Below are 144,179 nucleotides of genomic sequence, written 5' to 3'. Positions count from 1 at the left end.
AATACTTCCATTCAATTCACTGGGCTTTGGATCAAGCCCATGGTCATTCCCCATACTTAGGGTCTTCCTTTACTGACCTGCTCAACTACTTTTCTAGTGAGATAAATCTTACAGTTATCATTCATGGGATCACTTTTATCTTTTTCTAAAAATATAGATGCAACAGTAGGCCAAACTGCTGTCTATAATAATGAATTTCATGTTTTTATGAGCAAGCTCAGGTACTTTTGTTTACTTCCTTTAGAACACCCAGGCAAATGTTGTATGATCCACTTCTTGTGACTGATTGCACTTCAATGTTTCCAAATTTTTCAATCATCTTTTTATAGACTTCCCTCTCTAAATAGTTCCTCACCTTCATCAGCTATAAAGAATAACCTTGGGATAGGTCTATTTCAATCATCCATGTTGAAGTCTAATAACAAAGAGCTCATTTAATTTTTCTGATTCTCCCACAGGCTATTCTGGTATATTTAAAGACATTCTTAATATTTGTTGGGCTGTTTGGGGGACATTTTTCCCCTTTATTTTTCTTCTAGGCTTTTCAATATACTGGTCAGTGTTGTCTGTTAGGATCTAATAAACACAGAATAAAAAAGACATTAATTTTACATTTATTTTAGGCAAGGTAAAGCATTAGAATGGTGCCATGATTGAAGCACACTAATTTATGACCAGGAAATATGGAGTCACCAAATACAGAGTAATTTTCATTGACTTTGCTACAAATTCCATACAAGTGTAAATGAGTTAAGCATTTAGCTCAATATGTATGATGCAATCCATTTATCCTTTACGTTCATCTAAAAATGTAAATTGAGAAGTATCATTTTTTAAAACTGACAACAAAGCATCATTTTCTATGAACAACTTAATAATATCATATACTTGACTTTGTTCATCTACTCTGGCTTTTATAAGATAAGGAAGTCATTACTTAACAATGCAGATATGGCATAATTTTTCTAACCTGATTTGTCTAAAGAATTTTAGAATGAATACTTTATATAGCAAAATGACACAAAGAGGAAAATCTTACTCAAGTACATTATCAGTCTTAGAATCATACTGTAGCAGGATGGCATCCGAGAGCCATCATAATGCATAGTGGCAGCCTGGATCCTGCCCAACTCCCACTCCAGCCTCCCAGGGTCTCACCCTGCTTTCTCACTTGCCATGCCTTGATGTTAAAAGGCAATGAGGGGAGGCTTCCCTCAGAGACTGGTAAATCTAGGGTTCTCTCACTCTCTGTACTCATTTCCTCAGGCCTCACTTGCCTCAAGGGATAAATTTGGGGGCCCTTTCCATCCTTACAGCCTTCCCACACCTTGCAGATATTACTCTGTCCACAGTTCAGTGCTTGTGCAGAGGCCTCAGCTCTCTCGGCTTTAGCACCCCCTTTTGTCTGGCTGTAGACCTTCTGTAGAACAGATCAGTGCAGGTGGGGGCGATCCCTGCTGGCCTCCACTGCCCCATGCTGATTCAGGCCCAGATCTCTCAGCCTCATCCCCCTTTTCCCTATCTTGTGCCTTGTCCCAAGGCCCCCCCTCCAGCATCCCTGATAGCTATACAAGCCATTGCTTCACAACTAAAAGCCTACCCAGCTTTGGGTTTTTGCCTCACTATAGGCCATCCACTACCCTTAGTTCTGTCCTGAAAGCTGCAGGGAGCTGCTCAGATGCCTGCCAGTCTGTCTGCTGCAGGCATCTCACCCAGGAGCTCCTCTCTCTGTATCCGCAGTGCCAGACTACCTTCTCTGGTTCAGGCCCTGGGCTTATATTCCTCAAAACCATGCCCCTTTTCTGTCATGTGCCTTCTTCAAGTCCACACAAGGGTTTTCCTTGTTAATTAAGGGCCAGACTGCCCTCCTACACTGTGGCCCCAGCCAGCTTAGCTTGCTTTGTCTATTAGGGACAGAAATTACAAATACACTGGTTTAAGTAATCAGAAACTGGTTTAAACCTGTCATGGAACAGAAGATTAGTGCACATAAACCAGTTTTAAGATGCCTGAAACTAGTTTAAGATAAACGTGTTTGAATGTAGTATCAGACAAACCAGTTTGACCCAAATCAGTTAAATGAAGCTTTTTTCCCAGACCCTTTTTTATTTCAAGTTAAATCACAGTCCCCAGGCATCCCAGCATGTTTTGCAGCCTTGTGCTGTGCTGTGCTGTCTGCTCCAAAGAGCAGGGCTGGCTGACAAGGCAGTGGGGGGGGGCCTTGAGGGCAAGCTCAGCTGGGGATGAGGCCCAATCTGCAGTGGGTGGGGAGAGGATTGCCCCACCTGAGGCATACTCCAGCTGGGGTCTGTGGCCAGGGATGGGAGTTAAACAACACTTCTCCTGTTGAAAATGACTGCTGGCTATGGTTGTGGACTATAAATCTAGGAGGCACCCGGGAGCAGAAAGAGGAAGTGATAAGCAACCCTGCAGAGTTCTGCTGCTGTGATTTTGGACTATAAATCCAAGAAACCTTAGGGACAGAACAAAGAGCAAGCAAATACACCCCATGCTGGCTATGTGCCAGAGAGCTGTGCTCTAGCACACCCCCCCCCCACCGCTTTTGACTGAGCCAATGCAGGCATGTGGCTGCAATTCCTGAATGTCTGTTCACTTCTGTTTCAATTTAGTCTCTGCAGCTCAGACTAATCTGCAAAGACTGAATCTATTCAGCCTCAGGCCTTTTGACTGTCTGCATTTAGCCAGGAGTCCCTTGGCTGTTACAGTCCCCTCAGTCCCCTGCCATAACCCAAGTAACACGGTTTGGGTCCCCTGTTACACATACAATAAATGTCATTCTACTGTAAATTTTCCTTACTCAAACCTGAAATGCTAGAAAATAAAATTAAAGTGAAGCTACCCAGTTTATGGCATGGGGTGCAGCATGTATGATTACATGCCCTGGGGGCAGGTTTCCTATGTGGCAAGATGTCACACACTGTCTGGGAGCTGGGGCCTACTGGCGCTGGGCTCTGGCTGACTGCTGGAGCTGTCCCAGCTCCCAGACTGTGCTGCACCCTTCCAGGCCATGATGCACAGGCAATACGACAGCTGCCATGCAGGTGCCAGGCCGGCGGGTGGCCTCCACTGCCTCATGCTGAACTGGGTGGGGCTCTGTCATGAGCCCTCAGAGGCCCTGATTACCTCTGCAAGAGCTGGTGACTGCAGGGCTTTCTTTCTTTTTTTTTTTTCTTTTTTCTTTTTTTTAAGTGCCGGGATGCTGGGGCTGGGGTGCAGGTCATCAGGGGTGGGGCAGCTCTGTCATATGGCCCCACAGCACCCACTACAATTGGTGACTGTGGGGCTCTTTTTTTTTTTTAATTCCAGGACTGCTGGGGCCAGCGGGGCAGGGGGAGGGGCAGTGATCAGGGAGTGGGAGCTGAACATAGGGGAGAGGGGTGTGCAATGCAGGCATGGCTCGCTCAGGGTGGGAGCAGGGCATAGGACCCATTCCCAGTGGTGCTGTGCCCACATCAGCGCTGGGAGTGGGGACTCTGCCCTGCTGCTGCTTGCCAGCTGGCACAGGGCATCAGGCACTGTCGCCACTTGCCAGCCAGCATGGAGGGGTGCGGGATGCAGGCACGGTAGCACTCAGAGAGGAGGCTATGCCATGTTGCCGCTTGCCCAGCCATTGTGGGGAACTGCCCACTCCCAGTGCTGCTGTGCCCGCATCCCACGCCCCCCACACTCCTCTCTGAGTAAAGTGCCCCCCCGTCCTAGCTGGGCATCTTGTCCCAGTTCCAGCTCCAATCCCTCCCTCCCCCACACCCCTTCCCTTCCCCCTCCCCCAACCCCAACAGACTTACCAGCTGGAGGCAGCCATTATCAGCTGTCTGAATCTCCGAAGCAGCTGAATATTTTCCAAATCTTTTCCAAATTGATTTGGATACTTCATATTGATTCAGAGCTTTTAATTGGTCTCCTGATTCTATTAGGAGATTCGGTCCCTGAATTAGGCCGAACCTTCTTTGAATCGAATCGGCTACCAGAGCTTTGCAGAGCCCTATGGGAAGGTTGTTTTTTTTCACTGACTTCCTTAGGGTTAGAATATTACCCAAAACATTTCTGTCCAACACATAGCAATCCATACATAATCACTTATTTCCAGTGAATAGAAATTAGTTGGCTTTGGATGAAATTCCAAAATTGCTGCTGTCAGGAGCTGAATTTGAACTATTATCACCTTTAAACTTATTTATTCTATTATAAAAACAGAAATATTGTACAAGCATTTGTAAACAGCAGGGTTTTTCTAAGTAGCATGAGCCAGGGAACTTTTTGTTAAGCATAATGTATACTTATGTATCATTATTATAGCTGGTTGAGAAATTGGACAAAACTTCTATTGAAAAATAAGAATTATTTAAAATCAGTCCTTATCAGAGGGAAACAACTTTTTTCAACAAGTTTATCTTGAAAAAACAATTTTTTGAAATGATTATAATGGGACATCTTAAGACAATGTAACTTTTTAAATGAACAGTTTGAAGTGACATTTTGCTTAGAAAGCTATAATATTTTTAAATAAAAATGATTTACAGTGAATTTGGACATTTCAGAATTTTATTTAATTTTAACTGAGCTGAATCCAATGTTTTTTCCCCCTGGTTTTCATTTAAGAAAAAATGCTTACTTTCCTCCTGATTTGGCTGGGAAATGCTTCCAAAATTTCAAAAATTTTCATAAGTAGGAAAAGCCATTTCCTGCCTGGCTCCACTATGAGTGACATCTACTTGAGTGCAAGCCCTACACACCACTCAAACTATAATACAAGTAGCAATGAAACAGCACATACGTGTTATGTTCACTGTGCTCATGCATGAATTCTACCATGTAAAAGTACCTGGCTCAGTATCAATAAATATTAAAAACAAGCAGCTGAGCTACAATATTGAGATTTTAAAAGCACATATGCCAATTGGATGAATCACTGCTTCTACTGGGAAAACTGATTCCAGACATTTTTGACTGACATAGAAAATCAGTTTCTGAATATTTGAACCAGAGTTACCCCATAGGTTCAAAGAGCTGTAAATGTAGTATCTCTATGAGGAGGAAATATGAAATTATTACTATATTTTCTATTTATTATTGTAAGCACTCCATAGATTAAATTTCCCTAAGCACTAGATCCAAACTTGTCATGAAGTATAGTACTGTAAAAAAAATAGCTATCTCCTTGGTTATTGCCATTACAGAGCATGCTGGGATAGTGGTATGCTGAGAGTGATGAGAGCTGTGGGGGTGGAATTCCATCTTCCTTTGGCAGTTTTCAGTCATTTGACTGGCCATTTTTGGCCCCTGCTTTAACACTTGAAGTACATAAGCCTGCACACAAAGTGAATACACACCGCAGGGCCACTGCAGATATCCACTGCAGATACCCACTGCATGCATATCTAGCTGCATATGCACATACCTCCCGGACATGAATGTCACATGCCTCCTAAGACTAGGGGGGCATGGCAACCGCCAACACGTGGTGGCAGCAGGGGCATGGCAGTGGTGAGCAGCAAGCTCCTGCAGGCAGCCACAGTGGTGGCAGGGGAGCGGGCAGTGGTGGGCAGCAGCCAATCTCAGGGAGTGCATTGCCATGGGCGACTGATGTCACCTGAGTCAGAAAGGGCACATGCCCCCCTCTCCCCCCCCCCCCCGAGCAGCCAGTCAGTGACTGGGGGTGGGGGTTGTCTCCCCACAGCCAAGCTCACCAACCGGGAAGTACAAGCAGTGCTCTCAGAAGCAGCTATGGTGGGTGCTCCTGGAAGTGCCCATGGCACTTTACCTGGTGCCCCACCCTGCAACTGGTGCTCGCAGGGGGGCTCTGGTGCTCCCACCTGCCCTCCATACCTGTCGCCTAAGTGGGGAGCACTGCCTGTCAGGGGGTGCACGTGCACCTCTGTACACCCCCTACATGTCGCCACTGCGCACTGCCAATCGCAGGGGGTGCACATACAGGCACCGTGCAGACCTCTCTCCAGTACTCCTCTTGAAGCTGAGTCAGGATCTCTTATATTTAAGTGTCTGAATAAAATAGATAGAGGGCAGTACAGTGAAAAAGTTTCTGCCCATTGGAAAGAAAGGCTCTAGGCTAGATCCCAGGGCCTGTCCCTTTCCAGAGCAGCAGCCATCCAAGTGACATACCTTCTAGCTTGCTTCCTTCTTCCTGGCCTCGCATACTTTCTCTCCTCTCTACACCTCCCGAGTAGCCAGCTTCAACAGTGGCACAACGGATACTCTTCAGTCTCTGACCTATGGTGTGACAGTAAGTGCACTGCACTGGGATAAATCAGAGATGCAGGTTCAAGCCACATCTGGGTGAGTGGGAATTAAGAACCCAGGTCTTTGGTCCCTGGTACTAGTGGTAAAAGAGAAGGTTTTCTTTTTTCTTCTCCATCAAACACCTGTTAGTTATGGGTTTCTGGCTGCCTACACTTTCATCATGTAGACACAGGTATGAGCCAAGAAAGGGTACAAACCTATATCTGCAAATATATCCAGAGCCATCCCTAGGGTACGGAGAATCAGGATGACCACCCCAGTGCCTGTGCTTTTCGGGCCCCGTGGAGTGTCTGCAGCCCCTCCCATGGGACCTGCCTGGAGCTGGCAGTTCAGCCCTGCACCACGGAAGAAGCACAGAGAACCCTACCCCTTTTGCAGGGGAACCACAGCCCCACACAGTGTTAAGGGGGCCCTGCACAGGCTGATTTTCCCTGGGCCCCGCATCTCACTCTGGTCGGCTCTGAATATACCCATGTACAATTTATGCATGCACACTTATACATCTACTCTTCTGGGGTAAGAGAATTACTATCTTTATATAAGTCTCATTTTTGTGGCTGGCTAAAGAGCTGCCATTTAGATGCACAAAGGAAAGAAGAAGTCTACTCTGGGGCTACCAGGATTTTCAGTCAAACAACTCTTTCTCTCTTTCTGCATTAATAGCTACAGCAACATCAGCAAGTGCTTTATTAATAGATAGTTTTCAAGTTTGTTCCTCCTTCTACAGGAGAAAGTATTTCCCATATTAGAGCTCACACTGGACCATCAGCTGTATAATGCCGCTAATCAGTGATGCTCAAGTGTTTTGTAATTTATACTGCTTATGTCATAAAGCTAGAAAAGTAAAAGGGAAGGTGATCAAAGACACAAAGCGCAGCTAGGTGCCCAAGGATCATTTAAAAAAAAAAGTAAATAGGGGATGCATGTCTAATTTTAATTTTTGCCTATGAAACATCTCACCCCAAAATTACTTCTGCAATTAATAGTTAACTTAATTTTAAAAAGTTTTGGGAGTTGAATGTCTCAATATTTAGTTCAAATTGACTTATCAGAGATTACAGAGAATGAGTTTAACTACTCCCCTTTTCTATTTCTGTTATTTTCCTGGAAATGCTTAATATAATTAAAATGCAGATATAACCATATTTCTGGAACACTAAGCCTGGCAGAAAATGAAAATAGTCTAAAACTTCACACTATTTTTTATTATTTATGCATTTTAGTTTTTAGATTAGATTAAAATTTGAAATTCCTAGCTAGTGCTTCAACTTTATGTAAAATAGGTAATACATACAGGGTGCTACTTTGATGACATCTGTAGAAATATGTATTGGCAGTTGATGTGTAACTTTTTATACTTAGCAACCAACCATTCCTTTTTCAGATTTATTGTTAAACTACAATACTGTACAGTGGTTAGCCCTGCATCATTTTAACCCAACTATACAAGAATTTTTTAAAATAGACTTTTCAATGCTATTTCTAGACAACTGGATTTTACATTTATATTTCATTATAACTTACAGAGTGATCTGTAAACTGCATAAAGACAGTCACCTGAATTATTCCAGAGAAGTTTACATTTAAAAGACGAGTAACTTTTTAGCTAAGCTTGCTGCAAAACAGTGGCAATTTGAAACAAACACTATAAAAAGCCCCATCCCTACCTGAAATAATGTAATTGGACCTCTGCAGGAGGATGCAGATTTGACTTAACCAAGATATAGTGCTTTGGTTCCAAGGAATCCATGTATAGCAGTCTATATATGAAGCCTGAAAGGTTATAAATGTGTCTCAGTTGTAGCATTTACATCTTTGGACTTTCATTGTTGTTTTATTTAAGTTCACCTGCTACAGGTGTCCCCATATTTATGTAGGATCTGTATATGTGAATTTGCTCTTATGCAATGACCCTTTTTATACCCCATATTTGTTATATGCAAGGTAAATTCACTCTTATGCTCTCAGCATAGGCACCCCATCCCAAGCAGATAAGTCTGTGGGAAGGACCGTGGGGTCGGGGCCCCACTCACCCTAGCCCCTGCTACAGAGGCACTGGGAGTGGCCGATGCCAGCTGCCTGCAGCTGCTAGGCTGAACCATGCCTTAAACTCCCTGGGGCTCCACTTGTCCCCACTCACCCCAGCCCCTGGGCTGCACTTTGCTATGATGCAGGCAGGTGGTATTGGCTGCTCCCTGGTCTGCTGCAGCAGGGGCTGGCATGAGTGGGGACAATCAGAGCCCCAAGGTGCAGCACAGCTTGTCCTCACTCACCCCAGCCCCTGCTGCAGTGGCCCCAGGAGTGGCCAGCGTCAGCTGCCTGGGCTGCATCGTGCATCTCCAGGGCTCTGCTGCAGCAGGGGCTGGAATGACTGGGGAGAAGCAGAGGCCCAGGGCTGCAGCAGGGAGCAAAGCAGAGGGAACTGTATATGGGTGCGGAGTGTGGGATGGAGGGGTGTGGCTCTTGCTGCTACGTGCACCCTGGGAGGGCTGTGGGCTGAGTTGAGTGCAGAGTGGGGTGTGCCCCTGGATTTGTGCATGGGAGAGCAGACTGCTGTTGCAGGCTGGGGTGGTGGCACTGAGGTCTTCCCAGCACTTGAGGCAGGTGGCTGTGCCGGGAAGGGGGACTGCTGTCACCCCAGAATTTGCCATAGCACCCCCCAACATCACCGCCGAGCACCGGGAAGAGCCCAGTGCTGCCAGGGGCCCCAGCCGGCAGCGGCAGCCTTCTCTCATCCTGCACAGAGATCTATGGGCCCACGCCCCCTGGTGCAATCCCCCAACCCACAGCCCTACCAGGGTGTGTGTAGCAGCAAGAGTTGTGCCCCCCTGCCCTGCGCCCCATACCCACTGACAGTTCCCTCTGCTTTGCTCCCTACTGCAGCCCTGAGAGTGGCTGTCTGGCTGCACCACACCCCTCCTACACCCCTTCCCGTTCCCTAGTCCCAGCCTTACTCCCTCCCTCGATCACCCTATTTTTTACATTGTACCCTGGATTCCCTTTATGTGAATTGATTTATGCACAGTTTTCTGGGAGCGCATGTACTGCATAAATTGAGGGAAATCAGTATATTTACTCAATTCTAAGACAAAGAAGAAGCATGGTGGGGAAGCCCCTTATCTTAGAAGTGAGTACAAGGGTGGTTGGGGCGGGGGGGCAGGGCTGGTGTGGCATAGGCTCCAGCCCTATCCCAGGGTCAGGGGCTATAGCTACACCTGCTGCCTGCCCTCTACCTCTGCAACTCGCCACCTCCCCCTTTTGAAGAGATGCCTTCAAAAGTGCTTGCTAAGTCACTCTCACTCACAGAAGATCCATTTAAGTAAATGCCATTGAATTAAATCAGCTCATACCCATACTATATTTACCTTTTTTTTTTTTAAATTGCTGGGTAAGATCTTCAGCTGGTGTAAATCAATTGCTTCATTGACCCGAATGGAGTGATTTCTAACTTGCAGACTAATTTTTAGTAAAAAGATTTTGGGCCTATTTTTCCAAAATTCAAAGAGAAGGAAAGAGACTTCCACCCCAAAATAACTGTACATGCAATTTTACTTCTAGGAAAAAAAGTACTGATTATAATAAAAGGGATAAACATAATGCCGTATTCCGAAGAGTTAATGTTTATCAAAAAAAAAAAAGAAATCAAAAGTAAAATGCAAATAGTAGAACAGATGGAAACAGATAAAAGTCTGATAGATTTGATATAAGTACCCAGTCTTCTAGGAGCATTCTGTTACAAGGAACACAAAATAAGTTTGTTTACAATAACTAAGAAACAAAACAATTACAATGGCCAATCAAGGGAAGAATAAAATAATAGATAAGCAGGGAAGAGTAACAGAAGCAACTTCCATTGACAGAGAGAAGATAGAAATGGAAAAAGGAGGGAAGGGAAAGGTGCAAATAAACAGTTGAAAGAGAAATGAAGAGCAGCTGAAGGCAATAATTCAAACTCTATTATGGCTAATAAAGCAACCTTGCAGTAGGACTCACCCACTGTCCCAAGTTGGGGTTTTTTTGTTTTTTTTAAACCAAGAGTAAAAATATTTCAACATAATTACATATCATTGTGATAAAGAACAGACAACTGAGTGTTCTACTGGAGCAGTAACTTTTATCCATGAATTTGAAGGGGAAAAAAAGAAAATATGCTCCTAAGAAAATAAGTTATATTTCCATGTAAATGAGACAGCTGGAAATCGGCTTTTTATTGATTTAAGAAACAAGCTGGAAAAAGCTAACTAGTATGGGAAGTATGGGAAGTTGTTTCTTCTTTTCTTTTCAGATTCCTGGGAAATTTTACCAGGATATTCAATAGAAAGTGGGAATATTTTATATAGTTCTTTTTCAGATAATTGTAGAAGAATTTGTTTGTCCCTTGGAGGAGGCATGTAGGAGGCACAGGAGTGCTCTAGCCTGCATCCTCATTACAAAGATGTCAGGTTCCAGGCTAAGGTTGAGTAAAGCCAGGGTCTCCACTCACATGCTTACCCAAATAAAAGCCAACCTGGCTTTAACATACCCCAAAATGCAAGGGAAAAGTCTGCAGTGTGGATAGCAGAGGAGCTTACCTAAAACCAGGGACAGAGTCCCAGCTAGGATGCATGTGAAAACATACCCTTAGAGAGATTTTCTTAATTTTGTTAAATGGTGCTGAACAATAGGCCAATATGCAGCTAGACTGTTGGTCAAAATTAAATTCAACAGCAATGTAGCTTCAGAATGCAGTTGCATGACAAATGTGATGGAAGTAAATTAGATACAATAAAATAATTGAGCATCAGTCTTTGTATAATTAATTTGTTACTTACTGACGTTAATTGTACCTTTCCTTTCAAATTTCTGAGCAGCAATTCTCAATCACATGTCTTCTAATTTCTTGGAAGCCTGTGAGGCAGCATATGTGATATCATGGGTTAATGTTTCCCAAAGCTGCCTACTACTGCATTCTAAATTATCCCTTTTTGTGCAAACTCATTTCTCTTTTCTATATGTCTGTTATAAATGTTAAGAGTTGTAACATTTAACTGTGCTTTATCTAGATAAAGACTTTATCATTTCCATACAGTATGCAAACATATTACAAACAGTGCCAAAGGAAGAATCAGATTTTATAGTCTTGTTGGGGTGAAAGTCTCCCTTTTTGCTAATGCAAGGATTTTTGCATGTAAGCTCCCATTAACATTAATGGGAAATACAAGCATAAATCTCACTTGTACATCAAGATACAAAAGTGTCCCCAAATGTGGCAAATAAACAGTATGCAATTAAATGAGTTGAGGCCAGAAGAAACAAGATTTCTACAGTTCAGAAATCCTATTTCTAAATTTCTCAAGAGGGTGTCAGATTTTATAGGACTCTGCCTGTTTTATAACCAGCAGAAAACAAAATGTGGGCTTTGAATGTATTCTGGGAGGAATAAATAAGATATAGGAGGAAAAAAATGTCCTAAAGAAATGAAACTACGAGACCTGCTTAAATTGCAGACTCTTGGTGTACAGACTCTCTCTTTCTGTTCTGTATTTGTACATTGTCCAGAAAAGTGGGGTCTTCCTGGTCCATGCCTGGGGCTTTTAATGCAAGGATAAAACAAAGGAGCAAGAGCTAAACAGAAACAACTCTTCCGTCTGCAGCAAATCTGACAACTTGTATCAGCATTGACAAAGGGCAACATGAAGAACAAAGAGTGAATTCTACCAGCTCAGTCTAAATTTGAGCAATAGGCAGTAGCATTAACTGAGGGGAGCCAGCTAGGGCAGTAGCCCTGGGTGCAATCTCAGTGGGGAGGGAGTGTGAGGGGGTGGGGAGTGCCATAATAGCACGACCACTGCAGCAGCTGGCTGTACTGCTGCTATCAGCACCACAACAACTGATGCTGCCCCATCCATCGTTGCTGCCTTGCTATCGAAGAGAGAGAAGGAAGGTGACAAATCAATTCATTCACCACAAAATGCAATTTTGATCATTGCAAATATGTCTGTAAATTCACTCCCACAACATACGAAGATGAATATAGCCCTTGGTTTCCTTGGCATTAAAAGTTTATGGAAACAAAACGTTCTAGTCAATGTGCAACTTCGTTTTGTTCTGTTTTATTTTGGTAAGAGAAAGTGAAAACTTGAGGCCCCCTCTACAGGTACAGGTAAAAGCGCTATTGGATCTAATGTATAATCCACATGATTATGCCTCCTGCCGTACCACACATGCATGGCAGGAGGCATGACTGTGGGATTGCACATTAGATCCAATAGCACCTTATGGCCAGTGTAGGGGGAACTCAATCCTGGGCTCCCCCTGCATTGGTAAGAAGCAGACTCCCATAACTGGGAGCCCCCATGCTGATGGAGCCACCAGCCCGAGGGACCACGTGCAACCCGCACTGAGAGTCCCGCACCTGACAGGGCTCTCTCGGTCATGGCTCTGCCACATGTGCAGCCAAGACTGAAGGGGCTCTTCTTGCTCCCAACTGTGTATGTGGTGCAGTTGAGATGGAGATCTCCCTCAGGTGTGGGATTCTCAGCCCATGCAGCTGTAGGGTACTGCAGGTGTCAGGGGATGCAGGCACGGGGCGGGGGGAGGCGTGCAGGCATGGGTGGGCCCTGCTGCAGTGATGTGGGGGACAAAGTTAAGAAGACCCACTAACAGTGAGTTTCTATACATGGAAAATTATAACAAATGTATACATTTTCCATGTGTAGAATTTAATTATTGGGGGTTGTCTTAAATTTACTGTCCAAATTTACCTTGGATTCAGGTAAATATTATGATTTCTGACACATGATTTTCAACACTTTATATGAAACCTATGGGTAAATAAACCCCACAATAAGCAAGATACTTGATTACATCACTGAAGTCAGAGACATTTTATTATTCAGTTTGAGGATGAGCAGGTGGAATAACTATTTCTAATTATAATCTGAAATCTAATCTATGTGCATTATTTTTGTTCCTGTACATCTCACTTAACTGAAACATTTCCGCAGGAAATAATCAATCAATCAATCATTCTTACAACAATATTGGGAAGTACTGCAAAGAAATGGGAAAAAGCAATGCATCTTGAAACAAGCCTTCTCTTCTTTAATTGGAACAAAGGGGAGATAAACCCAAGAGACTGAACTGATACGTAAGTGCTGATGTAAACTTGGGATCACATGCACCCCTAGTTCACCTAGACGTGAGTGGTTGGTGGTTGTGCAAGTCTCTCCTCAATGGAGAGAGGGACATTTCTCTTCCCCTAGATCATTTTCTGGGGGAAGAAGGCTATTCCTCTTCATGCTCTCTCTCCAAGTGCTTGAAGGAATTATAGGCAGGAAAGCTTCTTTGAGTAGATGTGATACCTTTTATTAGACCAACTGAGTAGTTGGAAAAAAGTTCATAGCAAGCTTTCAGGCACAGTCACCCTTCTTCAGGCATAGGGAATCTCTGCTGGTCTGAGGGAAGGGATTATGACTGCTATGATAAAATTGCCCTAATGACTGGCCAGCAGCACAGCAATCACTACCAGAAGGAAGCTCTATATATTTAGGCCCTACTTTTTGATGACCCCTCAAATTAAGTGCCAAGATGTTGGATTTATTGGTTTGGAGAAAGGGGGCAAGGGGAGTTGGAGGAAGTATCCCTTAATTGCAAGGCATGTGTGAAAATGTATAGGTATGTACAAGAGTTAAGTTTTACTACTCATGTTAGAAAGGAAGGGAGGGGTCACAAAAGCATTTGTTCACTGTGCATCACATTTTCTAAAGCAACCAAGTGCTTCAGATCTTCAAAAGGTATTTCATCAGCTCAGCAACTTTGAGAGTCTGAGGCTTTGAAATCACTGAAGTGCTCTTGAAGTTCTACTCCATCACACACTTTGTATATATACCAGTCCCACTGTCAGTTTCCATATGGGTACACACGCCAAAGGAGAACTAACCACCTGTATGCAGCTTGGGACCAGAGTCTACTCTCAGTTACATGGGGATTAGGGCTGTGAGAGGCTTTGGACTGTTCTTCGGATCTGGAGAAGCTTCGGATGCTTCAGCATCTCAAGCAGCATGTCTGGATTGAAGCACTGGCTTCATTAGGCTTTTCAAAGTAGTTTGGAGCCTCCGAACTGCTTCGGAAAAGCTTTGGAACGACCTCAGAGATATGTCCATAGGGTATAATGGGGAAATCAATGAAATATCTATAACTATATTGTGTTTTGTCTGATTTGGATGAAACGTGCAGGGGTGGTAGCCTCTGCGCACATGAAGTCTGCCAAGCTTCAAGAAGATCAGTGCAGGGATTTGGGGGGGGACTGCACCCCAAATTCTTGAAAGCAAAACTCAAGTCATGTGTATATGTTATACCACAGAGGGGTGAAAATGGCAGGGGTGGTAGCTCCTGGTGAGGCCACAAAGCCTGCCAAGTTTCAAGAATATAGGTGCAGGGGTGTGTGGGGAACTGTACCTCAAGCTGCTGATAGGCAAAACTCATGACATAGATGACCCTGTGTGTGTTAAGGTGCAGTGGGCTGAAAACTGCAGGGGTGGTGGCCTCTGCTGAGGCCACAAAACCTGCCAGCTGCCAAGGAGATAGGTGCAGGGGGAGTCTGGCTTCTGAGGCCCTGCACCTCTGGCTGCTGACAGGCAAAACTCATGACATGGGTGACACTGTGTGTGTTAAGGTGCAGCAGCGTGAAAGCTGCAGGCCTGCTAGTCCCTGCTGAGGCCACAAAGCCTGCCAGCTGTCAAGGAGATCGGTGCAGGGGGGGCCTGGGGCCTTGCATCCCTAGCTGATGGACAAAACCTGTGACATGGGTGCTTGTGCAACTGACTGTGGCTGTCTTGGGGCAGTTGATTGTCTATATTGATTCTTTCTTCTCCTTAGTCTGTGGTTTTGTAGGTGTTGATCCTTGCTCATCAACTTGTTATGTAGTAGCTAGGTACTGTGCATTGAGCTGGTCCCGGAGTAAATCATGATTAATTGGTAACTGGTAACACAGTAGCTTAGTAGCCAGGCCTGCAGTAGTGTCTCCAACCCTCCGATCGAAGCATGAAACTGATCTGAAGCTCTGAATCAGATCCCTGGCATCTGAAGCAGCTGGATCTGAAGCGGGATCGAATAGCTGCCTACTCGCACAGGCCTAATGGGTATACATTCAGGGGAATTCCATTCACTGCAGTGGATGGAATCTGGCTCATTCTCTGTAGACATGTCAGTAATTACTTGCCTACAATGAAAATAAACCGTTGTGTAGTTTCTACAAAGTTGTACACCATATTAGGGAAAAGTCTGTGCTGGAAGGGAAGTCAGATTTTTCTGTGGTTTTCAGAGATCATATTAAAAGCCCCCTCTAGGAGAAAGTGGGTAAAAGCAGGCCAGATGATTTCACACACAGAAAAACTGAGTGATTTACAGGCATACCAGTCACTATGAAAGGTCTTTTCCCTCCATTTAATTATCTTAGGACTCACATAGACAATGTCTAACCTTACCAGATGTCCACATACATGTCACAATAAGAGTTGCAATGAGTTGTCCCTCCCCACCCCCACAGCCAATATCTGGCCAATTCTCTGGATACAAGCTGAGCAGCTAAAAGCTATATGGGCAGAAATAGTTTCTTTTTGGGTTGCCAGTACAGTAGTTGAGAGGAAAAGTAAGTTAAACATACATCCATGTGTTCTGCCACTGCATGCTAACTTTTCTTTTCTTGTTAATTAAGACAGCTGCAGAGTGATGGGTGTGAACAGATACAGATGCATGTAGAACACAGATGCTTGATTGTTACATTTAATATTTTCAAGACTGACTAGTGATGTTAGGTATCCAACTTCAGACACCAGAAGAGGGTCCAGGTTTGGGAAGTATCAACTCAGATCTTTTCAAGGCGCCTTAAATTGTGACTAAAATCGCTAGTCAATCTTGAAAGTCTGGATTTTTGGTATCTAAATGCACAAATACTCCATAATAATTACAACTCTCAGTAATGATTATTCTTTCTACAGAAAACAATGGCAACTGGAATCCTCTGCACTGCAGCACATGGCGTGTTATGCCAAGAAAGAAAAATCAAAGCATGTCATTGCTGTTGATACATGGATAAATATAGTTGAAGTCAGATTAATATTTCCAAGATTACTCATTTCTACTTGAAAAGAGAAGCAAAGATCATGTGCAAGATGACAGCTACCCATCTGGGACTAGAAAAGTCACCATATGGATGTCTTTTGCTAATTATAGTTACATTTCTGAACTAAGGGATTTAAAAGTAGAGATCTGCCAGTTCAAAAATATACTTCCCCTCCTCCCCCAACATTTGGCCGGTTCTCTGGTTGCTGGCTGAGCAGCTAAAAGAACATTAAAAAAAAAAAGTCAGCTCTGCTACACTTTAAAAATACAGTTCTTTTATTCCACATAATGCAAGTTCACCTCTTCTAACCTTGTTATGGGAAACTTGATGCAGTACTGTGCACAGAGTTTAAGCCCAAAGGAACCTTTGTGACCATCTAATCTGATATCCTATGTAACAGAAGCCACAGGACTTCACAGCATAATTCCTGTTCCAAGTCCAGTAATTGTGTTTTGCAAAATTTCCCATCTTGATTTTAAAATTCTCTGTATTAAGGAAAACTACTACAATTCATGGTAACTGTTCCAGAATTTAATTTGCTCAAGCTGTTATAAATGAGCACTATTCTGAATTGGTCTAGCTTCACTTTCCAGACATTAGTATTTGTATTCACCTCTTAAGCCAAAGGACTCTTATCTTCTGGGTTTCTGTATACAGTGAAAATACAACCCTTCTATTCCCACTTCTCATTATTCTGTTTATACAGGCATGACATGCACTCTCCATTATCTGCTATTCCATTAATCTTTGAAGTCATCTGCAAATATAATTGTTATCAGTTATAACTGATAACGGCACTTAACCCAAATCATAACTTGGGCCCAAGAATTGATCCTTGTTGGATCCCATTAAAAAGACAGGCACTCAAAAATGATCCCCCGTTTATGATTATATTTTGAGACCTATCATTTTACCAGTTTGTAGTCCACTTATATAAGTGCCATGATGATCTTGTGTAATTCCAGTTTATTAGTCAAGAGGTCATGTAGTACCAATTAAAATGCTTTATAGAAGTTAAAGAATCTTTTATCTAGCAAATTTGCAATCTCATGAAAAATCAATTAAGTTTGATAAAAACCAGTTTCCCATAAACTCATGTTCATTGGCATGAATTATATTACCATTTTAATTCTTTATCAAGTGAGTCCCATGTCAGCTGTTCCATTATTTTTCAATATCAATTTGAAAGAAGCAGGCATGTAACAGCATATGTAGTTCAACCTGACCACTTGTTTGACTGTTTCCAACCACATGATGGAATTTGCTTGGTGTAAAAATTAAAGTCTCCATCTCTCTTGGTTAAGCACTCTGGACCAGATTCTGCCAGCTCTAGTCATATTCAGTATCTAGGACTTAAGACAACATAGCTTATTTAACGAATTTATTTTTTTTCTCCTACTCCAATAGGTTCAGTAGACTAATCCCCCATCCCACACAAATCCATCTCTATAAGCATTTTCCTATGCAAAAAAACCTGTTACAACACATGATAGAGTGACTCAGATGTCTCTGTGAGAACATCTCCCTCCATCTACTCCCCAGTATTACAGATGGCATACCACATGCTTTGAAATCCACATGAGGAGTAATTGGATACGGGCTGTTAGAACAAAAAGGTATGCAAGAGAGTGTGTACATCATTCACCCTTCAGCCTTCTACTACAACAAAACAGAAAAGCTCAAACAAACCCCGCCCCAAACAATCCAACACCCGTGCACAAAGTCAGCCCCAGTCTGTTTAGTTTACAGATTCCCTCTGCCTTTTTTCAGAAGCCACCTTTTCCAGGGCATTGGGTGCCACTAGTGTCACAAAGGATATAAGGGCTTTGAAGGCTCACAGAATATGGTCTGGCTTGTCTAAGCAGAGAAGACAGGAAAACTCCATTCCCTCCTTTCTCTCCCCACCCCCTCCAAACTCAGCCCATAGAAAAAGAATGTGTTATAAAACAGGATCTCTCTGCAAGGCATTTTCCAATGCAGGAGGTGATAATCTAGGCCAATGGATTATTCATTATGTAACATGTTGCTTAACATAAGCTATCAAGGGACCTCCACTGGGGAAGAAGTTCCTAGTTGTCAACAAAGTTGTTTTGATGATGGTGCTTTATAAAACAAAACACTATTTAGCAGCAGCATTTGTCTCTCCATGCCACTGAAGCTCTTATTTCAAACTGTTAATGCAAGACGTATATCTGGGTGCTTGAGTGCCCTAGAAGCAACAGCGAACAATGAGGCAGCATCAGTGGCTGTGCTGCTGGCAGTGGTGGCCAAGCTAGCCACACAGCTGCTGCATTTTTTTGCAATTCCTTAGGATCAGCGCCTGGGATAGATGCCCTGGTCACCTCCCTTCCCACCCCGCTTCACTAGTATCTAATAGTAAAATATTTTTGATTTGCAAGGAGTATCTACAAAAACTATAAATTTAATAGTGAACAAAGCTCATTTCACTACTCACCTCAAAGCCTCTAGCCCATCCATGCCACTGGGAACAGTATAACATGATTTCCATGCCGTGTTCTGGCTGGCACCTGGCACTCTGTGCCTCTGTTTCTGCCTTCCAGCTTTGAAACTTCAGCCTCTGCTCTTGGAAGGGCTTCCAAAAAATGTAGTGTCCCAGCTGAATCAGAAAGTCCAGCCGACTCTTGTGGGAGGAACAAGCAGTGGAAGTAATGTAGAAATTCAGACAGGATCACTGTGTGGCTAACAGAAGCGCTTTATTTTGCATGGCCACGGGAGAAGAGCAAGAGGTGGCTGATGCTCAATGAGAGTAAAAAACAGGCTGCTTTATATACTGATAAATCACATACAGGTCAACCCGCCTTGCAACAGGCTCTTAGCAGTCTGACAGCAACTCATCTCGGTGTCTGGCTGAGCCTAGCGAGTTTTCTTAAGCTACTTTCTGATAAGCTTATCCTGAAGGCCGCTGTTTTATTCCCACTCAGCCTTCACCCAGATCTTCCCCCTCCATCCTGACCTGACACATGTACACTTCTTTCAGTACTTTTCCATTCCTCATCAGAAGGGGAAAAAAAGTCTCACTCAGCTGCCTCACCACAAGTCCTCAGTCCTGCTCCAGGTTCAGAGGTCCCTTCAGCTTGCACAGCCACTTTCTTCAGAAGCGATGAAGGGATAACAGTCCATGTATAACCTGCATTGCTGGCTACCAAATGACAGGCCAATACATCCTCTGTGCACTGCTAAAAAGCAGAGGCAGGGCAGATCTCCTTTTGTGCAGTCTCTTCCAGAACATAAGTCACATGCTCAGGCTCTGTGGCATCCTGCCCTGCTCCCTTAGCCCCACATTGCTGTTTCTGTAGCCTCTGGGCAAATGCCTGAGGAAGCACCTTCCACCCAGAAGGCCCTTCTCCTGGACTCAGCTCTGATCTGCAGTACTACTCCCCAGTCACACCAGCTACAAGGCCCTGTCTTCACTCAACTCCCAGCTGCACCAAGTCCTTCCCAGGTCTCTCAAGGTCAATCCATCTGGCACAGCTTTGGCTCTGCTTTCGGTCTTCCCACAACACAACTGGGTCCAATCAGCTGAGACCAGAATCTATTAAAAGACACAGCTCTTCTCTACACCTTCCCCACCCCAAGCAGATGAACTCCATGTTCCCCTAGCCTGAACTCTGGGCCTCTCTATAGACACCTCCTCTGTTCTGAGTCTTCTCTTCTGTCTGGCCCCTGCCAGCTCCCCTTTACCTTGATTGTGAACAGCTGCAGCCACTTATGGAGCTGAAGGGATTAACTCAGTGAGGAACAGACAAGATACAAAGAAGAAAAAGGTTTACTACAAACAAGGCCCATACCTTGTATCCTCAATGTTATTTTTACGGTCTCTGACATATATTTATTTTACAGCAGTGCCTAAAGGGCCCAAATGAGATTCGAGCCTCATTGTTCTAGACACCATACAAGTGCTTAGGACAAATTCAGAAGTGCCACAATGAATGATGCACCACTTAACTGTAGATTACTGCCCCCTTGCCCCAGGCAGAATCCCAGAATCCTGAGAAAGACAGAAAGGCTCCCTATACAATGAATAGAGAGAGTGAGGGACCTCAGAGCCAGGTCCAAAGTAACCCTCAGACTGAGAAGGATGCTCCTCAAAGCAAAATGCTGACCTGGGGACATCAACAATCCAACAGAAAAATGCTGATGAATAAGATCATCGGGTCCAGCACCTTCTCCAAGGGACAGGTAGTCAGTGGGGGTCAAATCACCCCAGCAATTTAAGCTTCCAAGCATTTCTTAAAGGTATCCAGAGTAGGTGCATGCACCACTTCTGTAGGGAGTCTATTCCAGACTCTGGAGACATGGACAATAAAGAAGTGTTTCCTTACATCCAGTCTCAAACAGTCTTCCAGCAGTTTGTGACCTTGTCTTCCTTTGGGGTGTCCTAGTGAACAGATGTTCTCCCAGTTCCTGATGCACACCCCTTATATACTTATAGACTGCTACCAAGTCACCCCTGACACTTCATTTCTCCGGGCTGAAAAGTCCTATGCCTCTGTGTTGCCATGCTTCTGGAAGTACTAAAGTATGATATAGGGGTGGTTACTGTGCCATGAATGTGGCGCACAGTTACATTTCACTACTATATTGCTGTAGCGGCATGGTATAGCCAAGGAGTACACTGCTACGGCAACACAGCTGGTGATCACATGTAGACACAAGTGATTGCTACATTGCCATAGTGTGTTGTATGGTAACATAGTGCATTGCTAGGTTGCCATAGGGCAATGTGTAGATGAACCCTTATGGTTTTTATCCTCCTATCCTTTCTTTCAAACACAGCTGTTGCTGCTCATATCCCTTCTCCTATACAATAGCCTAGAGCAGTGGTGTCCAACTTATGTGGCCCCATGGGCAAGATGAATGGCATGGGTCAAGTTCACATGTGGCATCTGAGTGCAAGACCCGTCCATGGGCTAGATCTGGAGTACCGGGCCACATCATCTGGCTCAGGGGGCTGGAATTTGGCAGTGATAGTGCTAATTGCTGTAGCACCAAGATCCACAGCACTACCATTCCTTCTACTGCCAAATTTCCAGTACTACAGGCCAGATAGGTGTTTCTTCATGTTCCAGTTCCAGGCTGTGGGTCTTCCCACAGGGCTGGAAATTTGGCAGGAGGATGAGCAGCAGCTCTGTTAATTGCCACAGCTCTGGAAGTAATGGCAATTACTGTTGATGCAGCTCTCCACACTGTCAAATTTCCAGATCCATGGGGAGCCCTGTGGGCCAGATAACACAGTTCTGTGGGCTGTATCTTCATCACCTCTGGCCTAAAGATCAGATCATTCATCCAGAAAGTGGTAGGTATATATTCAATTTCCTGTTTTGGGATTCAAGACCATATCTTCCATTATGCCCTAAGCACCAAATGATAGTGTCCCACGGTGTTCCAGAGTAAGAGGCACCCTTTATCCATCCTGTTGAAGCACTGACACTGTGAAAAAAAGAATTCAAACTTCAAGGGGCTAGAGAAAAAACAAAATACCTTACCCTAATGGTTAAAGCATCCACCTGGAGGGTTAGTCCTCAGTTCCAATCCCTGCTTCAAAGCGGGGGAGGATATGTAGGTTTGAATCCTCTCAAACTAAACCCAAGTTTCATGTAGTCTGCATGAGTGCTTTATCCAATAGGCTTCTGCAGGGGTCAGCCAAATTTTTCAGCAGGGTGCCAGAATGACCCAGCTCAGGTAAAAAAAGTTACCTAGCTGCCTCGGCTATTTTCCCCCACCACTAGGTTGTGGTACAGTGCAGAGAAAGTTCCACCTCTGCTGGTGTACAGCATGGCACAGGTAGAGTCCCCTTCTGCTGAATGACCCTGAAGGTCGGGTCCAAAGATTCTATGGTGTGGATCTGGCCTATAGACCATAGGTTGCCAGTGCCTGGGATACTGTATGAAATAGTGACAGTGCCACCAATGGCAATGCTTTAAAAAACAAAAAAGCAAACAAACCTAGTCACCATGACATTTTGCAAAGAGAATGAGCCAATAGAGCCACAGGCATTCTCAGAGTGTGCTTTCTGGCACCAGGTCCACAGGGAACACATCATTTTTGGATCCTGATCAGATTCAGGCATGATATAGGCATAAAATTGCTCGGTGCTATCAAGACTGGGACACTTCTATATATACCAAAACTTTAGGTATCTCCAAAGTTAAAAGGGTTTTTTTCTGAATTACAATTTTGGCATTTTGGTGCCCAGGTCGCTTTCTGGAGGTGGCCTTTAGTTCTGGTCTGATGAACACAAGACTCAAAACAAAACACAGACAACGGGTACATGAGAAAATGAGCCACAGATAGGCTACATGACTTGAATCAAATCATTCACTAATCCAAGAGTGTACTCCCATTCTTTTGAGTTCCAGTACAGTTCACTAGACACTAAGGCCAAGTCAAAAGCCAAGGCTGAATTGATTCAATCTTTGCAGGTTGGTCTAAGCTGCAAAGATTGAACGGAAAAACAAGTGAATGGACATTCACTTTTGATTCTGGAAATGTAGCTACATGGCTGTAGTGGCCTAGGTTAGAATCCAGGGGCTGCTAGCATATGCCTCCCTATTTGGCTAGAGCAGACAACTTGGGCCAAGAATAGCCCACCCATCCTGCAAAGGGAAGGTTGCAGGGAAGATGCAAGGCATCCTGGGATGCTAGGGGACTGTGAGTTAACTTGAATCTGGAGGGGATCTGGGACAGAAGCTCAATAAATTGTCTTAACCTAAATCAGTCAAGTCTGACACTATATCCGTCCAAGCTTATCTTAAATCAGCTTCAGCTATTTTGAAGTGTTTTATGTTCAATGAATTTCTGTTGTGTTACAGATCTGATGGTTTCCAAGCACTTATACCAGTTTGTGTGTAATTTCTGTCTCTAGCCTAAAACTACCCTATTTTCAATTTTGGAAAGTCTCAATGGCTCTCAGTGCTCATTAATTAAAATGTAGCATTCTCTTTGAAGAACCTATGAATAGTTTCTAATTAAAAATATTGGAAAATTTCTTCTAAAATAACTGAATATTTACATCATATTGGGGTAATATCTGTAAATACGGGATAAGTGCTACCTTCCAGGCCTTAAAAATGATAGTAATAGGCCAGGTATAAGAATACAATATCCTGGTAAATGGCATTCAAGTCTTCAAATGTGGAAAGTGACTTTTAATTAAATAGTTATACTTGCCAACTTGTGTCTTTTTTCAGTTGAATTCCTTTGGTTAACTTAGAGCAGCATTTCCCATACTATGTGTGGGACTTCTCCAAGGGGTGCATAAAGTCTGTAGGGAAGGTGAGACCTTACTTTAATTGCCATTACTGTTGTCCCCCACAAAAAAACCCTGCTAATTCCCTAAGCTGCCAATTTCTGTGGCAATTAGTGGCAGCTGATGTACCGGGGCATGAGAGTGCCCAACTTTACTCAAGCTTACTTAGAGGACCTGTAGAACAATCACTTTATCCAAAACCTTAGCAGCTCAACTAGAACTAGGTGAAGAATTACAGTGGAATTGCCACTACAAGAAAAAAGATACTTGGCCTATTTCTCCAGTGCTGCTTCCTGCTTCAGAATAAGATTTAAAAAAAGTAGGGGCTAAGAAAAAAAAAATCATACCTTTGCTTATTTAGAGAAGGTTTGTGTTGAAAGGGTTAAGGGACTGGCAAGACCAACTTGTTTATTGGCTGCAAAAAAATGAAGCACACAGTGAATCATTACAATCCCAGTGAAAAAAAGATATATTTGAACATGAACAACAGCATATGCTTATGCTTCCTTAAAATTAACTTGAAGGCATCTATTTTCTATCTCATGATAATGCTTATCATGAAATTAAGGAATGGTGTTTCTACATCCATGCATTTTATAGATCTTCTTTAGCAATCAATTTAAATGTGCAATGGTCATAAAATGAACATTGGAAAAAACACATTCATGCTTCTATATTACCCAAACTGGTGATGATGCACCAGTTACAATAAATGAAGATTTTATTGTTTCAAGACTAATGATTTCTTACATTAGAAATCTACCTCTGAGAAAACAAATAGGATACAGGTTCATTATGTACTCTGGTTTTAAAATATACTCAAGTGCATAAGGAAATGGTTCACAAATAAACTTCAAGAGAAGGGGATTAGTCCCATTGAACCAAACCTCCTGTTATGAAAAATGTATATCTGGTGCCATATTTATAAACATGCCTTATGTCTTTGTGAACAGATGATATAATTAGCACATGCAAACCTTATTTGACATGCAACATTCTTGTGCTGCTGAGGACTGTAATTGTAAATACTATTATGTGAAATTGCATGAAATTTTATAAAAAAACAACAGCATGCAATTGATTTAAAAAAATGAAGCTGCACATATACAAATCGTGTGGGGGACCTTTTTTCTTAAACGATTTGCTCATGTCCTTTAAACAAAAAGCAGACCAGGAGTTTATAAAGTACACTAAATTGCATCAAATAGAGTAAAATGCGTAGCTCAAAAACAGTTTGATACTGTGCTGCTTCTCTTTAAAGATTTCATTTGTAAGGGTTCCCTGCATACAACATTTCACTCAGCTCCACACTGTGCATATCCCAGGTATCAGTAGTATTATATAACATATTTTAGCTATTACAATATTTTATCTAGCAAATTTTGATTTTCCCCCTAATCTGCCCATGAAATAGTGCAAAGAGAGCAGCAGGACCTTGCCTACTTGAAGTTGAGCATTTGTATCTCTACTGCTTTTAAAATCAGCTTTCTGTAAGCTTTGCAAGATTGAAAATTTTCACCACTTCTTTCTTCAAAAAGTGTTTTCTCATTACAGTAGTATTCTGAAGTCTCAAATATTCAGTTTAATCCTCATAAAACTATTTAATAAAAGTATAAAATATACCAGGGAAAGGCATGCTTGCATGGTTTTAGTTATGTACAACACATATATTGTGGGTCGGTTCCATCATGAAATGGAAAATACTGCACCATATTTAATAGACTAGACTGGCTATGCATAAATAAGGTGAGCATACGGGACAATGTGAAATCCAGAACACTGTCCCTGCTACCTCTCCCCCTCCCCCCGGTCAGCAGCACTGCTGCAGGCAGAGATAGGGATGGCACCTAAGGGAGTCAGTGGTCCATTAATGACCTATTGTTTTTTACTTCACAGGTGCTAACAATCGTCTTGCCCTTTTTTTAATGATCATTTTATTAATCAAGCTAACCTGTTCTAGGGCAATGTTGCCCTCTTCTAGGGCTTCCTATTTCACAGTTAGTGCTGCTTCTTGTCTCCACCCTGCACCCCGTGCCCAGGATGTTTGTTTTAATTTTCACTGGCTGGCTGGGACTGGCTTCCAAAATCTGGGACTGTCCCTCCCGGCCAAACCGGGATTTAGGGTCACCCTATGCATAAAGAAGATGTTCAGATGCTCTGGATTTATCTACCACAGTACAAAAACATATGGGGTAAATTTGAGGCTGATGTGTGCTGGGATGGGAAGAGGAACTGATCAAGGGGAGACTGCCTGAGGCATTTCTTCTGCATTTCCAGTCAAACTGGGATTTATGGTCATAACTCTATAGTTACTGTTTTCGATGCTAAAAAATGATACTGATGTGCATACTAAATCACAGTATTATGCAGTGTAAACTATGTAGTTGAAGCAAAATTTACTGTTTATGGTCATATAGTCTGTCTGGAATTCACATAGTACACAATGCTTCAAGTTGCTACTTGTTTATATCTAAGAATTAGAAAATGTGTTTGATCTTACATTATTTGGAAAATAGCATGTAGTCATATGACTAAATCATGTTTGTAATGCAGACTCACAAAAGTCAGTCTGTCAAGCACTGGGGCATATATCACCCAAAGTTCTGCACTGCTGGGCCAAAACTAAACAGCACTATTATTGCACAGCCTCAAGAGCAAAATATGCCACTGAAACAAATGGTGTTTGATATATTGTTCACTTCAGTGATAGGACTGCATCATGTCACTAATTGCTGCTGCCCTGATGACTTTGTTTAGGACTATATAACTCATGTATGGACCCTATGGCAAAAGAAAACTTAGTACAGTACTGTAGCCCACAAAGGGGTAATTTATTTTGGATAACAGGTACCACTCATTCAAACTGAACCTCTAAACCTTTAGTTTTACCCCTGCAGTTAATCTGCCACTCAAACAGTTATACTTTGTAGCACAGATATTACAAGATAACCACTATTTTGAGACCCCTGGTGTACACCTTAAAATCAGTGCATTTAATTGAGACATGTAATGCGATTTAAGCCTAGCCATTTTGATTCAGAACTGCCACTGATATGCAGTATTAGCATGACAGTATTAAAATGAAAGTCAAGATGTTGAGGGGCAGGCCATTTGAAGAGCTCCTACCATAAATACTGAAGCTTTTGACTGTGCTTTAATACACAGTGTTGCATGTGTCCTATGAAAATTTAATTTGGTTTTTGATGTTTCAAAGAAGCATCCAGTTTAACAAGTGTTCATGCCATTACTTGCTTGTATTCAAGTGTCTAGCATTGTATTTATCTTTCTACCTACTTCTAGACTTGGAAGAATGTACCGGAAAAGGAAGGGAGAAAAATCCCATCAATGTTTTGTTGTGGCCAATGGAGATAGAGGACAAAACAAGGATACGTACACACTGTCTGGCCTCGGGTCACTCAGGAAGACGATAATAAATCTTAAGTACTTTCTCTTTTCCTCCACCTCTGTTACTATGCTTACATTTAAAAGATTTTCTCCCTTCATCCACCTGAACCCACTGGACCAGGGTCAGGAATGGTGACAATCATGTATTAAAATAAGTGGGAATAGCCTAACAGAAATAGATTTAGGCAAAACATATTCAGATCAGGAATGGGCTGTAAGCTCCCCTCTACCACAGGCTCTGCAGAAGGTCATTAGAGGCTAGAAAAATCAGGGAATCAAAAAGGACACAGGTAAGAGGGTTTAAACATATTCTTATTTAGCTATCCTCTCAGCAGCCTTTTCTAGCAGGATATGAATAAAGTAGGGCATACAGGGGCCACTATGCTCTCATCCTTAGTATTTATTTATTTGTTAAGGAAGTATGGGTTGGATGAATGAACTATAAGGTGGATAGAAAGCTGTCTGGATCACTGGGCTCAGAAGGTAGTAGTCAATGGCTCAATGCCTAGTTGACAGCTGGTATCAAGTGGAGTGCCCCAGGGGTCAGTCGTGGGCCTGGTTTTTAATCAACATCTTCAAATGGTGAGGCCACATCTGGAGTACCACGTTCAGTTTTGGGCCCCCCACTACATAAAGGAAGTGGACAAATTGAAGAGAGTCCAGCGCATGGCAACAAAAATGGACACAGGGTAGAGACGCATGACTTCTGAGGAGAGGCTGAGGGAACTGGGCTTATTTAGTCTGCAGAAGAGAAGTCTGAAGGGGAAATTAATAGCAGTCTGAAGGGGAAATTAATAGCAGCCTTCAACTACATGAAGGGGGGTTCCAAAGAGGACAGAGCTGGACTGTTCTCAGCGGTGGCAGGTGACAGAACAAGGAACAATGGTCTCCTGCTGCAGCAAGGGAAGTTTAGGTTAGATTTTAGGGGAAAATAATCTCTCACTAGGAGGGTAGTAAAACACTGAAACAGGTTACCCACAAAGGCTGTGCAAGCTCCATCCTTGTAGGTTTTTCAGACCTGGGTAGATAAAGGCTTGACTGGAATTATCTAGTTGAAGGCTTTGAGCAGGGGGTTGGACTAGATGACCTCTTGAGGTCTCTACTAACCCTAATTTTCCTACGATTCTATGATTTACTTATTTTTTATCAATGGCAGGGAGAACTTAAGTTGGAGGTAAATGCTTTCCCTTCAAATATGGCTAATATGGCTGGTACTGGTATAGGCAAATTGAGTCTAGTCATGTGACAAAATGTACTTAGGTCCCTGGCACACATTTCAGCTATTATGATTTTAATGTGTTAATCATAACTTAAATAGTAACAGTGCTATATTTTTGGCTGATTTATGGTGCCATAAAGTACAAAGCAGCCACAGACTTATTCCACAAAAAATATGGAGCAATCTTTGTGGCTCATTTGCATGGTACCATAAAATGAACATGTAGCATCCCAATGCCAATGTTGACAGTTAGCTGATTGGCATGGGGATGCGGGTCGACACTGGGACCAGGACAACCCTATTCCTAATGGGGAAAAAATGGCTATCAGGAGAGCCGATTCATGGTTCCCTGGTAGAGGGAGATGAGGGGCTCCAGCTATTGGAAACCTAACAACAGTTGAGCCCAGGAGCCCTCACAGGGCTAGACTCATGCTTTTTTAACATCCTGGGAACCCCACATGGCAGAAAAGCTCCCCAGTCCCAGTGTCTCTAGAAGCCACATGTGCAGCTCAGCTGTCTTGACAGTCAGCTGATTGTCAGACCTAGCCACACCATTCCAATGTCTCAAGGCCACCTGGGACTGTTGAGGCCAAGCCAACAGTCAGTTCATTGTCAGATCCAATCCCGACAGACCTGGATCAGGGACAGAGACACCTCTGGCCCACCCTGCAAGTTCAGGTTGAATGCAGCTAAGTAATGCCGTGATTGGAATTGGAAGATTTTTATGCAACACCCCAAACACTGTGACTCCTGCCATGCATGTCTGAGCACAATGTTTAGGATGCAACACAAAATTCCTCTGATCCCTATTGTGCCATTGTTTGAACATCTGCCAGGGGCCTTACATGCAAATGTGCATAAGAAGAAGGAACAGGAAAACAGCAGGTCTGAAGATGACGTGATATGAAATAAGCATGAGTTACTCATGTGCAACTTGTGCTACCATTAACATCACCTCTGGGCGTGGCCCTCTTTTTTGCTATTATACTACCAGGGCTAATTCACTATAACATAAAAAGTACTTTTAACATCTGAAATTAAGAACCACAGTCAGAAGAAAAGGGGAGCAATGACATCTGACAGATACTTTGAAAGGTGTGTGGATTCAACAAAACAGAAAAATCAGATTTTATCTTATTTTTTTCATCTCACAGCACAGTGGTTTATAATACAACTGCAAAAGGGCTTTGTGCATTAATGAATAGAGATAAGAAAGTCTGGAGAGCATCTATTATCTCTCATTTTTGTCCCTGATGTTTTATTACTTGGTGCAATAACACCAGTTTTTACATGAGGTGTAAAAAGTGTTAGTTTTGTAAAGAACAAGTATGGACTGTGAAACCGTAAACTTAATATAGAGATGGAATTAGTCTCAGTGGGATTTCTTGACATAAGGGAAGTAAAATACCTTACTTCCATCACACAACTCTGTCCCTTTCCTCCGACTGGTTTATTTGCTGGTTTCACATGGAGCTGATCCAGTCAATCAGTGACTCTGAAGCTGCACCATATGATTTACACGATATGAACTTCTTTGATAAGCCCATACTGAGCTCAAGACACAAGAGCTTTGCTTCACTACTCATGGTTCAGATATATCAAGAGAAAGTCAAGTATTTCACATCCTATTTTTTTTTTTTTTTTTTTTTTTACCTTTCACAATTTGCAGGTTCCAAAGAATTCTGACCAAAGTCAGTAGTTCTCAACTTTTTTAGACTCAGGGCACCCTTCTTTTAACTTAGGCACCCCTCCAGAACTTTTTGAAGAGAGCAGCATCCAATTCCAAAATGTAATTTATTTATTACAATGCTTATCTCCCTGCAGAAGGGTCAGACAGTTGGAATGGGACAGCTGCTAGAGAGGGATGAATCACTGATCTAAGTCTACCTTCTGGGGTATTTTTAAGATGCCTATCACTATTTCATTTTAATAGACATTCACTACAGAATTTAAGTTGCATATTTGAAAGTAGCTGGGCACAGCTACATGAGGTGCTACTGCGGTCACTACTGTGCATGTATTACTTGTATTAGCAAGTACCAAATAAATACACAGTAACTAGACTTACTGCACGTCTTTTAGGTGACACTACTACAGAGTAGCATATTAGCATGGTCTGTGCTTAGATGCACTACTGTGCAGTATTTTTCAGCTACTGCACAGTCAGCGTTTTATGTAGATGTGCCCCCAGTGAAGGTTAACATTTTCAAATTTATTCTAGAGGGAGCGTCACTAGTTTTTATTCACATTAGAATCAATCAAGAGCCAGCTATAACGTGATGAAGAATGAAGATGAAATGAAACTGTAATGACTTCAAGTTTTATCTGCTGGAAGTAAAGATTGGGCATTACTTTATCAGTTTGTCTCCCTGCAAAAGCTTTCTTCAAGAATTGTAATTAAATAACAGAAATATAGCCTCAAGTTTCGGTATATAAGAGCATATGAAGAACTACAAAAGTTGGAAGAATTGATAGTGGGACAAACATATCCCTGTGGTAATTCCATTGGAACCAATTATTTTAAGTTAGATCCATAGAACATGAAATATAATAGACATTTCAGTGATGCTTGGATGAACTAGCAGTGTTTACCAAAGAACTGCTTTGTAACAAGAAGTGCCAGCTACTAATCAGAACAACTGGATTCAAAATACTTAGAGATGTTTATCTTAAAAAAACCAAACAAAACCAAAAAACTGTCTCAAGCTCCTATTCAGCTCCATCTTCATACTTCTGGTTCTGGGAAATTAAAATACCTTTATGGTTACTTTCCAGGTGATTCCTTCCCACTTGCAAACTCTTGGTTGCCCTTGGTAATATGGAAACACACATACCTTTACCTGCAGAGATGAGGAAAAAAACAACGAAAGAAACACAGTAACCAATAAACTCTTTCATAAAACGAATACAAACAAATCAATGTCAGCTCCAAACTTTCATTGTTCAGTGTGATAACGTCCATAACCTAGAGCCAATATTATTCAAGAAGTTCTTAAGAAAAATAAACTTGCTTGTAGATTATTGAATATATTCAAATAGATTTTAGTAAAGCTAAAGGAGTCAACTTAAATAAAAGTTAGACTTATCCTGCAATTGTAGATAGTAAAGGGAAAAATTATGAGTCATTAGGCAATGTTACAGCAGATTTGGCAACGGTTGAAGGCAGAGCTAGGAAATGAGTCCTGGCAGCCCCAGTTCTAGAGCTGGGTAAATTTTCTTTTCTTGATTTATTTTCTCATGTGAAAATGAACATTCAGGTTTAATAAGCTATTTCATGTATTTGTACCAAATATACCCCATTGCTTCAGTGTAAAAACATTTTAGAAAACAAAAGATTATATTTTTCCAATTCAAAATAATTCATTTTGATACTTTTCAAAACAAAATGTTCAATTATGGAACTTTTAATCTTGAAATTTACTTATTTTATAAAAAAAATTAAAACATAATCGAAGCCCTCATATAAAATTAAACTTTTCATTTGGAGCCATTTTCCCCCTTTATTTTGGGTTCATGAAGATTGTTTTTTTAAAATGCTCAGGACCACAAGCAAACAAAAAAAATTATAATCAGTTATTCACTTAGTTCTATTTATTTGTAGTCTACTGCTTCAGTCATAACAGTCTTTTGCTTCTATGCAATATAAACTAGTATTTCTCTGTATACTTGATTTTATTTATCTGACAAGTTTTTACCATTCAATGTCATTTTAAACCAAAACCTGTGAACCCCGTACATACATAATGGCTCATAGCTTTTATAGCTGTTTGAAAATGTTTCTGACAGAGTGCTTCATGTAGCATTCATTCTTTGTTCATACTGTTCCTTTCAAACATGACATACGAATGAGAATAGTTTATTATTGATGTAGGCCCATTAAGGAATCTGTTTTATCACTGCATTGGCTCTGGCACATTGGGGCCATGGCATATTTGACAAGAGACCCATTTTTCTATTTTTGCAACATATCGACAGCACCCATTTTTCTAATCATCAAACATAACACATCAATCCTTTAGCCTTTGCATGTCATATCCTGACTCTCAAGTCAATATATAAAAGAAGAATAGAAGTCTTTCATTATTTGCAAAAGGTTTAAGGGACTACAAAGGAAAAGACTGAATTTAGTTGTTATATTATGTCATATGGTGGGAAAATGACCATGTGTAAGTGACTCATGCCTTTCATGCTCTCCATATGAGCTATCTAGTCATCACTCATAAATAAGCAATAAAGCAATTTAAATGAAAGGGACAAACTCATCCCTTGTGTATCTGTGTTAAGTTCAATAGAGTTGCATCATAGACAAATTTAAAGCAGATTCTATTCTAATTCACTGTATTAATCCATTTCCATATCCTGTAAAGTCTCTGGGAGATATGCACTTTCTGTACATTAGTGAAGGACTCAGTTAAACTGAAGACCCAAAATTAAACTTGAAGTGGAACAAATGGAACCTGAAACCAAACCACAAGACCAAAAGGCAAAATGAGAATGTCTTGCAAAAACAGCTGTTAACTTGTGCCATCTTCCACCATACCCTTAAGAGACTTGTTTAGTTTTACTGTTCTCTTACTTGTCTTTTAACCCTGATGGAGCTCCTGCTCCATTGCCTATACACAAACAAACAAAAATTCTTCTTTATAAAAATATGATCGACAATTTTCAAAAGATGGAAATTCAGAAAAAACAAACAAAAAAAAACCAGAGAGAGAGGGAGAAAGAGATTTCTTAGTTCAGGGGAGGGGTTGTTTCTAATTCTGCAAATGTAATGTTTTAACTGTTTTATTTTTTTAACCTCTGAAATAAGGGTTAGAAGCTTGGTTTTTAAGTTAAAATGACTGAGTTATTAGTGTCTCTGAATCACCTACTGTGCTTATGGGGTAATATTTTCTAGTATGTCTTTATAAACATAATGACAGCAGCATGCTTCAGATCAACTGGATACTAATTACGGATATACTTGATAGATTGGAATGGCTTCCAAAGAGCTGTTTCATGAAACATGAAAATAATTTCACATGGTTACACTTTCATAGCAGCCTCTGCTTGGACCATAATATTTCAACAAAAGCTATAGCATACACCCTTGCAGCTATACAGACTCCCAGTCAGGCAGCTTGCCTTGAGTGTGAACAAGTGTTTGCAGGATCCAGCTCAGGTTTACGTGGCTTATTATAAGCTACCTAAACCTGGGTCAGGATCCTGTGCCTGTAACCATTCACTGAGGCTTGGGCAGCCAGACATAAGTAAGTCATTGTGGGGGGGTGAGGGTATAGGGGGGTCAGGGGCTGGTGGGATTGTGGGGGTAGTCAGTGGGGAGAAAAATAACTCAGAGTTAGGGGGTGGAGGGAACCTAAAACAGCACAGCCCTGGGTCTGTGGTGAGTGGCTGGGTTTTCCCAGCCCTGGGCCTGCAATGTGAACACATACAGGCATTCCCTAGGCTTGGTTAACCTTTACTAGTTCACCTGAGAGATGAACTAATTTTAGATTGGCTACACCATTTTTAGGGCACTCAAGCTGTGCACACTTGCACACCAGGGCATTTAGATTACCCTAACCAAATGTAACGCTTGTACGTACCTTTTAGTACAGGGGTTCCATCTGAACAGAGAGGAAAGCTGAAACAAACTTCCAGTTGCTTTTGAGTCAGAACCTTGGTCCTCGTCTTCGGTAGCAGCGCTCTGTCCTCGGACATCATTCTAGATTCACAGATTCATAGATGTTAGGGGCTGGAAGGGACCTTGCAAGGTCATTGGGTCCATTCCCCCACACTGCACTTGGGCAAGAAAGACTGCTGGAGTCAGATGACCCCACCAAGATGCTTTTTGAAGATCACCAGGGTGGGTCACTGTACCACTCTGGGGGAAGTCTGTTCCAGACCCTTAGCACTCAAATTGTAAAGAAGTTTTTCCTTATGTCCCTTCTGGGACTTCGGTTTGGTGCTGGATCATAGAGAGAAAATTGCTGCCTGTTGACTGACCATTATTACCTCTTACCATAACCAGTGTGCCAATCTACAATAGACTGCAGACTAGAACCTAATGCACTGATATTTGAATGAATGATAGAGGTATAGATTCGATACAAGATTTTCAACTCAAGCATTTCTTAGGGCCCTGCTACACATTCAAATTAAAGCTGGATAGAAACCAGCTATAGAGTTGTTACATAATTTTAAGCACTACCTCTGTAGCTGGTTGACTCTTTTTATAGCTCAACAGTCATTTTTATGGCGTGCTACTTACTTTGGATTTGTGGCTGGTCTTACTTTGCCTGTACGGCCAATCTAAATTTATTCTGTAATTAACCAATTAATTGTGTAATATATGTCAGGTGTAGCAAGGGCCTAAGGTGCCTAGGTTCACTTACACACCTGTCCGTATTTGCATATGTAATTTTTATGATTTGTGCTATATAAGGTAGCACTTATGTATATGGATCTATATCCATTACATTTGGGCTCTGTATATCTTTGAAAAGTGGTAGGGTTGGAATATTGTTGTAGCTGTGGTGGTCCAGGAAATATGTAAAAAAACAAAGGCTTTCCTATGTGTGTTCTTCGAGTCATGCATCTACTTGTCACAATTTGTACAGGAGGCAAGAATTTCTTGATATCTTTTATTGGACGAAATATGTGGTTGGGATAAAGTTAGACAAGCTTTCAAATAAAAGATGTTTTTCATCAGGTCTCACTATTATTTCAAATACATTTACCCCCTTGATTTCTTCAACTCAACTTTCACCCACGTATGGCAAGAAGTTGATTGAATTTTTGTTTTCTTTCAAACAAATGATTACATAGTAACCTCATGTCAAGGAATAACTAAACAATCAACTAAAAATAATTGTTAATCCTTCTGATTTCTGGGTTTAGCCAAGGCACGGATATTTGGTAAATCTTATGCCAGAGTACAGAGGTATAAAGGAATATCGGTTGTGATAAATTATTTGGATTTTCAACAAGCTTTAGGTGAAGTCCCTCATAAAAGGCTATTATGGAAATTTAGTCAAGAATGATGGTAAAGTACTGCCATGGATTAAAAACTAGCTTAGATAGAGTGAACAGAAGCCTAACAATAACAATGGATCAGTGCTTTTCAGTATCTGTTATTGATCAAAAAATTGGATAAGTAGTACAGTGGCACAAGCTGCAGAGGATACAAAATTGTTTAGATTAGATGAGACTATGACAAATGAAGCACCTAACAAATATAAGTCAATTAATTGCAGAATTCCAGAGGAAATTCTTATTGACATATGCATGGTAATGCATGTAAGAAGGTATTTGGCTCCTGCTACCAGTGACTTTTCTGCAACTTGCACTGGATCAACCAGAGCAAGATCGTTTCTGCCATATTAGGACTGGGGCCCAGGGCCAGAATGCAGAATATACTTCATTCTGGGGCAGCGTTCACCATATTTAGTTGCAACTGTTCCCTCTGACTCCTCTCCTCCCAATGCCCCTGACATATTTTCAATTTATTACTGCCCAAAGGGCCAGTTGCAAGAAGAGAGCACCCTGGACTACACCTAATCCATGGTGTAATAGTTGGAGCACCTTGCTAGGAAATGGGAGATTCAGGTTCAAGTCTACTCTGCAGTGGTGATGTCTAGAGGGTGCACGGGATGCATGTATGCCCCCTGAGAGTGCTGCTGCACCCCCTGACAGCAGTGTACCTTGGCGGGGGTGCATGCTAGAACACTAGTGCCCCCCGAGAGTGCCAGCTGGGGAGTGTGCCAGGAGAAAAGTTCCCCCTGAGGCCAATCCTGCCAACCCAGGAGTGGCAACGGCATGCTGCTGCCAGTTGCGGGTCAGCAGGATTGACCATGGGGACTCTCGCCCCCCTCCAGCCTGCGGGATCGGCAGGTAGGGGAGTTTACACAGAACCAGATTTTTATACTCTCATTTCTGTTTGGAAGTACCTCACTCCACAAATTATACCATTGAGTTAAATGGGACTATTCATGAAAGAAAATTGTTATTCAGCACGTTAAGGGTAAATCTGCTGTATCAGGGTTGTGGGCCAGATGTGGCCAGCAGAGCCATAGCATCTAGCTCATGGGAATCCCCATGGGTTGGGAAATTTGGCAATAGGTGGGTAGTGGCAATACAACCGCTCTCCCTCACTTTCAAATTCCCCATGTGTCCCACAGAGCCAGGCAGGAGGTGGGTCATGATCCCCACCCTCCTGCTGGTGCCAGACTATGCTCCTTCCCCACAGGGCCTGGTCATGTTCCCACCATGAGGCCAGGTAGGGTCTGGCCATGCTCCCTTACTCCTAGCTTCCACAGGGCTAGGCCTTGCCCCCTAACCCCCCAGCAGGGCTGCCTCTCCCTACTCTCCCCATGGGCCAAGGCGACACCCCCTCTCCTTGCCTTGTGCTGCTGGATGGAGCCTCATTGCACCCAACCCTGGGTGCCAGATCAGGACCACCAGGTGGACCCAGACTGCAGAAGGACCAGGCAATGCTTACTTGGCCCACTGGGCTAGGAATATTGGGCCCCACTGTGCTCTAGAGTCATTCTTTATATAAACTTGGAGATGAAGAAGGAAAATATTATTGTCAATAAAACCTCCTCTGCCAGTGTCATTAGTATGTTCATGACTTATTACAAAATTATATATAGTAAGATATAGAGTTTCTAACTGCTGTATAATTTCTTGCCTACATATAGCAATTATAATGAAACACCTACAGAATAAGCTTATTAACTCAGTGAGGGATATATGATCCCTCTTTCAGTTTAAAGCAGACGAATTACTTTGATCCAAGACTCAAAAAGAATTTGACACTTGCCTGCATCTTTTGGTTTGTAAAGCACAAGAGTATAATCAATTGTTCCCATATCACTAGGAAGAAAAAAAATCAACACTTAGACAATTCAAATGATGACTCATAATTCTCTCTGCCTATCAGTAAAGCATAAATATATTTTGCTTTTCTGATATTTTGATTGCCCCTGTATTTCAACATTTTATTTTTGGATAATACAAAGTACTTCACTAACTACAGTAAATGATTTATTAAATATGAAATATAAGCCCGAGGCAGAGAAAATGAGATCAAACTAAAACAAATTAAAATACAATGCTTATTGCAAATAGTATACTCAAACACATTGTGGGCCAGTTCCTGTCATTTCAACTCATACTGATAAATATCTCAAATAGCACACCATCACATTTGACAGGGTACTAGTGAAGAATGAGTATATTTATCTTGAGTACAAGTGGCAAAATGTGGCACTGCAAGGAGAGCCAATATATACAAAGTCATCTCAACTAAGGGACAATGATATCAGAAATATGTTTAAAAGGAAAACATCAAAGTTTGAAGGTATAATTAAGGCATCTTATTTTCTTAAGCACAGGAACATACATACCTGAGTGAGAAAACAAACATACAAAGCCTAACCAAACATGGGGGCGGGGGAGAAGGGAATTTGGTAGCAGTCTTCAAATACCTGAAGGGCGATGGCCTCAAACTACGCCAAAAGGGTGCTGCAGTGTGGGGCTAACCATCACTGTCTACATGTGTGTTGTGGCAGAGTAAATAAGTCTGCCATAGGATAGTGCTTGTGTCTGGCAGTACTAACCCACTGCAGAGTTAATTTGTTTACTGCAGCCCAATTGCACCGTGTGTGTAGCTGGAGATGCTTTACTGCGGAACTAATTAGGCAGCTCTGCAGTAAGCATCTCATGTAGATGCCCCTTTGTAAGGTTCTTCCAGCCCTACTTTCCTATGATACTTTGTTTGTATGATGGTGCTAATTGGCCATTACCTTAAGGAATATAGGGCAACTTGAAATTTACCTTTGAATAAGGTACATGATCCATGGTGATTTACAATACAAAAATTACCATGATGCAAGTGTATTGAAGGAGCTTTTTAGGTATGGACTACCCTATACAGACAAAATAATGTATTTGTTTTTTCTCTAATTGAATATCGCATGAATACAAGTAATTGGTTTAAATTGATCTAATGGTCATTATGGATAAACTGTTACTTACTATATCTTATCTCCTTTGTAATTATACCTTCAGATGTGATGGACCTGTTCTCAGTACGGGGCCATACTCAACATGCACAAGAGCATTAGATTCTGTCCATCATATGTGAGATTTGTTTCTTTGTCACACGATAATTTTGCTTTAGATAAAATAAAACAACCAAAAACAAGGCCAACTAACAAAAGGAAATAAAAAACTAGTAAAGCAAGTATAGATAGTAGATCAAAGATTCCTGAAAAAAAACAGGTCAAGACCAGAAATAGCAAAATCTCTAGTGATGCTGCAGATAAAGAATTCCCAGACCTAGATGACCTGACGGAAAGCAGAATATTGTCCAACTGAGTTTAAATATAAAAGATCTAGCGTAGAGAAAGCTTTACAACCTTATTGCCTGTTACCATGCTATAAGAATGACAGGTCTTTGTGTTAATTTTGCTAAGCAATGTGTATTTTGTATCTATCTTTTGTTTTGTCATACACTATGATTTTTTGATAACACATTGGTTAAATTTTGCAAACTTTCATGACAAATTGCCTGAATCCATTGTGGTAAAGAGCTCAGAGCTGCTAAGAATTTTGAACCTTTACAAATAGCCCTATGCAAGATTTACATGAGAACCCTAGGGTCTTCTTAGCTCCCTCAGTAATAAGCATATTTAAAGCCTCAGGAATAGTTAAAAATGGATATTAGGAAGCTCCTTCTACTTATTATTACTGATTATTTAATCAATACTTTTTTTATATATATACACAAAACCTTATACAACCATTATAGAACCTAAAATGATAGTAACTCCTGCAACCTAAGCGAATGCAATACATGTCCTTCTCTCCCTCTGTGCCTCCACACATGCTTGTTCAAATCCATATTAATTCTTGAGATCTTCAAAATGTATAGCCATTAAAGGAGGACAAACTATAAAAGTTGTGTCCTTTTACGTTTGTTTCAGGTAAACAATCCATTTCCCTTTTCATAAAAAATGCATCATATTTTAATGCTATAAAGGATTTAAAATGTGATTTTTAAAGATGCTAAGGAGTTTGGGCACCTATTTTCTTAAGACCTTTGAAAATCCTCAATATTAACCTGAGAAATGCTTATAGCTGACTGATAATATATTGACTGATGGAATCAAATTGGGATTCCACAACTCTGTGGCTATACGCATTGTACTACCTTGTAACAGTCACTAGCCACTCTAAAGTCAAATGGGTCCCTCTCTGATGTAATAGAGCAGGTGCACTCAGGTGAACCTGACTACTAGTGGCCTTGAGACTGATAAATGGAGAAAAGGTAACAGAAAGGGAAGTTAGAGGTCTAAAGGCGATCTCCAGAGGAGACAGCTAGCTTGGTCTATGTGAGCACTAACAGGACTTCCATATCCAGCTGGGAAAAGAGTAGAAGGTTCTTCTTGTTCCCAATCCTCTTCTTAAGAAGATAGAAATGTGAGAGAGAAGTGCTGCATTGCTGATTTTCTTCTCTGAACTGGAGCCAGAGGATTAGAGAAAGACATTCAGAGGCTTTTGTAGGATAGAGACCATTCCCAGATGGAGAACTTAGAAAGTTTCTACCATGAAGGTCAATGAAGCTGCATATAGTACAGTCAGCAAGACCCAGATGGCTGTGGACCAGCTGCTGGCTGGTGCAGTGAGCCACCAGGACCCTGGGTGTCACTGCCAGGTGCAGGGGCAGTAGCAGTCATAGCACATGGAGACAGCGGCTGTGACGCGAGAGCTACTGCATGCTGCTCCTGTGCACTGCTCCTGGCTAGAAATACAGCTGGGCAGGGAGCAGGGCTATTTTTTAAATATGGCCTCTGGCTACAAGCAGCTGCAGCTGGAGCCACCAGTTCCCACTGGTTGTGGCAGGTACCCACTGCATGGCCCCAGGAAGTAGGAGCAGCAAATCTGCTCCCATGTCCCTGCACATGAAGATGGCTGACTGGGATCATTGACTTGCAAGTAGTTTACTCAAAACTAAATTGGCCTCACATCAAATGCACATGTAGACACACCCAGTATTTATGTGTACTTTAGATACCTCCCCACAAAGGATTCACGTGCTAATTAGCCCCCAGTCCTGACTGGAATTCTTGTCTCGAGTCCAAAGGGCCTCCAAAAAGTTATATGCAGCAAGGTGCAGGGCAACTTGGTCCGACTCCATCTCATGAAGGGTGGGGCAACACTAATATGCAACAGGTCAAGAGAGGGCGTGACAGAGGAATTCTGGTTGAATTGTTTGGGGCCCCATTTGGTCTCATAGATTTCATAGACATTAGGGCTGGAAGGGACCTCAGAAGATCATCAAGTCCAGCCCCCCACCCAAAGGGCAGGAAGTCAGCTGGGGTCATAGGATGCCAGCAAGATAAGCGTCCAATTTACTTTTGGAAGTGTTCAATGTAGGTGCTTGAACCACCTCCAATGGCAGGCTGCTCCAGACCTTGGGGGCTCAGACAGTAAAGAAATTCTTCCTTATGTTCAGCCTGAAATGGTCTCCCAGTAGTTTATGACCATTTGACCTCATCATCCCTTGGGGCGCTCTGGTGAACAAATGTTCCCCCAGATACTGGTGGTCACCCCAATAAACCTATAGGTGGCCATCAGATCACCCCTGAGCCTGAGTTTTTCCAGGCTAAAGAGCCCCATTTTTCCCAGACAGAATTATGTATAAAGTTATGTATATTGAGAAAATACACAATAAATATGGTATACGGACAGGTCTGTGGAGTACTATGGTGGTAATGAGGGTGAATGAGAGGAGTCCTGGTGGGATTTCATAGATGTTAGGGCTGGAAGGGACCTTGGGACATCATCGAGTCCAGCCCGCTGCCCAAAGCCTGAGCCTACGCTTTTCCAGGCTAAAGAGTCCCATGGCTCTCAGCCTGTCATCATAAGATCCATTTTCCTGACCTCTGATCATGCATGTGGCTCTCCTCTGGACTCTCTCAAGCTTCTCCACATCCTTTTTGAATTGTGGAGCCCAAAACTGGATGCAGTACTCCAGCTGCAGCCTCACCAAGGCCGAGTACAAGGGGAGAATGACGTCCTGGGATTTGCTCGAGAAGCATCTATGGATGCAAGCCAGTGTTTTGGTTGCTTTACTAGCCGCAGCATTGCATTGCAGGCTCATGTTCATCTTGTGGTCAATCATGACTCCCAAGTCTCTTTCTTCTGTAATGCTATCCAATGTAGCACTGCCGAGCCTATAAGGAAGCTGCAGGTTTTTCCTCCCAAGGTGGAGAACCTTGCATTTTTCGGTGTTAAACACCATCAGGTTCTCATCTGCCCATTTGTTGAGCTTGTCCAGGTCAGCCTGGATCACCCGACTGTCTTCTGGCATGGATGCTTTGCCCCAAAGTTTGGTGTCATCGGCGAACTTGGCCAGTCCACTCCTGACTCCAATGTCCACATCATTAATGAAGATGTTGAACAGTATGGGTCCAAGGACAGAGCCTTGAGGGACCCCACTGGTCACCATGCTGAGTGACTGCCATCAATTACAACCCTCTGGGTCTGACCACGGAGCCAGTTTCCCAGCCAGCGGATCGTGGTGGAGCCAAGGCCGCAACTGGCCAGTTTGGCCAAGAGGTGATCATGGGATACCAGATCAAAAGCTTTTTTGAAGTCAAGATATATGACTTCAATCTCTTCTCCCTTGTCCAGGTGATAGGTCACCTGGTCATAGAAAGAAATGAGATTGGTCAAACAAGACCTACCCGCAACAAACCCGTGCTGGCTATCCCTTAGAATGTTAGCCTGGGCCAGTCCCTCAAGGATGGCCTCCTTAATAAACTTTTCTAAGATCTTCCCCAGGATAGAAGTCAGGCTAATGGGCCTGTAGTTAGCCGGATCCACTCTCCTCCCTTTCTTGAAGATCGGCACCACATTGGCCTTCTTCCAGTCTTCGGGCACGACACCAGAGCACCAGGAGTTTTCAAAGATCTGTGCCAGGGACTGGGCTATGACGCTTGCCAGCTCCTTGGAGTACCCTGGAGTGCAGATTTTCAGGGCTGGCTGACTTGAAAGTATCCAGCTTCTCAAGGTGTTCCTTCACGAGGTCAGCATTTATGGAGGGTAGGGGATCCCCTTCACCCAGATTTCCCTGTCCCATAGCAGGCATGGGCATCTCGTGTGACTGATGAAAGACTGACGCAAAGTACCTATTTAATAGGTTGGCTTTTTCCTGGGCGTCAGTCGTCAGTTGCCCCATCTGGTTTAGCAGGGGTCCAACATTGCCTTTGCTTTTCCTCCGGCTCCCCACATATCTGAAAAAGGACTTTTTGTTGTCCTTGATGCCTGAAGCTAGTTGGAGTTCAGTTGCAGCCTTGGCTTTCCTGGTCTGCTACCTGCAGGACCAGACCAGCACAGAATAATCCTCCTTGGAGGTGAATCCCATCCTCCATCCTTTGTAGGCTTTCCTTTTTAGCCGCAGGAGGTCCGCTAGGTCCCTGGAGAGCCAGGGGGGCTGCTCTGCCTTCTTGCTGCCTTTCCTCCGTGTTGGAATAGATTTCGCTTGTGCATTGAGGATCGCTTCCTTGAGAAGCAACCACTCTTCTTGAACTCCCATCTCCCTGGGGTCATGGTCCCTGAGGGCCTGACCGACAAGCCTCTTGAGCTTGTCAAAGTCGGCTTTTCTGAAGTCAAGGACTTCTGTGTTGCTGACTGACTTGCCAGCTTTACGGCGGATGGTGAAGGTGATCAGCTCGTGGTCGCTGTCACCCAGCTTCCCATCAATCACTAGGTCACCGATTAGGTCATCCCCCATAGCCAGTACCAGGTTGAGCAGCGCTTTGCCTCTCATTGGCCCATAGACTTCGTGAGTCAGGTAAAGGTCATCCATGCATGAGAGAAAGCTTTGCGACCACTCGGATTTAGCTGAGTGATCTTCCCACGAGATGTCCGGGTAATTGAAGTCACCTATGACAACCAAGGTCCTGGAGCAAGCGGCCTCAGTCAGTTCCTGGGAGAACTCCTGGTCAAGCTCAGGACTTTGAGTGGGAGGTCTGTAGTAGACTCCCACCATTGTGTCCCCTGTGCCATATTCCCCACGAATTTTTACCCAGAGGGTCTCTAGCTGTCCATGCCAGTCTCCAACACCAGCTTGCAGGGACATGTAGCTTTCCTTCACATAGAGAGCTACACCCCCGCCCCTTTTGTCAACACGATCCCTCCTGTACAGGGTATAACCCTCTATACCTGTGATCCAGTCATGGGTGGAGTCCCACTAGGTCTCCGTTATCCCAATGACGTCATAATTCTTTGCACTGAGCAGCAGGACGAGCTCCTCCTGCTTGTTGCCCAGGCTCCTGGCATTAGTGTACAGGCAGGGAAGTGTCCCCTTGGGGGGTCTTGCCTTGCCCACAGATTGTGCCAGGGCTGGGGAAGGGGTGGACTCCCTTAAGTGCCTTGGTCTGTTGGCTTTGCAAGGGTCGCTCAGCGGGCCAGCAGTGGCAGTAGTCCCCCCATCCCCCAGCGGGCTTAGTTTAATGCCTAACTGTCAGTAATCCAAGTAGTGCCACACTGAGGGTTTACAATGTATTTTGAGTGACCTAAACTCCTTTGCAAGTGTGGATAGGAAGGACACAGGGCTACATAGTGCCAATATACAATATACAAATATACAGATTTGAGGGGAAAGGGAACAGGATTGACGAATGCCAAGAAAAAATGAAGTGTTTTATTTGTGAGGAAGAAGAACACTTACAGTAGCAATGCCTGTGGTCCTTTTCAAATAAATCTAGAGCTGCAGAGGAGAAGCAGAGGCAGGAAAGAGAAAAGCGGGGAAGAAGAAGATAAGTCAAAATGCATGACAGTGGAGGAGGTGCTACAAAAAGAAAGAGCCGGGGAAGAAAAGAGTGACATTTCAGTAGTCAAAGCAGCACAGCTGGTGACAAGAAGGAAAGATAAGTGGAACAAATGACTTCACAAAAGAGAAAAGAGAAGGGAAAGAGGAGAGAATGCCACAGGAAGAAGTGAGGACAGAGAAAAGTTTTCATATGCTATGAAGCTTAGAAAGAAGAAAGTGGACAAAGAGAGGGGGGAGGGAGATGGGTTGATGAAAAACTCGGAGATAATGTGATCTGGGACTTATATAGAAGGGAAATGGGGTGAGGGAAGCAGAAAGGTGAAGAAGAAGGGAAAGGGAAACTTTCCTTAAATATCAAGCAATAAAACAACTGACAAGGGCTACAGGGATGCAAAGAGGGGAAAGATTAGAGCTGACCATGTCAAGCAGCAGCATAGAAGACTTATAGAAGTGGTAGAGATGTGTAATTTAAAATGGACAAGTGTGCCTATATTGCATCTATAAACCTCAGAAGTATGTTATCGAGGAAGAGGTGGGACAAGATGGACTCCTATACACATACAGGAAGGCTGCTATGATGTGCTGTAACTCCAGCACGTTAAAGTATGGCAATTACCATGCTCCAACAGACTCCAGCGTCAGGTTTATCAGCTTCACCACACTGAAAAATGGCAGCAGGGTGCTTTAAACTAAAGCTTGTTTGACAAATTCAGTCCAAATTGCCCCACCACTATTTTTCAGCATGGGGACGCTGATACATGTAACACTCTAGTCACTTTTCATTAGCATGGCAAGGGCTGCACAGCCACTAGGGGGCTTCACAGCTGCCCCTATAGCCATGAACCTGCTACAATTTTATATTCATATCAACCAACAGGACTAGGTATTGGAAACGAGATCTTAGATGTGACCCTTCAGCAACCACCAGATATTAAGAATGGAAGTGAGGTTAGATAAAAGCAAAACTAGTGGGAAGAGACTTTGGACAACTGAAGCAAAACTTTAAAAAAAAACTGGTCTAGCAGCAACATCACAATGAAAACAAAACTCCAGCTCCTATAAGCTGTTGTCATTTCAAGCAACTCTCTATGGCTGCAATACCTGGACACTCACTATGGTACTGGAAAAATTAATTGAGACCTTTGAAATGTGGTGTTTTAAAAGACTTATATGTATACACTACACTGCACACAGAACAAATGAATCTGTGAAAGATCAAATCAGACAAGAAGTCAGCAAATATGAACCCTTACTCAAAATCATAATAAGATAGATGCAATGGCTTGGCCATGTAACATGAAGGCCCTGCACACTGACCAATACTGTACTGTGGGGTGCTGTGGATAGATGAAGAAGATGAAGACCTAAGACAAGCTGGACCACCAATATCAAAGACTGGACAGGATGAAAACTGACTGACTGTACAAGGTGTACAAAAGACTGGGAAGAATGGAAGAAAGTTATTGATACATCAAAGGTGCCCCACAGTGAGTGTCCAGGTATTACAGCCATAGAGAAGGGAAAAGAACATGTGTTAGGCAACTGGACACCAATAATCCTTTTAAATGTAGACTACAAATTGATGGCAAAATTACTAGCCAAAAGAATGTGCGACTGTCCGGCAGATGTGATGGAAGAACAACAAACATGTTCTGTTCCTAAGAGGAGATTTCAGACTCTATGGTTAATGAGAGATTTCATATTGGATGTGCAGGAGAGGAAGAGAAACATGGCAATGAATTTAGACTTGGAAAAAGCCTATGATAGGGTTGAACATGATTTCATGGTTGAGTCGTTAATCTTGGAGTCATTATTGATTCCAAAGTGAACATGGGCTGCCAATGTGAGGATGTGGTCAGGAAGGCTAACCGCACCTTGTCATGCATCCACAGATGCATCATGAGCAGGTCCAAGGAGGTGATCCTCTCCCACTATGCAACATTGGTCAGGCCGCAGCTGGAGTACTGCATCCAGTTCTGGGTGCCGCACTTCAGGAGGGATGTGGCCAGCATTGAGAAGGTCCAGAGGAGGCCACTTGCATGACCGGGGGCAACAGGGCAGGAGAGGCTACGAGGAGAGGCTATGGGACCTGAACCTGTTCAGCCTCCACAAAAGAAGGCTGAGAGAAGATCTGGTGGCCATCTATAAACTGGCCAAGGGGGACCAGCAGGCAATGGGAGAGTCCCTGTTCCCCCAAGCACTACTGAGAGTAACAAGGAATAATGGCCCTAAGTTAACTGATTCAGGCTAGATATCAGGAGGCACTACTTCATAGTCAGGGTGGCTAGGATCTGGAACCAATTCCCTGCTGGCCAAGGGAAGTGGTGCTCGCTTCTACCCTGGGGGTCTTCGAAAGGAGGCTAGATCGTCCCCAGGGAGATGATCACTAGCCAGGGTTGTTTGACCCCAGTACTCTTTCCTGCTCAGGCAGGGGGTCGGACTTGATAATCTGCTTAGGTCCCTTCTGACCCTACCAACTATGAAATTATGAAATACTGCAGAGGATAAGGTTTCCAGTGAAGATGATCAGACATGTTAAAGTGTTATACAGTAAAACAGGATCTCAAGTACTGGTAAATGGTTATTTAAGTATTCCCCTTACAAACAGGGATGCCCGCTGTCCACTTATCTTGTTATGTGTGCAGTGCAGCAGAGAATTCATGATGATAAGCTGATAAGAAGTATGAAGATACCAAGAAGAGGATAAGTTAAATGACATTATATGTGGGTGATGTGAACATAGTGGCTCAGGACAACATATCAATTGAAGCATACTGAGGACTATGGTGAAGTGTGAGGAGTAAAAGTAAAGAAGATGAAAAGTATGTTGAAGGGAGTGGGGAATTGGGAAAATATACAAAAGTTGCAGGCTGTGGGTGGTAGAGGGTGTAATCAAGATCTTGGGAATCCCAATGGATGCCAAAAGAAAAGGAACAAAGGTGTGGGAGAAGTTAAAGGTAAGAGTGTGGCAGATCTTTGGACTGTGGAGTGATAGAGTGTTATCTTTCAAGAGTTAAGTGGCTGCAGCGAAAATGGTATTCTTGCCAATCATCCTTTACAGAGGTGTGGTGTATCCTCCATCATGGTATCAGATAAGGAGAGTACAGAAGCTTGCATCCATAGATGCTTCTCAAGCAAATCCCGGGATGTCATTCTCCCCTTGTACTCGGCCTTGGTGAGGACGCAGCTGGAGTACTGCGTCCAGTTTTGGGCTCCACAATTCAAAAAGGATTTGGAGAAGCTTGAGAGAGTCCAGAGGAGAGCCACGCGCATGATCAGAAGTCAGAAAAACAGATCTTACGATGACAGGCTAAGAGCCATGGGACTCTTTAGCCTGGAGAAGCGTAGGCTCAGGGGTGATCTGATGGCCACCTATAAGTTTATCAGGGGTGACCACCAGGATCTAGGGGAACGTTTGTTCACCAGAACGCCCCAAGGGATGACGAGGTCGAACGGTCACAAACTCCTGCAAGACCGTTTCAGGCTGGACATAAGGAAGAATTTCTTTACTGTCCGAGCCCCCAAGGTCTGGAACAGTCTGCCAGCGGAGGTGGTTCAAGCACCTACATTGAACACCTTCAAGAGTAAATTGGATGCTTATCTTGCTGGGATCCTATGACCCCAGCTGACTTCCTGCCCTTTGGGCAGGGGGCTGGACTTGATGATCTCCCGAGGTCCCTTCCAGCCCTAATGTCTATGAAATCTATGAAAATCTATGAAGCAGATATCTGTTTTTGGAGAGGAAGTAAAAGAGAAAGAGTATCCAGGATGGACTATACAAAGCCAGGGAATTAAGAGGCTGGGGAATGTTAGATTTGGAAAGGTTTGTGTATACTTACTTTATGAGTATGTTCTGTAAAGAGGCAATGGAGGGGGTGGGGAAGACTACACGTTTCTGCACTTACCTGGCAGGAAGAACATCAAGATGATGGTGCATGTATGGGGGACACTGGAATACACTGTGGGTGTGGCAACCACCAGCCCACTATGCCAAGATAGGAAGTGTCTTAAGGATGTTATATGGGTGTTGTACGGGTTAATGCCCAAAGGACTGGAGATGCAGAGAGTGTGAGAACCATACTATTTAGTGTGACAGTAGGAATACAGAAGGTGAGAAACCTACTGTTGGTCCAGGACTGGCCTTCACCAGAAGAGAAAGTTTGGAGTTACCAATATATGAATTGAAACACTATTTCTAACAAGATACGAATGAGTTGGGAAAGGAGAAGACAGAGAAGAGATGGAGGAAAGAAGTATGGCAGTGTTTCTTCCAAAAGGAGAAAGGAATGGAGTGAAAGTTTTTGCTTTCTCCTAGGTTTGAGAGAGGTTAGTGTACTAACGGTGGAAAGAAGCAGTGTTATAGGGGAGGTTGTCAAGTTTTTGTTACTGTAGTTTCTTTTACTTTTCTATAATAATAAGAATAACAATACTACATTCCCATCAGTGTGTTTGCCCAATATGGCAGCTGTTTTATAGTCATGCTCAGTGTTGGCTGCATTTAATCAACTTCATAATTGGTTTCCATTACTGAGCATATGCTGCTTTTAGAAGCATTTTAATGATAGACAAAATGCATTTAATGAAGTTTCTTTGTATGGGAACGCAAGACAAAGTGCTTTCCCACACACTGATTAGGGAAAAAGACCTCATCTTATATTTGAGTAAATACAGTGCGTAAAGTATCATTAAGCTGTAAATTGTAAATCTCAAATGTAACGTGTCAGGGGTCTCGCGCTATGCGACTCCCTGTGGCATCTTTGAAAAGATGCTGTAGCCAAACCACTGGTGTAGAGGTGCTGATTTCACGTGCATAAGGATTCTCTCTTTAACAAAAGAAAATTGTCCTTTTCTGCTGGCTTTCGGAATCGAAGTCCCTTCATCAGGCTCTGGGAAAATATAGATGGCACAAGATGGTAAAAAGTCCCCACAGGTAGGAAACAAACTACATGTTCACACAGAGGGAGCTGAAGCTGGAAGGCTGCCCCTCTGGGTCCATGAGAGTGTCTTTGTGAGCTGGGCTGAGTAGCTTTTTGATGTGTAGATCAGGTAGAAATCCTTCCCTGGAGGTGTCAGATGGCAGGCAGGGAGGTGAAATATCCTTCTTGTTGTTCTGCAATGAAGTTTAAAATCTAAAATGGCTAAAATTCAGCATCTTCCATGTTTTTTAGTTCTAGTTTTTAGTATGTCTTCTTGTCTCGAACCAACATGGCTATCAAGTACACCCCTCTTTAACAGATGCACTAGATAGCCCAGCTTCAGCAGTCAGGCTGGCCAATGTAATTCTTACATATTCTATCAGCACATTTCTTCCACCAATTTTACTTCTCCAATCTTTTCCCATCTTGTCAAAAGAGGCAATCATTGGTGATTCACTTTCCCCAAAAGGGCTAAACCAACAATTTCCCCTGACTATAAATTATTAGTGCACTTGTGCCAAGTACACAGAACTTAGTGATTTTAACAGTGGAGTGGGATTATCTGCACAGTTATTTTCAATCAATTTAATCTTTTATTAAGGGACAATGGAGTTACTCTTGTTCTACTCCAATGTGGGTGAGTTCCTAGTCAGGCCCTGGGGCTGCATTGCACCATTTGTTTGCAAGAGCTTTAACAGCATGTTAAAAAAAAGTATGAAAGGGTCACAGTACAGAAGCTGAGGCATGTGGCTATTTCTAAAATTAAAACTAAGCTAGGAAATCCTCTTTCTAGTATAGAAACACTAAAGAATACCTTCAGGTTCACAGGGGGCTGAACAAGTTCTAGAAGTACAAAGGAGAGTCTTGTGGGATTGGAAAGCTGCTCACAGAACATTTTTTGTAGCTTCTTCCTGGCAAAGATTTACAAATGTTTCACTCAGTTTTGCATTATAGGCATAGACTTAGTCACGAGGAGCCACAGGGTGTAAGAACCAGGTCATGGGCAGTGTGGCCTAGTGGTTAGGCCAGAGCCATGCCACAGACAAGGGTGGAGTCCAAAACACAAACCAAATCAAAGTTCAGAAGTCACATACCAGGTTACCAGATCCAAGGAGAAATCCAGGGGCAAGGTCCAAGTCAAAATCTGAGTTGAAGTTCAGGAGTCAAAGACCAAATTACCAGATCCAAGGGAGAATCCAAAAGCCAGAGTCCAGGAACGAGAGTGAGCAGGGTCAGGAAACCAGAGAGCACAGGATCAAAGAACAGACCTCCAGAGGGACTGCTGGCTGGCCTGTAGCCTGCTGCCAGGAGGGGCTAAATAGAGAGGCTGCTCTCCCTAGCGGTCAGTGGGAATCATTAGCTGGGGTGGGACTACTTGTCAGAACCTGAAGCAGGTAGAGCTAGCTAGGCAAGTAGCCCGGACTGGGTTGCTTGTTAGGACCCTTGACAGTACCCTCTGCCCCACTATCTTTCACATGGCCCAAGCCCAGATTTCTCCAGGTGCTCTTGATCGAAATTCTACATCACATCAGGGTAGTGATATGGGTCATTCCCAGGATTGTTCTTTGAGACTATATCCTTTCTAGTTCACCCAGTAGTGGAATTTCTCCTAGATGCATCTGGAATCTAAAATCTGCCAAACAGGTATTCCCAAATATGAGGGGGCAGGACCTCATATTTGGGAAAAGGGCCTTCTGTATAAGGTTTAAGCATAGACGTGTGAAAATCTGGATGTACCTCAGGGTTTCAGGCATAGAGGAGTTGAAGGCAATGGGGTGCATCTATTCAGTGACCTCAAAAGGGTCCAAGTAGAGGTAGAACCTGTAGTTAGAGAAATAGGGGTCTGGCATGTGAAGGCATGGGCAGCATTATTGTCAATGAATTATGTCAGATAGGAAAGTCATCCAATTATCTTCATGATAGTTCAGAAAACACCTGAGATACTGTTCAAGAGTTCAAGTCACTCACTCTGTCCATCAGTCTGTGGTGGCATGCTGGGGAATGAAGGGGTTCCATTATTTGGAGCCTTGCACACTCATGCCACTTTGAGTGGTGCCTTGAATATAGTTCCTGGGCTATAGGAGGGTGGAAAGGAGTGCTGGGTTTCATTCCTGCTGTTCATCTTTGCAAGACAGTGGTTTACCTTCTGATTCTTGCTATCTGAACTATAAGCGACCACAAAATCGAAGTGGAAAAGAATACTGATCAGCACTCGCCCCAGCAGCCAGCCAGGTTCTGATAGAGGCCAGCTGGATTCATTAGTCGTGGTGAGTCTGTCAGTCAGAACCCCAGGCAAGTGCAGCCACCTAATCAATTAGCCCAGACTGGGCTGCCTTGTAAGGTCCCTGACACAGGAAATATGCTCAATGTTATATCCCTCTAGCAAGAGGCTCTCCTTAGTGTGCCCACTTACTTATGTCATGGCCAGTCTTTCCTACTCTCTGGGAAAAGCTTGTACCCACATAGAGGACACAAAAATACTGCAACTATCACTTCATGCTGCTTTGTGGGTGCAAGGATAGGACTGTGGACAGCTGTGTAGAATCTGACTGGTTCCGAACAGTGGCAGAGAAGTGAAAATGCTGCAACCTTGAGCATAAAGGAAGCACTGCAGCAAAACATTAAGAGTTTCTAGTATTAACTGCTTTACTGAATCATATCCTGTGAAACAGGTAGACCCACAATTCTCAGATCCTTAGTTTTAATAATTATTTTGATTTTAGTTGGAGAAACTGATATTTAAGATACTTAGCTGTCAAACCATTATCTCAGCAACTTATTTTACATCAATGTACTCTGTCTTTTTAATATTGGCAACCTACACATCAAACATTTCTCTATCACAATGGCGCCGAGTGCTCTATTCTTGTGGTCACATGCCATATTCTCATTTAGAAACACATATCCTCATCCGTGAATTCTGTTCCTGGCATCTGTCTTGTACTTTACTTTTCCCATGTAAAAATCTGGCAATGGTTCTTCACCATTTTTCTGATAACAGTGCAGGTCAAACTCATTCTACTGTGAATGTACATTTGTGCTGAGAGAAAGTAAGTGACTGACTGGTATCAGGCAAAAGTGACTTCTTTTGGCATGTCATTCTGTGGTTAATCATTTCTACTAAATGTCAGCCAAACCTACCAGATGTGATTAATGGATATACTTAGGTTACTGCAGTATGAGGTTAGATGTTTGATGTCTGTTTTGTAACTAATGTAACTAGGATGCTCACAAAGTTAAAAAAATTAACACCACATAGCTTACAAGGTGAAAGCTGCTATGTTTCTATGTCTTAAATGATTTCTGCTCATTAATATATAGCCAGTTTGTCTATTAATTATGAATTGGGCAGGGGGCTGGACTCGATCTCCCGAGGTCCCTTCCAGCCCTGATGTCTATGAAATTAGACATAGGACTATATGCCCTAACTTAATCAGGAAGGATTAATGTACGTGAGCTTACGTGTGTGCGCGTGCGTGTTAGGGCTGTGTGAAGCTTCAGTCCTTGATTCAATTCGGCAGAGATTCAGCCCGATTTGGTGGCTGAATCTCCAAATCCAAATTGAATCAGGAGACACTTTAATCTCTTTGAATTGAATCAGGACCCAAAAATTGATTTACAAAAGATTCAGTACTTTGGACATAGATGCAGCTCTAAATGAGGTATGTAGAAAAAACAAGGTACCAGGTGGCTCATGAATGCTGCAATGCTGGGGTGGATGGAGCATCCCAAAGGAGTGTTGAAGGCTCCCCAGCCCACTTGGCAGCAGACCTGGAAGTAGACCAGAAGCACTTCTGGTCCAGTTTCAGGTCTGCCAGGGAGCACGAAGGAGGGAGCACCCAGCTACCCCCTAGCTCAGTGACTGGTGCTTCCCAGGTCTGGTGGGGCAGCTAGGGTCCCCCCACAGTTGATCACCAAGCTGAGGGGGCATGGGGGTGGGGTTCCAGCGTGCTCCCTGGTGGACTGGAAGTACTTCTGGATTTGCCACTGAGCATGTGGGGGGTGGGGCCTGCTCCTGTGGGACGCTCCATCAGCCCCAGCATTGAAGCATTCATGAGCCATGCCTGGTACCTCAAAGGATGTAGAAAAAACATTTAAAGCTGCGTCTATGGCTGAATCACTGATTCTCTGAATCAGCATCGAATCTTCAGATCTGGATTCAGCAAAATTGAATCAGGACAGTGATCCAAATCAACGAATTGAATCACTGTCCCTTATTCTGGCTGAAACCCAATCCAAGTCAAATATGGCCCCTTTTGCACACCCACCCACACCTGGTAGCTTGGAAGAATAGCAGTTTTAATTATTAAAAAAAGTCAATAGCTTTAACAAATACTAACAATGTTTGAAGAACATACATAATATGAATAATCATCACCCCAAACCATCACAGAAATTATTTCCATGGTAGTTATGCCTAGTAGACTGTGTGAAAGTCCTATTGTACTGGATACTGTATACATTGTAATGAAAATACAACCCCTCCCCTAAGAAGCTTAGATTTAAGTAAAAATTAAAGACTTATTCTTTCTAGTTGATCACAGATCTTTAGCTTGCTCACTTGTAGTACCCAACAAATGAAATGTCCAAGTCATGTGTCTCTGACTTCTAGTCTGTTTCTGGAAACATCAGGAATTTAAGAATCCATGCTTTCAGACTTATAGCTAGATTTACACATTTTTTAAGAACTGTGTCTAGACTGGGTTTAGGTACTGTAGACATCTAACTTTAAGGATGTTTATTCAAAGATCAACTTAAAAATAGATTATCTTTAATGCTAAGTAAACTATCAGTGTTAACCATGTTCTGCTATGTATTTGTAAGGCCTTTTAGTAGGAGTTAAGTCCTGTTTCCAACTGTCCTGTGGTTCATGGCTTCCCTTGATTAGTTGCATAAGCAATATTTAGCCTCATAAGTAAAACAAGTAGAATGTTCTATTCATGTTCAGACCACCTTACGCATGCTAATAGATTCACTAAGGTCAACAAAACTGCTCACGTAAGAGTAACATTCATCCTAAACACGGTGAGTGAGAATAAGGTAACTCTGTGCCCTTTAAGGGAATTCCATCAGGCAAAAAAAGAAAAATCACTCCAGGTTCTACTGTTGCTTTTCATTTTAAGGGTTTGGGAAAATCTCTGGAAATGGGATACCTCCAAAATAAGCAACTTTCTAAGTGCATCTGTTATAAAAACATCTTACACTGGGTACTTTTGTTTTCCTAGTTTTAATTCAGACCCATATCATTATATTCAATAGGAATGTACTAATGAATTAGTACCCATTTCGCAAATTGGGTCCAAATTCAAATTTGTTAGCAAACTAAGAAACTCTTCCTTAAACATCCAAAGTTTGTAAATTGATACATGCTAAATTAACCCCCCCATCCCCCTCCCTCTCATGCTATCTTTCTGTTCAAATGTAAACACCTTGCATGGTGTCTAGTCTAGAAATGCAATTCCTCCTAGGCTGCTTCTAAGTAAAAGTATCTAGAAAGAGAAAACTCTTTAGACTGCCTCTAATAAAACCCAGTATGGATAATAACTCCTTGCAATGAGGATATAGATAAATGATTGTGGATTATTACTCCTATTTTGATCAAATGGCAGAAGGATCTAAAAGCTTGTGTAAACACGGTCAAAACATATGAAAGAGAAAGCAAGCCCTCCCCACTGGGGCCCACTGAAAAGTTGATATTGCGCTCCTACATAGTCCTTAATTCACTCAACTGAAACATGAGTAAGACTCTCCTCTTGGTTTCTTTTAATTTTCAGTGAAACTGACAGTCCCTTATTTACACCTCAAGTAACACTGTAGTGTTTTAGCGTTTCATTAACGTTTCAAAAGACATCACTATCACAGAGTCCGTTCCCATGGGCACATTGAGCACATTGCTGTTACACTGCTGCACGTTTCTTGGAGCAGCTAAGGGTGTTTTTCCAGCACTCAGCTGATTGACAGAAACATTTTTCCTTTTCATAATGCTGAGATCTCACTTAAAAATAATGTGCTGAAAACAGCGCAGAGAAAAATGCTACTGCAGTTTTTCCACTCTGCTCCCACTAGCATGATTTTCCATTCGTCTAGCATTAATGGTAATGAGGACAGCAAATCATTCCTTGCTATGTGACACTCTAAAGATTAAAAAATAACAGCCTATATGCAGTACAGATATAGCATAACAACCAGGGATCCTGGTTTTCTCTGTTTAAAAATTGCAGATTCTCTGACAAACCCCTCCCCTCTCACAAATTCTCCGATTAAAACCACCCTGGTATGCATTTTTCCCATGATTAAAATGAAATACTACTATAAGTGTCAGTTGAACATTTTTTTTTTACAATTTTAAAGCAATATGGAAGCCTACTAGTGCCTCAATCACTATAATAAGATGAATTTTAAATACCTATACATTTTGGTATTTGTTGGGGGGGGGGGGGGGGTCATCATGGAAAAATCAGAGTTCCCACTGCCCCTGGTGGCCATGCACACACGTACATATGTACATGCATGTGGCACCTCCTGTTAATCATCCTACTTCTGCTCCCACCAGCCCCTTGCAGGCTAAAACTCTGCCAGCCTGCAAGGGGAAATCCATTGTTTCCCTCATTTTTCTCCTTAAAATTAGAAAATCCACATTTTACCATGGTGAATAGAAAACTCAGATCTCTGAAAATAACATGGCATTTTACCTACTCAGACCCATATTCTGCAATTAGCCCCATATGGAGGATCTCTGACCCCTGTGGAGCTTGCTGTATGACTGAAGCCACAGCCATGGGAGTTGTCCTGAAGAACTACTACTGAAACAACAGAAGGAAAGCAAAACCAAAACAGGACAGCAGTTTAGGTAGAAGTAAGAGTGGGATTAAAATGCAGAGAAATAAGGGGTAGATGGGATTTCAGACAAGTCCAAGCATAAGGGAGCTAAGATGTGAAAGACATGAAAGGAGTAATAAAGCAAAGTCTTTGCAGTGTAGGGAGAAACAAGGGAAAGGAGCATAGGCAGAGGAAGAAACTATGATTTGGGGTGGCTGAATGCATGTGCACACACCACCCTCCCCAGCAAGTAAGTCTGTTGTGGGGAAGGGGCATAGGTGGGAGAGGACAGATTGAGGCCCCCACAGTAAGGGAGGGAGTGGGACAAAGAAAGAGGCAGCTGACTACAGGTTTCCATCACACCAGTCACATAAGAGTGAATTTACCTCGCATACAATGAATTTTTGGTATTCAAAAGGATCATAGCATAAGAGTGAATTCACACATACAGAACCCCCATAAAGCAAGGGAAAGCTGTGTGATAATTATAGCAACCCCATGAGGCTTCTTTAACTGAAGTCTGTAAAGTGCTGTAAAGGAGATAGGTAAATGACTACTACTACTACTATTTATTATGGAAAAACCTCCTTTTTCAAGGAAACAGAAAAAATAATTACAAATATGCAAGTGCAGTTAGTCCTTTCACATTAAACATAAACCACTGTCAGCATTAAGACACCTTTTGTAAGTTATTGATTTTGATTATTACTAGTAAATCCATTGGTACCTTGGACACAAACTTGCTGTGGGGAACTGTGTCATGTCACTCCCAAACTTCTGTGTAACGTCAATCATTGAACTTTTATGGAACAGCCATAGGGCCATATGCTCAGTTGGAGTATATCAGCAACTCCAGTGAAGCTATAGTAATTTATAGCTGAATCTGGCTCTAAAAGTGAAGGCAATTACTACAAGAACATACAGAATAAGCATATGAGAAAAATATTGGTAACGCATTTCTCCTAGAGAACAAGTACCATATTCCATCAGAAAAGTATGTATAGCCTGTGTGAGAAGCATCCATGTAGTTCCTAGATAAATATTGTTAGAGAGGTACACTCTATAGTGCAAGATTGCTGCACCGATTTAGGACTCAGACTTTAATGGCTTTCTGACAAATCTCTGGTTGTAACTTCAGCAGCAGGTAGACATGCCCTTTCAAACTGACACTTTATTTTTAACATCTTCATCTCTTGCTACTAGTGGCATGTTTTTGCCTACACATTTTCTCTTGTCGATACACATTCAGATCATACAACCTCAGCGAGTTTATTAACCACTTCAGTGTGAGGGAAATTTGAGCACTTTCATACCACTTGCCTCTTGTCCTTTCCTCCTCAGACCCTGGGTTAGCTGGAGAGCCAAAGGCTATTTTGTCTGGCGTGAAGTGTTGATCATGTGATTTCAGAATACAGCCAGAGATGCTGCTGGGGAAAATGTTGGTTTGCAACATAAGCATGTCTGGCAACTTGCATCTTGCATATTTCTGTGTAAACAATTATGCAGTTGCTCAGATGGCTGCATGATTATATTATCCCCTAAGTTGGTTTGATTTTTATTCCCCCCCCCGTGAGGCCAGAAAAATGAGTGTCTTCTCCTATAGCGGTAAAAGTTGGAAATGAGGTACATCTGCTGCATCTTTTCAGTGTCTAGGCCAGGGGTCAGCAACTCCCACCACACGTGCTGAGCATGGCACGCAAGGCCATTTCGCTTGGCACACCACCGAGAGCCCAGGCTCTAAGTAGCTGCTACCAGCCATGGAGCCCAGGCTGCTCACAGCAGGCAGCTGAGAGGCTGCAAGCCCTGCTGTAAGCAGACTGGGCTCTGCGGGCTGGCTGCAGCTGGGAGGCTGCAAACAGCTGCTCTGGGATGTTGGCACTCCGGCACCTTCCAAGGTAGACATTGCGATTTTTTTGGCACTCTGTCCAAAAAAAACATTGCCTACCTCTGGTCTAAGCTACATTTGCCCTGAAGTCCATAAGAGCTGGCCAGTGCTGTGTTTTCTTCCCCATATCCCTTCCTTGTCTTTTACATTTGCAACACTGCAGAAAAGTGGAAAAAATTCTACATTTTAAAACATTGCCTCCTTTCCTTTTTCATCCCTGTAGAGAAGAGCTTGCTGTATAGCTTATAGGGCATAAAGTATGACTTGGCTACTAGAATGGGGCTTTGTTAGATCCTCTTCAGATCTCCATGTTACCCATTTACAATGCCACTTCTGTTTATGGTTCTTTCTGGCCAAGATCTTCCAAGATTATCAATCACATTGCTGAGTCATCCAGAGGGGCCATTATAAAATAATCCCAACCCCTGCCAGAAGCAGATCTAAAGTGTCTCAAGACAAGTCTGGTAGTAAAAGGCAGTCATAAGAAATGAAGTGGTGCCATTAAATTCTTGTGCAATTAAGGATATTGTGCAACATTTATGTTAGCAGAGATAAGCAGCTTTGAATTCAGTGTCTTTGGGAAAGACTAGAGTGGTTTGTATGTCTACTGCCCCAGATGTTTTGTCAGTCGTTATTACCACATTTCTGTGTGATAATGTTAGGGAGTTCCACAACATACTGAGAGTCATAAATATTGACAAGTGGCTATGTACTGACCCCAAATGATCTCACTCACCTAAGTGATTATTGGGAACATCTGTAAATGTCTATTTGGTTACGGTGAATTTCTGGACGTAATAGATATTACTTTTGTGTGATTTTTTTTTTTTTAAACTAACTGCATGGAAACTTACTCATGGTTGAAATAAACTAAAATAAACTTGTACTTCAGAATGAAAGGAAAGCTACTATGGGCAAGGACTAGAGGGGGATAGTACTACCAGTCAGCAACAAGCTATAAAAATCAGATCCAGGAACAAACCAGTCTATGAGAACAGGCAGTTTGTTCAGGTGAATGTATTTCTTGCTTACCAGGCTACAAAACAAAGAAGTTCAGATATTAAAATGAATAATGCACATAAAATATGCAGAAAGTTGGCAAATAGGATTTTCAACAGTGACAAGGTGCCTAACTTGCATTTGAAAATCCCACAAGGCACTTAGACACCTTTCAAATCTTCCTCTAAAAGGAGACATTTCCTTCACAAGAGTAGATGAGAGATGGACTAGACCACTTAAAAGAGTAGATGGACTGGATAATAGAGGCAGTGTGAATTACCACATAATGCACAGGAATCAGAGATAGGATATATGGGTTCTTTCTTTACCTATGGATTTGGGATCAGTCATTGCACTGCTCTGGTTCCCAGTTTCTCTCTATATATAATGAAACAAAAACACTTAAGTCAGTGGTGTAGGACCTCCACCTAAAATGTGGTCTATGTGACAAAGTATTATTTCCATATCTGTACTCTCTCTGAAAAAATGGTTTGGTTTTTCTTTCATTTAGGGGGAAGTAAAGGGGGTGGGGGGGGGGCGGTGCAAACAACCTTCAGTTACCAAAAAGATAAAATTCTCTGATGTTTAATTACCAGTACTCATATAAACCTCATTACCACAGTCCTCAATGGATTTTATCCTCATCACATCCCTGTAAGATAGGGAAGTATTCTCCATCGAAAGATCATGAGCTGAGGCACAGCAAGTCCCGTGGCTAAGCCAGGAAATTAATTCACAGCTCCCGGGCACTAGGCCAGCACCCTATCCCCTAGACCAGCCTTCCTATTCTACTTCCCCTTTTGGGGGCAGTCAGGACACAGAAGCTTTCCATCTCCAAGACGAGTTCAAATGGATTGCTGTGGAAACATACTGCATAAAGCACACTCGGTAGGTCTGCCTCTCTAAATCATATTATGCACAGAGCTTTTTGTGAACCCTCTGTATTGGACTGAGGTTCCCAATCATCTCGGGGAGCACAAGCAATGCATTAATATGCAAAACATCTCATAGATTAGCAGAAGTGGTGGTGCTTTAATCTGACAATTAAATATGACAACAGCAATTCATAAATCACAGGTGGAGAAACTGCAGCTGAAATCCATCACACACAAAAAAAAAAAATCCAGGATGAAAGGAGACAAATGCAGCACATAATTACACTCCATTTGAGTAGGCTGCACAGAGACAAAGTACAGTATAGCACCTCCTCACTTAGTCTTTACCCAAGTCCCACTGCATCCATTTATCATGGATACATTTAAATAAGGATACAAAAATATAGCTTAACTGGAAACAAATCCATAGTATACTGAGTCAGATTCAGAGGCAAGGTACCAATATCACCTGCTCATAAAGTGCAGTAGAATTTCCCAGCCATAGGTCTCAATCCCTCCCCAAGCTAAAATAGATTCAGATGTGTTGCTACAACACTTTTCACCCTCCATACGACAAGTAGTAAGAACCCCAACTTTGATCTTTCAGATGTTACTTACACTATTCACAACCTAAATTGTATAGGTCTGTATGTGCAGTGGGAGAGAATAGCACACTGTTATCCTAAGTATGTAAACATGCATTACTGTCACATATGGAAACAACCTTCTGCTCCACAGGACAACATCTGCAGATTGCAGGACACACAACAGGACTTTAGGAGCTTTTTTCAACAGAAGGGCAAGGTATGTGTCTTGTATTCTAGAAAATTATCTTTGGGAACAGGAGTTTCACTTCCAGAGAAATAGTGCTTCAAGGAGGCATGCTCATTCTGCTGGTGCACAAGCAGCTTTTCTGAAAATAAAAACTTTGCTCTGCTCTTAGTTATGGCATGATAATATTCCTTACTTCTGTGGAGATGAAAAGTGGCTAGGGTTTTGGGGGTTTTTTAAAAAAAATAAAATAAAATAAGTCAGTGTGCAATTCCCAAGAGATTAATAGATTTTGCACTGCCTGAAAGGCGTAATGTTTCATTCCTTATGCCCATTCCTTATAGTCAAGGAAGTAAAAAAGTCTGAGGGAATTGTTCATCCCAGCTCTTTGGTGAATAATTTACCAACATCACTAACATTGCAGAAAAAAACAAAAAAACCAACAACAAGCTCATTTTGTTAATAGGTTATAAAATGAGTAAAATATCAGAGCATATTTGTTATGCTGAGTTAGGCCTGTCACTGGATAGGTTTGTTGTTAAAAATATGAGTGGGATTACTGCCTAAATAAGGAGAACTAGTCAGAGCGGACATCCTTGTTTTGTTCCTGTTTTAAGATACCAATATCCTCCATGGGATAATGTTTGATACTGATGGCTCAGAAAAGCTTTCTTCTTGGCTGATCAAAGTCATACACTAAAATCAGTATGGACCAGTCTGTCTGGCAGGCATACCACACATTAGCATTGCAGCCTCCCCAAACACCACTCCGACCCCCTTCCCTTCTTGATCTACTGTGGTGCTTTCTGCTCCCAGCCTTGTGCTCCCAGCTTCAACTGCTGCTGAACTCTCTGCTCCCCTTCCCTATCTGCTGTGTGCCATTTGTGGCACCCATGCTTCAAGTCACCACCCCTGTAATAAATCCTTTGTACATACTGTAATCAATTGTCTGCTCTGGCCTTCCAAAGGCTTTTCTCCCTCTAGGAAAAGATCGTAACTGTGACTGCAACTTGCTTGATAACCAACATGGACCCAATATGGGAGGTTTCATTCCGTATTAGTATAGGCAAAGTCTCTTCTACCTTTCCAAACTTACTTATTGAAGGACAATGCCTTGTAGCTTTGACAAATCAGCTCTAGTCTGCCCTTTATACATAAACATGCACCCTCCCTGTTTCCTTTGACAGACTTGACTAGCTGACAGTTATGAACCCCATCCTGGCTGTAATACGATAGCCAGCAAGATTTTACAGTATTTAAGAGGAAGAGACAACAAGTGTCAGCTTCAGGCTGTAGAAACAAAGCAGAATTTTACTGGTTTGCTGTCTGACCAAGTGGGCAATAAGGTCTCTTAAGAGAAAGGATTATGGTTGCTTGGAAAAAAAACAAAACAAAACCCTAAACCAGAATGGCATTAGATAGGTCTTAAATTCTGTAAAAGAATTATTCAAAATTAGAAGCATTTACATTTAAAAAACCTATTACATTCAGTCAATATATAGAAGTTTACAACTCTTTTCAGATACAGAATACAAGTTGTTCTTACAGCAAGGAAATGGTCTAACATGTGCTTAAAGTATTCCTCTGTTAGTCATAAAATTACTGGTATAATAAATTATATTTAATTTGACTGCATTTATTTGTAAAAAAAGTCAGACATTTATCCTAAAAGGATAAAAATACAAACTATCCTAAATTGCAAATGTTCCATATGGGGAAAAAAATTAATTAAAGTATTTATCCTGCCATTTCTAGGCAAATAGTTGATTGTATGCATTGTGTATTCAATTCTCTATCAATGCAATTCAGCACCACAAACACATACCTTAGAGAACAACTATAGGGTTCTGTGTGGCTTTGACATAAGGATTGTCTAAAATTATAGGCAGCACTAATTAAGTAGAACAAAATTAGAAAATATAGCTAGCAAAATACAAGAGAAAACAACATCAGAAACTTTTGGGTTGAAAAGCCAATGCTGGCTCTCCAAATTGTAAAACTGACGATAAGAATAATTACGTAACAGTTAAAACTTGCCAAACAAAACCTGTCTGCCTTGGAAGCCAGAATTAGACTATTTGTTTGCTATAAGAACCAGCGTTTAAAATAATTTCTGTCAATGGTAAAATTATGAATAACTCAGTGAAAAATATAGTAACTGTGGGAGTAAAGAATATATTTGGCCATAGCTTCATTCCTGCTTAAGTACCAAGTTAGTCCTAGTCAAATGTTCCTATATCTGAGAATACATCATCTGATAGAAGGATCTTTTACCCCAGTCCTCCACAGTGCATAAATCAAATAGTGGGGGAAGGAAAACAAAACAGCATGTTCATGATCATTTAGCCATTCAACTATTTTTTTCCCTAAATGAAAGGTGGCTGGAAAACAACAACAGCTTCATCAAACAATAGTATGAAAGTACTTGTTAAAGCACTTTCCTAGGTTAAGCTTTTTAACATGTCTGTGTATATACACAGTTGCAGAAGTGTAAGATTACCTTGTAAAATCACACACACACACACACCCCCCCCATAAGCCTGTTTTAAAGCACTTTCAGAGCCAAAGCAACACATACATGGATAACTGAGAAGTTGTGTCATGGGCAGCTCATACTGGCATTTCTGAAATATCATCTTGGTTGCAGAAGGAAGAAGCTTCTGGTGTATGTAGCTCAATTACACAATCCTGTTTATATTGGAAATAGCTTATTGTTGTACTCTGATGTCTATCTTCTTTTTTCCTCTTCTGCATACAAGAAAACCATGTTCCACAGCATGCACAGACTGCTTACTCTGGCAGAGAGGAGCTTTGAGGAAACCCAACCAATTCCAAGTACTGACAAGGCAGTATGCAAAGGGGCTCACACTCAAAGTGGGCCCGCTCACACTGGGTTACTGGGATCGTAGTCCTGGGTAGGAGAGGGAGAGCTGATCAGATAACTTGGGAGGAGTGTGTATAGGTTTTAATATGTGCACACACAGACACCACAAAGTCTATATATCAATGTGAGATAGAGATCTCTCTCTCTATCAGAGATATATATAAACACGTTAAATATAAAATGAAGAGATCTATTGTTACAAGTCAGCATGTACTCCTGGTTACTCCATAATTGTATCTGGAGTTACCGTTTTAATTTTCCTATCCAAGGAAAGGAAATTAATGCAGTGCTTCACATATTAGGCCACAGTAATTTTGTTTACGAGAACTGGTATATGAGGATATCAATACACAGTACAAATATAAAGCACAATACATTTTGTAATATGTCCCATGTCAGTCACAATTTTAGGATGACAAATAGAAGTTCTTTAAGGAATGATTGAATTTAAAGATAATAAAGCAGGTCCTTTAAATACCACATATTTAAGTTAAGCCACATGAAAGCAGTCTGGTGCTGGTTTATCCATTTTGTTTGTTTGTTTCTTGACAGCCTTTGTATAATAGATAGCATTACCTCAAATCCTGATACTTAAAGCTTCCCTAGCAAAACTTACAGGAAAGTGAGGGAGACTACAGAAAGCTTCCCCCATGGTATTCAGGTTGAGGGAGTTTCATTGCAATCTGCGAATAGTCATCCTTGACTCAACCAGGACTCCTTCCTGCCCCCACTGAAATAAATGGAATTTTAATTTCAGTGAATTACAGTAGGCCCCTAGGACCTCTTCTGCTATCTATACTAGTCCATTGGCTATCTACAGAACATCATATAATGCTATTCAATGAAAATGTTGTTCTCTCTTACCACATGTTGCAATTATGTTAAATCAAATTTTTTAAAATACAACCCTTCCCTCTGGATAACTCTGCATTTTGATAGAGGGCACATAACAGCAAAGGCAGCTTCATCTGTATAGTTAACTTCCCTAGCTAAAATCCTGATGGAGCAATTAAACTGTCTTGAAATGTACTTAGAATTTTGAAATCCAGAAATTTCAAAGTCTGTTTTCACTTATTAGCAAGTGAGTAGGAAAGGCTTGATGTTTATAATCTTGTATTCAAGAGTCCTGTTGAGATAGCAGCATGACCTATTAAGTCATGAGTTCCTCAGCACAGAAATTACTACCTGTATGTAACAATTATAATTTGTTATTGCTATTCAACCCCAGAAGGTAAATAAGCACATAAAAGAAAGAAAGAAAAAGGATGGAGTAGGAGTTTGATATGTGGGCTCATTCTTCTAGGTAAAAGACACAGACCAAGATATTTTGCATCCTTAGAGGTATGTTTGAACTGAACATTCACAACCTCAATACCTTATGTCTACTCTATGAAAAACTAATACATATCAAGGAAAATATTAGGTAAACCCTTTTACCTGAATGTACTTTACAAATGCATATATAAAATCTCATTAATAATTCCAAATGCTTTTGTATTAAAAAGCATAGCTCTGGATCATAGATTCCTAGCAAATCTAGGAATCCCCCAGTCTAGGATTTATCTGGGATATTTCTTGCTGGAATTGCCTGTTTATTGAGGGATAACATTTAGACCACTCAGTGTCTCATGTAGATGCGCCCAATGTCAATGTAGCTTGTCGCTACAGCAATGTAGCATCAGTGGGCACGAACTGTGATGCCACTGCTGTTGCACAGTAGCAACAAGTTACTGTGCAGTAGGGTCAGTAATGATCTGTGCAGTGCCTGGACTGCACAGTATCAGCAGTTACTGAGCAGCTGAAGCAAGTATTAAATGACTGCAGAGTAACAATTATGCAGTTGGACACATGAGTAGATACTCCCACTGGAGTACTACTTCTCATATAGTGAAGGCATTTCAGGCTGCAGCTAATGTGCTCTCTTTCTGGATGATAGTATTTCAACAGGGTTTACTTCATGGGTTCCTAAAATGCAGAGAGCTGCAACCTATTCATCAGACATATTTTTTCATGCTTGTAAAAATCTACGAATTTTTTCATGCAAGGGACTGTCAATAGTAGCAATAGAAAAATCTTAAATAATTGTAAACAGACGAATTTTGAGCAACTTCAATTCTCTTGACCACCTTAAGAGGCTGAACCAAAGCCCACTGGAGTTGGGAGAGAGAGATACCAAGTGACTTCAAAGAGTTTTTGATAAGGCTTTTGTAAGGGCAGGATCTATCAAGTGACTTTTAGGCATCGGATCAAGAAGCCATCTTTTCATGAGTGTAGTCTTGCTCGCTATCAGCAAGTCTTTCTTTGCTTTTTTCAGGAAAGACTGTTGCTCAGCAACTGAAGTCAATGGCCTCTTAGAACTCTTAAGCTGGGTTTAACATGGGTTGGGTGCAGAGGCCCAAGTAGTTTCACTGGATTACCTACAGTGTCTTGTTTTCTTGGTTATTCTTATGGATCTGTCAGTTGCTTACAATAGTAACCACCACAAGGTATGGTTGACCACCTGCAGAGCACAGTTGCATGCTTTCCTCTGAGAGAGACATGTTATGATACTAGTCAGGATAAAAAAAGAGACATTATATATAGATATATCGAGAGAGAGATGCTTCTAATTTTCCCATGGTGTGCCTCATGCTTTTACTAATAAAGATATGCAATAAGGTTTGGTAGGGTGGAAGGCTATAGGACCATTGTTGGATGCAAAGACAATTATGCTAAAGCAAAATTCACCCATGTGGAAAGGATATTAATAACTTACCTCTCTCAGCATAGGGTAAAACTTACCAGGAGTTAAATTTCATCCATTGTATTGTCATTGTCTTGTATAAAGAAGGATGAATAATGCTAAAATGTGATACTAAACAATGTTCATAAAAATGCAATTGGGGTACATGCATGCATACCATGAATACAGAGAAATGACTCTTTTACTAGAATAACGTGTTTCAGACTTTATGTAAATGTTATCACTTATTACATTCTGACAATCATAAAATGACTATGATGATGATCCATTACACTTCCAGCAGTAAATTAGAGAATATTATTAATAGAAGTATTTGTAAAGATGCAGTGAAAAATTACAAATGTCCAAAGGGTGCCTTTGTATGTTCCAGATATGATATTTGTCATCATTTAGGGATTTTAGCAAATACAGCTGTGACAGGCTCATGCCCATTGTATGAGCCAAAGGGGTGTGCCCTGCTGCCTCAGGCCATGTCACTCCTGAGCCTATCACCCACCATGACTCGTTGTTCACTGGTATACCTTTTAAGGTAGTGCTCAGTGGTTCCTTCAGGGACCAGGGACAACTCTATTGGCACATTTGTGGGTCTCCTCCTTCCCCATACCCCACCCCTTTCCCTTTGGGTGTTACAATCAATCCTGGCAGTGCGTTGGCAAAATGACAGGGCTTCTTATGCTATGCTGAGGTCTGGCGAGAAGGCATGCTGCAGGGATGTTGCCACTGTTCTGTAGATTCTGAAAATCCCAGCGCAAACAAAAACTTAACCTAAATAGCTTGGACTGAGTGGTAGGCAGTTGCCCCTACACTGAACAGTAGGGCTGTGTGAAACAGCACCATTCTGTTTAGACTTTGAGGGGCCAGTGTTTCATTCTGAGTTTTGTTTAAATTTCAAACGTTCCGTTTCATTTTGTCAAAACTGTTTTGCTGTTTCAACGTTTCATTGATAGGCTATAGTGGGGAAGCACAAAACAGCTCAGAACGTTGTCATTTCTTGCCTGATATGGATGAAACTTGCAGAACTGCTAGCCCCTTCTGAAACCATGAAGCCTGCCAAGTTAAGGAGATAGATACAGGGGGTTCTGGGAAACTGCACTTCAGGCTGCTGACAAGCAAAACTCGTGACATGGGTGACACTGTGCATGTGTGTTAAGGCACACACTCATTGGCACTGGGGCCTTACACAACATGGTAGTATGCCTTAATGTGGCCTCCTCCTCCCCTACAGCCTCAGTCCATCCACCACTTTAAGTGACAACAGTTAATAAGATAATTTAGTGAGTAGCACAGTAGCACCAGCAGCATCTCAGGCAGCCAAACTGTATCAGAGCCTTTCTTTCCTCTCCTGCAGGAACTTCTCCAGCGTGCATGTATTAAAGGTGCACCCTTCTGGCACTGGGGCCTTTACCCGACACAGTAGCCCCCATGAGGTCTCCTCCTCCCCTACAGTCTCATCTCAGTCCACCACTTTAAATGACAACAGGTATTAAACTTAGTAAGCAGCACAGTAGCACTAGCAGCTTCTCAGGCAGGTAAACTGTCACAGACTAGAGATTCTTTCCTTTCCTGCAGGAGATTTTTCTGCAGCAGCTGCCAGAGAGCTCTCCCTGCCAGCCCCAAGCCTGGGCCTTAGGATGTGCCCAGGGCCCTGCATCCTCCCAGTCAGGTGCTAGGGGTATTGGTCCAAGGACACGGCACTGGCATACCTTTCCTTCGGGTCAATCTAATCTGGTATGTTTTAGACTAACTGAATAGTTAGTTACAGAAAAATATCTTAGCAGGCTTTTGGGTTGAAAAACCTTTTGTCAGGCTAAGGAGAGACAGAGACAGAGACATTCCTGGATAGAAGGAATAGTAAAGCAACCAGAGGCTGGCATGCAATGCAGGTGAGAAAGCCGGTCAGTGAAAATGGAAATGGAGACATCATGGAGTGAGGGACAGGTGAAAGTAGCAGCACAGGTAAAATTGGAGAGGTACCTGGAGAATCAGATATCTGGCAGGTCTAGTGCATCATAAATCCCATGTCTATATGGGAGTCCATGATTTTCTGCATCTAGAAGGCTGATGAAGTAAAGTTTACAGGCCCAGCTCTAAAAAGTGGTTTGTAAATTCAGACAAGCACCTAACTTTGTTAACCTAACCTTATCACCAGAAGCCAACTTCCTACAGCTCTAAACTTGCCAACAACCTCCAGTACTACCACAAACTGCACACCAGAATCTGTCAAAGAATACCCAACTACCTGGCAGGGCACATTTCTCACAAGAAAACCACTGTCTCCCCAGTTCCTTAGGCCTGATCCTGAAAGGGAATTTTACAAACTATTTTTCACAACTAGGCCTACAAACTTCACTTCATCAGCTTCCCAGGTAGTAGGCAGAGAAACTCACGGACTCAATATAAACAGTGGAATTCTGACACTACAACCTGCCAGACATCTAACTCCCCAGGTACCTCTCCACTTCCACATCCCTCCCTCCCACCCTCTGCACCCCAGCCTGTCCCTCACCTCTTGACAGCCAGTGTCCCCTGCTCAGAGGGGGCAGGTAGGAGCACTCATGCCCCCCCTGCCCCCCGAGCGTGCTAGCCAGGGAGTGGGGGTGCCAGAAGAAGCACCGCTCACACTTCCGGGCTTGCCCATAATATTGCTGGGTGTGTTGCTGGCAGCTCCAGGTCAGCATGATTGGCTGCAGGGGGACCCTCCCCCCAGTTGCTGTCTGGCCACTGGGGTGACAAATGTCCCCTCCCACCCCCCGATGACTCAGGAGGCACCAGTCATCCATGCCCACCTTTGAGCTCAATTCTCTTCCTGGTAACCTGACTTTGTTATGGGTTCTCCCTATCCGCCCACTGGGCCAGGTATGCCACTGCCTCATGGCACTCCCCACTGCACTTCTACCAGTCCCCTATTAGCATGCTCTGAGCTTATGGATACTATAGAGGGACATGTAGGGTAAGTGGGGGCTCCATACTGGGGTTCCCTCTCATCTGAGGCCTGCAGTGTCCACTGGGATGCCCTCTCCCAGCTCCATCTGACCTGAGGGTTTCCATGTGGTCCTCAGTCTGTGGTGGCAAGTAAGCTTGTGTCCATAGTGAGCTGCTCGGTGGTGGCATTGGGCAGGCTGATGCCTCATCCAGTCCTCTGGGCTCCATGGGTGAAGGAGCCCTCCTGGGTTCACCCAGGTCTTTCAGCCCTGGGTAATGAAGCTGGCTTGTGGCCATCTGTCAGGAATGACTCCGAGTTTTCCCCAGCCACCTCTGCCACAGAATGCATGCATGCATGCTGCTTCCCTGGGCACGCTGGTCCTCAGGGGAAGCATCGGGTCTCTTTCAGCAGTGGAGAGAGCATTTGGCTCTATTTATGGTGCCTGGACACATCCTCCACCTGCCTTAGCCTCTGAGCCCATTTTAGGCAGATGGCCTCCAGGCCAACTGGGTATGCTCTTTCCTGCTGCATGGTGCTGGCTGTTTTAAGTTGTTGGACTGCTGAAGTAAGTTAGGTAGAGCCTGCCACAGTAGCCTATGAAAAAAAAAAAAGTGATTTTGCCCAGTTTTTTTTGTTCTAGTTGAGACTATTTCTAGCAGTGAAATCTTTTAAGAAAGGAATCGTAAGCTGCAGAAACTGATATTACTTTCAGAAGAGCAATGCATCTTAGTGAGGTTATTAAAAGAATGTGAAAAAAAAAAATCAAGGCAAAATGTGATACCCCTATACCATTTTTCCTGTGTCTCCTTAAGATGTCTAATGCTCTCATACTGGAAAAGTGAAGTGACTATATCTGGACGATTCACCCCCCACCCCCCTTGCAGTGAATAGTAATTTTACCAAAAATAGCTTTTGGTTGACAAAACTATACCTATGAATTCATTTGTTAATATAGCAGCATTAAAAATGGACCCACCTGAAGGAATAGGAAAGGCTGCCCTGCAGAGGGACAGTGAAGAGAGGCAGAGTTTGTCCCAGTAGGGATACTATTTGCCCTGAGGGCAAGTGAAGCTGTTTTGGAGGTAGCCCTCTTGGAAGGTGATGTAACCCCAGCAGGGTTTGAATGAGAGACATTAGGAAAAATCCTGGAAAGAGTCCTGCCCTGGGATTGGCTGAGGGGCTTGGTTAAAAGAGGGGAGCAGTTTTCCTAGTGGGGAGGACAAGGAGAGAAATGGGGTGGGAGATAGGCTGGAGACAAGGGAAAGGATCTCCTCATGCCCATCTCCCCTGGAAGTCCCTGGCAGAGCCCTGCAGAAGTAGCAGCAAGAGGTTGCACCAAGGAGATGCACCATGTACATTTTATTGCATTGGTTATATGTTACCTTGTAAATAATTAAATCCTGTAAATAGTTTTATAACAGTCTGCAAGGTTGTTTGATTGTAATGGGAGGCTCTCTGCTCAGGGACCCTACAGCAGCTACCCAGGGAGCTGAGTGGGGCCACTGGCTACTGGGTACTCCAGGATTCCACTATTCAGGTGAAGGCACAGGTGGTGTCATTCCCAGAGTTACATTAGGGGGGAAAAAACCACTACCCGAGGAGAAGGAGTCTAATATGCAACATCTCATTGCATAAGCAGTTCAACAAGGGCACAGAACATTCCAACTCAATTTTCTCTTCCGAGGCGATTGATCTGAACCCACTTTCCCCAGAGTGTCCTAGGTCATCAGGATGTTGAATAATCCTCAGGAAAGTAGTAGTTATCAATCCCTCCTGTTGATTCCACTCTACTTTGAAAACAACTAGAAGTCGGGTGTTCTACCTCCCAGGTTCAGTGTTCTAGCCAGAAAGGGGCATTACTCCACACTGAGTGTGTCCACACCTGCGTTTTAATGTGCAGTAGCCTGTTCTACTGTCCATTAGTGTCACAGGAAAAAAAAAAAGAAAAAACCCCCTGTGCTAATATGCTAATGCACAGTAAAATTAGGCTACTGTGCATTGTCACTAAAAAAGTATGAGCTTTCACTTCTGTGAAGCTCCAGGTGCTACAATTATAGCATCTCCCAGAGCCACTCTAATCAACACCCCCCACACCTCTGAGCACATCTATAAGCATTCATTGTTTTTAAAATCAAAGTCAAAGACCCATTTCAATTTGTGTGTCCAAATGGCAGGTTTCTAGCCAGATTAGTGGCATTTTTTACATTGATGTAGTTTGTGAATCTACTACTCATGCCCTGTGTTTGCATAAACTTCTACATGGCTACTGAACTTGATCAGGAGGCTTCATGCAGGCCAGGCAGGTATGCAGCTACAGATGTTCATGACAAAATGTTGGCAAAACCCCATGACTAATGGGGGGAGGACAACACCCATTATCTGCTTTAACCCCAGCAGCAGAAGGTGCGTACAGACATACTAACTTTCTGACAGTTAAGGCAACGTAACAATCAGAGTGTACCATCAGAGCAAAGTAAACTTGGGTGTATTATCTGGAGATGCATTAGTTAAATCAACTTAGCTCACAAGATAGCTGCCATCATGTCAAGGAGATGTGCGCGTGTACGCTCCAACATGGCTTAACTTAAGTAGCCTTATTCTAAGTTGCCTTAGTACATGCACCCTGCGTGATTAGGTTACTTTTTCCATGAAGTGGGAGACCAGGTTCTAGGTCCCTCCTTATCCAGATGGGATAGACTCTGCACAGAGTGCCAACCACCACACCAGATGTCAGGCATTATCACATCCCATCTCCAGCTCTACTTTTGAAGATGAGCTTTGCATTGATTGGATAAAGATCAGCCCAGTGGGGAAACTTCTGCCCTAATGGGAACAAGGGTCTGAACTAAAACTTAAAGCCTGCTATCTTTTAGGGAAGCATTCATTTCACTGAGCCACACACCCTCTAGTTTGTTCTCTTCCTACTGACCCCGTGTATTTCTGTCTCTTGGCTGCCCAACACTACCTCCTCCAGGCACGCAGTTACATACCTTATGGCCAGAGTGCAGCTTACTGAGCATGTTCAGTAGTCTTTTGGATTATTAAATGTCCACACCATGGGAATAACAGAATCAAAAAAAGATAAGTAAGTGAGAAAGTGTCACATGTGCAGCTAAAAAGCTGCCATTTGGAAGTGTGAAATGAAAATAATTCTGTCAAAATCTTCACTCTTGCCCAGACTCACCTCATCCTGGGGTTTGAGTAAAGAAATTTACAGTTTAGCTCCAGCTTCTACCCCATGGCTTAGTCGTCCTAATGTTCTTCTCTGGACTGCTCAGTCCACACTTATTTCTCTGGTCCCTCCCTCTTAATTTATTGGCCAGATAACGAGACACCTACTTTAGTCAGACCCATGGAAAGGAAAGTACTTAAGCATTTGCCAACATTTAAATATGTGGTTTACTCCCATTTCATTCAGGAACACTTAACACATGCTAGATAGACCCTCATTCAGAAACTGAGTTGGAAGAACCTACTTAGCCTTTTTTCACCGAAAAAACCCAAAAACCGGCATCTGCAACCCCAAGAATGCCTCGTAACAGGCTGATGGTGTTTATCTATATAGATGATAAAGACAACAACAGTTAAAATATGAGACTTCCTTCCTGAGCCTCAGTTATCACAGAGTTTTAGTGATTCGACCATTGTGTCTTACCTGAAGACAAGATCAAACCTCTATTGTGATGGATTCTACCATGCGAGATGGAGAGGGGAGAGAGAGCAAGATTTTAAATAACCCCTAAGAAAGTCACACAAAGGACTCGACACTCAGTATTTAGAGTCTTTTTCCTCCTTTTATTTTATTTAGGCTATTATTTGTTCTTCTCATTTAAAATTTTCATAAAAAATGGTTTATATATTATAATGTATACTCAGTGGTCTTTAATAATAGAACAAAAAATTTCTCAGTATTCTGAATTCATTGAGCAGAGACAGGGAAAAAGGACAGCTTCATGACTAAGATAATAGGTATTGGTATTACTACAAGAGCTATAATAATCTCTTTTTTCTACTAAGCATATTCTCATATTGGAAGCTGGTGCAGTAGTTTCTTAATGGACATATCATTTTCTTTTCTATTACTTTCTATCAATTGCAAGTAAATTTAGATAAAAATGCCTAGACAATTGCTTAGCAAAAATACAGACAGTAATTCATCTGTAAAGAAAGATTTTTTCTCCTTAAATAAATACAAAATATATGTAAAAGATGGCATCCTGATGACTGGATTTGAGTATGCGTCTTATAAGTTTAATTTAGCTTTCAACAAAAGTGCAAACGCTGATTTAAGTCCGACAAAAAACAAATATGGGTATCTCTAGGAAAGCTAGGTAGTACAGAGAAAAAAAAAAAAATCAGTTAATGATTTAATTTCTCTATATACAGTAAATACATGTGCTATACTTCCTTCCACAGTCTATTGGGAATTGAATAATATATACATAAAAACTATCCTCAGCACATCATTCTGCATCTTATATTTTAAAAGCATTGTTTACACATTAAATAGTAATCCTCAAACAACTCTGTAATGGTGTTAATGCTAGGAGAAATATGAGGAAACTGAAACAGAGAAGTTAAAGGGCCAAACCAACGTCATCAAGTAATTGTCAAACCATCATTAAAACCTAGGGATTTTGGCTATGAGCCTCAGATATGGTCCAATACATTAATCTTCCTACAGCAAAGGAAGAAGAAAGTTATGCTAAAGCAATGCATGGCAAGATAAAAACAGGAAGGCAGACATTATACATCAAAAGGCAGGCAGACATGCATCAAAAGGGAATCATACGAGTTTAGAGTAAGGAGAAGTTTAACAAAATAGAACCACATAAGTTATCTTCATATCTTGGAAATTCATCCTAAATAAATATACAGTATGCAATCTTACTTTATACATCTTAGCTTCTTATCTTTATCAAAACTAATGGGCTAGGGGGAAAAAATGCAGTCAGGCAGATGGACTTAAAACCCTAATTAAATATCATGAATAGGATAGATGAGTAATGCCTTCAACACTGCCAGCTAGATAAGAGAGCCATTTTAGATGTGCACAAAATACTAGCTGGGAGCTGTAAAATAGCACTAGACAGTCATGCTAATCCAATCTCCTCTAGAAAGTAACCAGTGATCTGTCTATTTTCAGCAATGGCTCATTTTGGAGAGGAGAAAACCATATTACTAGCATTACTCAGGCAACCATATCACAATGCCTTACATAACTTCTGTATGCTAGGTCCCTTTGTATTAGGTTTCCTGCTGCATTTCTATTCAATATACCAAAAAAACAAACTTATTATGGAATGCAGAATCATTTTCACTGACTGGTTTCCACAGCATGATTATAATGCTGCAAGTTGAAGAGTACGATATGGCTTTCCAAATAACTTAAGAATCCAACAGGTTTGTAAACAAACAGCATTGGCAATCTGCACTAAGTCTAAGGACAGAAGTTACATATAAACCAGTTTAAGTGATCGGAAACTAGTTTAACCCCGTAACAGAATAGAAGTTCAGCACACATTAACTGATTACAAAATAGCCACACCCAATTTAAGGTAAAACCTGGATGGATGTAGCATCAGACTTAACCGATTTAGATTTAAGGGCCTATGGAACTTCCGTCCCAGATCCCCTCCTGACTCAAGGCAGGTCACAGTCCCCCAGTATCCCAGGAGTCTCTGTGAGTGAGCAGGCTAGCCTCCACTGGTGCTCCTCTGCTCTGAGCATCTTGGCAGGCCACGCCCTTGGCTATCACCAAACAGCAGGAAGGGGGTCAGGGGAAAGGAACCCCCAACCCTACATGGGCTTCCCCCCTCCAGCTGGGGTCTGCGGCATGCTGTGAGTGTCCTTCCCCAACAAGACTGGGCTGGCTACACAGCCCGACTCCCCTGTGAGTCTCTGCCTCCCATATGGAGGGGCAAGGGAAACACAGCCCCCTTGTCATGTTGCCCTGGCTTCAAGACAGCGTGGCAATTGCACAATGGAGGGCTTCCCTCTGCCCACCCGTCTATGGAATGCTCCCATCACTGCCATCCAGGACAAGCCTCCAGGCTGCCTGGTGTATCTTGCTAGCTGCCACTGGTACTAGGCACCTATGGGATGCATGGCCCAGGGTGGTTTGCACTGGGTGGCAATGGGGAAAGGAGCATTCCATACAGGGAAGAATTGGGCTCTTCTGCTTGGCCTAAACTTCCTGGTCTGCCCAGTGCAGCCCTCTGGAGCCTGCAGCAGCTGGCAACCCAGGAGGTTTGTGCTGGGCAAGGAAGACAGGAATGCTCCATACAGGGAAGGGTTGGGCTCTGCTGCCTGGCTTAAGCCTCCAGGGGTGCCTGGCATGACCCTCTGGAGCTCAGAACCAGCAGCAGCTGGCAGATCGGGACTTGGAGGCTAGGCCCAGGAGTGGGGACTCTTTCCTCCCTGCCCCCTGTGCATCAGTTATGCCAGCCTAGCCTAGCCATGGGGTGTTGGAATTACCATCTTCCCCCTTGCAGCTGGACAGACCAGGGCTTGGGAGATCCTAGGGCAGCTAGAGAAAACCCCTGGAAGCCAGGGGCAGACACCTAGCTTGGAGTCAGCTGGGATGGGGGACAGCAGGGGGTTGGAGATATGTGCCAGCCACCCAGTCAGGAACACAATGGCCAGCAAGCTGGGAGGTATGCTCTAGTATACCTGCCTTTTGGCCTGGGCCAGTGCAGGCCTCCACCTGCCCTTCCCAACTCAAAAGTAAACTTCTATTCTGTTCATTATCAGTTCAATCTACTCATCTTAGAAACCTGCAAAGATCAAATCAACTCTGCACTGAGCTTTTTCAATGTCTATACTTAGGCTAGAAGTACAGTTGCATAGAAGACAGTACCTGTGCTTGTTGAGACAGGCTTTATACTTCAAGGTTATTAGAAAAAACCCCAAACCTGAAATTTCAAAAGACATATGTTACCACAAGCACCTATATAAGTGTTCTGAGAAGCTATGTGAAGTACAAAGTAGGTCTGTTGAAATCCTATGGGAAAAAGGTCAGAAGGGACTGCTGAAGGGGATATATCAGACTGGGCATCTGCTATAGGCCTCCAAATCAGGAGGAAGGTAGCCAAGGCTTTCTTTAAACTACTAATAGAAGTTTCCAAATCAGGATATGGTTCTAAAGGAGGACTTTAATTACTGGGACATCCGTTGAAAGGGAAACAGCAGTGCACAAGCAATCCAGCAGATTCTTGGATTGCACTGGGGATAAATTTTTGATACAGATTATAGGCCAATGGGGGAGCTGTTCTCAATTTGCTGCTCACATACAAGGAGGAACTGGTTGATGCAACCACGGGGCATCCTGGGGTTGGTCAGTTGTTGGCCTGCCCACTTGCCTTAGGACTAACTACTCGCCTATCTCACCAGCTATGCCTTGCTGTTACATGATTATATGCTATTACTAAGGCGAGAGGCTGCCCATACATGTGCCCTGATGTCAAGGAGCGTACACGCAACTCTAATTTTTCCTTATGTCCCATGCCTTGTAGATGTTTCTCCAACTGGCTAGCATGAGGACCCAAGCTCTGGAGTCTCATGTGGCACTCTTACTCCTCACTGGAGCTCATGGTCCCAGTGTACTCCTGCTGAGTTCTTGTAGTTCTCATTCTGGGCTCCAAGCCTGCACCCTGTGCCTATAAGCCCCACCCCAGGCTACCCCTTATCCCTTCAACCAAGAGCTTTGTTGAATTGCTCCCCAAGGCTCAGGGCCCCACCCCCCTGGAGCCAACTTCCAACTCCCTCAGGACTCATGGTGAGCCTCGGCGCTGCTCTAGGTCTCTCTACCTGACCTGGCCTCTGCCTAAGACTCACCATGAGTTTGGGCTCCCCACCAAGCACCCCATACTCACTTTTCACTGTGGAGGTAACTGGCCTGCTACTTCTGGAGTACTACCCCACCATGGACAGCCCTACCAAACCAACCTACCCCAGTAGGGTGCAGTTCCTTGTCAGGCCCAGGCCCAGGCCCAGGACCAGGAGCCTCCAGCTACCCACATAGCTCATTTCCCTCCAAGGTGTTGAGCAGCAGCTCAGCCAGTAGCGTCTCTCCAGCAACTGGCAGCAAACAACTAGTTTGACAGTCAGGTCCCAGCCCTTATGTACAACAGCCCTGTTCCTCAATCAGTCATCTTGCATAATTGGGATTGCTGCCAGCTGCCTTGCTGCTGCCCAGGCCCCTGCAAATAACAGAGCACTTTGTGCTCTGTTACATATCCCCCCCACCTACCTCCTCTCACTAGGGAGGGGTCCCCATCTCAGCCAGTCTGAAATTATGGGCCATGCACCAGTGTAACTATGTGGGCATCCAGTTGTTGGCCCACTAACTTGCCTTAGGGCTAACCACACACCTACCTTCTTTCCCTCCAAGGCGTTGAGCAGCTCAGCTGGTGGTGTATCTCTAGCAACTGGCAGCGAACCGCTGGCTTGATGGTCAGGGCCCAGCCCTTGTATACAACAGCTGGGCTCTGTTCCTCAATCAGGAATCCCTGCCTAATTGGGATTAGTGCCAGGTGCTGGCTGCATTGCTGCTGCTGCCCAGGCCCCTGCAAGTAACTGAGCACCCTGTGCTCTGTTACAATTGAGAACATGAAGATGAAAGGTAACTTGGGTGACAGTGACCACAAAATGAAAGAGTTCAAGATTCAAAGGGGAAGAAGGAGAGTGCAACAGAACAAAAACACTGGACTTCAGTAAAGCAGATATCAACAAACTCAAGAAACTGGTGGGCAGGATCCCCTAGGAGGCAAAGCTGAAGGGAAAAGGAGTCCAGGAACGTTGTTTGTAAGAAGGCTGTATTAATGGCACAGGAACAAGCTATGTTCATGAGACAGAAGAAGGGGAAGTACAACAGGAAACTAGCTTAGCTAGACAGCAATTTATTCAATGAATTGAAACTCAAAAACGAATCCTACCAAAAAAAAAAAAAGAAAAGGAAAAGCATAAGAATATTGCATGGGTGTGCAAGGAGAAAATTAGGAAGTCATGGAAATCACAGAAAGTGATTTTTCACTCTATTTGGTATTTGTGAGGCCTCTCTTGGAAGATTGTATGACTTATGAGCAGGGATCCTGATTTTCTCTGATAAAAAAGATTTCCAAATTTTGGATTAGCAAGAGTAACCCAAAATCCACATTTTTCCATGATTAAAATGAAACACCACTAATATATAGATTCTTTCTCTCTCTCGTGTGTGTGTGTTTCATTTTAATCACAGAAAAGTGTGAATTTTGGGTTACTTTTTCTAATCCAAAATTTGGGGACTTTTTTTTAATCAAAGAGGACTAGAATCCTTGCTTATGAGAAAAGGTTGAAAGAACTACAGTTATTTAGTCTGGAGAAGAAAAGACTTAAAGGGGGATTTGATTATGGTCTTCAAATCTTGCTTTTCTGTTCTTTCTTTTTTTGCATAATTTTTTTCTCTGATAGAAAAAAAAGAAATCCTATTGTTGTCTGTTACCTTACGGTTTGCTTGTAGTAAAGCCCGATCTCGGGTTGAGTGATACTCCAAGCTAGCCCATTCTAAGGAAAGGGGGGACATACATTTTTTTTTCACAACCCAAAGGGAAACTACTTGGAGCTGGCAGAGCTCCATTCTTCTCTTGCAGCTATGGGATCCACAGTGTAGTGGCAGCGGAGCTGAGGCTTGTGGGAATAAAGAATTATCCCAGGGCACATGTTGGTCTGTTCCTTAGGACGATTAGCAGGACAGGGAGGGAGAAACTTGGAACTCCAGAGATACCCTGAAGATGGGTTTGTGACAGGTGATTTTAAACGCATACCTTTGCAATATTTTTACTGTCAACATTACTTTGAAATAGGGTTAATAAACTTTATATTCTGGAACTTTTTAATCTTCTTTTTCCATCAGCTCCTTCTTTCAGAAAATGCTGAAATTTTTTCAGTAAGTGGGAGCAAGCTGATTTTGAAACATAAGGGAACTTGCATCCTAGAACAGTGATAGTCAATGGGATATGCCTGAGAGAGATCTTTCTATCTCTGAATACTGTCCTCTGTTACTGTAGACAAAACATGAAATATCAAGCTTCATCGCAGAAACTAGTTAGTTTTTCCCCTCTCCATTACTCCTACAGGAAAGCTGTTCCAGATCCTCACTCCTCTGATTGTTAAACACGTTTTCCTAATTTCTAGCCTAAATATATTCATGGTCAGTTTATAGCCATTTCTTCCTATGCTAATATTGTCACTTTGCTTGGGTGATTTTTTTTTTTTGCTGAGCTTATTAAAATCTATTGATTTTGCAGGTCTTTTACCCATCTCATTCCATGCTTCTACTTTTGTTTCTCCGCTAGGGTAGCTATGCAAGAAGTTTGGTGCCAAACTTTTCTCAGATGGTGAGGTTATTTTTATATGGAAATCATCTTTTTCACTTTGTTTCTTTGTTTCACTGATGTGATGAACAGATTCCTCCTGCTTTGTAATAGAATCTTGATCCTTCTATTTTCTGAGTCATAAGCATTCCCCCTCACATCTCCATCATCCCTATAACACATTTATCTGTGTCATGTTAGAGTATTTAAAAGATGAAGCAACTAACATTCACATATTGTTATGATAGATGTGAAGGGCATGTACAAGAATAAGGTCTAATTCCTTGAACATTAATATCAAGATTTATCTTCATTTGAGTAATCATCAGTTCAGAATGAAACTGTCATTACTATCAATTTTACCAAATAGCCACACTTAAATCCAAAATTTAAGTACCATGAATATACTATACATATATATTCATGATTAAGTAATTTATTCTTCATAATAATACTGGAGTCCTATAATCATTTCTCTTTTCTATTCATGCTAAATAGCAGAAATCTTTTGTTCATTAAAAAAAATATGACTTAAAATTTGACCAAATTACTGGATGTAAGTTTCCCTTTGGCAACACGAGGCTCCTTTATCACCTGCCTCTTTAACAAAGCAATACAAGGAGAAGAGAATTACTGCAAACATTTCTTAATAAATGGCACTTTTTAACATCAGCTCAGAGCAGATCTAGTGTATTAATTTCACTTGAAAGCAGCTGTACTGTGGTTCCTAAAATCTTTTCCTCTTAATGTTTCAATGCCAAATGATAGGGAGAATGAATTATTTTCAGAAAGGCAAGTACGACTTGACAAGCACTTCATCCATTTGACTTCTTGCTATTCATACTTCTTTTTATTCCCCACCTTTCCAACCAGATATCAGAGATAGCATGTATGGTACATAAAGCTACACTGATGACACTAGAGCTGCTGCCATACTTCCTCTCAGTTGGCTCCTTGCAGGTGAGCCTGCTACACTTAATCCAATTATGGTCTGTAGCCATTAGAATATCTTCATGGTGTAAAACAGGGATGGTCACCTTTGGCACAGGTACCGCAAGTGACACAGACACTCTCTGTCCATGGCACACAGCAAGCCAGGGAAGGGACAGGCAGCAGAGCTTTAGATTAGGAAGGAAGCCAAAAACAGAGTAGCAGATTGGACAGGGAAAAGGGATCAGAGTGGTATGCAGGGAGAGTGCTGGGCTAACTAGTGACATACCTGCCAAAAAGATTGGCCCCCTGCTGTTGTAAAACATAGTGCATAGGCAGAGAAGTTGTTAATTTCTTGTATCAGAAGACAGGGTGATCTATATTTCCCATTTCTTATATTAAAAAGTAAACTGGCTCACTGAAACTGCATAGAAACCTAAAACCTATGCAAGATGATCTCATACTAGAGAAACATGGTCCCAAATGGCAATGGTCCTAGAAAAATACCATTGTTCATACATCAGGAACTACTTTTGGGGCTGGATTTCTATATTTTAAAGTAATGAGGGCTGGCAGAAAACAAGAAATCCATTTAACTAGCAAACAATTGCAGAATTTCTGTCCATTCTGTATCAGGGTAAAAAAAACTATCAAAATTTTTCATGCAAAATGAGAGAATGCATAAGTCCAGAACAGTCAAAGGGCAGGTGGTTGGAGTCAATAAAAGTGGCTGGAGACTGAACTTTAGTATCCAGACACTAGGTGAGGACCTGGGTTTCCAACTGAAGAATTTTTTTTTAACTGACAATCTGAACTTTTTTACTGACAACCAAACTTTTTTACTGATACATGTGTAACCTGGGCAGTACTCCAAGAGGTACCCCCTCTCCAGTTGAAGGGATCAGAGCAGGTGCACAAGCGCTGTGGGAGGTGTAGGGACTCTCCTCCCCCTATAGAGGAGAGCCAGACCACCAATGGGGACTTAACCATATACCTTTTAATACTGGGAACGTAACAGGCATAAATCAGAGGGTATAGTGGACACTACAATGCCCTAAGGGGGCAGGATTCAACAAAGGTTAGACACTTACAATCACTGACAAAAAACAGGGTCAACAAAATATAAAAACATAGACAACGGAACAAACGATATGGGTTGGTGAAATCTGACATTTTGCATTTTGTGCCTTTTCATATGATAAGGAAATATAGGGCCTCAGTACCTGGAGGGGGAGAAAACACAATGGCATCTTTCTACTGCAAGAAGATTTGCTTCTTGTTATCTCACTCACCCCAAGTGATCTCAGCTAGGACTTGAACCCAGGCTGCAGGGGCACGGTGAGCTCCCACATGCGGTGTCAGCAGTGGGGGTATGGCAATGGCGAGTGGGGAGCTCCTGCAGGCAGCCGCAGTGGTGTTGGTGGTGGGGGAAGAGAGGGGGCCGCTGAGCGCAGAAAAATAGAGGACATAAAAGTGTCCGGTAGAGGACAGAGGACCAGAAAACCCAACTGTCCCTCTATAAAACTGGATGAATGGCCACCCTAACCTGGATGCAAGTGTGGCACATGTGTGCCCGAGTGCACATGTGAGCATCAGCACGGCCTCAGTCCACTCTCTCCAGGGCTCTGAGTCCACAGCCCAGCCTTCCTCCAAAGCCTGGGCAGGGCCCAGCCTGTCCCGTCTGGACTGGGGTAATAGAAATGCCCTTGGGGACCCCTGACACTGTGGGGCCCCGACCCCAGGTGCATTATGGGTCACCCTTCTGGAACCTTAGGCCTCCGGCACTGGGGTGGGGACCCTGTGCTGAGGGGGCAGATCTCCCATGTGGTAGGCAGGAATGCTGTCACACAGCCATCACTGGTGGCACTGTTCTAGCCTGCTAGGGGTCTTGACCTTCCTGGAGTCCCCACCTCACCTCAAGTTGCCTGGCCTCTGATTAGAGGAGCTGGAAGCAGAGCTGGGAGCTCCTCAGGTCACCACTCAGATCCTTCCTGGAGCAGGGGGAGCCTCCCTAGCTGGCTGCAGCCTCTCATAGGGAATCCTGGAGCCCAGTGGGGAGCCTCTCCTGTTGGCCACATGCTGCCTGCAGGTCCTGCTCTTTCAGGCTCTTCCAGGGCACTGCTCCTGCCCCACTGGCTCAGCTCTTGCCTACTCTGTGAAGCTTCTTCCTTGTTGTCCCTCACTAGTCTCTCCCCTTGAGTCAGCCCATGCTGCCCTAATTATCCCCCTGCAGGTGACCCAAGAGGCCAGTTGGCATATGGGGGGAGTGGGGGTCTGATTGGTGCAGAAAGGGAATCCCAAGTCCTCCAATCATCTTTGCCCTTTTAAAACCGCTGGGCTAGGTAACTGCCAGCTAGCCCGTCACACATGTTTTTACTGATGGATGTCTTGCATAATGTAAATGCAACTTTTCTTTTAGGCCCTGTGTATCAGTAACAAGGGTCATATTCAAATTGAAGTGTTTAACATCAACTTTCTGAATCTGGCTTGATTCTCCCACCCAAAATAAAGTCTTACTTGACTGCAGTTATAGTTTTATGCTATACTGTTCTGCCCCCACCCCAGGGGTCCTCTACTCACCCCTACCCCCCCCCCCCCCAAAGCTTCTGACTGCACCTTACATTGTGCTGCTGCCACCCCAGCCCAACTCACAGCCTTACGTCAACTGACCTTGCTTCCCACATCCTAACACAGATCCTACCCTCTCCCAGCCTAGCAACCCCATCCTGGCTGCACTACCCCCACCTCTGTATCACCTAGTATCTCAGGCTGCCTGGAGCTATGTAGCCCTACCCCCCTTCCAGGCAAGCAGCCATTACAGGCAAGCAACAGGATAGCGGAAGGGAAGGGACTATGGAGGGTACTGTGGGCCAAAAGACCTGACATGAAGCTCCCAGAAGTGTGCTGAACCATGCTCCTGCCCAGGCCCAAGGTGGCACTCTTTGCTTTGTCTGTCAAGACTTGCATCTAACCTCAATCAAGGTCACTGTTAGTTGTTTTTACTCACAGTTCATTTTTTTATGAACTGTTATTAATAAGCACATTTAGCCTTGTTTTTTAAGGACTGCCTGTAAATTTATGGACAGTTAGCAACCCTGGTGGAAGGCCTAAATAGTAGGCTATGTCAGTATCTGCCTCCTTCTCAGTTTCTCCTGTTAAAACTTTTTCCTTTAGGTACTTGTTTAAGTTACTTACCCTAAAACCAGTCTTGTATAGGATGGTGCAATATAAATTAATAAATATCCATTGGGCCAAAGAGAATTTGAGACATATCCCAAGTTGGCTTCACATTTTTATTCCTAAGTTTTGGGGAAAAGTTGCACTTACCAGAAACTGGAGAAAAATCTCTTTTGTAAAACAATATATATAACTTTGTGCAGCAGCAATCAAGCAACAAAAAAAGATGAATTGACACTAGCTTTATTTTTGACAATTGCAGGAGGAAACGTGAAACTCAGATGGGTCTAGTTAGAGTTAAATGCACTCCTACTGACTCCAATTTGTTTTGTCCTATTAATTTATCATCTTACATTTGGAATGATTTTATAGTCTGCTAGGAAGAAGTCTCAGAAGCATAAAGCAATAAAATAACAGAATGAAGATGCAGCTAACTGGGAACAGACATTAGAACAAACTAAGACCTATTTGCAAATACTATTGTCAAAGCACAATATTCTTATAAAAGAAAGCCTGAAACTGTATGTGTCCATAGCAGGCCCAGTATTACTATTAACTTATGCATATCTTGCCAAGCCATGCCACAGCCTTGTTGGTAAAGAATTCAGATCCTCTTCCAAACAGAATAGAGATCAATGTTCTATGGTATAACCATACATATTTACTCAAATCCAAGATGAGGTGCCCCTCCCCAATTTAACTTTGGGAACAAAGCCCCTGGTCTTGGATTTGAGTCCAAGGGAGTGAGGGGCATGCAGCTGCTGTGGTTCCACCTCTGGCCCTAGCCCAGGGTCAGAGACAGAGCTGCAGCTGTTATGTGCCCCCCCCCCCCACAGCCTCCGCTTAATTTTTTGACCCCTACCCCACAGACTTGGCCCTCCCTACCTTTCCACTGCCTCCCTCTACCCTGGAGCCTCTGCCCCCCATCTATTCCACTGCCCTAGCTGCTTACCTTTGCTTTGGGCTCTGGCTCCATCTCTGGCTGTGGCTCCAGTATGGTCTGGCCCTGCTTCAGCATGGGGTATGAAGCATGTTTTTGCTCTGACCTAACCCAGCTCAATAGTAGTGGTGGAAGTTTGGACTGGGCCCCAGAGCTGGGGCCCAGTCCAAAGTAGCCATGCTACTACAGAGTAGCCATGCTACTACAGCTGCTACAGGCCCAGGTTGGGGCCAGAACAAATGCATGCTCCAAGTCCCAGACTGGAGCAGGGCTGGAGCAAGGGTGAGTGGCAGTGGGAGAAGGGAGGAGACGAAGGAAGGGGAACTCAAGGCTGGGGGTGTCAGGCAGAGGGGAATAGGTAGGAGTGGGGGCAAGTGGTGGGGGTGGAAAGGCAGCATGGGTCAATGTGTAGGGGCAAGGGGTAGTGATCACGCTGACCTGCTCCACTACTCCCTAATTCTCCACCCACTACCTCCCCCCACACTGTCTGCCCCTACATTGCCTTCCCTCACTACCACCTCTCCTACCACCTATGCCCTAATCCCTGCCCTCATACTGCCTCCCCCATGGTCTACCGCTCTGCTGCCTTTCCACCTTTCATCACTGCACCAGTAAGGAGGACAAATTTAAGATGATCCTCCAATAATTAGATTCTATACATGGAAAATTATAACAAATATATACATCTTTCTTGTATAGAATCTAATTATGGGTGGAGGGAGGTGTCTTAAAAAAATCAGTTATCTTGGCTTCAGGTAAATATCATAGTTATAGTTATATCAGGCATGTCTGCAGTTCATATTGTCCCCAAATTCCTATCTGTCTCCTGCTCTGACCAACACAGAAACAATCCATGTGTCCAGAAGCAAAAGGTTACATGTAAATTTGATTACTAAATGATAGGGGGTTTTTTACAAGGAAGTGGTTAGTCACTCCTGAAGAGCCCATTCTCTCTATCAGCAAGATGTCTAAAAGTGATCCATAGGGGATAAGGTAATGGTCAAAGTGATGCAGGAACTGCAAGCCAGGAGTTTTTAGCATTTGATACCATTTTAACTGAAACCGACCCAGTGATGCATTTGTTTATTGTGCCATACTATCAGGTCAGATCTCCAGAGTTTGGCTGAGGCAGTGCAGTACTGGAACAAAAGACTTACAATGTGCTGTAAGAAGTTTAAAGGTGATTCAGTAGGTTTCATGCTTCCTACCAAATTCATAATAATATCAGAAGGCACTGTGCTGCTAGACATGTAGAATAGGACAGAAATAGAGCGTTGATGAAAACAAAGGAAGGGGAAGTGGAAATCCATCCACTTTTAGAAAAAATGAGTTGTTGCCTGTTGATGTCCTGACCATATTCTACCTAAATCCCCTGTTCTCTTTCAATGGTTTACATCATTCTTCATCTACCCTGATTTCAAACAGGGTAGAGAGAGAGGTAATAATAACTGGGCCTCAAAGCTGTCACGAACATGACTTTGTGCACTGAGGGTGCTGACAGATGTGCAGTTCCCTGCTCTATCTCATGTACTTTAAAGAAAATGCCGTGAGTTACAATGACAGATATTTGCTGTTGGGTTGGAGGGTAGGGAAATAGCTACCACTATGGAAAGAGCTCCACTTTGGAGCTGATTCAGGAGGAGCTGCCTGCCTGCAGCCTCTCTCCCCTAACCCTGCCCCACCCTCCCAGCTCTGGTACTGTCTGCAGGATGGAAGGGGGGAGAATGGGAGGGAGCTGTGATCTGCGGTTTGTCCACCCTGAGCTGGAGGGTGTTGGAAGGATTGGAGCCCCCCGCCATATGGTGGATTTGAATACTATCTTTCACTTATTTCTAAAAATTCTTGCTATACTTTAATATAGATCTCAAATTTGATAGAGTTAAAAGAGTAAAACATTTAAAAATTGAGCCAACAGGTACATGGTACATTTGGCGATTTATAATGGAGAGAGATAGCCTGCATTAGTCTGGATTATAACCCATGTATTCCTCAGTGGGTTAACTGCTTTATTTCTCTCTCTCCTGCTCACCTTGCCTATCCCAGCACTGCCTATTAGGGCTGTGCAAAGCTTCGGACAGAGTGTCAGATCCGGAGAAGCTTCAGATGCTTCGGGGTCCAAAGCAGCACATATGCGTCGAAGAGCCGGCCTCGTTAGGCTTCCTGAAGCAGTGCGGCGCTTCCGAAGCGCTTCAGAGCCGCCTCAGAGATCTGGCTGTAGGGTATAATGGGGAAACAATAAAATATCTATAACTTTGTTTTTTGTCCGATTTGGACAATTTTTTTCAGGGATAGTAGACTCTGAAGAAAGGATGAAGCCTGCCAAGTTTCAAGAAGATTGGTGCAAGGGTTTGGGGGGAACGGTGCCCAAAATTCTTGAAAGCAAAACTCATGTCACGTCTAGGTATTACAACATTGCAGGGTGAAAACTGCAGGGGTGGTAGCTCTTACTGAGGCCACAAAGCCTGCCAAGTTTCAAGAAGATCAGTGCAGGGGTTTTTGGGCAACTGTACTCCAAATTATTGAAAGCAAAACTCCTGTCACATCTATGTGTTACAACAGAGAGGGGTCAAAAACTGCAGGGGTGGTAGCTCTTACTGAGGCCACAAAGCCTGCTAAGTTTCAAGAATATTGGTGCAGGGGCTTGGGGGGAACCTCCCCTCAAGCTGTGAACAAGCAAAACTTGTGACATGGGTGCTTATGGGACTGACTGGCTTGGGGAGGGGAGACACTACTGCAGGCCTGGCTGCTAAACTGCTGTGTTACCAGTTACCAATCAATCAAACATGATTAACTCAGGGACCAGCTCAATACACAGGACCTAGCTACTACATAACAACTTAAGGAGCATCAATTAGCACCTACAAAACCAGGCTAAGAAGAGGAAAGAATCAATACAGACAATCAACTGCCCCAGGACAGAGACAGTCTTGACAGGAGTTTTGCCTGTCAGCAGCTAGGGGTGCAGGGCCCCAGGACCCCCCTGCACCGATCTCCTTGACAGCTGGCAGGCTTTGTGTCCTCAGCAGGGGCTAGCATCCCTACAGCTGTCACCCTGCTGCGCCTTAACACACGCAGTGTCACCCATGGCACAAGTTTTGCTTGTCCACAGCTTGAGGTTCAGTTCCCCCCAAACCCCTGCACCAATCTCCCTGAAACTGGGCAGGCTTTGTGGCCTGAGTAAGAGCTACCAGCCCTGCAGTTTTGACTCCCCTCCCCCCCTGCCCCCCCCCCCCGGTTGTAACACACAGCCATGACAAGAGTTTGGCTTTCAAGAATTTGGGGTACAGTTCCTCCCAAACCCCTGCACCTATCTTCTTGAAACTTAGCAGGTTTCATACTCTCAGCAGAGGCTACCATCCCTTTATGTTTCATCCAAATTGGACAAAAAAACAACAAAGTTATAGATATTTCATTGATTCCCCATTATAACCTATGGCCAGAGCTCTGAAGTGGCTCCAAAGTTTTGGAGCCGCTTTGCCCGGATTGAGGTGGAAACCCGATCCAGAGCTCCAGATCGGATCCTAGCCATCTGAAGCAGCCAGATCCGAAGTCAGATCAGATCACTACCAACTCACACAGGCCTACTGCCTATCCCACCTTTGTTCCTCCCCCTTCCCTACCCTTTGTATTCTAATCACTGCTTTCTATTTAGAGCCTTTGTCCCCTTTGATTCCTTCATAGCATCTGATGAAGTAAGCCTCTACTTTGGAAAACATGTATCTCTGATTTAGTTAGTCTATAAGGTGCAATTCCACCCTGCCTTTATTTAGAATGGAGGCATACTTTCCATTGTTTTTAAATTTTCCATGAGCAGCAAATAATTTCTAGGTGGTAATTTTCATGTTGAAAAATCATTTACTGAAAGGTCACCCTTCCCAAAAACAAAACCATAAAGAAAACAACAAATGAAAAATCCATTTTTAGCAGTTTATAAAGTCTTTTGAATTTTTTTGAAGTGTTTAAAAACAAAATCAATAAGGAAATCTACTTGTTGAAGGAATGCCAATGAAAGTAATTCTTAGAGGAAGCCAAAACATATTACTATTTTATAACAGCATCCAACTTTAATCCAGAAGAAGGAATAACGTACAAAAACCAAAACTGAACTGTTCAAGAGAGCAACTGTGACAGATACTTAGCAAACTAACCCAGTATAAACTGTCTGGCAAACTTGGGCACTGTTGGGTATAGGACACCACTCAGGATTCTTGCTACTATGTTGACAGGGACTAGCACTCCAGGGGCACATTTGGATGAGTGCGCACATGCATGGCTGCGTGCAGTGGCTTCTATTTGGCCATGGGAATGCCCCTGCATGTGTGCTCTGGCACATAGCTAAGTGACCTGGGTAGAGTAGGGGAGGCTTGGGCCAGCACTTGTGCTGGCATCAGGATCTCTTAACTGGGATCCTGGGGGCCTCCCAGGGCAGCAGCACAGTCAAGCCAGCTGCCTGGAGCCTGGCCAGCAGCCAGAGCATGGCTCTAGTGGCCAGGCTCCTTTTCCAGAGGTGCACACTGTTGCTGCATGTGCCACACCACTTTTTTCAGCAGTGGTTTTTCTAACACCAAGATCTCCCAGTGTCAAAACTCCGCACTGTGCTACTAATTAGAAGCATGGCTAACAGGGCATATGTACCATGTGTGGTTTCCAGTGCCTCTAACTGCTTTGAGGCACTGCAAACTGCATGTGTGTTCTCATCAGGACGTGCTCCAGTGGGGCACGGAGCATCCCTTCTATCTTGTATGTGTCCTTTCAATCTCAGGTTGGCTTTATGACTGTATATGGCACTAATAAGCGTGGAATAAAATGTAATTCATGTTAGCCAAGATTAAATTGAACTTGAACAGAACTGACTTGTTTTTGCCTCAGTATTTTTGAAGAGGTTAAAGGCTTCCAGGTCTTGGTAAGTTCTGGAGAGCCTACTCCTAGATGTTTCAAGAACAGCCTTGGGAAAAAGCTTTGAAATTCTCAATTAAGTTTGGCAGGCAAGGTTCTTTGTGTAGATATGATATTTTTTATTAGACCAACTGAGTAGTTGGAAAAAAAGTTCTTTGCAAGCTTTCGGGCACAATTACCCTTGTTCAGGCATATGGAGTCTTTGCTGTCCTGAGACTCCAAGGAATGAAAGAAGCTAAACACGTGACAGGACATCACTTAGAATGCAAATGGGTGGAAAAACCTTGCCTGCCTATGTATTTAGTCCAACACAGCTACAACCAAAAACTGAACTAAGTTTGCTTATTTATCACCCTCTTGCTAAAGGCTCTAAGGAAATTACACTCCATATGAACTGGAAATCTCTTTTTACCAATCACTGAAAAACATTTGCCTCTGTAGTAACACAACAACTTTTTAACCAAGTAAGCATAAGAAATAAGAGTAAAGTTTGATCCATTTTCTGTGTATATACATGTAGCTTTGCCTATATTGAAAATTATTCATTACCAGTTAGAAGCAAAGATGAGTCTTATCAAATAAGATCAGGCAGAATATCTTTTCATTTGATATATCCTGAGAAGTATCACATCAAAAAACAGTTAAACAGAAATTTTCAAACTTTCTAGTGTTGTAAAATTATTTGCTGCTTTGAAATTTAGGTTTCAAAGAAATGTCAGGCTCTAGCACATTGTAGCAGAGGTATTCAGATTTTTTAAAAAGAGGCATTTTCCTCTAGACTTACAGATTCTTGATGGAGCTACTCGACAAATAATAACCACAAAATTAATTTAAATTCAGACATGATCCTTTGAATAACACTTTTATCTCAATGTGTGGAGATTCTGACACGGTTATGAAAAAAAAATTGCCAGATTTGGAACATGACATAAAGGAGTTTCTGTCAGCTCTTATTTTAATTATTAGTCTTCTGTTCCTGGATATTTATATTTCCTTTCAGATCATATGCAGATGTCATGCAGCAATAACAAAGTATCATCATCTCTGAGGATTTCTTTTTCAACTGAGCCCCCCATGTAAATAGGTTTCTTCATTCATTTTTAAAAACTTTAAAAATCCTTTTTGAATACTTAATGGTATTTTCTTTATTTTTCAATATTTGTTATATTACATTCTGTCTATTTCATTATGACTTCCATAAACAATTTTAAGGCCCACTCTCATCCATTACTAATCAGTGTATGCTCTCGATTCTGTTCCATTCCAAATTTTAATTTTATTTAACCATTTTGTCCTTTCTTATATAATTGCCTGCCAAGAGATGGTGCACAAATAAACTCCAAGCAAGTGCACATCTCAGAATTCAGATTTACTAAGCACTGTTGTCAATTCATTCTCTATCAATTCACTTAGGGTCCCTCTACAAGTGCAGATAAAGGCATGATGGGATTGAATGTGTGATCCACACAATCCTGCTTCCTGCTATGACACAAATGCATGGCAGGAGGTGCGATTATGGGATCCAGGATCAAATGCCTTGTTGCCAGTATAGGGGGAGCCTAGGATCGCCATCCCGTGGGCTCTCCTGCACAAGCAAATTGCAAGCTTCCACATCTGTGAGTTCTGTAGCTAGTGGGACTCCTTGTCCTGGCTGTGCCTCATGGTTGTGGGGGCTGATAGTCCTGTCAGCCGCAGGACTCTTGGTCGCAGCTTCACCCCGTGGTTGCTGGGCTGAGTTCCATCCCTGTGGGACTCTCGGTCCTGGCTGCTGTGGGGCATCGCCATGGCTGGGAAGTCACAGCAGCTGTGGTCTCCCGGTTGCAGAGGTATAGGGGGCACAACCTACATGTGCTCCCAGATACGGGGGCAGAGTCTACACATACAAATTAAAGCTGGATACAAACTAGCTTAAGAGTTATTATGCATCTTCCACCAAGAACTCTGTAGCTTGGACCTTTTCAAGGTGCCATAGTTAATATGCACATGAAGCCAATCTAAATTAACTGCACAGTTACCTAGGTAATTTCATAATGGATGCAATGTGTAGCGAGGGCCTTACTGTTCATACACAGTGCACTCTTTCTGAGATGGTGAATTTGCCAAGCACTGCTGTCATTTCATTCTGAATCATTCACTTATTATTCACAATTAGGACACCATTTGAAATGGAGAGAGAGCACAATGAGGTGATAAGCAGCATCACACAGGGATTCAAAGACAAAGTACGGCAGAAAATAAAAAGCAGTGGTCTCAGACTACAGGAACCCCCCCCCTCCCACCAAGAGAGACAGATAACAGTTTAAAAACCAATGCTGAACAAGAGAGAAAGAATTGTCAGACGACAAGAGATGGCAAGCAGAACCTAACAGAAGGGAAAAGGAGGGCAAAGAGGAAAAAATTGAGAGAAGAGAAAGCAAAAGAAATCATGTTTTAGATGCACAAAACCAAAATACTCTGTGATACTGCCTGCTATGCATCTTGCTATATTCCAACAGGAAAGCTGGGGCTCTTTCTGAATTTCTCCACAGTGATTCCACGTTAGGTAATCTTGGCATGTTCCAGATGTTCCCTTCACAAGCCCCCTGTGGCAGGGCTAGCCCTGCCGTGAGGTTGTATAGCCCAGCAGCCAGATAGCCTGCCCCCCCCGGGCACCAGCTCCTCTGCGCCACTGCCCTCTATCTCGCCTTCATTGCCTTGATGAAACCAAGGATGTGGGAGGTGCCCTGAGCCTTGGGTGGCAGGGGAGCCTTTTGAGCCACTTGCCTTCCCCTTTTCACACTTGTCCAGGTCCTGACCCTCTGGACCAGGGCCTAATTTGGTGTAGTTGCTCCCTTCAGTCCTGGGCCCATTTAGTCTGGCCTTGACTCTTCGGTAGTAGTGGCAGAGCTAGGAATTAGGCTCCACAATAGGGCTCTGGGCCCTCTGGGTCGCCCAGCCTTAATGGGCTTAATCTCTCCTCCCACACCACCCTTTTTTCTCTCTCTATGATGTCTCATCGTCACGGGTGAAAATACGTCAGCCCGTTTCAGGCACCTGCAACACAACCTTCACCTCCCCTCACAGTCGCTTTTGTTTTTTTGGACAAATGGAAACAAAAAAAAACAAGCAATCACTTTAAACTGAAATGCCCACCTCTCTGGGCTCTCACAAGCAAGCTCACCCTGAGCAGCATCCTTTATCCCTTGTGGGTCCTGTACAGGGGAAAAGCCACACACACAAAAAATCCTTTCAGCCCTTATTCACCAGGGCTCCCCTTTTTGCTTCCAGGCCCCACTGCAGACCGCATGGAGGATCCTTCCTCTTCCCCAGCCAGGGTTGGTCTGCCCCTCCAGTTTGAGGGCAAGCCTATTTACCCCCTAAGCCCTGCCTCTTCCAGTTAGCTCAGCCTATTATCAGGTCTGAGGACAGGGGCAGCTTGTTAGTCCCCGCCCTGCCAGCTGCCTTTGCCCTGGCCACAAAGACCCTTCACTTAAAGGAAGCTGTGCTTCAGTGACAGGGTGAGGGTTCCCTGTTATACCACCTCCTTCTCCTTTCCTGGGGTGATGGTTACCTACGTGTAGCGCTGTTTTTAGCATGTCTTAAATCTGATGATGATAAGGTACATTGCATGCTACTATAAAGAAATACTCAGTAATATGTGTTTTACTTGTTACAAGCTCTTCAGGGAGCTTTAAGTGTCCAATGTATTACATAGGAATTAAAAACTGTGTCCTCTTTTTTATCCCCAAATACCTTTATTACAAGCTTTCTAACACTGGCAGGTATGAAGATGTGATTATCTTAGAGGAGGCTATTTGCATAATTTCTTGGTCACCATTAGTTTGAGAAATGCAAATGTTTGATTCATGAAATGCATCAAAAATCTTGTATCGACATTCCAGTAATGAGTATATGGTATATTCTTATCTAAAATTATAATCCACTGTGACAAATATAATCTCTACAATTCATTTAATGGTTTTGGTCAATTTGCCGTGTTAATTATAAACACAATGCAAAGCAGCAAAAAAGGGGGAAATTTTATATATGTGTGTGCATATAAATATATCTATATTTATATATGGATATAAATATATAGAGGGAGATATATATATCTTATATATCTGTGTGTGTGTGTGTGTGTGTGTGTGTGTGTGTAATAAAGGCTAAATCCTATTCACTGAAGTCTGTGGGACTAGCTGCACGAGTTAGGGAGGCAAGATTTGGCTCCATATGTATTACTTCTAAGCTACAGTATTTAGATATATTTTTGCCCATGGCATATTTTGAGAATTTTTTATTATAAAGAAGATTAGTTTGATAACAAAAGAATACGGTTGAAGTTTCTATCCGAATCTAAAATAGCTGTAAAAATCACTTCATTGAAAATGTTCTAATTTAGGTTTCCTCGTTAAACCCTTTAAGTATGGTATTTGCATTCTAACTACCAATAATATTTAAAGACACAAGTCTTTTTTGAAGCGTAAATCTGCAAATAGTTTAAGAACTGGATTCTGGACCCCAAGCACCATCCACTCTGCCTGCTTCTTCTGAATAATGGCTCTCAGAAGATATATGATGAGAAAAGATGGATCAGTTATTAGCATATTAATATGGGATTTGGAAAAAATGGGTTAAATCTCTGCATTGGTTAGCATTGGCCATATGACTTAGGGTTAGGCCCACATCAACCTTCTAGGCACCTAAAGAGGCCTGAGATGAAATGTAGGCAGAAATGAAGATCAAAAAAGCAAAAAAGCAATGCAGAATGACTCCAACTGGTGAAGTGGGAGATGTAGGTTTCTATTGCCTCAGAGTGAGAAGGACATATATTCCTAGGTGAATTCTATTGGACAAGTTGGGCACTACAGGTATCTACTTTATACCCAAGTCAATGCTATTATCAGTTAAGCAACTTAAATAGATGATGTAAAAGCTTTGTTAAAGAGGACACATGCCCCTATCGACAATTTCCTACAAGCTCCTAGTAGGCTCATCCCTGCTGACCAAATCACCAAAATGATTGTTCTTAGGACACACACAGGTCTCCCTTCGCACTATTTAGGAAATTTGTGCCTAACCCTGCTAATTCATATCACCTTTCTGCAGCAAAACACCTAGACTTTAGGTGTTCCAATGCCTAAGCGGAGGCTCTCAAAAGATAAATTTGGATCTGGCCCACAGTCTCCCTGTGCTTCAGTTCTCTATTTGCAAAATGATGATAGCACTTCATAGCTCACAGGGATTTAGGTAAGGAAATGATCTACTTTAAAGTCATATAAAACTACTAAGTAAATGGGGGCCACAGAGAGAACTAAGATTCACTTCATGTGAGCTATGTGCAACTTACACTTTTCTCCTCTATCCTGATTCATAGTGGAAATTTGTATTTGCATGATGGCAATATAAGATGCTTTGTCAGTTCTCAGTTATTAGAATGGGGTTTGCTGTGGCTAAAGCAATTTAGATCAGCCTTTTCAACAGCTTTCATGTGGCTCCAGAACTGTGGGAACAGGGATAGACTTTATAGGCTCCCTTTTCTCCCCTTCTGAGTCATGCATCAATTGCAATTCAGGGAGACCTGGCAATTGCATTGCATTTGGAAGCTTGCCTAAGTCTATCCCAACTATGCAGTTGGTTTAATAAAAGATATGACTCACAAAAATACTTGACACTTGCATATTTCCTGGATCATCATTACTACAATACCACTCCAACAATTCTTTTTGTGTATTTTGCCAATTCCATCTTGCAGTTTTTGACACCCACTAAAGCAATGCTTTCAATCACAGAAAGGCAAGCCAAATCAAATAATATAAAAACCTCAGGTCTAATCTGATAGTTTAGAAAATGGTAAGGTTTGTTTTTTGGGAATTGACTTATAGGTATAGATATATGCATTAGAATGGTTCAGGATGGGAAGCAGAGATTAACTGATTTCTAAGAATCTGGGTCACACAGTCACACAGTTGTGGCACATGGTTGGAACTTTAAATAATTAAGTTGAATCTAGGTTAGAAAATTTCAATATGAATTTAATGATTTCATCTTTGTCTTTTAGAATGTAGCTGCTTGACTCCATTTTGTAGTGATCCTGGCTTAACACAAGTGAATGAACTTTGTATATCCTGTGCATGAGAGAGGTATGGGTGAAGGGGTGACTGAAAAGTGAATGGGAGTTTTTGCATGAGAACAAGGAGAAAGGATGTAACTTTATGTAAGCAACAAGCCACTAGATGTGTAAATTACCAGGCAGTAACTAACTAACAAATGACTGAAGAATCCCTTTGAAGCCTAGGGGCACAAAGGAGATAATGGAAAAAGGAATGCTGCCATGTGGGCAACAGGAACACTTCAAGGCTAAGACCCATTTTTACAACCAGGATGACCTTGAGTTGAGGTAAGAAGATGGATGCGGAACAACTGTTAAAACACAGACTAAGCATGGAAAAACCCCAAGATGCTGAACAAAGACTAGCAAACCCTATAAAAGAGAAACCCAAATGATGCCAAGTGGGTGAACTTTCTGTCTTCCCTTCTGGAGCACAGACGTATCTGTTTTCATCCTGCTCCAGCTACTGTCTTCCACCACCATCATCAGCACCACCATCTCATCTACTCAATGAACATGGCATTGGCCACCCTGTGTTAACATTGAGCAACTATTACTGGTAACTATATCTGGTGTCTGTTTGTATGCATGAAATGGTTGTTCTGTGTGTATCAGTGGATGATCAGTATGTGCTTGTATGATGGTGTGTCAGAACCTCTATGTCTAATTCATGTAATCAATAAAAGCAGCATTTTGCCTTATCCCCCCCTTTTAAAGTCTCGCTTGTGCTTTGAGCAATTGGCAGTTTGTGTAACACATTTTCACACAGCCTTGGAAGCAGACAGACTGTCTAACACAACAAGGCCAACAAAGACACAGTCTGGAAAACACAGGAGACATGTACTACACTGCCCATAACATGAGACAAAGTGGCACCAGTAACAAGACGCCAGAGCAGGGGGCCTGAGTCCCAGTTTTGGGGGAACAGACCAAATTAGAAGGCCCAGAAAGATCAAATTAGCATGTGTGCATGTGATAAGCTATGTGGACTATGACAACTACACATAGGGACCAACTAGTGATAGCCACGGATGAAGAGTCGTAGGAATTGAATCATCAGGAGGGAATGTGAATAGAAAACCAGAGACTTGAGAGTAACAAAGGGTCTCTCCCCATCCCTCCTTGTCGTCCAACCTCCTCCTGCCTGAGAGAGGCCTCTGTCCCTGTCCTCCAGAAAAGGTCCCTGAGGCCACCATAGACAGAGGGCACACCACCAACCCATCTCATACACCCCACTGGGAGGGTGGTGGGCCTCAGCATCCCACCTCCAGACTGCTGACACCCGACAGCTAAGAGAGAGCCTCAGAGTAAAGACTGCCTCCTGGCCAGATGTACACTGACTCTGATGGCAGCCATAGGGTTTGGTAGTTATATAGAATAGCTTGGTTGTTTGTATTGCTTCTTTTCTGTTATCATTGTGTATCAATAAATTTGCTTATTATCAAATGGAAGGGTCATGGTCGGTCTAACGGTCCCCCCTGAAACAAGGCCTCTGGGTCCTAAATCCAGAGCCAACAAAATCCAGGCAGATTATCAACAAACCAAAATTGTTACTGCTTCTCACCAGCTAGTGAGAAATGAGTTGGGGAGCCTTGCTGGACATTTGTACAAGTCATCAACACTGCAACAACTGACACTTTTCACAGCCTTGGCAGAGAAGCCAATGATTCAATGGATTATGAAGGCTCTAGTAACTGTGGAAACTCCACAATTTCAAGAATCAGTTTACACAAAACTTTCACCCTCAGTTTCAACCGAAAATGTGACTTATCTATTCAATATTTTTAAGGTATTGTTTATATAAATCAGACATGCACACACACACATGCATATATTCTTTTTTCCACTTCTTCATATTTCTTGGGTTAAACATGGAATGAAAATGGAGGAACACAAAAATTGTGAACTACCTGATTCTAGAGCCAAGAGCTTTCTGTAATCTTATCTGAATTGAACCTAAAACATTCACTCATTCGTAATTTAAATGGCATATATTTATACACATGTATAAATTAGTTCTGTGTGTGTGTGTGTATTGCTACAAGGATGTATTGTATATTACAAGCAATTAAGCCCTTGATAATAAATGGTTCATCAGTCTGCAGGTGATGTACTGTAAGTGATTGCTCCTATAGGTAGTAATCATCTAGTGCAATTGCCAAAATTATAAATTCCCTCTGGGCTGACTGAATTTTATCAACAAGAAGCAATGAAGTAAAAGAGGGTTTCTTTTCTTTTTTTTTTTGATAGGCTGAAGTCTAATATTAGAAATTTGCCAAATAGAAATGAGTGCCTTTCTCTTGAAGACATCCCCTCATTATGACTGAGCAGCTGTCAGAGTAATGTATCTATTTTTTCAGAACAGGCTTCTGGACTTTGGTACAATCTAAGCATAGGTGAAGATGAAATAAAAAATGTTCTTCCCTACTAAAATTTATTTTGCTCTTCTGCATATAAAAATGGAGATACTTCCCTCAAAAGGCATAGGGATAGAATGGATTATATTTAATATCCTAGCACAGTACTTAGAGTGACAATCTGGGGTTTCTTTCTGTACAGGTTGTGGATTCTGTTTGAAATTATGAACTCTTTGTGCATCAGACTGCAATCTCCATTTGAGTATAAGGCTGGTCTTTACCTTCTAACTGTTTTTATCCACATTTTCGCAAAAGACTAGAATAAAGGGGGGCTCATAACTTTGTGAAAGTCTGGGAAAGCTGGATTTAAGTTTTATTGACAGCACAGGGAGCCAGCACAAGGCCTGAGCAATAGACAGTTAGACAGTTGGTACCTCTATTCAGAAAGGGGCAACTGATAAACTTCAGCACCTTGAATTGGGCCTAGGAATCTCCAAGATTGTAGGGTAGTGCAAAGACTCTCTTTAAACACCAAAAGCTTAAAGCACCTGGGGATCCATTGCTGGGTCACTTGATGACAACCTGGTGAGTGACCAACTAGGGGTGTTTGTCTAGATAACAACACACAAAGGGACAAACGGTTAAAAAAAAAAAAAAGGAATGCTTCAGTCTATATTTGTATGGTTATGTTACACATGGGATAAAGTTGAACTAGCTTCCTTAGATTTTAAAAGAAATCTTATTGCACATAAATATTGCTGTGCATGTGTCCAATGCGTTCTTAATTTTGTCACAGATTTTTATTAGCTTCCTTAAAGTTAATAAAATAAAATATTAAAAAGAGAAAGAAGAGGAGGCTTTGATGGGTATTACTGGATATAGAAAATGATCCAACAAACCAAGAAGATCCTAAAGATACTATCACAGGGATGACCTCCACAAAGGGGTCTATTTGCCCTGTGGGAGGGATACCTCCCGCTTACCTGCTACACCTTAGTTGTTACAATAAAGATAAGGAGGAGTCAGTCATGTAAAACTGGGTGTCCCAAAGGGGTATTTACCGTGTGAGGTCCTGGCGATCTTGGGGACCTGCCTCCCCTACACTCCATTCACACACCAGTGTTGTCAGGTATGCGTGGTTCCCTTGGTTTGCAACATCAGAGTCCTACAGCTTGATGCTATCAGCAGGATATCGCAACTCTTGAGCCCAGCCCAGGTAACAATCAAAAGAAAATAATAATCTAAATAATTAATGTCTGTCCACATGAACTGAGTTGCCCTTTTACTCAGGCACGACCACTTCCAGGTGCCCAATGCCTATCGGGCTAGGGCTATACCCCAAATCCTACAGGTCCCAATGGTTCCTCTTGTCCTTACCTCAGGACAGGACAGTCTGGAGCACCAAGTACACAAGCCTTCAAGTCTAGGAACTTCCCCACAGATTTCTAGCCTCCCTGGCTCTACTGCCGCTCCCCACCTCTTCTTCACCTGGCTTTTCATTCCAGGGCCCTTTCCCAGGGATAAATATGGGTCTACCAGGGTCACTTCAGCCTCCCTTCTTCCTGCTCAGTCCCCTTCTGTCCTTGTCTTTTCTCCAATTTCCTGGCTCAGCACAACTCTTTTACATCATCTGCTGGACGAACTCCTGGCCAGATGATGCAGGAGCCGATAAAACACCACAGTGATAGAGTTTGCCACTCCTAGTCTCTGTCGTGTTCCTGCAGGTAAATCTCTTTGGAGTCCTACCTTTGCAGGACTCCACTGTACTGGAGCTTGGCCACTGGCCTCAGGCTCCATCTCATAGCAGCACCAGGCAGACCCCTCTCCCTGGGCTGCTCTGTCACAGATACAAGATATTATATCTTTAATTTTTACCTTATGTTAAAGTACTGCAGTTTTCTTTCTTGTGCTTCACAACAATCCATTTACTGCAATCCTTATGCAGGCAAATTCACAGAATCAAAGTATAGAAAATAAGGATTGGAAGAGATCTCAAAAGGTCATCTAGTCCAACCTCCTGCTCAAGGCAGGACCACCCTCAACTAGATCATTCAATCCAGGGCTTTCTTGAGCTGGGCCTTAAAAACCTGTGTGTAGTTCTCAGAAAATTAAGGATTTAGCTTGTTTATTCAGAGAGCAGTACCCTGCCTCCAGTTCTGCTGGTCCCTCCTGGAATCCCTGGGCAAATGTAACAACTGACACATAACACTCTTAAAGGTATCCACACATCTTCCTCCTTTGCATGTAACATATTCCCATGTAATACTAACATTGGCAGTTTAGTTTAGTTCAACCCACAGTTACAGCACATTTTAACACGTCTCTATTATTGTTTGTGTTGGCTTTTTAGCTCTAAATGATCTTCTCAGTTTCTCTGCATTCTCAGTCCTTCTGGGTTCAGTTTTTGTTTGGTTTCCTTTGTCAGATGTCTCTACTTCTATGTCATTTTCAATTTCCTATGCCATTTTTTGTTGCTTTGATGTTAGCTCTGTTTCCTTTGGTGAACCTCGTGATGCTGCTTCTTTTCTCCCCTTTATGAAATGTAAGTGCCATCCATTCTTTCTTAACACCTGCTCTTCCAATGTGACTACTTTATTGGATTTGGGAGCTACTTGATGGGAAAATAGTGCTTTTTGTTTCCATGTTAGTCCATCTGAAATAAGCACCATATCTTTGTTTTGCAATTGTGGTAACTCCCTGGAACCCTTGTCATAGTACCAATTTTGTTTAAGTTTGTCAATTTTTAAAAATATTTTCACATCTTGCTTTTCGTTTTGATGACCATCATCCACAAGATTTGGCAGCCTGGTTTTAAGTTTCCTATTAAACAACATTTCTGCTGGGGATAACCTATGTTTTGTGGGTGTTGCCCTGTAATTTAAGAGTGACGGATAAACATCGGTGTGTGAATCTGTAGTTTAAAAAAAAAAATTGTTCTCTGTTTTCCACCAGACCATTGGATTGTGGGTATTTAGGACTTGAATTGTGATGGAATCCATATTTGTTTGCAAACTCTTTAAAAGCAAGACAATTGAAGTGAGGTCTGTTGCCTGGTCACACAATTTGTGGAATCCCGTGTGTAGCAAAAATCAATTTGATGTCAGTTGTGAAATGGTTTCCTGTTGTAGCAAAACTCCCAGTTTTTCTTTTTTTCAAATTTTCAAATACCCCCTCTGGACAACACCTACTGGACAAGGACGCCTTTCCAGCATGGGATAGGTAGGTATTACCTGCACACCTCTTCCTACAATTTGGACTCTCTCTCTCTCTCTCTACCACTCTCCTCCTGGACTTCAGTGGACTTCAGCCCCTGCACCAAGCCTCTCTAACCCCTGCTACCATTGTGTGTATGGGGGGAGGGGTATGTGTGTGTGGGGGGGGTGAGTGCAAGGGAACCAGTAAGACATTGTGTCACCATCTCCCCTGTTCAATAAAATCACTGTCATTTGCAACCCTGAGTTGGGTCATGTTTTACTGAATCCCAGTCCCTTCTCTATCTCAAATTCCAGCCTTGCTCGCTCTCTTTCTCAGCTCCAGCACCTCCTCTCTGCTAGTTTCCTGATCTCCTCCCAATTCCATCTCCCCTTTTCTGCCATCTCTCAGCCTCTCCTTGCTTTCATGCTGTCCCTGCTGCCTTTCAGCCTCCATGCCATCTACTGCCTTTTCCTGTGACTTTCTGCTGCCTTTCTCTGCTTTCTCACTGCCCTGCTGCCTTTCAGTCTCTCCTATTGCTTTTCCTGTGATTTTCTGCTGTCTGTCTCTCTGTTTTCAGGCTTCCCCCGCACCCCCTGTAGATATTCCCCCTCCCTCACAGCTTCCCAGCTTCTCGTGGCTGTTCTGCAGTTTTCTCTAGCATCTGGAGCCTTTCTCTATCTCCCAGCACCTAAAGCTGCTCCCTGCAATTTCTCTAGCTTCCCCAGAGCCATCCCCTGGCTCCTCAAACCCAGAGCCCCTCTTTAGCACCCACACTTTTCCTTCGTCCTACTTTCTCTCTCCCCACCTACCTTTTCAGCTCCCCTGTAGCTCTGGCTCCAGTCCCAGCCTCTGTGCCAGCATGGCTCCCCTGTTCTGTAAACTTTGAGCATTTTCTTTTAATCAATTACGATCAATTAATCTAAAGTTACCCCTGAGCCTCAGTTCTTCAGCCCAGGCCCATGTAGTCAACTGGTTCTAATCCCGGTCCTGGTGATTTTCACTCCCTACACTTCTACTTTTTTACCTTAAACTTTCCCCGGGTAACCCAAGTACACCAAGCACATACATACATACACATACATCACAACACACAGCTTAGGAACTCACCTGTTTGTATGTGTAGGTGGGTGGTATGTATGTGAATTAGTACATACACATATATAGATATCATTGTGTGTGTGTGGTATATGAATTAGCAATCCACGTATGTGTATGGGATCTGCAGGTGTTGGTAGCTGATTCTGTCTAAATTTTGTGTGCGTAGTGTGTATGGGCTTAAATTGGTGATAGGTGTGCATGAACCTAGACTGGTTATTTTGAATGTGTGTGTATCTCAGTAGCTAGTGTGTGTGTGTGTGTGTGTGTCTGTGTGTGGCATAGTGTGCATGATATACAAATTCATAGTTTCATAGCTTGTAGGGTCGGAAGCGACCTGAGCAGATCATCAAGTCCGACCCCCTGCCATGGCAGGAAAGAGTACTGAGGTCAAATGACCCCAGCAAGGTGTACATCAAGCCTCCTCTTAAAGACCCCCAAGATAGGAGCCAGCACCACTTCTCTTGGAAGTTCGTTCCAGATCCTAGCCACCCTGACCATGAAGTAGTGCCTCTTGATATCTAGCCTGAATCTACCCTCTGCCAGCTTGTGACCATTATTCCTGGTCACTCCTGGCAGTGCTCGGGGGAACAGGGACTTCCCCAATGCCTGCTGGTCCCCCCTGACTAGTTTGTAACAGGCCACTAGATCCCCCCTCAGCCTTCTCTTGTGGAGGCTGAACAGGTCCATGACCCGTAGCCTGTCCTCGTAGGGCCTGCCCTGCTGCCCCCTGATCATGTGAGTGGCGCTCCTCTGGACCCTCTCCATGTTGTTCACATCCCTCTTGAAGTGCGGTGCCCAGAACTGGATGCAGTACTCCATCTGCAGCCTGACCAGTGCCACACAGAGAGGGAGGATCACCCCCTTGGACCTGCTTGAGATGCATCTGTGGATGCATGCCAAGGTGCAGTTGGCCTTCCTAATTGCCTCCCCACACTGCCGGCCCATGTTCATCTTGGCATCAATGATGACTCCAAGGTCCTTTTCTGCCTCTGTACTGACAAGAAGGGAGTTCCCCAGCCTGTAGGTATGTTCCTGGTTATTCCTCCCCAGGTGCATCACCTTGCAATTGTCAGTCTTGAATCTTATCCTATTCTCGTCTCCCCACCCCTGTAACCTGTCTAGATCTGATTGCAGCCTATTCCTCCCTTCTAGCATACCCACATCCCACCACTTCTTAGTGTCATCAGCAAATTCGAACAGGGTGCTTTTTACCCCCTCGTCCAAGTCACTGATGAAGATGTTGAACAGTGTGGGCCCAAGGAGCGAGCCCTGTGGAACGCCACTGCCCACATCCCTCCAGGTCGAAAATGACTTGTCCACTACCACTCTCTGGGTGTGACTCTCCAGCCAATTGGCGACCCATTTGACTGTGTAGGTGTTGACACCGCAGTCCCCCAGTTTCTTAATGAGAACAGGGTGAGAGACAGTGTCGAAGGCCTTCTGAAAGTCCAGAAAGACTATGTGAACTGCTACCTCTACATCTAAGGATTTGGTGACCTGGTCGTAGAAGGCCACCACGTTGGTCTGACAGGACCTGCCTCTAATGAACTTGTGTTGGTTGCCCCTAAGCATAATTTCCCCTGCTGGCCCCTCGTGGACATGTGCCAGAATAATTCTCTCAAAAAGCTTGCCCAGGATTGAGGTAAGACTACCTGGCCTATAGTTTCCCGGGTGCTCTTTCCTCCCCTTTTTGAAGATGGGAACCACAATGGCCCTCTTCCAGTCCTCTGGCACCACACCAGAGCACCACGAGTGCTCGTAAAGCTGTGCCAGGGGTCCCGCAATGATCTCAGCTAATTCCCTCAGTACTCTAGGGTGGAGATCATCCAGACCATCTGATTTGAGTACATCCAGTCCCCCCAGAAGTTCCCTAACTAATTCCTTCCTAACCCTCGGCCTAGGTGCGCCTCCCCTAAAGTCTAAGAGGGGCCCAGAGCGGGGGTGGCTGTTCCAGTCCCCGCTCAGGAAACTGGAGGCAAAGAAATCATTAAATATGTTAGCTTTGTCATCTGGTGTGATGACCAAATTTTCTAGCGTGTCCTGCAGGGGCCCCACATTACCCAGAACCTTCCTTTTGCCTCCTATGTACTTTAAAAAGGACTTCTTGTTGTCCTTGATCCGGGAAACTAGTCCCAGTTCCGTCTCCGCCTTGGCCTTCCTGACTGCTCCCCTGCATCCCCAAGCAACCACAGTATAATCCTCCCTGGTGATGGCCACTCCCTTCCACTGGGTGATGGCCCCTCCCTTTTAGCTAGGAGACACTCCCAGATGCTTTTGGTGAGCCATGGGTCCTCCTGCCCCCTTGATCCGTGTTGGGATTACCTCCCTTTGAGCTTGGAGGATTGTCTCCTTAAGAAGCGACCACTCTTTTTGGATACCTGGCTCCCTTCCGCTCCGGGACCTCAGTGCTTCCCCGACTTCTCCTTAGCTCACTGAAGTCTGCCCTTCTGAAATCTAGGGCTGCTGCCTTGCTGCAGGCCTTTGCCACCTTGCGCTGGATGATGAATTCCAGCAGGCAATGATCGCTGTCGTCCAGGTGGTCGAGTACCCGCACCCCCTCACCAGGTCGTCGCCAGTGGCCAGCACCAGGAAAAAAAAGGCATCTCTCCTGGTGGGGCTGTGCACCTCCTGGGTTAGATGGAAGTCCTGCATTCTGGCTAGGAACCTACATGAGCGGTCAGAGCTGGCTGACTGCTCTTCCCAGCAGAGGTCTGGAAATCATGATGACCACGTCCTTTGACCTAACTACCTCCAGGAGCTAACTTAAGAATTCCTGGTTTAGCTCTTCCCCTTGGTTGGGTGGTCTGTAGTAGTAGGGGAAAGTTTCTTTCCCCTCAACTGCCTTGTATTCTAACCCAGAGCACTTCAGAGTGCCCCTCCTCTGATTCTTTGCTAATTGATGAGGATGTGTATACCTCCTTAATGTAGAACGCCACGCCCCCACATTTCCTCTCTATCCTATCCCTCCTGTACAGCCTATAGCCCTTGATATTCACCGCCCAGTCATGCATTGGATCCCACCACATTTCAGTGAGCCCCACTATGTCTGGGTTGGTGTCAGCTAGGAGGAGGGTAAGTTCCTCTTGCTTGTTTCCCATACTACGAGCATTTGTGTAGAGACATTTGAGGCCTCCTGAGGATGTGTGCACTGGCCCCTTACTTTCAGCATTACCCTGGTCCCTGTTGCTTACCTGCGTGTATGTTCCACTTGTCGGTCTAGGCTGTGCTGTATTTGTGGGTGTTGCTTGGTTTGGCAGTCCAAGGCTTCCTCCGCCCTTGTCTTCCCCTTCCCCCAACGAGCCTAGTTTAAAGCCCACCGGAGGAGATCCACAAACCTAGAAGAAAACACACGCTTACCTTTAGGGGAAAGGTGGAGCCCATCCCATCTGAGTATGTATCTTGTCGTGATGTGTGGGTTGTTGTCAAGGAAACCAAAGCCAGCCTCAAGACACCATTCCCGAAGCCGCCAGTTGGTCTCTGCGATGCATGTCGCATGCCGTCTGCCACGTCCACTCACTGGTAGGACAGAAGAGAAAACCATCTTTGCGCCTATCTCCTTCTGCACGCCCCCCCCCAGAGCATGCTAGTCTGCCATCAGGTAATCAGGGCTTCTCCTGGCCACATCATTAGTACCCACATGGATTAGGACTATGAGGTAGTAATCGGTGGGCTGGATCATGGCCTGGATCATCTTCTTCACGGCCTGAATCTTTGCTCTGGGTAGGCAGTAGACCTTGCATGTCGATGGGTCCTGGCGACAGATGGGGCCCTCTGTACCTCTCAGGATGGAGCTGGCTATAACAATCACTTGAAGCTTTTTCCTCCGGGACTGCTTAGCTTCTTCAGCCTGCTCAGATCATGGAGGGTGTGGAGTTGCCTTCTCTCCTTCCTTCTCCTCCAGAGATGCCAGAGCCTTGTACCTGTTCTCCAGCTGGACTGGAGGAACAGGTACTGCTGTGTTACGGGCAGCCCTGGTTCTGGAGGTGACCGTTTGCCACTCTGCAGTGGAGGGCACTTCCCAAGGTGCTTCTTCCATGGGTGTGTGGCTCTGCAGGAAAAGGAAATAGGCGTCAATTTTATCCTCCACGTCCCTGATTCCCCTCAGCCTGCTAACCTCCTCCTGGAGCTCCCTCACCTGCACCTCCAGGGCCCTAAGACGGGCGCCTGCAGGACAGGTGTGGAGGTCCACAATTCCTGCCCCCCCCGGGCCTTGCTGGGCAACTCCCCCACAGGCCATGGGGTGGGGGGATGCCAGCCCCCCCATGTGCTCTGTCTGGGTGTAGGCCTCAGACAAGCCCCGGGTAGGCTGTGCCCCCCTGGGCAGGGGCCCTGGCAGCACTCTGTGTCGACACCATCGTAGGAGTTGCTGCTTGTTTATGGCTTAGTGCGGTGCCTTCACCCTGCCCTAGCAGAAGTCTCCCTCCTGGTCCTTTTTGCTCGCCCGCCAGCGTGCTCTTACAAAGCGTGCCTGTTTGCGCACTGTGTTTGTGTCCTCTGTTCGTGTGGTGCAGCTCGGGAGCGCGGCTCCCTACCGGCTCAGCTAAAAGAGATCTGGGGGGCTTCCCCTCCGGATCTGGCTCAGCTGTATCTGGTCCCTCTGTCCACTTACCTTAGGGGATCAGCTGCTGCTGCCCCTGCTGCTGGCTCCGCTGCTGCTGCGTCCACCTCTGCTTCGGGTCAGGTAAGGGGGCACACGTGCATGCAGGACACACGTGTACCTGGATCCCTCCTCTCCTCCCTGCTCCTGGCTCCTGAGAGAATTAGTGACCTGTGTGTAACTTTTGGGGTGTATAGTGTATGTGCTTGAATTGGTGATAGGTATGCATGTGCTTGAGCTGGTTTGGATGTGTATGTGCCTGAGCTGGTAGTGTGTATATGCACCTAATTGATTTGTGTGTTTGTATATGTGCAATTGTACACCAAGCCCTCCTGTCTAACAGCACAATATTGAGATCCTGAGTGTTGGCCTGACCCCTCAGGACAACACTGTCGTGCTTTCAAGCAATGCAATTTCAGGCTAGTGAGAATAATAATCTAGGACTAATACATACTTTTTCCTCCATGCATGAATAAGTCAATGCTCACTTGATACCACAAAACTATAGGCTTCTCCATGACCATCATGGGCTCCTTTCTTTGTGCTGATCTGTACTAGAGGCATGTTGTATAAGCCTTTGCAGCATCTTCTATATCATTATTTATGTTGGGCCAATATAGAGCACCCCTTGCTCTCCTCTTGCATTTTTCAATGCCAAAATGCCCCTCATGTATTCTGTTTAACATGTCTTTCTTTAGCACTGCTGGAACAACAAGTCGTGAGCCTTGGAACAAAATGCCATCTGGTACTGACAGCTCTTCCTGGGAGTAGGGCCTATGTATATGTTTTCCAGGCTAACCAGCACAAATAGCTGTTATCACTTTTTTCAATGTGGTGTCCTGAGCAGTATCTTCTGCAATTAGTGCCCTCATTTTATCTGCGACAGGAATCATTCTTTTAATTAGAGGAATATGAACTATGTCTGTGTATGGAATTGGGTCATTTTCCACTGTGTCATATGCTCTAGAAACATATCTGTAATAAGTAGATGTGTTCCTGGCATGTACTGTATGTCTACATCATAGATTTGCAGTTGAAAGAAAAGTCTGCAATATGGGTGGCATGTCTGATAACCCTTTCTCTACTATAGTTACCAAAGGTTTATGATCAGTTTCAGCTGTCTCAGGTTCCCAGAGATGAATATATGAAATTTCTTACAGCCATATACCAGAGCAAAACTTTCTCTCTCAATTTTTTCATATAGACACTATGACTTAAGGTATTTATAGATGTGCTCTAGAAGGCAGGGGCACTTTAATTAGTGCAGTTTTGAAAGCCATGCTAATTAAAAGCTCTGTGCTGTCCCTGTGCTGAAAAATGGCAGCAGGGCACTTTGAACTAAAGCTCACGGAATGAGGTTTAGTTTAAAGTGCCCCACTGCCATTTATCAGTGTGGGAACGCTGATGTATGTGATGCTGGAGTATGCTGGAGCACAGTAATTACCACGCTCCAGCAGACTCGATTAATGAAGTCTGCTCTGATGCGCTGTAATTACAGCAGATTGGAGTAGCCTCTCAGCATGTGTATAGGAACCTTTGAGAGTGCCCTAGATGTATATGTTACTGATCTCCAGCTACCCCCAAGTTTTTGAAGCAAAGCTGCTACAATGCCTTCTTTAGAAGTATCTGTTGACAATTGAATGGGTCCTTCAGGGTCACAGTATTTTAGCACTGGAGCGTTCATTATTTTTTCCTTCAAGTTTTTAAATTCAGCTTTATGTTCATATTCCTATATCCACTGAAAATTCTCTCATAGGAGTGATCTAAGGTGTTTGATCTGCTCTGCTAATTAGGTAGATATTTCCTGACAAAATTGATCACTCCCAGTAATCTTTTCACTGCTCCCTTATCTCTAGGGGATGGCAGGTTTGTAATTACTTTAATCCTTGCAGGATCAATTTGCACCCATTTCTCAGAGACCTTTTCTCCCAGATATGTTATTTCTTTGACCCTGAATTTCCATTTTTGTTTGTTCAATTTCAGACCTGCTCTGAAAACTCTTCCTAGTGCCTTTCTTATCATCGTTATGTTCTTCCATAGTATTTCCCCAAACTAATATACCATCAGTATAAACCATAGCTCCATCAAGACCTTCAAACTTTTGTTGCACCCTTTTGTGAAATACTTCAAATGTAGAACCCAATTCAAAAGGAAGCCTGTGAAAGCAATAGCTTCTGAAGGGTGTATTGAAGGTGCATAATAAAACGCTATTCTTTTCTAGGGAACTTGCCAAAACCTAGAAGAGGCAACCAAAGTGAAGACATATTTAGTTTCTGCCACATTGCCAAAAACCTCTTCTCTGGTGGGAATGGGAAAATGCTCCCTTTTGATGTATCTGTTCATTTGCTTAGGATCCAGAGAAAATCTCAAGGATCCATCTTTTATTTTTTATTATGACTGTAAATGAACCCAAGCAGTTGGTTGCTCTACTTTTTCTATTATGTCCATGTTAACTAATCTAATTCCATTTTCGGTTTCTCCCTTAGTACAAGGGGAACATTTCTTGGAGCATGTATGGTGGGAGTATTTGGTTCTCTTGATTCTATCTTGAACTCAGTTGACAGTTTCCATATCCATTGAAACACATCATAAAACTGTTCTATGTTCTTGCTTTCTAGTTCCTCAATGGCATCCATTCTCTTAACCAAACCTAGAATTTTACAACCCAATAATTGGCACTACCTTTCCTGGGACTGTTACAAATTTAACTTTTACTATACTACCCTTGTGTCTAACATGCCAGTGCACTGCACAAAAACCCTTGGTTGCAATAATATTCCTATTATATGTGCTAAGTTTCAAGTTCTTATTCTCATAGTACACAGATTTTGTTTTTATTTTTTCAATACTGTATTTTGGTATTACATTAAAATGTGCCCCTGTATCTCATTTTAAAGTTACCATTAGTCCATTGGTGCCCAGGGTGATTGACCAATCTCCAGAAGAATTAACTTTTTGCATTGTGCCCACGAGGAATTCTTCCTTTTCCTTGTTGCATAGAGCATGCACCTGCTGTTTCTTGTGTGGTGTATTCTGCTTCTTTCTGTAAACTCTTTCAAATTCCTTCCCTCAATCTGCTGGCAACTTTCCTACTAATGCAGCCCAGTATGCTGTTAGCATTTTTGGCAATAAGGGCACACTATTGACTCCTCTCCAGCTTGTTGTCCACTGTAATTCAGCCATGTCTGAATAAGAGATTGACATTTAATTTATATGATCTGTAGGCCTGTGAGAATAGAGAACTATTCAATTCAGATTCAGATTTGGCTGATTCAGATGCCAGTGATTTGATTCCGAGATTTGAATCACTTTTCCAATTTGATTTGGCTGAATTGGCTTTGGAAGATTTGGAGCCGATTCGGAGAGGTTTGGCCATAGAGTATAAAGGTGAATCAATGAAATATCTATACCTTTGGGTTTTTTTGGCTGATTCAGATGAAACTTTCAGAGATGGTGGCTTCTGCTGAAGGCATAAAGCCTGCCAAATTTCAAGGAGATAGGTGCAGGGGTTTCCGGGAAACTACACCTCAAACTGCTGACAAGCAAAACTTGTGACATAGGTGACACAATGCGTCTGTTAAGGGGGGTGAAAACTGCAGGCCTGCTAGGGCCTGCTGCAGCTATGAAGCCCGACAGCTGTCAAGGAGATAGGTGCAGGGGGAGTCTGGGTTCTGGGGCCCTGCACCTCTGGCCACAGACAGGAAAAACTAGTGACATGGATGGGCGACACTGTGCGTGTGTGTTCAGGTGCGCCCTTTCTAGTGCTGGGCCTTCTGCGCAACATGGCAGTATGCCCCAGTGAGGCCTCTTCCTCCCCTACAGCCTCGGGTCAGTCCACCACTGTGAATGGCAGCAGGTAAAAATAGCTTGGGTGACTCAGACCCAATAGCACCAGCAGCACCTAAGGCACCCAAATTGAACAGTCAGTCCCTTTTTTCCTCTCAAGTAGGAGCACCTAGTGCATGTCTGTTAGGCGCACCCTCACTGTGCGACTCTGTGTGTGTGCGCATGTGTTCAGGTGTGCCCTTCCTGGCTCTGGGGCCTCTGCACAACATGGCAGTGTGCCCCAGTGAGGCATCCTCCTTCCCTACAGCCTCAGCCTGATCCACCAGTGTAAACAGCAGCAGGTAAAAATAACTTAGGTGACTCAGCACCAATAGCACCAGCAGCATCTAAGGTACCCAAACTGAACAGTCACAGAGCCTTTCTTTTTATAAAGGAATTGAAAGCAAGAAATAAAGAAGTTGTGTTGGATATATGTTACTCAGGGTGTAGGATGGCTTATCTTGTGTGTTTATGTTTATATGTTTATTATGAAAAAAGCCAGAATAGTTAGAGGAATACATCTTAGAAAGCTTCCAGGTTGAAAAACCCTTTATCAGGCTGAGGAAGTACCTGCAGTTGGTGCATCTCCCAGTCCTGGATGGGAGGAATAGTAAAGAAGCCAGAGGCTGGTCTGGCAGACAACGTATGCAAGAAAGCCAGTCAGCGAAAATGGAAATGGAGGCATCAGGGGGTGAGGAAGAAGCTGGGGGGGATGACTACACCATAATTTAATCCTAGGGAACACAAATTTCCTAAGGTGCTCCAAAGTGAAGCACCTTCATCTGATCCCTCATTTGATAAAGGTTAATTTGTCATATGATTGACCACTTTAGAAGTGCTCTGTAGCCATGCAGATGTGTCACAGCATGGCTGTAGAGTGCTTTCAGGGGCCCAATTATGCAAACAACACAACTTCTGTCTGCCCCCCAACATGCCAGCCTCCTGCTGTTACAGGTGGACATCAGGACAGGGAAAAGACACAGCTGAGAATTGTTTTTGTGCAGACTCAGATAGAACACAGTTTTGGGGCCAGACTTGGCCCCTGGGTATCTTCATCTGTTCCATATCACACAGGAACCTGGCCCTGTTGAGAACGGCGGCCGACAGCTCTTCTGCACTGCTGCAACTCCCAACCCAAAATGGGGGATGGGGATATAAGAAGCCAGTGCAGCTCAAAAAGCAGGCAGTCCCTGCAGGCAAGGAAGGGTGAGCACAACTACTGGGCAAGAACATTTCCTGAGCAGCAACTAGCAGGATTCTACAATTTATCGTTTTCCTTCCTTCACAGGGGGATCCTGTTATGGGATGGGGTCCTCAGGGATGGCTGTGACATCCCTAGGTCTCCTTGACCGTGCCAATCCTGCCCAATGGGCACCCTCTTTTTCTCCTGCCATGTCTTGATTGTACTTATAATATAGGGAAGCTGCCCTTGATCTTATTGTCTGGACACGGTCCTGCTTGACCCTGCTGAACATCACGAGTTATCAGAGCCCGTTTTGGATCCTGCCCAAAACGGGCAACTCCCAGGACACCCTCAGCCTTATGTGCTAGATGGGTGGCCCCAAAACTGGCCCTCTACTCTGCCCCAAGCCTCACAGATGTCATACCAATGTTGTCTCCTTGAGTTGCGGCCTCAGCCTAATCCAGCCTCTGCAACTGCGCCCACACCAGCATTGGGGTCCACTCTCCCCCACAAACACTGCACCCACACTGGTGCTGGGGTTTCCCCACATGGTAGTAGGTCCCCAATGAGGCCTCCTCCAATAGCTTCAGCCTGATCCTCTGGTCAAACGGCAACTAAAATCCAAGCCCCTGGGCTATAACGTAACATAAGCAGTTCAGGGTATGCTCTGCCCCTTTAAAAGAGTCCAGTTTCTTCCCTGGCACTAAGTGCCTAGTAGGCAAGGGTACCTGGTGAGCTCCTGGAGCCCCATTAACCCTAAATGCAGCATATTAGACAGCTGCAGTATCTCTAGGCAATTCCTCCCTGGAGGCTCCTTCACCTTTAGCTGCTGGCAGAGAACTGCTTCTCTAGTCCCAGCCCTGGCGTTTATATGGCCTCAGGCCCCTGCCTCTTCCAGTCAGCTGATACAGGTGCAGGCTAATTTGCTCATTAGCTTGTTGCCATAGTAACCTGCACCTGTGGGCTTCTGTCTGGCTCTTTGGGCTCTCTCCCCAGGCAGTTTCTGCTCTTAGAGGAGCGGGCACCTTAGTGCCCTGTAACAGACCCATGTAGGAGAAAGGTAATGCAGTCTCTCCTGGATATAGCAAATCCCATGAGCACAGGGAGATAAATTTACTTGGCCCTTTCCAAGCAACAGGGACAAAAATCAAGACTCTGTGAAGTAAAAGGAAACTGTCTTGTGTTAAGCTGAATGTTAAGACCATATGGGATGAGCTCAGCTGGTTCAGGAACTAATGCATCTGTACTGGTCCCAGTTCAGAAAGTTAATGCATGGAGAATCAGTGTCGCAGAACAGGGCTGCTTTGTGCTGAATACACATAGCCAACAGAACTGGGATGTAAGTCAACTATTGTGAACCTGGGTTGAACTGTACCACTGGTAATGTCCGTCTTGCTCCTGAGAAGCATGTATAGCTGTTGCAAATACCTGCTGAAAACTAGCGAAGGGTGCCTGAGATAACAAAATACTAACTCCAGTAATAAGAACACACAGAGTGATGCAATTATCTACCTGAGTTACTGCCTTTCTCCATGTGCCCTATTACCGCTGAGCAGATCAGCAGACGTGCCCCTGCTGAAGCAACCCTAGTATGAATGAGAAACAGCTGCTGCCAGAGTCTTCTCCTGGAGGGTGCTGAAGCTCTGAAATTTGCTCCCCAGGAGCCTGAGTTCTCCAAGGTATGCAGCTAAACTCATCTCTTTTACACAGTTCACAGGGAATGGACTTGAAAGGATAAAGGCGGTGAAATTGTAGAGGGAGGATAAAGGCTTGAAAATGGGAATTGTCTGGCTTGCTGGTGGCAGGCTAAACTGACTTGCACTGCATTTTAAGGTAATTTCTCTGCTATATTTTTCTGTGATGCCAAGGGCACCTAAAGAATTTGAAGAGACTTTTTTTTTTTCTTTCCTTCTGAACAAATATAAAATACATTGTGACACTTCATCACTGTGCCAAATCTAAATAATTTGATACTCACATGCCATACATCAGACCTGGAATTGACAAATAAGCCATTTCATTTTGTGTTATTTGTAATGCAGTGCCACTTTTTTTTAACCTTATTTAGAAAATGAGAATAAAGAATGGCCCCAGTCTTAAAGATAAACTTCCACATATTCCCAAAGTGGTAGAACACTGTAAATTCAAGAGGTGACCTGAATATTTCTAAGGAAACATCCTTGCCAAATATTTCCATTTTACTAAATGAATGTTTACAAAACGAATCTCCAACAAATTGTGTATACAGAGAGAACGGGAAACAAACTTACAATACTGTACAAGGTAGTGCAAACACATTTACCTATCACATAGGCCAGGTACAACAGATATTACACTTTTTATGGTATAAGTGATCAGAATTTGGTCTATACCTGTAACAGAACAGAAGTTTGGCACACAGACTGGTTTAAAAATGACAGAACTGGTCTAAGATTTGCTTCCCCCTCTCTCCCTCCAAAGGCTGAATGTGTGTTCTGTTTGCTACTGATCTAAACTATGCTACTTACTTCTGTTCCTTAGAATCAGTCTAAGTAACTATGTAACCTAGATTGATTTGGCTTTGGGCCTTTTGAATGTCTGTACCTAGCCATATTGTGTAGAGTCACTTTGGCTGTGAGGCCAAAATTTACTGATAGACACCTAAGTAGAAAGTTCTATACGGGATGTGGAAGCCATATATTTAAGAACCACCAGAATTCAGGCTCCGACAGAGGGAAAAGCATATTCCCTGTAGACTCACTGGAACTAATTTCAGGTATTTTTCAGGGTAGGCTCTCCCACGTCTCAGATTGGCTGATGGAGCCCACCATGGGGCCGATTACTAAGCCTGTGTGAAGCGACAAGTATTTGCTTTGGATTTGGTCAATTTGGAGGGGCAGTGATTTGATTCAGTGATCACTGAATTTGGAGGGGCAGTGATTTGATTCAAATCACTGTCTCGATTCGATTCGGCCAATTTGGATTTGGAGATTCAGTGCCAATTTGGAAATTTGGCCATAGAATATGGATAGAGATTTGGCCATAGACTTAATGACACTGGACACAGCTGCCTCCAGCTGGTAAGTCTGTTGTGGAGGGGAGAGGGCAGGGGCATGGAGGGGGCAGATCAGTGACCCCACAGCAAGGGAAGGACCGGGGCTGGAACAGGCTGCCCAGCCAGGGTGGGAGGAGTCCCCGTCCCCTCCCAGCTGGGCAGCTTGTCTCAGCCCCAACCCCAATCCTTCCCTCACTGCTGGGGCATTGATCTGCCCCACCCAAAACCCCTTCCCTCCCCCCACCACAACAGACTTACCAGCTGGAGGCAGCTGTGTCCAGCATCATTGAGGACTGCCTGTATAGTCTATGGCCGGATTTCCAAATCATTCTGAATCAATTCAGAGGCTTCCGATTTGATTCAGACCTTTTAATGGGTCTCCTGATTTGATTCCAATTCAGAGATTTGGCTGGCAAATTGGGCCGAACCTCCTCCAAATCGAATCAGCTATTGAAGCTTTGCACAGCCCTACTGATTACCATTGAACAGAAGCACACAGGCTGTTATTTAGCTGTTTTAAGGAAGTAAAGCTCACTACTTATTAAACAAGAACTTTTAAGTAAAGCTCACCACTTAGAATTCTTATTGAAACCAGAATAAACTCTATTAAACAACTAACTTTTTTGAGTGCTAACTTTTATGGAACACTGACCCTCAGGCAAAGACTGCTGCTGAAAAAACATGTTAACAACTGAAAGTGAGCATGGAGCAGCTGCTGACATTTCCTGGCAATGTAGCCTGTCGTTGTGGAGTGTTCACTTGGCCATAGATAGAGATAGCATGCTCTGCATCCCTGAAATTCATGGGGACTGTGAGGTACTGTTTTGCCAGAGTGTATAGGTCTGGGAACCACTCCCTGACAGAGTCCCAGAATATAGTTATATTCACGGTCAGCTGGCATATTCACAGACTGCTTGTGTAAAGTAGGATTTTCCTGCTCATGCTATTTTCCCAACCCCGGGATGGACCTGAGCATCAAAGTTCAGTAGAGCTACCAGGTTCAGGTAAAAAATTCTCTCTGCCCTAATGAACGAGGCAGCCAGTTGTTTGAACCTTGGCAGATTGGAGAGACTGTATCCGTAATGTTGGTGCAGCGTGGTAGCTACTGCCTAAAACACCTCCTTTCTCTACTGGTTTTCTTGTTGACACTTAGAAAGTTCATGTGGTGATGCCCTGGCTTCAACCCAGCTTAGTAAGTCCATCACGTTGTTGTGAGCCTGGTGGTGAAATTCTTCTTACCAAACTTTTGATTTTAAATACTTTTTTGTCAGGCTAAGGAAGTATCATGAGGATGATTCCTTAGCCTGACGCGGGGTATTTAAACCCACAAGCTTGGTAAGAAGAATTTTTCCAACTATTTGAGTTGGTCTAACAAAAGATACCAGACTTACCCAAAGAACCTTGTCTGCGTGCCTATGTCCTTAGACATCACAGCTACAACCCACAGCTACAACCTACACCCTTGACCAGAGCAAATATAGCCTCTCCTTGCCAAACTGCTTTCAATGGTCTTTTTCAGCATCGAGGACATGGTGGTTTATTGCTTAATCTGTCCTTCAGCCTCTGAAGCAGACATTTTCTTCTGGTGTACTTCTAACTTTAAATGTTAGTCAATACTATTTTTTCTTGCCAGATCCAGAGTCACATTTCATGAAGAACAGAAAAGCTTGTCACTGTCTATATGAAGAGTACCTGCAGGAAACTGCTTCAGTCGATCTGTGGCAGAAATGTTCTTTGCTATGTGGGGTGTCTTCACACTCCTCTCACTCATCTTTTCAGCTTGCACTGTGAAAAATGCTGAAATCATAGGATCATAGAAATTTCAGGTTGTGACAGACCTCAGAAGGTCATCTAGTCCAAACCCCCTGCTCAAAGCAGGACCAGCCCCAACTATGTAATCCAAGAAAAGGCTTTACTTAACCTTGGGGTGAGTGGAGTAAGTAGGGTGAGTCTGGGAATGAGCAGGGAGGGTTCCCTCCAGGTGCCTGCCCCCACAGCTGGGTGTGGGGTAGGGGCTTCCCCTGGCCTCCTGCAAGGTCTCCTCAGCTCTGCTTTGCTTTGCTGCCATGCAGGAGAATCTCCTCCTCCCCTTCTCTGTGCAGTGAGAAATAGCAGAGCTCAGGAGACCCATGCCAGGTGCCTGCCCCCACAGCCAGGTGTGGGATGTTTGTCCCCACTGCAGGGGCTTCCCCCTGCCCAGCATGGCTCTCCCAAATCCTTCTCTGCCCCGCCATGCAGAGAAGGGGAGTGGGCAATTTCCCTCTGCTTCCGTGCAAGAGCAAAACAAGACTCAGGAGATGCAAGTCAGGTGAGGGGAAGACCCTCTGGTGGGGGCACCTTGCACCCCATGCCTAGCTGTGGGGGAAGGCACCTGGCATACCCATGCCCACAGCCCCTGGGGCAGGGAGTACTTACCTGCTCTGTTCTGTGCAGTGCTTTTAAACTCCCTGCCAAAATGGGGAATAGAACAACCTGATTGGCTGGGCCCCAGCAGGAGCTCAGGCTGTAATAGGCTGCCTCTGGATACACATGGAGATTCACAGTGTTTCTGAGGCTCTGCTGCCTTTCTTCTCTGCTCTTCAGGTAAGGTTTTTCTTTGTTTGTCTGTTTTAACTTTTCCCTGCCCTTCCTCTCCGCTGTGGTTTAGGCTATTTCCAGACAAATCACAGTTTTCTGGGGTTTGGGGAAAAACTAAATTTTGGGCTTTCCCCTAAAGTCTAATTACAGTGGTCTGTGTGTGTGTGTGTGTATGTATGTATGTATGTATGTATATGTATATATCCAAGTGATTTTCAAAACAGCACATGTTCTGTGAGCAGAAATATGGTTCAATTGCAACAGTGCTAATATAGGAACCTAGGAAGTCCATCAGGATACTGGGTTCAGTTCTCTGCTTAATCACAAACTTCTTGCACATGTCTATTTCTCATCTGTCATACCTCAAAAAAGACACTATAAAGATAAATATTAAAAGTTACTATATTAATGAGAGTCATATAGGTACCAAAGCTCCAAATATAAGCTGAGAGAGGATGCACCTCTCTTGGGCTTATTGCCACATCCATTAAGTTAGGCATTCTGCTGGAACTGGGCTAGAGCACAACAGGAGTAAAATGTTGGAAAGTCTGGCCATTTTTATGCCCATCTCTGAGGATATGCACAAGAAGGAATAGTTTCTAGGAACCAGGTCCATGGAGATGCGACAAAGGGCTGTGATACATGTGCAGGGAGGCTGCTCTGACATACTGTAATTACAGCATGTTGGAGCAGACTTGACTAATTGAGCGTGGTAATTACTGCACTCCAGCGTCATGTGTATCAGTGTCCCCACACTGAAAAATGGTGGCAGGGCACTTTAAACTAAAGCTCATTTGATGAGCTTTAGTTCAAAGCACCCTGCCACCATTTTTCAGTGTGGGGACACAGATACATGTGAAGCTCCGGGCACTTAATTAGCGCAGCTTTAGGAGCTGCACTAATTGAAGCTCCCCTAAAGACAGCTGATAAGGGAGGAAAGTGAATTAAGTTCAAGAAGATTAGGAAAAAAAGGTGGAAATCTTTCTGTCTATCCTTATGCTGTTAGCAGAAGAAATCCGGGGTGTGGAAGGAAATCTATAAGGGTACGGAAGCATAAGGGCTGCATAGATGTGTGTTAAAGTTATAAGGCTGCTACAACTGGTGCCGAGCAATGAATGGTGTTTGCCTTTAATATCACAGTATTCTGACCGACTCCCCAGCGACACCTGCATATACAATCAGTCACTCGCACTTAAGGACAGATTGTTTATGTCTACAAGTGCACCCATGGGAAACAATTATGGGTGGAAGGGATTTGGAATTCAGTAAAGTTCATCTGGTTGACTTTCCTTGAATTTTTCCCCCAGGAGGGACAGCACAGATACTAGCACTACAATCCTGCTGTTTATTGATTAATAGCCCCACAGAACATGAAATCCTGGCTTCAGTAAAGTCAATGGAAGTTCTGCTGTAAATTTAACTGAAGGCAGGATTTCAGCCATACTGTTCATATATTATGGGTGGGAGGACCAATGTGCCAAAAGGCTGCTGGTGCTATGAAGTCTATAAGGAGGAGAAGGATGCACACTCTGACCAAATTCCCTCTTTTACTCTCTTTTACTTCCCACTTGTAATCTCTTCATTCCCCTCACCACAGAAAATCTTCTGGGGGGGTGTAAAAGTAGGGCTTACCTTTCTACAGGTGAAGATGTAGAAGAGAGTGGAAGAAAACTCGGGGGAGCCTTTGAAAGGGTGCAATAAACTAGATAAATATTAGTAAGCAATTAAATTAATCCAATTATCTGTTGTTTCAGAACTCACTATCCTTTAATTAATTTGACAGGTGCCATCTTGTTCAATACACCAGGGACTAACCCCGAAACCTGCAGAGCTAACAACTCAAGCTGCAGCAGCGCAGACCTATGTCCCAAGACTCCACGGTTAAGGCTGCAATGTTACCCAGTGTGGACTGGGAAAAAAGGAGCACTGATAAACATTGATAAATCCACTAGGATCTGGAAAAAATTATTAGAGGAGTTTTTTAGCTGCAGTGACCACAACTTATTTTAATATGTCAACACACCGCCATTTTCCACTGACAAGCCGCCTCAATGATTGGTTTATATATTGCAGACTGCGTCTGCAAGGAGATGAGCTGGTAGCTCACTTTTTCATTTCATGAAAGTCCAGCAATCGTTTGACACCTTGTACTGAGCCTGTCAGTACATACTTTTCATAGTGACATTCCCATTTAAAATATTAATATCTTTTCCAATTTGATTATCATCAAGGAATCTTTAGAGCAGTCCACTAGATCTGAGCTACAGGAATCCAACACACAGTTTTATTTCTTCTCCTTTTCAGTTTTGCCCCTTTTTATTGCTATAAAGTGACAAAAACATTGAATCTTTGTATACTTACGCAGCCCCCTGTTTTTACAGTGTGGCCATTTATAAACTTTTTATCAATTCACTGTCTCTAACAGAAAAACCCAACTTTGGCTCAAAACCAAACCTCTATATCTGTAATTCTAGAAAGATGACTGATGTCTGTAGTAGCATTTTCTACTTCAGCACTTTGCAAATATTTTTAATCTTTCCAATAGTCCTGTGAGGTATGTAATATTACAGATAGGTAAATTAAGACACAGGAGGATTAAGGCTACTGTTTTCAGTATTTAAATACTTGAACACTGGTCAGTGCCACTGACTGGAAATATTGGTATACTTGACATACCCAGGCTCAGAGCTCTAGTTAGGGGTAAATCCAGTACCAGAATATGAGACCTGACTTCAAGGGCTTAATGATGTAAGTCAAGAATAATTCCACATAAGTGATTGGCTTCACAGCATTGTAAGCGGTGCAAGTGAGACAGGAATGAAGCAATAGGCCATCTGCTTTAATCAGCAGCAAGCACTCCTCTGCAAAATATATTCTCATTTCTTGTATAAATCAATGGTCAGAACTAATTTTCCGTATGTAGATATGGGTATGCATTCAACCTTCTTCAAAGTTAGGGGACATTACAGTTGTGAGGGTTGGACCCAGTTTTACTAAAAATGCATTTACTTCAGGAAATACATAGATCGTTGAGTAAGGTCATGTTTGCATCTAAAACAATGTTTAATTCACACTTGAATTATTTTAATTAATGTTGTAAAGTGCTTTGAAGGAGTAAGGTGCTATATAATTGCAAAGTATTATGATTATGCTCAAAATACAGAATCTTTCCTCAGATATAAGCAGCAAAAGAAGTATTCAGTAGAACTTAAAGACTTTGTTGTCTGAAGTGATATCATTTGTAAATCCCATTTCTATAGCATAACAGATTTAGGAGAGTGGGAGGAGGAGAGATCCTAAATGAAGGAGAAAATAGTATGCCTCTCTAAAACTAGACAATGAGTGAAATGAAAAAAGACAAATATTTACATTAACTTTTTGAGATGTATAATATATTCAAAAGAGACTTAAAAGCCAGCACCACCTGATAAAGGGGATGCAGCTGACAGTACCTTTGTAGGCTCATAAAGGCATTCCAAAGCTTGAGTTTTAGGTGATTAGGAGGGAAAACAAAGAAATGGATAAAAACGTGGGGTCAACTGTAAAATGTAAGGACTTTCTGGAATTAGTGCAGACAGGCACACGCTCTTCTGTTTTTGGAAGTATTCCAATTTTTAAAATAAGATTAGGGTCACTCCTAATTGTTTCAAGAATAAAGACTTGTGATGTTTACTTGCTTGGCTGCTCCTTTTTTGACTGATTAGTTTCATACAGATTAACTGCCAGTACTTTCTGAAATGCCTCACACGTAAGGTAATTAGCCCAAAGCATGTTTCAGCTTGTACTGCCCATGAGAGGAGTTTACAGGGTATCCACTGAGAGAGGATTACAGGAGCTATCACAAACATTAGAAGCAGCAAATGAGCAGAGAGTTAATTCTCATCCAAAAGTGGATTCCTTTTGGCTTAAAATATGCTTCTCTGGGAAACCTGTGTAAGAAGGACTGGTGTGTCAGTGTGTGATTAAAGACACTTATAATGACAGTATCATGAGGTCTGTATAGATATGGTTTAATGTGTTGGTATTTCTTTTGTTCTAATGAAAGCCGATGGTGCCACATGTTTTAAAGGTTTTCTGAATTACTGTACTTAAACTGTATAGTAAATATTTTCTTCATACAAAAGGTCCCCTCCAAGTTACCTTTAATACAGGACTAGCTACAGCCTCCATTTGGAAAGGATGTTTAATTTACATAATGTGTCCACTTATGTATATGAATGTTAGTACATGTATTAGGACATCTAGGAATGGAGCTTAAGCTCTTGAAATTTTGTCCTAGAATGATTTGGGCATCATAGTAAACCTCAGTTGAAATTTACGGGATGGCACTGTCGTTTAGAGAGAACTTAAAAAAAAAAAAATCCATCTAAATTCCCTTTTTATTATGAGCAAAAAAAGTTTCTGCACTACTTACATAAAGCCCCCATCATCACAATACATGTCAACATACAGTGACTCAGTTAATGGGTGGGTGGGAATATGTGACAGGTAAAATTTGTTAATGGAAAACTTAATGAGAGTATCAAACAAATTATCTAGGATGATTAGAAAGGACTGAAACATTGAAAAAATACTTTAAAATAAGCAACACATTTAAATACGAGGTAAGGAATAAAAAGGAGAATGTTAAAAGTTGCTTCTCCATAGAAAAATACTATGCAATTGAAATCTAATTCATAAAGGATTTACAGAAGAATATTGTAGTTGTCTTAGGCTACAACCAACTATAAGTTGTCAGACTGCTATAAATAAGGCCTGTTAAAGATCTTGGATAGAAAGATAAAATGAATATAAAGTCGAATCTAGGGAGATACCATGGTTAAACATTATAATTATTGAGACCATCTTTATGATATTGTTTTAATTTTAATGACCTCATTTATCAAAAGACTTATGAAGAGGATGACTAAACCTTAAATGGAGAGAATTAAAAGTATTCTGTCTAAAACAACAATGGATTGCAGGGATTCATGGCTCATGTTTATAACCCAACACACGAAGTAATCTGACTCATAATTCTGCTCGGTAACATTAGAAATCAGGGGAGATGCTAAAACTGTCAAGCAATACTAAGGAAAGCAAAGGATCTAATAAAACTAGAGTTTAATTGTTTTAAGCAGTTTTAGAGATGTATTAGAATATTATTGCATTAAACAGAGAACATTTTAAACAGCCACATGGCCAAAATTCTTGTCCAGGCTCTTAACATCTTATGTCTCAGTTCCTGCGACATTATTTTTCTGACCTTGACAAATACAGCTTTACCCTTCTCAGACCCATTCAAATGGTTGCTGCAAAGATCATTTTCTTAGTCTATCACTGCACCATTTGAAACCATTTCTAGCACCCTTCCACTAGTTCCTTTGTCTCCATCACATCACACAACTTATCTGTTCCCACTTTCATGGCCCTTCACAGCTCTCCCTCCTTTTCCATCTATTGTCATCTCTCATTTAGTATCAGGAGACTGTCTCCTTTCTGATCTGCAATACCAACTTCTCTCATCTACTTACTGTTTTTTTTTAAGTAAACAGCTTCTTTGTTTCTCCCATGTGACCCCTCATATATGTCTACATAGCTAACTCATGGCGTTGCTTAAAATCTTTCCTTAAAAATCTCCTTTCTTCAGATATCTACAAATAACTTGACAGCAATTAGGCTAGTAATGAGTTAAGCCTAATATAGTGAGCAATATTATCTTACTATCCTCATTCTCCCCTATTTTCCTACATTCATCAGTTGTCTCTTGTCTTAAATTTAAGTTGTAAGTTTTATGGGGTTTTGGTTTTGGCACCACAGAGGACAATAGGGGCTGTTATCTGGTCTATGACAAAGACTCCTAAAATATAAATAGTAAATAAATAAATAAATAAATCAGCAATCAGCAATTCCCCAGATAGTTGGAGAATTAGACCCAAGCATGATGAGAATATCAACAGTATTCGTAGAACAAAGACAAGAAATTCTATTCTGTTATACTTGTGCAAGCTTGTTGACATAAATGGGATTACACAGAAGGAACAGACAGGAAAATTTGTCTCCTAGACAGAAAAAAATGAATTCTTTATGCAGGGCAAACTGTACTTTAACGTGGCTGTAGTTAAAATTTGCATTCCAATTATAGTGCTATTACAGGTTTCAGAGACAATTTACACTCCATTTCTAGAATTAGCAGTATCAAATCAGTGATAATGTAAACATCATAACTAACGTACTGTGTCATCCTCATCAAAAGATGAATAAATGTTCTTTACCAACCCAATGCAGCACCTGCTTCTCTATAGTGCAGAACTTAACAATATGTTCTATATCTGCTCCACAAGCAGAACTCATGCTGATATCAATAGCATTTCCACATGGAGAGCAAAGAAAAAGTGCACATTACAAAGAAGACAGACACAGTGTATAAAATAGAGAATTTCTCCCTGTTTTTGAAAATGTGTGTATTGGGACTAAAGTAAATTTGGTTGACATTTTTGTTATTGTTGTCCTAATAGAGGCATATATTCTGGACAAATACTGTTCCTGCTTTGTTTGCCTTGATGGAAACTGAAAAAGCATTTGATGTAGTATGTGGCAGGACACTATATGTGCCTGCTACTTTAAGGCCCAGGAGCTGGCAGCCTCCAGGTGCCTAATGAGGGCAGCCATTTTAGGCTTAGGGCTGCTTATATAAACAAAACAGTTTCTCCGCTGGACAGCAGGCAACAATACTGCCTGGCCTGAGGGCTGGTGAGTTTCATTTGGAGGTAGGGGATGGTAGGAGGCTCCTGGTCCTGGTCACGACCGGAAATTACACCCTGCCAGGAGTGGGTGGCAGGGTGGGGCATTTCCTGGCATGGGAGCCCCCAGGAAATGCCAGGCCAGTGATCACTCAGGGCACCTTAACCCCTAGCCCTCACTTTTGGGTGGGTTGCATACACTAGATGTAGTTGTGGGGGTGCAAGCCCTGAAGAGGAGAGTTGGCGGCCAGGTGTGGCTAAGGCTGCCTGAGTCCCGCAGGGGTTCAAGACCCCAAAGAGGAGAGTTGGGGCCAGGCATGGCTATGGCCACCTGAGCCCACCTGTGGAGGGAAGCCCCAAGACCCTGAGTAAAGCGGGTGTTACAAGCAGTGTGGGGCCCTGTGAAGGGAGAGGGGGCTCAGTCAGAGAGAGAGAGAATTGAGTCCTGACCCCAGTAAGTCCTCCAATGAAGGAAGGCAGAGTTTGAGTTAAATATAACACCAGTAGTAGTACCACAACCTGCTGCCCAGGTGGGGAATGAGAGTCCCCTGTGAGACCCTGAGGCACCAGTCATGGTGTGAGATAACCCCAGCTCCCCACGTCCATGAGGGGGATCCTGGGAAAAGAGTACAGGTCATACCTCAAGGCCTTCCAGAGCTTCCCCTGACTGGCCCAGGCAGGGACCAGGACCAGGAGGGTCAGAAGGGCAAGGAGACCCACTGAGAGGGACACCCAAGAGCCAGGGGCTTGGGGTCCCAACTGGCCTGGAGGTGGGCCGGGGCTTGTGTGAGCTGAAGGTCCCAGTGAGGGGACCACACCCGAAGGGGAAGCCGTGGCAGGAAGATATATGGCCTGGTATCATGGTGGCAGAGTCTTCCTGAAGGGAGGAACTCAGTTGGGGGTCCTACAGCAGGATTCTAGGCCCCATTGTGGGGGACTGGCGCATTTGAAAACATCATGATGTCATCTGCAAGGCTTGGGTTGCTGTGTAGGGGAGGAATGGAGCCTCAGATAGCATCCCCTAGCAGCAGGGCAGAAAATGGGCAGCCTCCTGCTTAATTACATCTATTAGTTAATCAATTAAGACCAAGGCATGGTGGGTGAGAAGGCAGGAGGTTTGCCCAAGAACAGGGGGGTGGGCCATGTGGAGATCAGCCCCAGTAGGCAGCCCTGTTACATAGTGGATTAAGAGTTCTGTTGCAGATCTTTCATGTATTTGATCTCTTCATTTTGTCTGTTTAACTATTTTTTTTACCCTAGGCCTACAACACTGGTATATATCATTGTGTATATCCTGGTTGTTTCCATGGACTGTGAAACAGAACAGCATCATCCTCTGCCTTCCTTGCTACTAGCTTAATGTCATTTCTAAAAGGAAAAGAAATTAGTGCCAAATAACTGGAAGCTGAACTAGCTGACCATCCCTACTTGCCTATGATGGAATGAACTAGAAAAGAAACAAACAGTTATTTTTGGGTAATATATGGTGTTTGGCAGCCCTTACCAATTGATAAAAGCATGGTTGATATTTAATTTTGGAAACCTTTTTTCTAAATTTGACATTAACTATTTTAAATCATTTTTATTTAAATTAATCTAAGCACACTGATAACTGATGATTTTGAAAACAAAGTGTGTTTATATATTAAAGACATTCAGGGTCTTGTTATACATTATATGGTGAACTGATCAAACATTGATTGGTATTAGTGCTAGGTCAAATTTGAAACAGTCACACATTCAGGCCAGCAGGGGCCTAGAAGACCATTCTGGGCTAGCACCCGAGTGCCTGGGGCTCCTTCTTGCTCCCAAGACTGCTTCCCTTCCCCTCAGGGTTCCTACCTACCCACAACACTGGGGATGCCCCTAGTGTTTCCTCCTGTCCCCACCATCCCTGGTACTGCCCCTCTGCCCACTTCCTTGTGGCTGGCCTAGCTGCCTGTCCTAGAGGAACAGGCAGGGAAGGTTTAAGTGGTCTAGCACCTACTGTTACCACTGCTGTGCTGCTGCTCTTCTCTGGGCTAAGCCTGGCTCAGAGAGCAGCAGCAGTGGTGGGTGGTGGCAGAGCAGGCAGGCTAACCTTTCTCTGCTTGCTTCGTCAGGACAAAGTGCAGGCAGCCATAAGTAAGTGGAAGCAGGGGTGGGGGAAGTGAGGGGGATCTGGGGTACTGGGGAGGGGAGGGGAGGGGAAGGGCAATGAGCCTGATCCAGGCCAGTAAGAGAGAGGGAGTAGGTGAGGTGTTTATACTAAGGTATACCTAGAGTAATGTGTAACAGGAGCTGGGTCGCATGGATCAGAGATAATCCTGCCCTGGACTGGTGCATCTTTGAGCCTCATAACAAGTGCTTAAAACTAGTTTTACATGTTAATGTGCAGACAATCCAGGAGTTAAGATGGGGTGGGAAATTATTTCAGGTGGAGGGCCACTTAATGAGTTGAGCTGTCAAGAGTGGCAAGGGTAGCTCCACCCTTTAACAGATGTTCTTCTCCCTGGCTGCCTTCTTGGGAATGGAAGTCCTGCCCCCTAACCCAGCATTTCCCAACCCTTTCCACCCTATGGCACACTTACCCAGGCTTCTCCACTCCATGGAACACTGGCCAAATGCAGGGGGGAGAGGTGGTAAGTGGCCAAACACCAATCGGGGAGGGGGAATGAGTGGCCAAACACTGAGCAAGGCAGGGGGCTGGCAAGTGGCTGAACATCAAGCAACACAGGGGTGGCAAGTAGCCAAATACCAAGTGAGGAGGGGGTATAAGCATGGGGCCATCTGGGGCACAGTGATGGCACAGGGCAGCGGTGGCATCACTGCCTGTAGCCATTCCCCTGGAAGACATACTCCCCCCAAGATTCCATGGCACATTTGCATGTAGCCAATGGCACACCAGCTGGGGAATGCTGCCCTAACACCTGACCTTTACCACCAGACATCCCTCCCCTTACTCTTGTATGTTGTGGGGAGGAGGTATGAAGGGATGGAGTGGTATGGGTGGGGGGGCTGTGTCTGGATGTGTGTGTATATGTGGGGTATGGGGGGTGGATGCAGAGGGGCATGGGGTTATAGGGATGTGTGGGCATGTGTGTGGGTGCATATGGGGTTTGTGGGGGGTTGTGGGGAGGGTGGCTAAGGGTGTGTGGGGGAAGGGTGGGGGTATGTATGTTGGGGTGTGTGCACATATCAGTGAGCAGGCCTCCACCCAGAGGCACATGGGTGTGTGCATGGGGGTCTGTGAGGAGGGTGTGGGTGGACGCAGTGTTTGTGGGGTGTGACTGTGTGTGGGGGTGGGGTTTGTGGAGAAGAGTTTGTGGGTATGGTGGGGTGTGCATGGCAGCCCCTGTGTGTGGCCCCCTGAGCTAGTCAGCACCTGCCCTCATCCCACAAGAGCATGGATCCTGCATGCCCTGTGGTGCCTCCCTACCACTGCCAACAACATGGAGCCCCAGTGTGCCCCACATGTGCTCCAAACTCACCCCTGCTGGAGCAGATCAATGGGAACCCAGGCACAGCCCTAGCCAGGCTCACCCTGCCTGGCACCTATTCTGCACTGCAAGCCCATGGCACATCCTACCACTACCAGGCATGCAGGTAGGCTGGGGCAGCTTCACAGCTGTACTGCTTTTCTAGGCAGCCCAGGTGGTGGCCACTCCTTCCAGCTGCTACCACCACTGGCCCTAGTTTTGCAGTACCAGTGGGGACCTGTCCTGCACAGCCCCAACTCCATGCGCCCCATGCCTGCTCCTGGCTCACCCACCCAGGAGTGGCAGTGTGGGACAGAAGCTGTTGCTCAGCATGGGGGGGGAAAAGTGGACCCTCCCCCTTGCAACTGCTGGGCTATTCCTGCTGCAGCCACCCTGTACTTGCACCACACTGGGCTGCCCTGCGTCAGGCTGCCAAGCAGGGCAGCAGTGGTCATGCAGAGCAGATGCAACGCAGCCTGGTGCAGTGTGGAGTGGGCTCTGGGCAGCTGCAGCTGCAGCAGCAACAGCCCGGTGGTGATGAGGGGGAGGAGCTGCTTTTCCCTCTGCACTGAGCAACAGCTTCTGTCCAATGCCACTGCTTCTCAGCTTGGGTGGGCAACCCTGGAGCAGGTACAGGGCATGTGGGGTTGGGACTATGCAGCATGGGTCCCCACTGATACTGTGGGGCTGGGGCCAGTAGCAGTGGCAGCTGAAAGGAGTCACTGCCACCTGGCCAATCAAGAAAGGCAGTACAGATGTGGAGCCAACCCAGCCCTGCTGTGTGCCCAGAGGGAGGCAAAATGCGCCATGGCTGGACTGTGCGTGGGCCAAGCTGGACTGAGGGACCTGCCGTGGGCCGGGCAAAGACCTTCCACGGGCCAGATTCAGTCCACGGGCTGGATTTTACTCATCCCTGTATTAAGCGCTGCAGGAGCTGCCCAATATTACCATGGAATAAGGCCCTCATTCCTTAAGCTGTGTTTTGATGTACAAAATAACACCTTAACAGAAGCTCTTATTTAAACGCATAGAATTTTGCTAAAAAAGAAATAAATGGATGCTAATATCAAGGACTGGGAATGGAGCATTTTTCTACGACTTTCTAAGCAGCATATCTAGGAAGGGACAATTCTATTCCCATGTTATTAACAATTGAGAAAGATATGCAAAACTGTTTTAATGAAACGAAGTTCTGGATAAAGGGGAAAACAATGCACAGGCAGAGATTCAAGGCAAAAGACAAATTAAAACCAATATTCACTGAATTTAAAGTGATATAACTGCTTGGCTTATTGTACCCAGTGTCTCTTCATTATCCTTGGATCAGTCTGTTCCCTAAGTGGGCCAAATCCTTTGCAGAAAGAGCCCAAAGTTATTTCCTACTCCCAATAGAATACAGGTCTCTCTTCACTTAAATTGTGGATCCCTGGGCATTTCCTGAAATGAGAGCATAAACATTGTGGTAGATTTTTCTGCTAGGAGGACATATAGCCCTCCCCTAGATTACCACTGTCTAGTGTCTACAAGTAACATCGTAAGTCTATGGGTGTCTACTAAATTAATGGAACTCATAAATATTAACGTTCTAAAAATGTCTTTATGCATTAGGAGACAGTCAACTTACACGTATATAGTGTTTCAGGACAAAGTTATTTCTCCCAGGACAAATGCAACATCTGTCAAAACTAGGATAGAAGTCAGGGTGCAATCCTGCCCTACTGAAATCAGCAGCAAAACTATCACTGAACTTACACTTACTTCAAAAAGCCAAGAATTCTTAAGAGTGCCCAGTTTCCAATTGCATTTAAGGCTAAATCCTTATATACTATAGCACAGTACTTGTAAAAATAAAATTGTCGTCTCTTTTAGAATTTTTTTATTCCAAGTGTTTATTGTGATGTTATGTCTACAGCGAGGATGAAAACAATGGCCCTAACAAATGAAATTCATCATAATGTTGTAGAGTTAGGCTGCAATCAATACAACAATAAGGCGTATGTATTGCATTAGTTGTGGTTTCATTTTTAATTTACTCTAATGTGAAGTAAAATGGAGAGAATAACTCCTTCATTTTTTCTTAGCCCATATGAAAACCGACCATAAATAATTTCAAACAGCAAGGAGTCTGTAAGAGTAAAAAAAAAAAAAGGAAAAGAAAAAAAAAGGCATTTTAATTGTGCATCTCCCTTGTATTTCTTTGTAACATGAAGGCAGGTGGGTCAGTTTTCATTAACTCTGTCATTCTGAATATTTCCAAATTCCCTCTAATCTTCTTTGGCCTTTCCCCCCTCTCCCCCCCATCTCTGTTGCAGTGAAGCCACCAGGACTGGACACTGCTACAGCTGAACTGTTTCATAATAGGCTCTAAATATATTTCTATATTACTTTAAATCCTCTACACCAAAATCTAAAGATCAGATAACATAGCAGCAATTTGATTAAGAGGTGTGTTTCCCCAACATTTTGAGGGCGGTTTGATGATAATTAGCGCAATGAAATTCAGAGCTCAAAAAGTAAAACTGGGGTGGGGAGGGGAGGTTTGTAATTATTGCATTGGATCATGAAATTAAGCTTAGTGGGTAGGGAAGATCCTGTACAAGTTTCCAAAGATATCTCATGCTCTGGTTAACTGTGTCAACCTAGAGTGGCTGATTAGCATAATTAATCTAAATCTCTGATTACCCAAAGGAGAGAGATGTACCTGGATGCACAGGTGAGATTTTGTGGATGATTCTCTGAGAGAAAAAAAATACAGCAGCTCAGAGAATTTTAGAGGCTTATTCTCTCTCTCTCTCTCTCTCTTTTTTTTTTTAACTAGATGAGAGAGGAGTTGAAACAATGTACTGACTAACAGTGATTCTCTGCAGAGAGTAAGATGTATGAATTTCTTGGTATTTTGGTTTGGGTTGTAGGAGAAAAACAACTGTAATGCAGGGAACCACATTTAAATGAATTATGGCCCCAGAACCCTACTAGAAATCTGTACATCAAAGCTAGTATCAGAAAACCTGACTAACAAGCCCAACTGAGAGTTGAGAATCCAAAATTCCTTTAAGTAGACATGTCTGAAAGTATTTTTATAATTATAACAAGCCGCTTAATTACTGTAGACCTTAATTGCATCTACCAAGTTTGGGTTGTCATTTAAGTAAAGAAAGCATTTCTGACCTGGACATCTAAATAAAACTACAAGCCAAGCACTGGAATGAAAAAAAAAAAAAAAAGAGGAATAGACAGGTTGAAAAATAAACACAGCCAGCCAGAAGCAGAATCCCAGTCTCCTTAGACTCAGTTCTGTGCCTTGTCCACTGGACCACGCTTTCCCCAGATATGTCACATTGCTTGGTGTACAAAACAATATCTGAAGTACATGCTTAACAGTAAGTTTGTTTTCTGACACAAAACCATATTACACTGTCATCCCATGTTCTTTTGCAGGTCTCATGTACCTTAGCTTTGAGTGAAAATAATCAAAGGCATAGACACCAAGCATCTCTGACAGAGACTTGACAAACCATGGAGACCTTCAGAGGAGAATCCAGTAACTATAAAGTTTGCACAGTGGTCATTCAATAGGCTTCTATGTGCAATTTTTGGAAAATCTCCAGATGAGGAGTTAATAGTTATTTTAAATTATTTGCTGAGAATCTGTATTATGTGCACAGCTTCCTGCTGGTATAAATTAGGATAGCACCACTGGCTTAAAGGAAGAATCTGGCTCAGTCTTTCCACTGTATTTATTTTTTTAAATAAAGCATGCATTAGCTTAAAGTTATAATTAGCAACATGCAATATTTTTAATGAATAGTTATAAAGCATTTCCTAGGACATCTTTAAGTGAATTTATTCTGGGTGAAAGCAGCCTGACAGTCCTGAAAACTGAAGTCTTCCATCTATAGGCAGCAACAATGAAACCCTGCCTCATCTTGTTCCACCAAACACTGCTTGCAAGCAATTTCTTTTAGTTCCACCTTTCTGCGTCTAGTTCATGCTAGACGAGAGATAAAAGTAAAAGGTCTGCAAATGTGCTATGCTAACTGTATCAAATCTTCAAATTTTTAGTTTATCCATTTAAAAACACACTTGTTGCCCAAGGCCATACTTGTTTGCGTAAGGCAGTTTAACCATGTCTTCTGTCTTTGACAAAATTTACACATGACATTCTAGAAAATAAAAATTAAGTTTCATTCCAGACAGATCCTTGGCCAGCAAAAGGTGCAGAAAATGGTAGCAGGCACATGGAGTCACATGGCCATTTGACAGATGGATGCTTTGTCAAAGGGCAGAGAGAGATTTTTTTTCAAAGGGTACCCAGTAGCCCCCCAGTCTTGCTGATGAAAAATCAGTTAACTATAGACACTACATTGATGGCCATAAAACACATGGAACATCTTCAGACTCTAAAAATCAGCAATTCTTAAGTGGTAGAAAAAGAAATGCATAATTCTGCCTTAAAAATTGATAGGACACTTGACCAGTTCATTAAAATGAGGAAATGTTTTACTTAAATGCAAAACATTAAGTTTCCTAATGTGGGCCAGAGATTACCAACCCCCAGGCCGCAGCCCGGTACTGGGCCATGAAGAGTTGGCTGCCAGTCCGCAGGAGGGTTGGCTGCCAGATCGGAAGTCTGGAAGTGACCAGCATACTGCGGACCGGCAGCCAAACCTTTTGTATACATTGAGCAAAAAAAAGGGTTGGCTGCCAGCCCGCAGTATGCTAGTCACTTGTAGTCTGCAGTATACTTGTCCACAGTTTGCTGGTCCGTGGTCACTTCTGGTCCATGGGCTGCTAGTTCAGTCCAGAAAGGTTGGGAGCCACTAACCTAGGCCACTCCCTGTCTGAATACAATAACAGTTTGATCAAAAATTTGTCAGCATTAGAGAAAAACTTTAAAATGAAATATGCTTTGCAACCCAGTGTCCAAAGTTTCTTAAGGAGTAGCTGATATTTCAATAATAATGTACATTTCTTTGGCTTCTAAATGTCCACTATTAACTTGCCTTCAAAGTCTTACCACAACAGGTATATAAATAATGGCCTTGTAAAAGCACTTTGGGATGTCCTTGACTAGAAAAGGTTCTGTATAAAAGCCAGCTGAAGTGTATGACTACTTCTTTACATGTAAAAAACACTCCCAAGCATCAAGGTAGAGGGCATGCTCAGACAGTATTGGGAAGGACAAAAGATTTATGCAGTAAGTCCCCATGGTCACTACATACCATGATGTGAACTTTGTGCTAGCCTGTTCAAAGTCCCAGGAGGTAACTGAAGAGAGACTAATGGATCCATAAGTGATAAATAAGGTGGTAAGAAATATCTGTCTGGAGAATCAAAGCATAGTGACCATTTTGTCCAGCATAAAGGATAATAAAGATGGTCTGTCTTGGGTTGGAAGTAGGAAATTACACCTCCCCAACACCCTTTAGCTCCCCACATATAAATTTTGTTTCCTATTGTTCTCTGAAGTGTAGGATGAACTTGACCTCTGTGTATCATACTGAATAAAAGGCAGAGAGATTTTTGGCAAGCGGGGGCACACATCATGTCTTGCCAGGGGCTGACTCAGTCTTGTGGGCATCCTGGCACTACACAATACCTGTGTTAAATAAAGGCAAAGGTTAAATCAACAAAGGATATCTCTCTGGGTCGAGAGACCAACCATCAAGGTATTTGTTTTTTCCAACTCCAAGTACAAGCTGCCTTCCTAAGGCTGAGAAGGGCAGTGCCTTGAGGCTACTCCAGGGCTGGATGTCCAACAACTCCATTCCTGTTAGTCAAGTGCATAACACTCATAGCTCCCTGACTTCCAAGGGGAACAATCAGTCCTGAGATTACTAAGAAGTCACAGTAGAGCAGATTGCTGGTACTTGATTCATTCAAGTAGACCCACTGACTTCAGTCAGATGTCCTTTCTGGAAAAACAAAAAACAAAAAAAAGCCTACCATAATCCCAGCATTGCCTTTAGGGCTCCAGCCAGCAACTTTTCTTTCTGTGAATTTATTCATAGATGGGAGCGCTTGGCTCTTTACTTTCCAAAATTTCCTGGTATTCCACATGAAGTCTTCTTGTGGCAGATACAGCTATTTATGCAACTTCCACTTTGTGGTGCTATTGCTGCTCCATGAAGGGAGATTTGAGGTGGAAACAGGATTTGCTAGCATTAGGCCAAAACATGATCACAGAAGCATGCTATTGAGTTTAACTTGGTGAGCTTTCCAGCCAGCCTTTTGTATTTCTAGGCAATTATTTAGAAGCAGAATAAGGCGGGAAATACCATTTTTCAGGCTATAAATACTACTCTATTTACTCCGTTTTCAAAAGCTGGATCGCTGAGGCTAATTAGAATAGCTCAGTTTCTTCTGATCTTTGTGTACTGTTCAGTTTTTAGCTTAGGAGTTTACGATATTCTTCCATTAGCTCCTTTCAGTTTTAGATACAAAAATTACAAAATTTAATTCATTTTAATGAGAAGTTCCTGCAGGATTTTAAATCTTTTGCCAAACTGTAGGTGATAATAGGACTTTGCCTTATTAAGGTTTATTTTATTTCCCTCTCAACTTACAATCGTATTACAAGATACAATAGGACAAAGTAGCCACAATGTCTTCGATATGTTTGTGGAGGAAACTTTCCCCTCCAGGTCCCGATTCATTCTTTCATTGACTGTAGTGGTGGAGGAAAGAACATGCTGTTGTTGCAAGAGACTGCAAATAGTCATAGTAGTAGTAATAATAATAATTAGTAGTTGTACTTAGCGCTCATGTCCTTCAAACATTTACCAAACTTCTTAGTTTCATACTGAGTTCAGTGGGACTGTTCCTCAGCATAACATTATACAAGGTTGTAAGTATTTAAAGGACTGGGGCCTTACACAGAATTCTTTGTCTTTAGGATCCCAAAGCCCCTTTAGCAATAGTCCACTATCTCTACTAGGAAAACCAAGGTTTAAAGAAAAATGAGTAAGAAAAGGTTAACCAGGTCAATACCAGAGCAAGGAGCAAATGAACTGATGAATCCTAATTCCAAAGTGTTACTCCTCAGATCATGTTGCCACCTGGTGTCACTGTTAATGATGTTCTGATATTTGCTCTCCAGAAAATCAGCTTCAATGTGAAAATGGCAACCTCAGGAAAACAGCCCAATTAGCCACAAAATTAGCACAAATCTTAGTTATAAAAACCTTTTGATGAAGTATGACTCCTTTTACTCTTTTCTGCTTACCCAGCTATGATTTCTGTCATCTCTTTATTTATGTGAGTAGGCAGTCACTGAGTCCTGGGGAAAGCTACAATCCTACTTGCAATGATAAAGTAATTCTGGTTTGGAAAGGTGAAATTCTTGCACTAAAAAAGGGGTGCTCAATCTGGTCTCTGGGCCAGATCTGGCCATTGGTGCCATGTCATCTGGCTTGTGGGACTGCCCACAGGTCCATGGGGAGCCCTGTGGGCCATGAACCTGCATGCTAGATAAGGACTAGATCAGGTCACAGGGCAGCATGGGGCCCAGTCCCAGCATGCTCAGCTGGATGCAAGTGGCATGGGGCCCTGGGGTCCCAATCTCAGCATGCAGAGTCAGTGCAGGGCCCTGGGGCCTGATCCCCATATGTAGGGGCCAGCCAAGGCTGCACAGGGCCCGATTAGGATGTGCAAGTCTAATCAGGGCACAAGATCCAATCCAGCCCATGTTCCAGGTCTGTGCCACTCATCTAGGCGATGGGGCCAAAAGGTTAAGCATCTGCACTGAACAGAGTGGCACAGATGCTTTTGAAAGGTTCAAAGAAACACCAATTTGCATAAACATGTGACAACACCCCAGTTCCATATAAATACCAGATTAGGTTGCAAGGTTTTTGTCCCTAGTTTTCTCAGCCTTAGTGGAACAAGCAAGAGGTTCAGTCTTTCTGGAGGGGAGTCCTCCCATGGAGGTTGAATTCTCCATGCACAACACAATGCTCATTATCAGGATGACCATAGTGCAACACAGTACAATGTTTCCTGGTCAATGTGGCCTTAGACCTTATCCCTATCAAAGCAACATATGACAATACCTCTCTGCTGAATACTCCAAGCAATATTAATAATGTTTATAATAAAAATGTAACAAGTTTAATTGAAAAATAAAATAAAGTTTCACTTTTACTTCTCCCATAGAAGAGTGAACCTGCATAACATACCAGGCTCAGACACTATCTGAATTTATATAAAGTTATCAAAAGTTATATGACATTGTACAAAAACTTGATGTCATGAGAAGGGACGCGATATAAACATCTAGATCAGTGATTCTCAGCCAGGATACCATGGCATCCTGAAGTGCTTTGAGATCTTTTCAGGGGCATCATAGTGTCCCATGCAACATTAGCAATGTTAGGTGTACAAATAAAGAGCTTTCAAATAGCAATCCATAGTATTTCTCATTGATGTCTCTGTGAATGTTTTGCAATAGGAGAATTGCTATATTTCTCTGTAGTCAAAAATCAAGTGAAAATTAAGGGCACCTATACATGTGCTGTAAGGTTGCTCTGATGTGAAGCAGGCTCAGATAATCGAGTCTGCTGGAGCATGGTAATTATCTTGCTCCAGCAGACTCCAGCGTCTCATGTATCAGTGTGAAATGAGCTTTAGTTAAAGCACCCCCACTGCCATTTTTCAGCACAGGGATGCTGATACACAAGACGCTCCAGGCAATTCTATTAAAGTAGCTCTTGGAGCCACTCCAATTAAAGCTCCCTCTGGAACACCTTAAGACATTTTCCAAGGGCTGCCTTGAGTCTAAAAAAAGTTTGAAAGCCACTGACTTCGACAGATTAGACCTAAACTATGTGCTGCTATTGGATAAATTTGTTTGAGGTGTATCTCTACATTGACAGCTTAAACAATGACAAATGGCTCATTTAGTAGCAATTAAAACAGGTAATCGAAAATAAGCCGAAGGTTGGGAAGGGAGGATGAAGCAAGAGACAGAGATCTATAAACCTAATTGTTCTAACTCTTACTTCACAACAGATGGTGAGTTTTGGTAGCCATTTTGTTCTGCTCCTATCACTCTGTCTAGCAGACTTTAGTTATTCAGATGCTATAAGGGTTGTAGTATGTTGCTCCTCACACTATCTAGGCTTTGATGGAACTGCCATGAAATATCATTCCTTTCCCCCAAAACAGGCAATGGGCCTTTTGCTTTATCTTTTCAAGAGGGTATAGTCATTTGTAGAAAGACCAGCTAGCTTTTCCCACTGGGAAAGAAACCTTGTTTTTATTGTAAATGCAATTTCAGTGTGTATATACACACTGAATTGTATGTCTCCTCAGTAGGGATGCAGAAACTCAGAAAGGTTCACTGCATTATGAAGTGAATCAGTCACCAGTATTCACAGCTATTACTGTCACTGGATTCAATGAAGCGACCTGCTATATTTTTCACTGTCAGTTCTCTAGCATCATGTAATTTGGTTTGTCTAATTTAACCACAAAGCTGTTTCCTGTATTTAAGGATCAAGCCATGTAGATAGATTCCTGTGTCTTTTCAGAAATCTCTACAAATAATTAACACAACAGATACTGACTGATTATGCAGCAGGACAGCATCCAAGAAATTTGGGAATATAGAAAGTATCTAAATGACATTTAACATAGATCCGAGCTCCTACGTTTGGGTTTGTATTCCAGCTACTCCAGGGTTTAGAGGTATTCAGACACAGGATACTGGAGAGGAGTAACATGCGGTACATGAATCCATATGCATGTCTATATTTATGCATACATACAACAGCAGCATGTCACCCAACTGACACAAATACTTCTTTGCACTCTGTTACAGAGTCTGGACCTGTCACTGCAGACAGCAATGTGTCCAACCTGCCTCTGGCCAAAGACAGCTTCCCCTTCTTCCCATCTGGGAGAGAGATGCAGCGGCACTGTGGCTATACAGACTGGCAGGAAGCCCGCACAGTGGGCACAGCTGCAACAAGCAGCTCTGGCTGGGGAAGGGCCCCCAGCTGTAGGCAATTGGAAGCCTGGCAGCCTGGGCAGAAGAGCCTGCCCCCACAGGCATGGGGAGTTAAGAGCAGTCAGGAATGGCTGCACAGCTCTCTCTCTGGTGAGGGAGCAGGCTGCCACCAGGAGGGATGTGCAAACACTGTGATCCCTGGGTAGGCTTCCCCATGACCCAGAGAAAGCACTGCCATCAGCTTGTGCCCTGGTCTGGGCTGCTGGAAGCACTGAACCCACCATGCAGAGAGTGGACAATGGGGACCACAGACAGCAGACACAAGGATAAGTGGAACTTCTTTTCTTTAATTGTTACTATCAATTTGTGTCAACAGTTATAGACTCTAAGCAGGAAGTCCAAGGCCTGTGAAAAGGACCATAATTCTGGGACAAGGCCCAGGATGACTGTCTGGGGAGGCCAGGGTATGGATTTGTGGATCCTCTGCAGCTAGAGTAAAAGGCATCAGGGGATAGTGGTACACCCAACCCAACATGCCCAATGATTCCCTTCTGGGGTCACAACTACCTGGGTGGCTCACAAGTGTTGCTGTGACTCAGATCTGAACACGTAGTTATGGCTGAAAGGCAGCTGAAGCCCAGTCTTAGCCTCAGCCATGGAGCAGGTATTGCAACTCCTGGTGCGGCAGCAGCCACCACCAAACAGACCACGCAGCAATGGGTCCACTTTGCTGGCTTGGTAGAGCAGCAGGTGCAGGCCACTGAGCAGCTGAAGAGGGTTGTGGAGGAGAGTAGGAGAGCCATGGTGCAGGCCTGGGAACAGAGTGCAGGGGTCTCAGTGGCCAGCCCAGGGCCCTCATGGATGCCATGGATGACCCAGAAGAATGATCCTGAACTTTTCCTAAAGGCCTTTGAATGAATGGCCATGTAGGTGCACTTGGGCACTCTGGCTGGGACTGCTGCTTATGGGGGAGGCCCAGAGGAACTATGGGGGATACCACTGGCTGAGCCTATTGATTATGACAAGATGAAGGAGGACATCCTCCACCAGGTGGAGGTGGCCAAAGAACTCCACCACCAAAGTTTTCATGGCAGGAAAGCCCCTAGAGAATAGAGCTCTTAGTGGTTAGTCCGGGATGAGGCATGCAGGTGGTTGCGGCTGCAAGGAGAAGTGAAGGAGGTCATAATTTTAGAACAATTCATTTGGGATTTGGAAGGGGGCATCAAGTTATGAGTGCAGTGGTACCTACCCAAGTCAAAGTAGGAGGCCCTGAAGCTGACAGACAATTTGTTTGGTGACTGGGCGTGACCTTGCCTTGGAGTGAGGGGCAACAAACCTGGGATCCAAGAAGGCAGGGGCCCTTCCTCCCTGAGGCAAGGCTGTGTTACCACCAGCCTGACTGCGTCCCTACTTACAATGTGGGTGGCCCAGGCACTATACCCTTAGTTGCCCCCAAGATGCTACAGGGAGGACCTAGGAGGCTGTCCAAGGAACAGAACGGGCCTGTGGGTAAGAGCCTGTCCCTATAGAGGAGATGGAGTGTGGGTTTTGTGATGGGCCATGTCCAAGGAAGACAGAGCACTCAGCAGGAGGCTCCCATATTACAGTTGAGGCCTGGTTTAAAGGCCAGCAGGTGACTGCCTTGGTGGACACTGGCTCTACATAAAGAGTGATATGGTGGGAGTTGGTGCAGGAAGCAGATTGCTAGAAGGCAGACCATTTAGAGCTGGTCTGCCTCCATGGCAAGGCCCAGACCTATGAGAGGGTCTGGGTACCACTAACAATTGAGGGGCACTTCTACCAAGTACACCTACCTAGCCTGGCATTTGGCTTACCGAGTGCTATTAGGCCAGGATTAGCCCCACCTGTGGGAGTTGTTGGGCACCCTCACTCAGTGGAAGACACCCCAGCATAAGCCTGAGGCAGAAGGGCTATTAGGTGAATCCCAGCCAAGCATGAGCTCTGGAAGACCAACCTGCATGAGAGAGACTGACGTGGACTGCCAGTGGCAGCTAGAGACAGGACAAATCACAGTGGCCCAGCCCCTGGAGTATGGATTTAAATGCATATACAAAGGAAACATTGCCTAGGTGGTACAGATGGTGCCTTGATTGAGGTAAAGGGAACAGGTATTATACTGAATAGACCACAGGCATGGGCCAGGGAATGAGGTCACCCAACTCCTAGTACTGAAAAGGTACCGGAGGCTCCTGCTAAGAGTTGCCCATGAGCTCCCTACTGGATACCACCTGGGGAGGATACAGCCAGGGAGCCCCTCTTAACAAGTTACTTTGGCTGGGGATCTGGCAGGCGGTAGGGCAGTTTTGTCAATCCTGCCTGCAGTGCCAACTGGCACACCCAGGACACCCACCAAAGACCCTGCTGGTTGCCATTCCTCTCATAAAAGAACCCTTTGAGCAAGTGGCAGTGGACATTGCAGGGCCTTTGCCACGATCTATTGGGACCTTGCATTACATTTTGGTCTTGGTGGACTATGCCACCTGATATCTGGAGGTGGTACCCCTGAGAACAGTGACTACAGGAAAAGTGGCAGAGGAATTGCTCAATATCTTTACCCATGTGGGGGCTACTGAAAGATAGTGACAGTTCAGGGCAAAAGTTTTATAGCTTGGGTGTTCAAAAAGGTCCGTGCTACATTGAAAATCCATCACCTTTGAACATCTGTATACCCAAATGGATGGTCTCATTGAGCTGTTCAACCAAACCCTCAAAAGTATACTCAAGCAAGTCACCAAGTGAGATGCACAAAGGTGGGACAAACTATTGGGGTTGCTGATGTTTGACAACTGAAGCCCCTGAGAGAACCACCAGGTTCTCACCATTTGAACTTTTGTATGGCCACCACCCAGGGATTATAAATTTAGGGAAGGTTAGGAACAAGGTTAGGTTAGGTACATCTGACCTAACATGCCCAGCAATGCCCCTCTCGGGCTGTGACTATGTAATTTTGTGGTTTTCTGCATGAAAACTGTGCTTTAATTTCTGTGCATATCTCCCTTTGACAAGGGAGAAAATCGACTCAAAAGAAATTCCAAGTGTGGACAAAATATTCAGTGTAGTCCATGGTATGAGTTATTTCACCTACTGTGCATTGTCCTCAAGTTATATTTAAATACTTTACACTAGCTAATCATCTCTTCTTCCAATACAGCACAGAAGAGATCTATAAGTATCTGACGTAGAAACAATTTTCCTCTGCTCTGCAATGCAGAGCTCTAGTTAATGTGTTGCATCCCCAACAGAACACCAGCTACATTATTTGGCCCCTTCAAACATGGATCCCCTGTACTGCACCTTCTGTGACACTCAGGCCCCTGACAGATGTTAATGTAAACGCACAATGGGATCTCATGCAGGATCTCAACAATCATGGATCCTGCCATGCCACACAGGCATGGCAGGAGGTGCAATTATGTGATCCCATAACAGGTCCCACTGCAACATTTTGCTGGTACAGAGAATGGCAAGTAGTATGCACACTATGTACTTAGCTGATCAGGGCTTCCAGTCAGTAAACTGGTGCATCAGGGCTCCCAACCACAGGAGCACATAGTGCACTCCCTGGTGGGGAGGCCCAGTCACCTGAGGGACTCCCAACTTCTAGAATACATGGGAATCTGTATGTTCCAGAGGCTGGGCAGTGGCCACATGTTCAATTAAAGGCATGATAAAAACCAGCTGCAAAATGGCTGGGTCACTATTTAATACATGATTAACCATTTAATCATATCTTAAGTGTAACATCTATCAGGAGCCACCAGCATTGTGAACTCTCCCTTCTCAACCTAGTGCAGTGCAGTACTAGATAGACCAACTGGGCTCTCTGCAGCAGCAAAGAAGATGGAGATGGCTTAATGAGTAGAAAACCCCAGTTGCAAGTAAAACTTAAGAAGCAAAAAAAGTGCCAAATCCCTTATGGTACCTGTACAACAAGCTATGCCAAGGCACTTCTGCTGTTATGACAGAAACACATACACCAAGTATAAGATAAAATTAATCAATTTATAGGAGTGATTTTGATTTAAAGAGAAGCCATGTTGTATAAAGCGCAAGATATTATATGAATTCTCTGTCACAGGGGCTTGTATATATTTCATGTAGTTAGGTGCCTAAGCTAAAAAATGGATTTAATGTTGTCAACTGAGTGCATGCATATTCTCTAAATGGCATTTGTTTGCATGGTGGATTGACAATGTGAATCTTGTGGGCCAGCAAGGGAGATCATTCTGAGCTTCAGAAACTTCAAAAATTAAGTTCTTTCTAAGTTAAAATAAGCCACATTACCAATGGCAATGTCTACCATCACATGCTCAAACAGTAGTGCTGTTAGCAAGAAGTCTATGCATATAAACTCACTTACTCTGAATTGTTATCAAGCCTGTTAGCTGAACAGTTTCTCTCTGTTAAAACCTGTAAGTAGCTGGAGCCCAAGGAAGGTGCAGAGCACCAAGGAACCATAGTACTGCCCAGGGTTCAGTAGTAACCAGTTATGCCTCCGATCCTTACACAGTAAATGGAGAGACTTCAGAGGTGTTGAACAGCAATTCATATTTAGATGCACAGTATTCTATACAATGAATGGTAAGTAGCAGATTCCCCAGACTAACTCAGAAAGCCCACAGCCATCAAGATGTAGCCAATATGAAGCATTAAGCACAAGGTTGTGTCTGCCCTCTGGCCTTTCTCAGGACCTGCTTCAGCCCTGGCCCAGAGTGGGGGAGTGGGGCTGCTGGCAGAGGGGGCAGTGGCTATAGCTCCGACTCCCATCCTTCAGCCACTACTCCCCTCTTCCCTGCTTAGATTATAATCTAAGACAAGGGGCTTTTGGGGATTTGAGTAAATACAGTATTAGTCTGCCTCAACATAGGAAAGTGGACCACAGTTGTTATTGGAAGTGTAAATACCTACCAGAATAATTACCACACCACATCCCCCACACCCACCAATGTGTGCTCACATGCACACACAAGGCCAGCCTTGTCAACACAGGAACTATTTTAATGAGATCCTAACTTTAAGACACTACTAGCTGTTTTGTATCTGTTTGGAATCAATTCCCACATAGTTGAGATGACCATGATAAAATCTGTCCTGAGGAGCTCTTTTTGGGGAGCCTATTTGCATCTGATTCCATAGATTTTGTTTTAGTCACAAAGTAAAACTTTACTGTGGGGTTGAGGGGAGGTTCTGTTTTTTATTTCTTTTCCTTTATTTTCCTTTTAATTGTGGCAAACAAATCAGCGGAGGATTACAAAAGGAGAATTTTCACAGTAAGGAGTTTGGCCAAGTCTTAGTTTATTCAAAAAAGTGCATTAAAAGTTTTACACTTTCCTGCAGTCTTAATGCTCTTTTAAAGAAGCTGAAATTTGCTTCTAAGTATGATGGGTGACAGGACTAGTTTTCCCTTCAACTATTTTAAAAAAAAAAAAAAAATCAAACAGTAAATCATCATTCTGGATCCAATGAAGGCAGAAGAAAGTAATTGTCAGTGATGCAAATGTGCTGTCTTCTAACTTGGAAAACTGTATATGATGTTAATAATGAATCATATTCTTAGCCTCATATGTTTTCATAGAAGCATTTTGTGAAGGGTTGACTAAACCCAATTATCAATTTTTATGGGCAAATTACTATTCAGCTGGGGTCACAGCCTTTCCCTAAATGCTAGCTGCTGACAAGTGCAATGAGATGTATTTGCTCACAGTGCTCATCTACCAAGTGCAAATTTGTTGATTTCCATCCTGCTCCATTTTACAGACTTCTAATTCTCAATGAGTGGGAGACCTTCAGAGGCCTCATCAAACTAAGGGCAGCCAATCACTGATGATAGTGGATTTATCTTCCTCTCCTCACTCTCACCACACAATTTTTTTTTTCCCTAAAACAAGACAAATGACAGGCAGTTTGAGTTAGAACTCTGGAGAATCGCAGTTCAGAAGGCTGTGTGTAATAAAGATGAGTTAATACTAAAGAAACAGAAAGAAAAAAAAGCACTGGTCTATTAGCCCAATTCCAATAATTCTTTTCACACTAGGGACAAAGGACTGAAAGGGTCCTTCTGGGTCTGCTATCACAGACTAGGTCATGTAGTGCCTTTCATAAACTGAGCAAGCTTTACCTCAAAATTAGCTATTTTTGGACCCATTATAGTATTTTGGAGACTGTTCCAGGATCTCAGTACCTTGATGGTTAGAAAACTTCTATTCATTTCCACCCTACATTTATTCAGATTATACCCATTTGTCCTTTTGCCAACATTATCCTTTTGCTTAACTAGACTTTTTCCTCCCTAAGGTATTTATAGATCTAATTAATATCCTCCTTCCTTCATTTTACTAACCTAAACAAGCACAGCAATTTTAGATCTCTCACATTAGACCAGCTCTCCAGTTCTCTGATCATCTTAGAAACCCTGTTCTGCACTTGTTCCAGTTTGAACTCATCTTTCTTGAACACAAGTGACCAAATTTGTATACAGTATTGAAGGCAAGGTATCATCCATACCTTGTACAATAACATTTATATTCACATTCTTTACTGAATTACTTCACCTTGGATTATTTACACATTTTTCATTTCTGGATCCCATGGGTGGCTCATAGACATCTTTCAATCGAGGGAATATATTCAAATCTTTCACCGTGTCTAATTCTAACTGACAAGTCTCCAAAAAACAGCATAAATTCTTGTGATTGGTAAGTACATGAACTTACATTTTGTACTATAGAATTTCATCCCATTTCTATTACAGGCCAGTATCATCTAGACTTTCTGCGTGATAGTAGTAAGGATATAATGTGATTGAACTATCCAAAATCACTAAGAACTGAGCTCTGCAATTATGAAAAACATTTGCTG

The sequence above is a fragment of the Crocodylus siamensis genome, chromosome 12 (assembly GCF_052110815.1).
Source record: "Crocodylus siamensis isolate JL-2025a chromosome 12, ASM5211081v1, whole genome shotgun sequence".
Taxonomy (NCBI): domain Eukaryota; kingdom Metazoa; phylum Chordata; order Crocodylia; family Crocodylidae; genus Crocodylus; species Crocodylus siamensis.
Note: the sequence above shows the minus strand (reverse complement) of the source record.